Genomic DNA, 144,179 nt, shown 5'->3' with positions numbered 1-144,179 from the left:
TCGCCATGGCAACTGGCTCTTACTCTCCTCTTCCCTCATCCCCTGTCTACGTCCGTTTGAGTGGCAGTTGGTTTGATACGAGTTGCTGCATATGAGCTTCCCATCTCATTGCTCCCGTGTCTGTCCTTCAACAAATATGTAGTAAATAGTAAAATTCATTTAATTTCACTTTCATTGTTACTGCTTTTACTCTACAAAACCATGCATTCATCACTCTCTCATTATAAATCACTACAACTCTCCCACTTACTGTATTATTGTCATTCAGACCCTTCACTACACACACACATAACCATAAAAACACACGTATAATCATCGACATTCATCCTCCCTGTTCTCCCAACACGAGTGACAGGCTGGTGAAGAGTTCCCCAAGCTGTTGCCTTGGCAACCCTGAAGAATATTCCTCGGTGGCCATGACAACCAGTGATGCACATCCGGCGTGGTTGGCGGATTTTTATTTTAGACGCCTGGCGGGGGGCCGGTGCGCGTGTGTTGGCATTTGTGTATTTATTGATGTGGATGTGTATGTAAATGCATGTGTGTTTTTGTGGTTGCATCCAACATTGGTAGTACTGTATGCGTGTGAACATTTGCATGTGTTCATGTGACATCCTCATAAGTGTGACTATTTGTGATCAACAATATTTTTCTTTTTCTTTTGTCAGGCATATCAAGAGCTGGCATACTTGGCGATCATAACCACCTTGTAAAAGTAATCTTGATGTCCAGCTGTGATGGTAGATAGATTAATATGCATGATCAGATTCAATACATTACATACATTACAGACAGAATACAGACTACAAAAAAAAAGAAGTTAAATTCAATATGGCATTACCTGTATTTACCACTTTTGGCCACAGTTGTTTCTGGCAATCTTTGATCAGGAAAGTGTATGCAGTCTTTCTTTAAAACCCAGAACTCATTTATTATTACTACTACTCACCACAATCACAAGTATGTATAGGTACATCCACATAAAGCCTATATGATATGGAAAAACACAGACCACCTCTTTCACAGAGGCCTGATTGATAGAAACTGACAGAGAGAAAGTCAGCCTTTTCAGGGACACCTGAGTGTGTGCATGTGTGTGTGTTTGTGAGGGAAAGATCAGCTCTGCCTCTATAGGGCTTGTCAGTACACATATCATGTAATGACAAGCTACATCCAGTGTTTACTACAAGCAAAGGTGAAGATGTGATAAGTGAGGATGTGTTCAAACTCTTTTCTTTTGCCGTTTCTTTCTGGATCTGTTCTTTTACTCCCCTCTCTCAGGCTCAGACACACACACCGTCTACACCCACCACCCTGCTGTGGGTGATGTTGAGAATCCCTGACAGCCATATAAATAATCTATAAGTTCAGAGTCACACTGTCATGCACGTTTTCAGCAAAATCTTCTTTAAAGTGACCTTAACATTGAGTGTCATGCTAAAATGTCTGCATGGCAACATGCATGCCTATGTGCAGTCTATCATTCTGCTAATGCCTTGTGATGGATGAGAAAAACAAAAGTCGTGGAAAATAAAGGTGGAGGAGGGGGACTTTCATATACATGTGCATGTACAAAAAAAAAATCTCTAAAGGGCGAGCTGAAGTAAATGTCATCTACTAGTGTGAAGGTGTGGAGCGAGGGAGTAACCGATGAAGTGATGTGAATGAGAGTCTTCTGGGTTTAGTATCAGTGCAGGCTCAGTGTTACAGGTGGATCTCAAAACATTAATCTGTGATATTTCATAAATGCCTTGTCCTCTTTATCGCAGTTAAAGCACAACAGTGATTCAACATTAAATGATTGTATTAGAGCTTTTATTTTTGTTGCCAGTTTCTGCTTTTCAGGGAAGTAGCATGAAAAGATTATGACAAGACTATAAGCAAGAAGACGGTCACATGTCCATGACACATTCTACAATCAACTGCTTCCCACTAAATCATTTTTACTATCAATACAAAAGTTGTTTACTGCTATCCTCTTTGCATAATCTAGTTTAGTTTGAATATTGAGTGCAGACCGAAGAGCAGAGCTGATTTACAGGAAATACATGACAGATGTTAGGTGTGATATTTTAGGCTTGAAAAATGTTTAGCCCCTCATGGTAATTGTTATCAAGTGATGGCTTCTAGAGTTTGATGGATAAATTGGCCAGGACCACAGCTTATTGCAAATGTGCTGCTGTGTATGTCACTAATAAGTGTCAAGAAACAGCAGCACAGACATGCCAAACTAGCTTGAATGTAATTTAAAAACAATGTCTCCATAGTCTGCCTAGCAGAGACCACTGATGTGGATATTTCAACCGTAAATGTGCCACTCATGTACCCTGGTCATAATTCATTGAAAACATGGGACCCAAGGTTCCAACATCACAACCCTCTATTATTTCTAAGTATGACTTAATGCTGAAATATGCATTTCTGAGTTTCATGCACAAGTCAACCAGATAGTTTAAATGACACACACACATGTATATATATATATATATATATATATATATATATATATATATATATGTCTGTGTGTGTATGTATATATGTGTGTGTGTGTACAGTATCTCCATTTGGTCTGCTGAGACATTTACTTCTCTCTTTGTAGAAGCATAATTCCAGCAATATTGTCCAGGTTTAGAACAAAGTGACACATTAAATATGTCACATTACTAAAGCACATGCTGCGTGGACTCCCCAAAGAAACAGAAATATTGGATTTCTTATATATGAATGACATCTCCTTAAATTCTGAGGATTTCTTGAGTAGATGCCTGCTGTTCTTTTAAACTGAAGTATTTTCTGAGAATTCAGATCTAGCGTTTAAAAAAAACACAAAGCGTTTCCTGTACTCCAACCTTTGCTGGCATGTTTACCTTGGACTCTTGAATTAATTGAGCGAAAATTGAGCGTGTGTTGTTGAGCTTGGTGATTTGATCCAAATGTTTTACTGGTTAAGCCACTCAGTGAAGATATGAGGTGAGATGTGTGAATTGAGTGTCTGGCCTTCTGTGTGAGAAGTGCTGTTTTCTGAGTTGTTTAATTGTGACATTATGGCAGGCAGTGGCTCTCCAATTATATTTTTAGAATGGGGAATGAATAGATAGGAGACAGAGAGAGACACAGGTTGAGAGGACAAAAAAAAAAGGAGGATTATCACAAGTGGAAGATTCCCAAATCTTACAAAAAGATGAAAGAGTGAGAGGTGGAGCGCTGATGAGGAAAGAAGTAGTGGATAAGAGACAGCGAGATGGAGCAGCTCTCCGCTTGAGCAAGCGATGCCACGTTGCCATGGCAGCACCGTCTCTCCGGTCTCCGTGGGAACGGCTGAATCCTGTTGCAGCTCGACTTTGCCCCTGGGCGAGAGAGAGAGAGAGAGAGAGTGTGAGTGAGAGGAGGGAAAAAAGAGGAAAAACAGTGGCAGAACGGAGAGTTTAGCCTGGGGCATTTGGGCTGACCTGGAAAATGTTGGGCTTGTGCTTATTCTCTCTCTCTCTCTCTTTTTATTCCCTCTTTATCGCTCCCTTTCACCTTTCCTTATCAATATACTTGTGCTTTTCCCCAAGACTGTCAGACAGTTAAAGGTGAATGTGCAGTGATATTTAAAGCCTTTAATTCTTCTTCTGTCTTTGTGTTTTTACACCCCTGCACATCCACTTGTACCTGCTCATGTATGCACACATGCTTTTCCTGTGCTTTAATAAATCTCTTTCCTCTGGTGAAACACACACACTCTCTCTCTGTAACACACACCCACACCAAGCCTGCTTGTTTGTCTGTTTATGTTTATTTGTCCATTTGTTTCTGACCTGGCTCCGGCCCATTCACAGAGCATAAGAAGCCCTATTAGTGGGCCAACTAGCCAAGAAAACAGATGATCCCCTCTGACAGAGGTCCTATTGTTGCCATCAGCAGTGAACAATGCAGCCCTGTCTGTACGCCACAGTAGTCGATTCACCCCTGCTTTCAGCCTCTGGTCACTACTCTATCAGCCGCAGCCACAGGGAATGGGAGGGCATTCAGAAGCTAAATTGTACGTGTAGGATTTGTGGGACATGGTTGATTTATGCAGATGTTATTGTGTAGAGCTATGATATGTTCAAAGCCTTGGTTTCTTAAGACTTTACTCCTTATTCATACCTATTACAGCAGTTTAACTGCTTCATGATGAGTGACTGCTCTATGTCTGTAAGATGTGTAATTTATAGAAGAAGACTCTTTTCTGACATTTTTTAGCTGCGTTCGCTGTGACAGGGTGATGACTCATAAGACAAGCCAGTGAAATTTAAAGACAGAGTAAAAGCATTACTTTTTCATCTGATTTTTATTTTTAGGAACTGCAATCTTATTCCAAAACTGAAAACATAATTTATTCCTGGAAAACCATATTACACAATTGTTGCACTGAAACCTAGACTTACATAACAAGGAACTCGAGTTGGTTTAAAACCTCTATTCCTTGAAATTTGCTCTAATGAAAACAAGAAAACACTTTAACTTAAAACATAAATCCCGAATACCCCCTGTTAAATCCTGCATACGCCTGCCTGCTCAAAAATATTAGTTTCATTTTTTTAAATTTGATGAGTCACTGACAGCTCAAGGTTTGAAAATGGTTGATTATTAATCATATTTAGCCATGATAAGAAACATTGACTGTAGTGAGTAAGGACTTACTATTTTAAAGTTACTTGATAAATTAAGCATTCTTTAAAAAGCTAAAGAAATCCTTAGTGTCCACTTACCATTTGCATACTGAGCAACAACAGTGACCCAGCAGTGTCCTCTGGGGTCTGTGAATTATGGGTTATTGGACAGGCAGGGTTAAATAATGATATCACTATATCAGCCATGTGTTAAAAATTGCTAATTCATAACCAACAGTACAGGGAGTTGGAAAACATCTTGTAGCAATTTTCATAGGCTATACAGGACTATGATATGCCCTGGGCACTAGACCTTCAGTGAACTTACTGATGCATCTTTGACTGTAGCATCTCCAGTCTTCAAATGTTGTGCTCACCCAGAGGTCTAAAACTTTAACACAGTTTCCACAAGTATGTCCAGAAAGACTTTAATCCTCTTTTGAATAACGGCTGTATGCATGTATCTGTGTGTTTGTTCATGTGTGTGGTTCTGCACTCATGTATGACAGCAATATATGAGGTGCTTTGTTTATAAGCATTCATTGTAATGTTGTGTGTATGTTGTGTCTGTGTGTGCACACATCACCACTGTACTGATGAAGACAAATGTTTTCTTTGCTTGTGAGTGTGTGTGTGTGTGTGTGTGTGTGTGTGTGTGTGTGTGTGTGTGTGTGTGTGTGTGCGCGCGTGTGTGTGTGTGTGTGCGTAAGAGAGACAGAGAGAGAGAGAGAGAGACAAAGACAGATCATCTTGTCAGGATGTCACATATCACAAATGTTTATCCACTGTCTTACACCTGTATGAGATTAAACTCTGAAAGCTAATCTTTATTCCCAGTAATCTGAGACTGTTCTGCGGCTCATGTGACGTCAGGATTTAATACTGCGCTGATAAATAGCACCAGCTTGCTAATAGATTACCCAATTCTCTCATGTCAAATCAAATCCCACAACCCAAAAATACAGAAGCTTAGCCTGCTCTTGCTTTTCTCTGCCATTACTCAGTCTTTCCTGTCATCGAGTCAGTCATCCAGCCGTCACAGCCAGAGGTCTGTCCCTCATCAATGGGAGGCACTATGCTTTTACTGTATAGCTGAAGAGTTTAATTAATAGTTGTGTGGAATACTTTCATTTGAGAGTCACCCTGTTCGACTTTGCTTTGTTAAAAAAACACATTGAAGTACTTTATTAATCCCCAAGGGGAAATTCAATTGTTAGAGCAGTTACTCTAATTTAAAGTTATTACATTTAATATTATTAAAATTATATTAATAGTAATTAATAAAGTAATAAAGTAATTATTTATTTTTGGGGGTTTGTGTGTCTGTGTGTGCATGCGTGTGTATGTGGTGTGTGTGTGCGTTATTGTTTATATTGTGGAATTATAGAGTCTTATGGCCATCGACACAAAAGACTTCCTGAATCTCTCAGTCTTGGCTTTAGGGGGAATTAGTCTGTGGCTGAATGAACTTCCTATTCCCATTCCCTTCCCAAAGGGGACGAGCTCTCATTTCTAGTTGAAATGACATAAAATGAAAGACGTAGCTGATGTTTTGTTCTTTCCTCAGTATGTGCAGTATATTTGATAGCTATTAGCAAACTACTTATGGATGTGTGTGACTCTTGGACATGATTTCACTGGAAATAAGGAATTTAAACCTAAATATGGGATTTGGACAATAAAAGCAATCTGTAGTTCTTGGCTTCAAACTTTTTTATGTGATTTGTTAAATATAAGAGTTGGAGATTGTCTGGTCTGCCAACACATCCCATGAAAATAGCTTTACTTTGTCTATCATTACTTTCAGTCAGCCCTACCCTGACTGTGCCCCTCAACCACAGGCTTATTAGTTGTTATTGAAGCCATGGTCACAATTATGTATTTTCCATTTTCATTTCCTAAAACAACTGGGTACTGCAGTTTAAACAAACGCCCCACCACACTGTAGAAAATTGCACATTTGGTGGGAACTATTTACAGCAATGGGACAGTATACTGTATGTGGGGTCATCTCAGTGTAAGCTCTAGCCATGCAGTGAAATGATGTGGCTCAAGATCACCATAAGCATTGGCAGAAAGTCTACATATTGCAACATTTTTGTTATAGATAGAAATGAATAAAAGCCTCAAATTGCTTAATGAATGTTTGGAGAGATCTAATATTACACTGAAGAAATATGAATATGAAGTGTTTTGTCCTGTGTTATCCACATGTCACCCATTGTCTTTACAAAGCAGTGGAAAGCGTGTGATGTTTGGATACAATCCCACACCTCATCACCTTATCACAACCCTGCTCGTCTTTTTAACTCCATCACCAGCTCTGGGTTTCTGTCAACCTTTTTTTCTACATGGTCTCAGTTTTTCCTTATTCTGCACACACATGCACACATTCACAATGAGCTTCATTTAAGGAAAGACATGATTCCAGGTTCCACATCCAAATAGTTGCCCCACACATACATCCAGTACCCACGCAAAGAGAAAAGAGAGAGCGGGAGAGAAGGCTTCAGCCTCCATTTTCAGAGTTGAAATCTGAATGTTTAATCGTTCCCAGCTCTTTGCTGGGAAGAGGCATGAATTTTTCACAGTGTGGAAAGGGAGGGTGATGGGAGGCCTGGGCATAAAGAGGCCAAGCCACACTGATGTGACATGGGGCTACAAAAAAAAATGGCACAATTGGTAACTGGCAACAAGACGTTTTTGTTTTGTCTTTTCATTTCATGGTTTTGTGCTTTGCCAATATCATTTCTAAATTTCTGTATTCTTTGAGAAAACTTTTATGTTCAGGATGACATTGCCAAGAGCAATATATATACTCCATCAGAACTTCAGACTACAGCTGTGAGAATCAAAACAGCTGCCAAAGTGTTTCTCTACCACTGAAATACATTTATATGGTATGAAGCTGGACTAAGTTCAGTCTAAAATTAGGACGTTTCCATAGAGAGTACTGACATTGTGCAAGCAGCACTGAGCTTAGTTGATTCATTTTGAATTTGCAAATGCAAAAATGCATTCATGTGTGCATATATACAGTCTAACTGTGCATACCGTACTTTTACGCATGCATGCGAACATACAAATGCTCATAGTTATACCTGTACAAACATGCAACCACAGAAAATGTGTAAGCGCATTTTTGTATACTTTATGCATAGAAATAGTAAAGGCATGTTACATGCATGCCTGTTTTAACACAATTAAAGAACATAAAGAAGACTTACTCATCCAGACATGCACTCACACACCGATGGCACCCAAACACTCCTCTGCATCATTATAGGAGTGTTAGTTAGAATACATCAGCAAAGCACCTTCAGCACACACACAACCACACAAAACCACGCCTTCACATACTGTAGAGCTGGTGCAACCTTTGCTCCAGGACAAAACTTTCTTCCTGACACCTCTCCTCCAGTCTGCTTCCTTTATTCTGTTTCCCCTTTATGTTCCTTCAGTTCCTCTGAAACTTTTTTTTTTTTTACCATTAGCAGCCTGCAGCAGTTAAATGCAGCTAGAAGTAACACTATTTCTATTCTGTACCTGCCAACATTAAAACCTTGTGTTTCATGGTGGATGAAAATTCTCAATCCCGATTGGCTGGAAGGAATAAGTTTTTATGACCAGACGTTTTAAGCAGACACCAGTGACACGTCTGCTGTTTTACATTAATGCTGAACTGTAAGTGTTCAACTGTAAGTAAAGGCAGTTATTTGTTTAAACACCGACAACAACCGAAAAACCAGCCCAAGAAAAAAAACAATAAAAAGCTTCTCAGTGAGAAACACAAAAATCTTAAGTTAAATAAATGTGTGTTGAATTTGTATCCATGGGTCCAATGCCAAATCCACTAACAGCAGGTAGAGGAAACTGGATAATGAATAAAAAAGTAGAGGACGAGTCTTATCACAGTACATACAGCAGAAATATACTGTGAGAATACTGCCAGAAAAAAATTGAGTAGTTTTTTTTTTTTTTTTGCTAAGCAGAGAAATGTCAGTGCTATAACACGGCAGAACATACGTCAGCGCAATAAATAATAAGGTGTTCGGACATCACAATGAAAAACCGAATGAGTTCATTTTCTTCTATGTCAGAGCTCCGTTAAGTGCCTTATTATGCTGTTCTTTTTAATGTAGTTAGATTTCCTTAGTCAGGTTCTCCACTGGGAGTTAATTGGTAACATGGAGTGAGGCAGACATATCGTCGCTATGGTGACAGTAGGTTCATTTACTTTACACATTGATTTATTGAGTTAAACTATAACTAACCATACCTAGGACCATATTTTAGTTGCCACCCACCAGGCCAGCAGGAAGCAATACTTACTTTGACTACGTTATAAATTTCTGTATATATACAGTACACTACAGCATGTCCTTTTCAACTGTGATAATCGCAGTCTTGCAGGTTTATTGCATGTCACACTGTGCAAAATGGGTCTAATAAACTCCTGATATGTGTCTGACTGTATGATAACATAGAGCCACTACATAAACAGAAAATATATATGCAATCAAAAAGAAACTGCCAATTTATTTCATCCATCTGCACCATTATCATGTTTTTAAAAAAGGATAAAACACATCAAAAGCTGTGGCTATTTCAAAATGGCACTTTGACCAGGATACTGTGAATCATTGTATTTTATACGGCACTTTCTGAGAATTGGGTCCAAAATGCCTTGTAGTGTCAGAATTATGTCAGCTTTGGTTACCAATGCTCTAGAACAGCCATCAGTATCTCACAGTCCGATCTTATGTACGTTTATCTTCTTACGCTTTGTGTTGTTCTCCACTCATTCTACTCTCTCTCCTCTCCTCCCTTGTTTATACAGCATCACAAACTCATCCCCACCTTGTGTTTCCCTCCTGGTAATGGCCACAAAAACGTACAAACTATTCTTGTCTGCTCTAAACTTTAATATGACTCTCTCTCTCTCTCTCTCTCTCTCACACTTTCTTCCTCTCTCCTCTAATCTCATCGGGAAGCCCTGGAATTAACCACCAGTTTCAATCAAGTCCAGCCAGATTCACCCTCTTCTGTGGTCAGTGACCCGCATATCTCACACACACACACACACACACCCTCACACACACACACACACACAGAATTTGCAAACACACATAGACTCAAACAGCAATCCCAGTCTCTGCTTAGTCAGAGATCAGGATGTGGACATCTCTATTCAATTTTAACCCTGACCGTGTATATGTGTACATGTGTCTATACTTTGGTGCATGTTTGCATACAAGTAAGTGTTTATGTGTGTGTTTGAGACCAGAGCTACCTCACCCTGGTGGAGATCAATTAAATGATAGGTATGCTGGGATCCAACCTTTCCAGCAGCCTGAGCAATATATGCACTGCACTGATAAAATATACATAAACGTGGACATTAACATACAGACTGTGTATGTATATATACATATTCACACAACATAAATATGGCACATCCCCATATTTGCATGATTATTATCTGGAGTTTTCTCTTTATTTATTTCTGTGGTGGCAAGTCCCACATTGTTAAAGGAAGAAATATGCCAGCTTGCTCTCTTGTTGAGAATTAGATGAGAAGATTGATACCACTTTCAACATTGTCATGTAAATACAAAACAAGAGTTAGCTGGTTAGCCTATAGTAACAGAAAGACTGGGTGCTTGAGTGTGTGTGTGTGTGTGTGTGTGTGTGTGTGTGTGTGTACTTCCACCAGGAGACAGTGATGACAGCAGACATTTCCCCCCGCCTTTGAGTGAGGCCATTCAGACATGCAGGCGTTTGCCTGTAGATGAGGTGCAGTAACACTTTGTACAGCTTCCTCTGTTTAAAGGTTTTGGCACATTTTGGACCCTCTCTACTTGGTAAATGACCATGTCATTTAAAATAACACTACTTCCCAAGTGCAATCATTCTAAGTAGCAATTGTCTGGCCACAAATATTCTCCTCTCGAGGATTAACTTCAATCAGGGAGTGATCAGAGCTCTGAAACCCCACAAAGGAAATAAAGATCTGTTGCTTTTACATTAAATGTGATATGGACTTCTTGGATCAAAGCTCATTTCACAATTCACTTCATAGAAATGTATTCCGCCTGGTGAACCACATTTCTTCCCCAAAGTCTGGGGGGTAAAAGATGAAATGCACTGCTGTTGGGAGGCTGTAACAGCGAATTAGCCACGCTTTGAGGGTATTTCATTATCCAGTGTGCGTACAATAGAACATGCAGCTTTCTTATCGTGTGTATTTGTTGAGATGAAGAGGTAATAGCTGTGTCAACACTGAAGTTGTCATGGAGACGGCAGGATTTCCATAGCCGTGCTCTCTCTCCCCATGACCCAGTTTGTGCTTGTTGTCGTGGCATTGAAGTCCTTCAAGAGCTCTCAGTGCTCCACTCCTCAGCCTTTTACCTAGCTGTGAATGCATGATTTGAATAAGGCTATGTGTGTCATGGTCCTCTGGTCAACACAGTTCAGTCCACAGACCGAGGAGTTTTGCAGAGGAAACGAGGACATTTGGGTAGCGCTGTTTGGTTGAGTACACCGGTGCCTTTTCTGCTTGACTGAAAGAACAACATGAATTTAGACTTTTGTTGATGGTCTTAGGGAATCACAACTCTGTAGAAACAACTAGTAAAAATAGCGCAGTCACAAATAAAAAACTAAAAATATGAGTTACTTAACTTTTACCTTGATTACCTTACCAGAAAAACCTGTTGTTTTGACTATTTCTATCTACTCTGCCTTGAACAAAAGTCCTCAGGGTTCTGCGCCTACTTGAAAGATTGTGTAAACTTTCATTGCTCACTAAGCAGGAGAAAAGCTGTAGCAGACAAGACAGAGGAACTTCAGGGATCATGAATGTATGTGTCATACAAACAATGCATCATGGCATCATACAATCAATGGAGAAATACCCACATAACATTCATATAAGCCAACGATACAGGTACAAAATAGTAAGTGAGGTTTGATGAGAGGTGTGGCAAGGTCTCTGTTGTCTCTGCCACAAATCCACAATATGACATTACCCAGAAAAAAAACCTCTGCAGTTTCTCTGTTTTGCATCATTTTTCTTGCCCCTGGCTCCCTGGCCCTTGAACCAGTGGACACAAACATGCTGTGGTTTTTATCACTGTCACAAACTGCCACATGCTCGATTCATAAACATATAAGCAGTATCATTCATACCTTATGGCAACACATGCTTCACTCATCCAACATCTCTGTATTGAACATGAATCAAACAATATGGCATAGTTCATCAGCTTTATAGGTGCTGGTAGGGGTTACGATCGTGCAGAGTCAGGCCAGCAGTTTTTATAATTTCAGTTTATGCTCAGAATCTTCTCATCCAACTCTGGACAGTAAAGTGAATTAGTGTATCTTCCAAAATGTCAAGCTATTTTTGTGGAGCGTGTATGTCAGTATTCAGAAAGGAATATGTAAAATGATTTTTAATCATTTCTTTTTATGGTCTAATCAACAAGAACACTTATGATAGTCACATGTTAGAAATGCAGATTAAAATAGATTTAGCAACAAAAATCAAGCATTCCAATGGGCTGTGACTATCGGCTGAAAGAATATCTTTGATATGAGATGCCACAATACTCTTATTTTTGTTTTGGTATTTGAGGAGAATTCTTGACATTTTTTCCTCAACTCCAGTCAGTTTCAGGAGTGGCCAGTGGTTGCTATAAAAAAAAAAAAAAATTTGGAGTTACCAGAATAATGTCAAAAATCTGTCTTGTCTGTCACTCCCTCTATCTTCCCGTCACACACATACACTCACGCCACTGGCTGTGCTGCAGCTCTGTGGCTGTAGGTTTTGGCAGTGGAAGGACAGACACTGTTTTTGTTTGTTTTTGTGCAATCTCCCTGAATCTTCGTGTGTGCGTGGCCTTCTCTTGGAAGGAAGTAGTGGGTGGAGAAAAAACAACATAATTTAGATTCTTCCTCATTGTAAATCAGATAGTCGTAGAGAATGCATGTGGTTTTTGTACAGCTGTGACCTGCATTGAAATGGGATCACAGTCAGATAGTGAATGAGGACACTCTGCCACTGCTCAGCTCTGCCTGTCAGCTATGTGGAAATGCTATTAGCGCTGTAATTGCAGTGTTTCTGATAGCAGTGACATTTACATTTAGTCACCAGTGTCCTTTAATACTGTTTCACTCTGTGTGTGGCAATATGACACTGCTAGCACCACAGCATCCAATAACCAGTGTTTTTTATTAAAATGTACATCTGTTTCGGTAATGTTACACCTGCTTAAAGTGCCTTTGCATCAAAGGCCTTAAACTCTGATTGGTTCTTACGAAGACAAAAAGTCACAGAAACACAGAAACACACACATTCCTGGGGCATCTTTCCTTTCACAGATGGTTTATAGGACCTCTGGCTATCTTCTGCCAAAGGGGTCTTCCATTGTTCCTCTGCCTTCTTCTTCTTTGTTACGCCAACATCCCTTCTAGAATAACAATATTAATCACTATCAGTAATAACAGTGTATAGTATGGATATGAATTGTATACAGCACTGTTCTCAGCTTTTAACAAACATAAATACAATTGGCATTGGTGGAGAAGAATAGAGGGCACAGCAAGAGTGTACACAAGGCTACCTGCATGGATAAGGAAAGAGAAACAAAAATGGATGTTTGTGCGTGTGTGTATATATATATATATATATATATATATATATATATATATATATATGTGGTTCATGTCAGTGAATGTGTAACATGTTGCATTTGTACATTTGTTGAGGATACAAGGCTACATGAATAGCAACTAATCCCACAGCAACATTTTTGGCTTTTGATCCTGCAAATTGTGAGGTGACAACAATGAGTAGTGTTGGTCATCAGTGTCCACACCAGTTGTATTTAAATTGCTAAAAAAAAAAATCAGAGAATTCAAAGACCTGGCATCAGACTATGAAGAAAAAATGTTTAATCCAGACCATCAGGTTGGGAACTACTGGCTGGCCTATAAGCATCTGGACAGAAACCACAGCAAAGATCAGAGGAGTTCTGAATTGAATAATCAATACAGAAAAACAGGTGCCAAGAGGACAACAGAAATGAGGATTATCAGGAAAAGTCCAAATTACAATGCAAAAACACTATGGACGGGAGTTTTTAGATTTAGCCCAAAGTAACCAGATGATCAGATTGCACAGTTCACTGGTTTTTGCTTAGAGAGTTGTTTTATTTATTTACTTACTTTTCTCTTCATTCATAGCCTAGAAAACTTAGCTGCAATGGCAATTTTTAAGAAATCTCCTAGAAATCTTAGGAGTGTTTATCCAGAATTTGGCACCATTAGAGGTGCCAATCCTTCTGTGCGCTGATCCTTGATCCTGATCCTTGTTCTGACAATCACCAAGCTCTCTGATAGCTGCTGAATGGAAATGGAAAACAATAGAAGCTTTCTGTGCACTGTAGCACTAGTTTGGCAAAACAGGACACAAACAAGTAAAGAGGATCAGGAACGGTAACATGTGCCACTGACCTTTTGCACAGACATGATTATGTCTGCAGATACATGTATGTATGTGCCATTTTGTGTCATAAATTCCTAAACTGCTTTACCACACTCCTGCACACGTGTACTCCTAATGTAATTTAACCATTTCAATCAGCTCTGTGACTAGTTTTCATTGTAATCCATTCATAAAATTATTCTTATAATCAAAAAAAATTCCATCTTCTGAGTATTTTTTACTTCATTTAACATTCTACATTTTTGCAGTTTTTTTCTGCTTGCTTTTTCTTTCATCCTCAGAGTGCAGTGAAGTTATGTTTCCCCATGAGGTCTGTTGACTCCTGCCCATGGGACATACACACGGTACACACTTACTTTTCTTTCTCCCCTTTTGACTTATCCCTTAAATAATTGAATAAATACATGCAGCTTTGCATATTAATTACACATTTGCAAACACTGCTGCAAGAAAAGCAGCCGCACACACTCACGCACCGAGGACACTGGCATGCCTCGGCCTATCTAGCAGATATCAATCTAACTCCAGCATGAGGGATTATGAATAAATAAGATCAGTGTAGCAGTAACACACAGCAAAATCACCAGTGTTAAATTAACATTAAAAAGTGTTTATATGTGAACAGTGGACACATAAACATTTTTTAGTGTTGAACTAATACTGAAACACTTTTGTTTTTTTTTTTTTGTTTGTTTGTTTGTTTTGTTTTGTTCGACTTGCTTTGTTTGGCCCACATATAGTCCCAATTAAGGTGATCTGAATGTGACAATATACAATAATATTTCAGAGTAGTGTTCTTCCAACTTTGTAGCAGTGGTTTTGTTGAAGGTCTTTTCCTGTTTCCATGTGACAGCGCTCCCATGCACAAAGAAAGCACCATAAAGAAATTACTTCCCCAGTTTCTGTGTGGAAGGACTTGACTGGCCTGTACACACAGCTCAGAACATATCTCAATCCAAATACTTGGGTATGAACTAGGCTGCAAGTCTGGCCTTATCAGCCAGCATCAGTGACTGACCTCACTAATCATCTTGTGGATGAAATCCCTGCAGTCATGTTGTCGTAGGGGCTGTTGCAACAGCAAACTGATGCTGGGGTTTTGGTTGATATAGTTGCCTTATGTAGTACAAATATCATATATGGGTGTAAAGATACAGACATGGCTCCACTTTGTTTCCAAAACGTCTGAAGGTTTGAGTGATTTGTAGGTAAATGTTATTGGGTAAAGAGACTTTTCTGCAGTTTAGGGTCACACAAATTGATGTGTCTTTCTCCACCTTGTTTAAACTAACTCAGCCTTGACTGACGCTTGCAGGGTCTACTCCCGTCAGCTTTGAAAAACACATTCCATTTTAATGTAACAGCCGCTCACAAGGTCATTTGTCACTTGATAATGACAAAGCAAACCCAAAGGCTGTCAAGTATGTGTGTGTGCATGAAGGAAGTCTGGGAGGTGAGTGGGGGTGCTGGCATCCTTGTGAGCTCGTAGACTTGTTTGAAGTTTAATGATAATCAGATGCTCCTGTCACTGGAGTGGGAAGTGTGTGTGCACTGGTTTTGGCAGGAGGAAGTGCTGCTATGTTCGAAAAAAAATGACATGCAGACATTTTCAGTTTTGCCATACAAATGTCAGAAATTGAAACAGTGTTTTTGTCTTCACACACACACACATCCAGAGGTTTATGAGGAATCCAGTCACCAGTCTCTGAATAATGATGTGCTGCAAAAATCACATGTTGTAAATCACATGTTGTAAATCCCATATCCAGGTTCACTGCTTGTGACATTGGTTGTAGAAAGTAAAAATATTGAGGAAATAAAAAAACACTTTTTCATTATTTCATTGCCTGTATAATGTGTAACTCTGAACATCAACACACTATTTCTTGACAACTTGCATAAGAACGCTGAGGTGTTTATATTTAGAGCATGAGGACTCCAACCTTCAAACTGTATCCTCTAATTCTTTGGGTGCCCAATGTTGCAAAACAATGTGTGAATTTGTGTGGGTGGGTGTTTGTGTATGATCATGACTGAGCCTGAGAAAACAGGCATGTATGAAATCATGGTGTTTTGGTGCAAACATTATTTGCTGCATGTAAGTGAGTGAGTGTGTGGGTCTGAGTGTGTTAATCCTTACCAGACCTATTTGCTGGCCTTGCTGGTAAGAGGGGCATGTGGATGTGGTTGCACACAAAGTGCCCTGGTTGGCAACACTGGCAGATTACAGCAAAGCAACACAGTAGCCTCACATAGCCTGAGCTGCTCTGAATATGGCCGCTGTTTGTGGGACTTACTGGTCTGAAGTGGTCTGTGCTAGTCTGTACTGGTCTGGTTTGGTTTGGGCTACTTTGGCCTGGTCCCATCTGCTCTTGGCTAATCAAATTTAGTTTCATCTGTTCTGGGCCTTGGTTTTTAAGACGTAAATTGTAACTTCCGCCTCCATACTCTGTGTGATGTTTTCAATGAGCTTCATTTAAGAAGCCTGATTGTAGATAATGTATTCGGATGAGTGATAAAACAATAAAGGCTTCAGTCAGGCTGAACCATACTCCAACATGTACTGCTGTATCACTGACTAAACAAGACAAGATAAGGCAGGTTTGTAAAGAGGAAGTACATAACACATTGCTTAGATGTTTATTTTTTCATTCATAGACATACAGACCAGGCGGTCACTGTCTGCAATAAGCTTGAGAATTGAGCTTTGGGTTTTTGGGCTTGCGCTTTCACAATAATGCTTTAAATCAATTAACAAAAAATGTATACATTTTTTATTATAGTTGATGTACTAATAACATAAGAATAGTACCATTGGCCGTAGCATGTACTGTATAACATTTGTTTGCAGTTTTGCACTGGAGAGGACAGGAAATAATAAAAGACATGTTTTCAAGTATCTATCGCATTTCAATTATGAAAACTTTTGCAGGCAATGGATTTTGATTTTCTGCCATGGACTGGTGACCTGTCCAGGGTGTACCCCTGTCTTTCACCCAAAGAGAGCTGGGATAGGCTCCAGCAGATTCCTGTGACCCTAAATAGGAATAAGCAGGTATAGTTAATGAATGGATGGATGGATGGATGTAGATCTTTTTCACATGGTGCAGAAGTACTTGTAAATAAAAATTTATATGTGAAAATTGCTTTAATGGTTAATTTTCATGGGCCTAATGTGCCACAATAACTTTCAGTATTTATTAGCTGTGAGCAGCTCTGTCGTTAACCTAATGACAAAAAATCTAAAAAATTTAGTGATTGTTTTACTCTGCATGCAATTATTTCTAAATGAACTTTATTTAATTTTTTTCCACTTAGTACACATAAGACGGTTTAGGACCAGAGGGACCATTTTGTAATTCTTAGAACCTTTGGACGAAATTCAACATTTTTTTGTGTGTCTGCACCCTAGGAACCGAAAACAGATCCATTTCTCAGTAGGGTAGTTGCTGGGACCGTTTGGTCCAAAAACGCCTATAAAGCACTTTCAAACCGGAGGAACATTTGTGTAGTTCTTAAAACTTAGATGTTTTGCTATTTTTATGTGTCCACTCCACAGGAATTGAGAACTAATTCTTAAAATGCTATTTTTGAGACCTTTTTTATCTCTTACCCCGGAGCAGGTACTTTTCCAGTACAATATGACGTACATTTATGTTTATTCGTCAACTTAAGACAATGCAGCACTGGCAACCACCATTTTAAAAAAATTATTTCATTTTGTAAACAGCTGCTTTTGGCATGACAAGAAAAAATCATACAACCGGACCAACACCTAAGTGCAGGCTTCCTATTGAGAAAATTCAGAGAGATGTAGATGATCAAAACAAAATGCTGTTGTTGAATGTTGTTCAGAAGTGATGTTGCCATAGCAACCTTCAGCCAGTTTATGTTACTTAAATATTCCTAGTGGTGGTGTGAATGGGAATAGAAAAAAGGCCCTTACAGTCTGTAGTTCTCAGGTCCCTTCAGTGGGGTAGTTCCTAGAACTGAGTCACTAGAACTGGCCTGGAAGTACCTAGAACTGGCCTGGAAGTACGTATAGTACAAGATGGACAACTTTGACAAAAAGTAACTTTGACTCTGTGTAGCTAGTTTCAATGGCAAACTATTTGTAAAAGCTTTCAAGTGACATCCCATTGCTGAATTTTACAGTGTGAGGGGTTTTACTGTGGAGCAGCTGCAGGAAGATCTGAAAGAGTGTTTGGCAATAATAAGCTAAAAAGCAGATCAGAAAACAGTTTCTCTATAGTGATCAGCTGCAACAGGAATGTAGGAGTATTTAAAAGTCTAACTGATAGAAACTCCCACGTTACACACAGACTAGCAAATGTGAAAAATGGCGATCACAGAGATGTTCCCTACTAATGCTTATAGTGCTGGAAGAAAGAGCAGAGTGAGCAGAGAAATTGAAGCCTTGTCTGTTTTGTGCTGCTGCAGGGAGTGGAATTTTTAAAACGACAACAATGACACAGTCCACCAGACCATGATGGTAGAAAGCTTCTTTCAAACATCATCAGATGGATTGACACCTTTCTTTAAATCATAAAAAAAAGCTTTAGGCACATCTTGAAAAGGTACATTAATATATATACTTTAAAATAATGTTTAAGATAATATCTCATTTACTTCATTACTTTAATAAGGCTTGTATTTTACATTAATGTGCTGATGTAAATAGCTGCGATAGAATGAAGTGTGGTCATTAGAGCTGATGTGATGGGTCCTCTTGTATCTGGGAACAGACTGAGTTGACATTTCCCTCTGATCTTATGATACATGAATGTGCAGACATGCAGACACACATTTACACACAGTGCATGAAAAGAGGAAGCAAAGTCTAAATCTTTACCAAACCCCCTGAGAGTTTCATCCCCCAGATACGTGAGCGCCATTTGAAGCGCTGCATCTACACAGGCTCACATCCGCCTGGATACGTGAGCGCCATGTCGAATTCATGATGGTTGTCATGGTGCCCACATAGCAACCTGCTATACATGTACCAGTTGCTGCCTCCGGTCGATTCTGCAATGGGGGGAGGGAGATAGCTGGGGAAGGGATAAGAGGGGGGTAGTAGGGCAGTGGAGGGGTTGGAGGTCGAGGGGAACGAAGAGGGGAGAGTGTTGGGAAACTAGGAGGGAGTGTATGTCAATTTGTGTTTTTTGTGTGTATTGCTGTGCATGTTTGCTGTTTGTGTGAGTTAGAAAGTAAGAGAGATCTAAATGGCTGACAGACAGACGGATGAAGAAAAGGGGCTCAGCTGGTCTGTAAAGCTCGGAGGATGGAGAGATGAGGCAACGATAGAAGCGATGAGAGTAAATGTGATTGTGTTCAGATGGCAAAAGCACTGATTGAATGCACTTTACATTTCATTGCAAGAATAATCCTCCAAGAAGACATTTAATGTAGTATTGATGCAACATACATATGCACATTTCAGTGTATTCAACTGCTGTTTTTAAAATTAGATTTAAAGACCGTGTACAGGGCTTAAAAAGTGGACATATTTAAGTAGAATGCACTGTGGGTCATTATTGCGAATGAGGATGGCATGTTCTGCTAATTCCTCCTCCACAGTGGGTCATGTGAGCATGTGCAGAGCAGTTCATGGGTAATTGATGTGTCGATGCTTATTTTGGAAACCGAATCAAACGACAGAGTTTTATGCATCACCTAGCAAAAAAACGCAGCACCCGCACACACGTGAAGTCGCTCCCACACAGACACACAGGCACACATACATGAATATTTCAGTTAGCTTGGAAACGTGCAACCATTGCCCAACCCCCCACACACACATACTCCCAACCAACCAACCCTCATGCAAATCCTGGGTTGAGCAGCACTAGAATAGGCCATAAATGATAAAGAGCTGAAACAAGGCAGGAAAAGGAGAAAGAGAGTTGAGAAAGGGGCGTCTGACAGACTGGAAATTCATCAGGCAGAATGGCAGGAGAGGGTGGGAAAAGATGCAAAGGAAAATATAGACATCATGGTGGAGTGACAGCCCTGACAGCTCTCCCAGAGTAGTGGCAAAAATGACAGAGCCTGATTTACATTCTGCTGCCTCGCCAGTGCAGAAACAGTTCTTGGGTGGTTGTATTTTTGTTAAAAGATAAGTCAAAACAGCTGATGCACTGAGTTTATTTTTGGAAACAGTTTCAGGTGAGCGACCATGTGTTCACCCATTGTACCGTGATGTAGCAGTTCCCATATGAGCAAACAGCAACAAACAATATTCACCTCCTGTGCAAACATGATCAGTGCCACAGTCCATTATTTGGGACTGCACGGACGCATTACAGCTCTGGTCATAATTTTACGATTTTATTTCATTTTCTTTTTTGGCTTTCTTCACCTATCTGACATGAAGTGATGTACAGGAGGAAACAAAACATGTAAGAGTGCAACCAGGGTTAGGTTCTTCTTTTACATTATCATCAGAGGGGCGTGAGAAACCCATGTGTAGATGTATTGATCCGGTAGTGTCCTAAATGTGCCACACCTGGCAGCAACACTAATGATGGATGATGCAGCAGAGTCAATACGCTCAGCACAGATTTTGTGATTTGCAAGTTTAGATATCATGGTTATATCAAGCATAAATATGTGGGTATAAAAAAGAAGTTTGGACCTGTTTCACACTTAAATGTAGTAATTTCACTAGTTATTTGGAACCTAACATTCTACAAACAGTTCATTTTGTGATGCTTTCAAACCTCCTTTGGCAGCAACAGCCTCAAACACGTTGTGGATCCTTTACAATGTTAAAGGAATTCTGGAGAAGTGTGTGTGAGAGTGTGTGTGCATGTGTGTGTGTGTGTGTGTAGAGTAAAAGGGGAGAGGGTGGTAGCTGCAGCAGACATGTACCTGCAGAATCATCAGAATGTGTGTGTGTGTGTGTGTAAGTGAACAATGGATTATGAGCCCAAAGCAGCAGGCTTAAGAGTCCAACAGAGTCTCTAAACAAATCTTTTTATACTAACACTGAGGCCCCAGTGTTGCAGTTTGGATGTTTGCAGCATCTTATAATCAGAATCCGATACGTTTTCATATACAGCAATCTGACTCCAGTACAGTGGCTCACAATGTGCTTTGTCAAAAGATTATGTACACAAAAGGGAAAAGAATAAAAATAGAAAAATAATAAATATAAGTAGAAAAATAAAAAGATAAACATGTAATGACAAAGATAAAGAGCTTCCGGGTGAGTATTGTCTATTTACAAATATTTATCAGTTATTTCACTGTATTTACACATTTGTAGATATAGGACTGACGCCAATATTTGCACTGTTTGGGTGTTTACTGACAGACATGGATTAACTGTTCATAAATCTGATGACATGGTGGGAGAAACTGTCCTTGTGTCTTGTTGTTTTGGCGTACATTGTCTGTAGTCGTCCAGAGGGGAGGAGTTCAAACAGTTTGTGACCAGGACGTGAGGAGTCTGCAGAAATCTTCTCTGCCTTCCTCTTAACTCATGATGTGCACAGATCCTTGATAGAAGGGCATGTTGACACCGACTTAACAGAAGGTGATGTACGATGTCACAGTGTCAGTGAGTTCGTCCAGCACTGAACACACTCTGGACAGTCAAAGCAGGCCTGCAGCTCTGATGTTGCCTCTTCAGTCCATCTCTTCACTCTTTTAACTACAGGCTGTGCAGCTTTAACTTTCTGCCTGTAGGTTGATTCAGGTCTCAGGTGTCTGAAACACAGAGCAGCAGAACGTGAGAGTTAGTCCAGATAACATGAAGCAATTCCCCCACTTTTTTGGCTAGTGAGCAGAAATTCACCAGATGGATAGTCAGGAGTGTTGTTGGGGTCCTTGCTGTTATAGTTTAGCAAGTGCCCCAGTGTGTTTTCTACAAGGTCGACATTGGCTTCTCCAGCTGGCACACGGAGCCACAGCACCTCTGACTAAGATCTCCAAACAATTTGACATGCTTGCTTGCATGCTTTACTTCTAATTCAGTTGGAACAAACTTTACAAGTAGCAAAGAATCAGTTAGATAGGATTAAAACACACTGGCTGAGGTGTGCGGTCCCATTTTTCAAAGCTGGGTCAAGTCTTTTGCGTGTGGCCAGGTTCAACATGAGTAAAGCGATGGGTGTATTCCAAAGGGTTGCTGATGTTTGGAAATAAACACAGACCAATTGCTTTCATTTTTTAAACTGTATGACTTGCAGTAACAATTACCTGTTTACAACAGCTAACTAGCAGATGAACACGGATAAATTATCTTACAGTAAAAACCAGGGTCAGTTGTAACATAAGAAAGAAGACTCTTGTTTTTTGTCAGCTCAGTGTCACTGAAGCAAAAGAAAGAATTTGGGCTGACTGTGGCTCACTGTTTCTGGTCAATAGTGTTCAATAGGGCACTGTGCTGTAAAATGGCACAATTCAGGCAGGATGTTCATAAGCAATGGATTGTGGGAAGCTGAGGCCATGTGGAGGCATGTCAGGCCCCTACTTTTGGTTTGTCCCCAACACCTATGAGAGATCAGAATTTTGGACTGTGTTTCCTGAAAGTTACAAATCTGAAGCACGTCCCATTGGGTCACTGTTATGTCGCTGAATAAAAGTTTTACATTTCCTAAAACCTTGTTGTGTTCCTTTAGTACACTCAGCAATGGTGAGAGAGAGATTTCATTTAAAGGGGGGTGAGTGTGTAGGCCTACATGTGTGGGTGTTCATGATGCAAGCTTATGAAAGCATGTGGCTATATGGGCTAAATGATAAAACAGGCAGACTCTTCTGAATACACAGCTGTGGTGGCAGTTAAACAACATACTGTGGATTGCAAGCAAGCTCGTAACATGAACGGGACAACTTGTGATTCATACGCTGCACGTTTATACTCAGCTGATATTCAGATGGAGCTCACAGTCTGGAGAAAGTATATCAGCGTGTTCTGTGGGGTTTTCTTCCTGTGGGATACTCAGCAGGCGGAGGAGGAGGTCAAAGTTCGAGGGGAAGTGGGGTCGCAGGGTGACACGCATGCATTGACAAGCCTTCCATACAGTAGCTATAGTGACCTACTCTAACAGATCTCACTAATATACACTCGCACGCACATGTGCCAGTGAACCCACACCTCATTCCCTGCTGCATCGCTGTTAATCTCCCGCTCCATTTGCACTTGTCAGGAGATAATGACATCATTAGCGCACATTAACATGTCTCTGTTATCATTCCTTCGGTGTCCCAGAGCACCTCTGCATGTGCGTGTATGCACACTCAGAGAGCTGTGAATGGGGATGAGGTGTGAATATGGGTTTGTCAACTGTTTGAGTCTATCACAGTCTGTCACAGAGCTGGTGTGTGTGAGCCAACACATCCATTTGCACATCAGCCAAGCTATTCCACAGCAAAAAGTACTTGCTAATTACACTCATTATCTGGATGTTTGACTGAAGCATTTTATTGTTGCATGACAACATTTGAGCTACCTTAATACTGCAGGTTAGGAAGTGGGACACATCATATCATTTCCCACCATACTAGGAAAGTTTCTTTTGTTACATTTTTCCATTCAGGGTCTGTGATTCGCATTAACTAAATAACAAAACCAGTGCAGATAAACAAATGTCAAACAGATCTGTGTGACTTTCTGAGGGCCTGACAAACTTCTATGATAGAGTTTCCAATAACACTTTAAAAAACACACTGCCGAAATGTCATGATAACATACAATCAAGCCAATACAATTAATTTTCAAGTAAATTTGTATGCAACACACATCCTAGCATTTACTCAAATGTTTTATTACTATTTCTGCAGTCTGCACGTTAATCTGTCATGTCTAGAAATTAGAGAAGATATTTTGTGCCTTTTGTGTGTGAAAATTAATTCCTGCATATGACTCAGCCTAAAATGTCTGATCCAGTCACCTGCAGAGTTGTTGCTCTGACACCAGCTCCAGATACATTTTAAACAACCTTCAGACCCAGGTCAAAATATTAACATCTGAATCTGGATAACTGTGTGAAGAATGAGGTCTTGCTGTTTGCATTCATACTGTTAGCGTAAGAGTACAACAGTTTCCTCTCTGTGGAAATATGTAAGAACTCCCACTGTTTAAAATCAGCAGACATTGGATACATGCCAACTATAACTGCAAAACTCATATGGCTGCCATATAACTTTACACTGCCAAGGCTTGAGTTTTTATTTTTTTATTTTACAAGCGTGATAATGTGATGCATTTTCCATAAGCCATCAATCTGGTGCCTCTCTCAGCTGTCACCTAGTCACTCACTGAAATGTTGAAAATGCAAACTATCTATCGCCTTTTTTAAATCCAGGAGTCTGACCACATCACTACAGTAACTTACAGGGAGCTAAATAGAACAAATTGATAAAACTATTAATGTAAAAACTAACTACACAGCTTGAGGGGGAAAAGGGAAAACTGGATGTTTTTCACAGCTTAAAGCAACAACACTAAACAACTGAACTCTGGAACTGGACAGTGATGGATTTATGAATCAGAATGGATTTGGCAGACTTGTGCTTTTGTGTGTTATTAGGGAATGTTAAGAGTTAAAGTGAAGCATCAGAAACATCCGTTAACCTTCACCTTTGACTGTGTATCTGACATGCCTCAGGGATCCCACTCTGTAGCAGCGTGTTAACATTTCCAAAAATGGTGGGATCCTCAATGTTTTGTTCAAGGTCACCTGGGAAGATACACTGTCCATCCAGTTGAAGGGTAACATGCTTTCCTTGGACCAGCCCGATGCCAAAAGTAGAGCGATAACTGTTGAATTCACACTTACTATCTTGCTATAGTCTTTTTTCGGTCAGTCCACATATTGTATATTCACTGGGGTTCCTGCCATGGCAACTTTCCCAGTGTCAGGATTGCTGTCCTCTCTGGGATGTTTAGAATTGACCAGAAATGAGATCCATCTGGGAATGCTGAAGATGGGAGTTGGATGTGTTGTCTCTTCTGTACCAGAATTCCCAGTGGACTGAAAGCCACCTATGTCAACAGCTGGCGTCCTGCACCTGATAAGAGTCAATAAACACAGAGATGAAAAGGGTTAAAATGTCACACTTCAAATGGTTTGGAAATTAAAAACACATTCTCAGATATATTAAGATTTGTTTCATTGATTTGAAATGTAATTGATAGATTTTGTAATGCTGTCTTGCTTCTTATTGGCACATATCCAGTTACCCAGTGTTTCTATAGACAGTTTCATCCATCCAGTTGCAAACTATTAGAAACCTGAAAAGATGTTTGAATACATGAGTAATTGCATGGATTTCATCTTTTACTTTACTATCAACATCCTGCTGCAGCACTATGAAACTGTTTTCATGAAATGCTGGAGCCCCAGTGGAGCACTGGTATAAAGCAAGCCTGTAAAAAGTAGGATTTCTATGATGGCTACATTTGTTTATCCCCTCTATCTCCTGATTCTCTTTCCATGACCCTTAAATGTTCCTCAAAATACTCTGGCTGGGTCTCTTGGTGCCCATCCCATGCCCGCCGGGGTGTATGTGTCCAAGCTAGAGCCTCTTTTCCCTGCTTGACCTCGCTCTGTCTGCCTGCCTGCCGTCCCGGGCCTTAATCCTGATCAAGCATGTCTAGACCTCTCATTACCAGCACATAATCAGGAGCAGAGGAAAGCGATGGGGCCGGAGGGAGCGTAGGCACTGATGGTAGGAGCAGAGGAGAGAGGGTGCAGAGAAAGTGACACAGACAGTGACCTGCACATTCATACCAATGTTTGCTCATGCGGTAAACAGACCAACTATACAGAGAGTCAATACACAAAATGGAAGAAGAATGGAGGGGGAGCTATGACGCAGGACTGGTAGAGCGAAGGTAAAAAGAGGATTACACAGAAAAAGAGAATCTCGAATCTTGAAAGTCTCAAACAAACAGCAACTTAAGAAAACACAAACAGAGAAAACAATCCAATACATTGAGCTCTCAGGGTCATAGAAATTTGATAGTAGCACTGATGTTATTAGTATTACACTCTTTTCTCTTTAATAATTAAAACACAGGAAACAAATGGTACAATCTCACATCCAGTATCTGACAGTATATAATGAAAGAGAATTGAAAGTAAAAGAAGGGAATGCCATTGGTGTGAGTGGATTTACGGTCATGAGCTCAGTCTCTGTTAAGCCGCAGCTTCAGTGTGACATGCTAATATTACTGAACATTACTTCATTCATAGACGGAAACAACTCCACAGAACCATAAGATAATACACTACCTCTTTTAAAAGCATATATGGGCTTGGAGATGTGTATTGTGTTCCAGTAAATAATGCCTAATGAAACCCAAGGGAGGGAAGAGAATAATTAGTTTGTGTGTGTGTGTCTGTGCGTGCGTGTGTATGTGTGTGCGCAACTTGAGGGCGTTAGAGGTGACACATACGTTGCACTGTTCCATGACACGTTTTTCAAGTGATAAAGTGTGGTAGTGTGATCCCATACAAAATTCACCACATGGCAGGCTTTTCATTAAGTATCTGCAGCTGAACTTATCCTCCTACACACACACACTCATCTATAAGATCAAAAAGAATGCCTGGAGTCTGTGCTTACATACAGCCTGACAAACATACCACACATGCCCTATGAACACACAGCAAGCTGTGTTAACATGCAGGATAACTGGATGCCAGTTTCGCGATGTTTCTGAAACATTCATGTAGGCCTGCGTTTGGTCTCATCCTAGTTTTCTCTCTTCTTCTTCTTCTTCTTCTGGTGCTGCTCTGTGTCCACCCCCTCACCCTCATGTCCTCTGCTTTAATTCCTATTTCTTAGTCTTCCAACCCACCCTTTAAAACTGTGCTTTACTTCCCACTCTTGTCATTTGGATTCTTCCTTAAATGTATTCCTCACCTTGTTCCGCTCTCTGCAGCTTCCTATTTCCTAATTACATCTGCATTCATTTTCCAATTCTACAGTTGATACTTTTGCCATCTCTGGTGTGTTTTTATGTAGATTCCTGGGCTGAACTGCATACAGGAGGACTTTACAGTGGTGCTCTAATTGGCTGTCTGGTTTGTATTCAGTGTGCTAATTGCTTGTCTGTAAAAGTGTCCATACAAGTGCCTGACCCCAATGGGGGGGGGCTTTATCATCTTGGCTGTCAATCACTGCAGTATACCAGAATGCCACTGTGAAGAGATTGCAAAACCTTTGGCAGGGAAGACCCCAAATGAATGAATCAGGTGACACTGTATTCCAGTCAGTGGCATCAATTGGGCCCTCCGATGGACTGGTGACCTGTCCAGGGTGTATCCCTGCCTTCCACCCAAAGAGAGCTGGGATAGGCTCCAGCAGATCCCTGTGATCCTGGTTAGGAAGAAGCGGGTATAGAAAATAGATGGATGGATGGATGGATGGATGGATGGATGGCATCAAGTGGGAAGAAGAGAACAATTAAAATATCTGACCCAAACATTAGCTCAAACTCAAATCTCTTTATAACAGAGACACAAACAGATGAAAGCAGACATTTCATGAGGAACTAATATGTAATTTAACATTTTAAAATATTTTACTGACGAAACAAAAAACAGTAATACCACAAAGTACCACTTCGTAATGCACCCAGTAACAGAGTAATATAAACATCCATCCATCTATCATCTTATTCCTAATGAGGGTCACAGGGATCTGCTGGAGCCTATCCCAGCTCTCTGTGGGAGAAAGGAAGGGGTACACCCTGGACAGGTCACCAGTCCATCATAGGTATTATTAACATATATAGCTTATCCCTGTTAATACATTACATATATTTTTCTCAGGTATACTTGAAAATTACATGCTGAACAAAATCCTAGATAGAAGCTCTGTGCTGGTAATCATCAGGATGCATAGGGATTTAGAGAGTATTGTATATTTGTTTAATCAGATTTTCTGAATTGCAGTTGGTTGTTTTCTTCACGTTCTGAATCTTCCACTCAAACTTTTGAAAAGTATAGAACTCCTTTACAGTGATTTTTTTAATGGCACCAAGCCTTTTCAGCTACAAATGGACATCTGCTATTAAAATCTATTTTACCAAACAATGCAATCAAACAATGATAAACAATGTGTCATATATACATAAAATGCCAAATCATTTAAATTCAATCAAATCAATGAATGTACAGTAAATAAAATGAAAATGAAGAAATCCTAGTTATGTCTGAATTGAAATTGTTACAACAGTCAACAGTTTCATGGGAGAAGTCAGGACAAAGTTAAGTTTTACCTTTCTGTCCCTTCTTGGTATTAAATTAGAGCAATCCCTCCTGTGGCTATCGTTCCAGTGTAAACTGGGTTCTGCAAAATCTGCCTGTGATTCCAGGAATGTTTATCACTGACGTCTATAACAGCTGTATTGTGTGCCATGTGATAATGTGGTACAATGAATGCTCACAGGCATTCGGGCTGCTGTGCTGTTTACCTTGCAGTCAAAAAAGCAAGTCATTAACATTCTCCTCATTGTTGTGTGCTGCTTCTCAGACACCAGGCTGCATCTCAATGGGCTTTTCATTTGAGACAGTCAGGGAGTCAATTAGCTTATCTGGCCTTTGGCAATATCTGCCTTGATGTTGTTGTTGTTGTTGTTCCCATGCAAGACCAGCAAAAGGGACTGTCCGCATGGACGCCCAACAGTTCCTTTACATGCAGTCACGTACAGGCGCATCAGCTGCTGATAACACCAGGGCCATCTTAAAAGGGACCTCACACACATACGCACATTGTAGTATGTGCACACACACACGCACTCCCCTCCCTAGATGTTCCCCTGGGCTGTAATTGAGAGCAAGAAGGCCCCCAACAGATAAACAAGACCTATTGATTCAGTGTAATTTGACTCAGTGGGTGCCACCACGGCATTATAGGGCAGGACCAGTTTGTGTTTGTGTGTCAGTGTGTGTGTGTGTGTGTGTGTGTGTGTGTGTGCACAGGTGATGGCTATAGTGAAGAATGACACATTAATCAGCCATGCCAGGCAAATTTAGCTGATTGGAAAGTGATAGTGAGGAAGGTGAGTGAGATAGAGCCAGAAAGAGAAAGAAAGAGAAAGAGGGGGCAAAGTAGCAGCAGACATGGAAAGTGTGTGTGTGTGTGTGTGTGTGTGTGTGTGCGTGTGTGTGTTACAGATGAGCAGTGTGAAAGGAGAATTAAATTGCACTTCTTACTTGTGTGTTTGTCCATGGGTACACAGCCATAAATACTGTCTATCTAGGTAAAACTCTAGGCGATCAATGAGCCATCACAATAATGTCCTACTTGCTAATCAAAAGGAGGAAAAGCAAGATGAAGAGCATGAAAGATGTTGTTCAGTGGCTTGTGAGCTAAAAAAGTCTCTAGCTGAATTCCAATCATTCCCCAATCATTCCAGAGTTTGACTACAGATTTGGATATGCTAATTAGCCATCTGTTGATTGCTGAGAGCAGATCAAGGCCATCCCTTCATTCCTGCTAGATGCACGTCACTCATTTAGAAACCAAAAGCAATTGTTTGGTTTGACTATTAGCACTTTCTGAATACAGAACTCAGATATTCTATTGCAGATCAATGCAGATTGACACATGCACAGGCGCATTAGAAAGCTGTATTTTTCATGGTCAGGTTGACTTTTCATTTGAAACCTCTAATAGCAGATGTTTTGTGCTGACGTTCAGTAACATTTAATGTGACAATTTTAATGCAACACAATTGCAATTTATCAGGTTTTGTTCTTGGTGGAGTGGAAAAGCTTTTGGAGCAGCATAAAAATAATGGCACACTAAAGTCAGTTTAAAGAAAAGTAATGAAACACATTTATGATGTGATGTCCAACTTAAATATTGCATTACACGCAGTTCAGCACCTTTTCATAAAAAATCATCAGCATCACTTTGTGTTAGGTTATGTCTGAAAGGAGATATTTAACAACTATCTAGCTTAATGCTTATAGAGTTATATCCTAACATTTGCAGTTATAATTATCATTTTCACCATCTTAGTGTAGTAATTAGCATGCTGTGTTTTTATTTAATATTTCTGTCAGTGCTCGTTCTGAAGCCTGTTCTTTACATTGCAACTCAGAATTTCAAGTCAGAGGCATTAGAGGTTCTTCCCACTTGCACACACTGCACATAGTCACATTTTAAATGATATGATGGTTTAACTTGGTTTTGATTATATTCATAAAATTCATTTTCCTATAAACACTTTCCTGTAAAGTCGATTGCTCAGGTTTTTGACTGTAGTCTGTGCTAGCACAGACCTCTCTCTATTATCTGTACTAACCATAGACACTACTAGGCTATGGACTACTGGACTTGTTGTCTTTGGTTGAGATCTATCCCTGAGGGTCCAGGGCTTAATGGAAATGTTTGTTAAAATCTATTTAAATTGAAATATAGAATAAATAATAGTAGATGTTTTTTCTTTCTCTTTCTTTATAAATTTCTAGCGTGATGTACAAAAGTGCTGAGTAATACTGTGTTCCTAGGCTGGAGATTTAGTCATTTGTATTTCATTTCACATCTTTATTTATTCATTTTTCCTGATGATGGCACTAAATGAAAAGTTGGGATAGTGAGGATTTCATGTCCTTTGCAACATTTATTTAAGTAGTTAAGTAGTTTTTTAAAGATATTTTGCTTAAAAGCACCACCATCAGATGCAGGCACTAAAGAAAAAGTCAGGGTCACCACAAGCACTAGAATTTATCCTCTAGGCAATCCTTTATTGGGTGGTGGACTGACTGATTGAATGTCATAGCACTTGAAAAGTCAGTAATGATCTGATGTACTGTGTTGGTTTAGTGTGTCAGATACACACTTCATATCAGAGGTGTATAGCCTATGCCAGTTGCTCTGTTGTCATTTTGACTTCCTCTGGCTTTGTGCTCCTCTAGTTGACAGGCTGAGACCTGAGTAATTGGTGTCATGCATGATTCTGTCACCTTGGACGACAGGAAACAAGAGATACATTAAGACAAAGATGAGGAAGTGGAAAAGCAAAGAAAATTTTATTTTATAGAGGTCCTATGATAGTTCCAGGTGAAAATCTTTATGTGTGAATTGTCCTTCCACTTTGACTTACATATTCAATTCCCCTGGGTTTGCTAATATAAAGTTGGCTTACACCACAGTGTTGTGCTGAAAACCACAAAAGCCTGCCATATAAAAAACATGAAAAAAGCATAATTTGGCAAAATCCCTGCCTTCTACAATCTGGTCTAGATTTCTCAAAATTCATAATATAGCTCAAATTAAAAAATCTAACCCTCTAGACACTCAATTAGTTCAAATAAATGCATGATTTTATTTCCAGTTGCTCCTCTTACTCACTTTGGCTGCATTACCTCCCCCACCTCACAAAGAAAAAAAATACTATATCGCATCTGAATATATTCCTAGTGTACAACCTTAACACTGAGCCTGGCTCAAACCCAGTCAGTCATCACAGTATACTGTATAGCACCAACAGTTCTGTCTACACAAGCTGCCATTTGCACAAAAATTAGGTCAACACTTCTCCACACAGAACCCCTCCTTCTCTCTATCTATGTCTCTGATGATTACCAGCTCTCTGGTTCTCAGTTTTCTTTACTGTAATTTATATAATCAGCAGCCTGTAGTGTAACACACCCCTCCCCAGAAAATGCTATACTGTGCACATGATTTGTCACATGTTAAGATACAATCGTAGATGTCTTTTAGCGCTGTTTCCAAAGATACTCCATCTGTATTAAGACATGAGTGTTTGTGTAAATGTTTCCAGTAAAAATGATCCACAAGGAATCGTTTTGGGATTTGCTCAATGTGATGTGTGTTTCTTTGATGAGAAATTTTCAAAAGCTCCATCCGTGATTGCTGATGGCAAAGCTGCAGATGTTCTGATCTCAGCAGATGAATTATTCCACATGGTGTGTCTAGTTTAACAGTCTGGCTTGCATACAGTCTTTAATTTAATGGGAGTGCGAGAGGCAGGCTGAGCAGCCATCTTACCATCCCCAGATTGCTCTCTCTTTTCAGTCTCATCCTTGGGCATGCTGCCTCCCTCCCCCTACTGCTCCATGTGCCAGCCTAGAGGGTGTGCTGCGAGGGCAAAGCCGATATGTGTGTGTGTGTGTGTGTATGTGTATGTGTGTGTGCGTGTGTGTGTGTGTGTGTGTGTGTGTGTGTGTGTGTGTGTGTGTGTGTGTGTGCGTGTGTGTGTGTGTGTGTGTGTGTGTGTGTGTGTGTGTGTGTGTGTGTGCGTTGATGCCAAGGGCAGCTTTGCTACTGTAGTGTTTCAGGCTGCCAGTATGTCAGCACCACTGCCCTTTTCTCACGTCTACATTTTCCCTACAATTCTCCCATCGTCCCTCACTCATACTTGACCTCATTACCTCACCATCACACAGACCACATGCGAAACCAAATTACCTAATACTGAGAAGGATGCAAATTCCCCACATTCCTTAAAGACAATGTGACCTGCCGGCAGGCTGTGCAGGGGGTTGGGTTGGGACAGTGTGGTTTAATGTCTTGGTTTACATAGTGGACCTTTATTCCTCCCTAACCAACCGACTGCCTTATCTCATGTAAGCAACACTGTAGTCTAAAACCCCATATGGCCAGCTAATGACCCGTCTCACCTTCTTCTTCTTCTGTTTATTCACACCACATGTGATGATGAAACGTTTTATAGCGCTAACAAATACAAACAAAGCCCCTGCATTCACTGTCTGGCCTATTTTTTCAGAATGGAAATGGCATCTCACTGGTGCGTGTTTTCATTGTGGAAGGTCTCTAATGGTAATATGAAGGGGAAGCGTAAAGACGCCCTAAAAGACAGATCTGTCACTTTGCATCCTAATACTGCTTTGTGTGTGTGTGTGTGTGTGTGTGTGTGTGTGTGATTGTAATTGTAAGGACAAACTAACTGGTGTGAGTGATTGGTTGTTTGGTGCCTTTATAGTAATAATAACAATAAATGCTAATATAATAGATAGGCAAAACATTTTTGTGTCTCTGCTGGTTTAAATGATGCTTCAGAGAGGTTTTATTCCTAATGATGGGATCTATTACAGTATGTGGGACTCTAGAGGATTGAATTGACTCATCAGTGTCATTAGTTAACAGTGCCAGCCTAAGAATTTGTTAAAAACACACTGATTAAACTAGATTTAGGTTTGCTCTATATGAAGAGCAACTAATGAATATGAATTCCTGATTTCTAAGAAACAAGAATGTCAATATAGAAGGGTTTCCTGTTTACAAACAACTTTACAATGCAAAATTAGTGTTTAAAGGTGACTTTGTATGAAACACAGCAGTGGCATATTATGTCGCAGCTAACACATATTCCAGTTTAAAAGCGCAGCTAGTAGCAGTAATAATGCTAAATAATGTGAGCTCCACAGATATAAATGAACTGTGTGTATCCAAACAACATTAGCTAACAGCAGGAGTTATACTTAAAAGCAAAGAAGCATCATCACACAATTAATTTTAGCACAAAAAACAAATGCTATTTTGTTGTCTGCTTTAGAAGTGCACTGGCGCACTCATTCTGATTATTACATCTGCTATATTAAAATCCTGCAAATAAAATTCCACTACAGACACTGAGCCTCTCTGGCTGGAACTGCTGGAACACATTACCCAGCGCAAAGCTCAACAGCGCAGGGCCCAGACAGGTTGGAATAGGTCGTCCAGTTCCCACACTGGCCACAGACAAATGATAAGGAGTGGAAGGTAGTCCCCAACTCCAAAATGAAATTTAAGTATGAAAAGAAGGAGTATGGTGCTGTTGTATTTGGACATAAAGGAAAGAAGAACATCTGCAGGCTAAGCCAAACAAATGGAACAGAAGAGAACACACAGGAAGAGCCAGAGAGGAAGAGGAAGATAATGATAAAAAATGAGAGAACTTTAATGTGAAACTCAAACAGTATGAATTTGTTTTACTTAAGCTACAAATGAGACATTCATCATCGACCCACAGAGGCCTTCTTCAAAGCTAATTACAATGGTTAAAATTGCTTGAATGTCACATGATAATCTGAACTTAATTTCCCCTTGCCCATGCTGCTGAGATAAAAGGCTTCTGAACCTCAGGCAATATAACCCAAAAATACATCTGACAGATTTAGAAACGCAGTGGGGGCAAAAGTTGTGAAACCTGGTAGAAGTTTCCGGTGTGGGCATTGCACTGCTTCCTCTATTTCATGACCTTTACCAGCAGACAAGCAGTGATTAGCAGAAGTGTGCTCTGATTGAGCCTATGCACAATGCACAAGATACACAATGAACCCTTGCTTAAAACCTTTGCAGGTAAAACAGGCATGTTGATTTGCATGTGGATGTGCATTTATCTGTGTGTGTGGGGTGGGGGTGGGGGATGTGTGTGTGTTTCACTAGGCCAGTCAAAACCACTGGCAATGTAGCAATGTAACATTAGTGGGTCAGTGTGCCATCAATCCATTCATCAGCACTTCTCCCTCTCTCCTCTCTATCTCCCCTCTGACTCACCGCCTATCTATCCATCCATCCATCCCCCACTAACCTGCCTCTCACTCTCTCTCCCTTTCCCTTCAGTATCCATATGTACACTTCTTTCAAGTTCGGGAGAAATTAAAGATGCCAAATGAGGTGTGCAAATTAAGTCAGCTAATAAGGTTCATATATGACTCTGAGCAAGTCTTTAAAAGATAGATATGTACAGATCGTGGCAAAACCATCCAAAATGAGAAAGTTGCGAGTGGCAGCACAAGAGCACAGTGAATGTCATTTTAATCTCTATTGCCATTCTTCAGCATCTACAATAGTCTGACCATACATTACACATTTTTAATTATTTTCTAGCATCTGGCATAATTTTGACTTTGGTGTTGGCCATTGTTTTTCAAGGGGGTCTCCACTGATCTTAGACATCAAAGCCTGTGTTTTTAAAAACTACTACATGTGTTAAAGGAAAAGTAGTAGAGGGAGGAGTGTATGATACAGATTAGTCACTTCAGTATAAACTGGGTCTGTGTATCTACACAGCATGCGCTGACACACGGTATCAAGTTTAGGTCATCTACATTTTGGTGCATGACAGTCCAACTTGGCTAGATGACATGAAACATAAAACTTTTTGTTTTGGGCAGTGTTCACGTGCATATAGCATGAATAAACAGACGTTACTGTGGCACCTGTGTAGACAGCTGGATCAATTAAAGCAAAGCCATATCTGTTTCATCAGGTAAGTATGAGATGGAAGACTGGAAAGCACAGCTGAAATATCTTCTGTGTACATATCAAGCTCCCCCCCCAAAAATCCTACATTTCCCACAATGCAACTGGATAACGTTGCTTAATATGATTATCTTTTTTTTTTTTTTTTTTTTTTTTAAACTTAGGACATTGGACATTGTGTAATGTGAATAAACAGACAGCGTGCCCTTTTCATACAAACTCTGCTAACCTGACTGAGCACCCAGGTTTTTACTCGCAGCCTTTAAGAAATTCCACAAGTGTGGTGTCTCATTTTTATACTTTTTTTATTCTCCCTCCCTCAAAGCTGCCAGCCCTCCATGCATTCCATGCATGAGATAAACAAATAGAAAACCAAGCTTAAGACAATCATATTTTTGGTCAAAATACCGAGCGTTTTCTCTTTCCCAGTCTTCCCATTTCCCATCTTCTCTCTGACATTCTCTGCCATGATGGATGGAGAAAAGAGAAGGCGTGCAGAGGAGGCAGAAGAGGAAAAGGGAGGGGGTGGTTGTGTTGTTCAGATCTGCTGAATGTGCTCACATGTATGAAGGAAGCAGCATTTATTTTAGGACTCTTGTGTGGGTGTACACAGATTTCAAACACACACACACACACACACACACACACATAGGAAGTGAAAGCTCAAGAGCCCAGAGATAGATCTGACCTACCTTTACATCAATCTTGTTTTGAAAGCTGTTAGGAAGGTTACTTTTCTCTGTAGCTCCAAGACGTTTCCTTATACCTGAAATCTCCAAATGCATTACACATTACCCAGCACAGACACACACATGGGCATGCAGAAGAATCAGGGCAAATGAAGACTAGAAAAAGAACACCAGAGAGGAGACAGAGGGAAAAACACAGAAAGGAAAAATAAAAAGCAGGCAGGCCACTTCTCGACAACACATCGGACAACGAGTGTCCGTGTTGTTGTGTCATATTGGGTCAGCATTGCCACAACATTATTATCCTGTACAAACTGTTGTCATGGTAATAAGGTCACTGGCATGCTCATATGTCAAAAGAGATTTATACTGGGCTGACACCATTTCCAGTGCTGCATGTGCCAGGCGTGTATGTGTGTGTGTGTGTGTGTGTGTGTGTGTGTGTGTGTGTGTGTGTGTGTGCGTGCGTGTGTGTGTGTGTGTGTGTGTGTGTGTGTGTGTGTGCGTGCGTGCATGTGTGTGTGTGTGTGTGTGCGTGTGTGTGTGTGCCTGCTTGTGTGTATTTCTTCAAAATGAAGGATTATTTCAAAATTAAGGCATATAACAATGGTTCATAACAAATACTGGAAATGTTCACATTGCTCAGAAAAAACACCTATTACGGCATTCAAAAAAATCCTCTGCCAGCCCATCTACTGTAGTATTTACACTGTAGACCTATACATAAACACCTACTCCACGGAAATCCCCACAGGGATTCCCCCTCTCTCACCAAGAATCAATAGGAGATGGAGAAAGACAAGTGGACAGAAAGTGAAAGTAAAGCGTCCTGAGTTTGTTTAGAGTGATGATCTGATGTGTCAATAGTAGTATTAGGATTGAACATGGAAAATCCCCAACACTTCTCTAAAACTTCCAACACTGAAACCTGCCAGTCCACAGTGCCACAAAAAGCTTAACAAAAGTTTTGCACAGTAAAGTCAAACGGTGTCTCTGACACTCCAAACATACCACATCACTCCACCTCCACATTTCCTTGCCCTATTGTTGTTTGCCCCCTAACTCTGACGCCTTCCCGACCACCAGCCACTGGACTTTCTTCAAAAACTAAAGTCATGATTATTTTTTTCTGCTCTCTATGCTGTTTCGCCTTATGCTATATATTGTCCATCCACAAGGCCTCAGTGCGTTTACAGTTGAGCGAGCACTTAAAAGATACTGAGCTTAGCCAGGCTGGCTTTTATTAAAATGGCAGATTATAATCCAAAGCAGAAACAGGTATATTTTTCAAAAATGTAGTGCTACCTCTTCTTCCTCTAGCTGGACCGGTGATGCTCCCCTATAGGGTGACAAAGCGCAGAGCAATGGAGTCTTTGGAGACAGCTCACCCACAGCCCAGCACCTAGGAATACATACACAAAGCTTCACTGACTGCAGCAAGACAAAATGAGAGTAAGGGGGTGGGGTTTGAGATTATGCATTACTTGTCAGACGAAGCTGACAGGGAAAAGGCATTGCCATGGGATAAAAGACATGGGGCAGATAACAGCAACTCAGAGGTGAAGTCAACATTCCTACACGGAGAGCAAAGCCTCAGGCAGTGATTTCAGGTCATGTGATCAAAGCCTAGTAATATGCCCTGTCAAAGGGCATAGGCCTACTGTTACAATGGTCAGCACTGTTGCCTCTCTGTGTGGACTTGGCATTTTCTCCCTGTGGCTGTGTGGGTTTTCTTCGGGTAGGCCCCTACTCTGGCTTCCTCCAGAAGGGTGGGGTTAGGTGAACTGGTGACTCTAAATTGGCTGTGGGTGTGAATATGAGTGTGAATGTTGTCTCTATGTGTCAGTCCTGTGACAGATAATGTATTGAGGGTGTACACCACATCTCACCCAAAATGCTCTGGGAGAGAGATAGCTAGGTGACTTCCTATGAAGAAAGCAAAAAAGAAAGCAAAATCCCCCTGACTGTTTACAAGCCACTGAAAAACAAGTGTGTGACTCATGCAATGATTCTTACTGTTGTGTGTCTGAAATAACCAAATACAAACCCTATTGTGTTAGAGGCAGTAGTATATGTTAGAGTATAGAATAGAAGAGGCAGTGAGATATGAGAGAAAATGCTGCTTAAAAACATACCTATGAATGATTATTATTTATTAACAAATTCCTGATGCTAGTTTCTAAACTGAATCACATGATGTAACTCTTAAACACACATAAACATACACAGGGCACATATAAATGAAACTTAGTCATGAGAATCCAATTATCCAACAACCAAGGCAACAACTGAGAGGGACATTTTTGGTACTTTTCTACCACAAACAACTTTGCATTAGCCACTCGATGGGCAAATGTGTCAGCATAATCCTTCAGAAACCCAGTCCTTTTGTCTCTAAAGATAATTCTTCCATTTGCATTTCCCTGCTTCATCTTCTATCTTTTTCTCCAGTTTGTCCTCTCCAACCAATCACAATAATCGTCCTCCATGGCTGTTTGTATATGTGGGGGTGGTTTAATGGCTGATGACCTCTTATCACAGCCGCTGGCCACAACCGATGCTATTAATCCACTATCAGCATGTCATTCTTTTCCAGTCAGTACCCAAACAATGATGTGACCACCTCTGACTGTCTTCTTTCATCCGCAGTAAAGATTAGCCCCCTTTCCATAGCCCCTTTCTTTGGATCTCAAGGCCTCAGCTCTGTCATACAGATCAGAGGACCCCACCCCTACTATTCTCTTCCTTTCTCTATTCCATTTGTCTTGACACTCACTCTAAAGTGTGATCTTACATGCAGGCTGTGATTTCTACACTATGTCCAGTCAGTTCAGTTTGCCATAGGTGGACTCCAGTCACACATCTCAGGGGAAAATAAAACACACAGGAACAAATTGGAGTGCCACAGCAAAGGGCTGATCACTTCTGTAAAAGAGCACATTTCAGTTTTTAATTTTTCAAAATATTTATATATACATGGTATGACTTTGTAATGATGGGTTACTGAGCACAGAGTGGCAAACATGAGATTTGGATCCAGTTTAAATGAAACCTCCAACACAATTTTAAAAAAGCCAAAGTGAAGGGGGCTGCATTCTTTCTGAACCTACTGTATATGAGTAGCTGATGCTCTTCTGGCTCTTTGTGCACAGTGTGTGTGTCTGTGTGTTCCTTTCACTTCCTGACTCTCACTGGTCCCATGACAATGCTTCCCTTATATGCACATAACATGCATACAGCACACACAGACACACATTACACAGAGCATAATGTGGCGATGAGGAAACGATGAGCCTCATCACTGCTCTCAACATCGTCATCATCACTGTCACACAGGGACAGGGTTTTCATGGTAGAAGAGGAAGAAAGGAGCACTTGATTTAGTTCCATCTGTAAAAGTTAACCATCACTGTGTTTCTCTGGCTGCCTCTCCCCACAGAGCGGAGTTACCTCAGGAAGGCTGAAGAAGTCCATTCACAGGAGAAGATGGCTTGAGGAGCCGGGAGGGCCTGAGTGCCAGGCATTCCACAGTACACAGTGGACACATTATTATGACATTTACAAGGCCAGCAAGATAGATACAGCGTGACGCGTGTGTGAGAAAAGGTTGTCCTCTCAGTGTGACTGCTATGAGACGAGCACAGCGAGGGCAAACCACAGTTTTACCCGAGTTAAGGAAACTAGAAAACCCTTTGATATAATACATTTCCATTGGAGTGGCAACAGTTTATGTGTGCTACACTGATGTTTTACCACATTCAAATGCAAATATAAGTCCTCTCCTGAAAAAACACAGCGGTAAAAACACTTACAACTCCCTAGAACAATCCTGTTTACACTGGTGAAGTACAACTACTTATTTAAATACTGACAGAAGGTACAAATCAAACATTGTAAATCATACATTTATTTTAAGTCCTGTCATTTTAAGAATTCAGTCTCGGCTGTTGGCCATAACAGAATCATTTTTATTTTATATACCATCAATTCCATAGTGTCCACACTCGTATCTCTTTACACTCTGCTGCATTTCTCCCTCCACATGGAAATGTGCCAAACTAAATGGCTGAAACCATGTTAACACCTCTGTCTTTTTGTGTACTTTTGGGACTATTTTGGTTTGTTTTTTAGTGGAAGTCTTATTGCTTCAGCAGACAATAATATTTTAGACAATGGTTTGTGGCACTAACTTGGTCCCTTTCCTGTTTAAAGAAGACAGTGTGGTTCACAGAGAAATGGTTTTTTGCACTTTCTGTGTCGAGACTTCCCAGAAGTGTGGAGGTTGTTTCAGCAGCATAATAAAAGAATAGTTTGACATTTTGGTGAATAAACATATTTGGTGAGAAGAGTGACACCACTCTCATGCCTGTCTGTTAAACAGGAAGCTTAAGTTTACCTTAGCATTAAAAAAACATTACAATGAAATCATTCAACTAAATCTGGTATTTGAATTTCTATATAACGTGGTATTTACATTTTGATATTCTCCACAACATTATATGTAACTGTCGTAACTATGTTGTAATGCATTTTTGGAATCATCATGCCACAGTATCTGGCATGTTCGATTGCACTTATTTGGATGTGTCACCAATGTGTGCTTTAACTTACATACATACTCAAGAACTGGGGGCTTTAGCATCAAGACAGACTCCTCACATTCCAATGTTTCCAAGTCTTGCAGAATCAATTAAGTTGAAGGGTCCTGGTAAAGATCGATTTGTGACACTGAATACTGAAGTATTTTCATCTCATACCCACAACATGTAGCTTTAGCAGCTGTTGCAAAGAATGTGTGTGGGACAGAAACGATCAGGTGGAATGTGCATGATCATCACATCGACATATTTTGCTCCTGGTATGTTGTTGACAAGCGGAAGTGAACAACAAATCTAGTCATTGAGCCATGAGGAGACAGCATGACATACCATCAGCCCCAACGCTGACCCCGTTCTCCAGTCACAGCCCCAAAAAAATGTCTCCCCATAGCCACAATGAGAGCAAAACATTGAACAATAGGTTAAACTCTCATTCACCATTGTATAACAAAAGTGGGCCTATTTTACTATTGAGTTTTTCCTACTAGTGAAGACAGAGGGTTAGGATGTGTCTAAAGAGAAGGGAAAAGTAGACACAAGAAACTCTAAACTAACATACATTTTGAAATCCACATTCTCTATGGTTTTTGCCTGAACTTTTCATATGCACATTATAACAGTTCTAATCCTGTGTCATGTCATCTTTCACATATTTTGCATTTCTTTCTGAGGCCATGACAGTGATGTCATGATATTCATAATTCATTTATTTCAAATAATTGCTAACTGGGTAGCCATAGTTAATGAGAGTATTCTGTTTCTAAAGCATTTTCTGTTTTGGTAGAGTTCACAACATTTACATTATGATACAGATACAGATAAAAACAGATACTGATATTTGGAGCTTATGTCATCAGCTACGAACTTACTTGAAGCTTGTCATTTCATAACAGGACCTTGAATCATGTTTGTAAAAGATATCTGACAGAAATTGGCTTCTTGCAACACCTGAGATATAATTTACTGAAACTGTGACTAAAATCTAAGTTGGTTTCAAGATGTGTATATGTGGGCATTTTAGGTGATACTGAAACCAAAAGACACACAGTCAGAAACTTCCTTTCTTGCTTAAGTAATACATGAATGTGAAACTTTTGTAAAGTGCATTAATTCATGCCATGAACTGGGATTTTCTGTGGAAACAAGAAATGAAACAACTGGATTATTTGGCCAAGAGAAATGTCACCTGGAACGTTTGTGATAAGTTATTTATGATTTAAAGAAAAAAATGGAAAAAAAAATAAAAATTGAAAATAAATAACGGAAAAAGTCTTTTATCATAACAATCTGGCTACTTTGGGCTTTGGCACATTTGACTGGCCAAAACAAGCAGTTTGTACAGTGGATAAATAAGGGATTGTGTGAGGTGAGAATTAATAGGATTAGTTTTAAAAATATTGATTTATTCCCGTTTCTTCTTTCTATTCCAACTTGCATGAGTGGTAACACTCGAGATTGCAGTGGGTAGTCCATGAACCTGAACACACATTTACATAAGCACACATGCAATACTGTGGAAAATTGACTTCATAGTCCTCATTTTCGTTATTTACAAGATGACCTAAGTTTCATCTTTGACTAAACCCTCAGACATGAACGGCCAATGAACACACAAAAAGAAAGTGACACACTAACACTAGGCAGATAGGTTATAATAGAAAAAGGCCTTGTTATTACTTTGTTTCTTTATTTTTACCTATAAAACAATGAATTCAGTTGAGCTGAATTCATTTCATTGCTGGGGGTCTTCTGAAGGGGCGGGGACAATTAGAGACTCAGCGGTGATTGGCTAAAGCTGGCTAGACTTGTTGTCAGACCAGGCTTTCATTGGTCAGACGTGCGCATGCTCCGCCCACGGGTGGGGCGTCGAACCTGCTGTATGTTGAAGGGTTGTGTTCAAGCAGCGCTGAGTTTAGAGGGTTTCTCTCTACCAGGCTGACAAGTCCGACCGCAGGTCAACCGAGGGGACGTGTTTGCCGTTTGAAGAAAAACCCACACTTTTCATCGCTTCACCGCAGGATACCTAACTCGCCCTGGGGTTGGATTAACTTAAACAACTCTTTTTTAGTTTTTCTTTTTAATTTGGTTTAGAAGACACAAGTCACCGACGACAATGGGATCCCAGGCATCCAAGGGAGAGGTGGCCGCGGAGGCAAACGCTGCTGCCGCTGATGCTGCAGCTGTCAAAACCAACGGACAGGTAATTACACTGACACCTTTTTTTTTCCAATGGAGGTGACAAGAAGAAATTGATATAGGGTGAAATTCACATGAACATGAAAGCAGCAGTTTAGCCAATGTAGTCGACGTTGACTTGATTAAACTTGAATATGGGGACGTGTTGGACAGGTCAGGTGGGGCTTCAGCAGCGCTGTCTCCTGCTGATGTTCTGCTCAGAGAAAAAACCGAGAAAAGTCCACGAAAATGAAAACAGGTAGCGTTTCACAGATAACTAAGACAGATACGCTCAATGCGTGTGTTTATTTGTGACCGCGGTTTAAATCCGCACAGTGTGATAGTGCCAGGCATAAAGGGGGAGGGGGGCAGCTTGAGCGCACGTAGGCAGTCTACTACTCCTCCCTTTTCAAAATACAAGCCTGGATGCCGTCTGGACTTCTGTTTTACCAAACGGGACTTTCCAACAATTTGATAATCAGATGGTCTGGATTTTTTTCGGGGACCTGAGTCACATTTACTCATCAACATGATGGACATTAATAGATAATTTTGAGTGGCCACATCAAGTGATAAATAATTGACCTGCTCAAAGAATGAATCATATATATATATATAGAGAGAAAACTAAGATCTTAATATATGAGTGATTTATTTTCTAGAGAAACAATGTGGGTTGAAGTGTTTTCATTCTTTAATCCATGAGCTGCAGTCTCCTCTTTGTTGAGCCGACGTCTGTCTGGTTCCTCGGGCGGTCTGTGTGAAGCTACTGCCGCCTATGGGCTGATTAGTGTACTGCAAGGCGTCGCCTCAGCGACACGGTGGTTAATTGATGAGCACGACGATGCGCTGAAAACAAATGAGAAATGTACATCAGATATTGGTCCTCTTTGTGTATTGCGCATGTGTGTGGCTGTGTTTCTTTATAAAGACGATTTTTTTTTTCTGTGACAGGTGATTCGTCTTTACAAATAGATGATTTGTTTTTTCTAACCCTTTTTCAGGAGAATGGTCACGTGAAGACCAATGGTGATGTCTCTACAAAGCCTGATGGGGATGCTGCTGCCACCAATGGTTCAGCTGAGGCAGCCAAGGAGCCTGAAGCTGGAGCAGGAGGTGATGCTATTGAGCCTGCGCCTGCTGCAGATGGAGAGGCAGCCAAACCTGAAGGCGAGGCTGCAGCTAAGGAGACCCCCAAGAAGAAGAAGAAGAAGTTCTCCCTGAAGAACTCCTTCAAGTTCAAACTGAATCTGAAGAAGAGCAAGAAGAGCGACGCTGTCAAAGAGGAGGAGGCAGCTGCCGCCGCCCCCTCTGAGGAGAAGCCTGCTGAGAATGGAGCCGCTGCTCCTGCAGAGGAGAAGAAGGAGGAGGTGAAGGAAGAGGCTGCCGCTGTGGCCGAGGCCCCAAAGACAGAGGAGGCCCCAGCCAAAGAAGAAGCCCCCAAGGAGGAGGCCAATGAAGCAGCTGCTCCGGCCCCTGAGGCCACAAAACCAACAGAGGAAAGCAGCTCAACCCCCGCTCCCTCTGAAAAGAAAGAGTGATTGTATGTTTAGCTCACAACAAACTGGGTGAACTGTTTTTCAAGAGAGAGAAAATCTAAGAGTATATATATATATATATTTATATATATATGTGTATATGTATACATATGTATATGGATATATGTATATGTAAATATATACACATGTATGTGAAAGACTCCTTCGACGTTCCACTTTTCGTCATGAAAACAAGACGACAGACTAGATTCACTAGATCACTTCCCTGGTTACTGCTTGACATCTGGACCTTGACTGAGTTTTAGGCTGCGGGTTGGTCACTATGTGGGAAATGGATTTTAATGGCTAGAATGTGAGCTAATGACACCATGAAGTATAGATGGATGAAGGCTGGATGGAGATGGACGGAGTCCAAGCATCTTTTCCCCAAGAAATCTCCAGATGAAGATGTTTCCTTGCTGAAGGAATGAAGCTAGAATGAGATACTAGGACACCACCACCACTTGAAATGACTGTTAAATAGAGAAAAAAAAATGAAATCAGAAAATGAAGAGACTTGCCAACTTTTTACATTCATATATTTTAACCCAAATTTGAAGTATTTTGTGGTGTATTATAGAGAACCATCTTAAAGATTCAGAGAAACTATGTCTTGTTTGTTTAAAGAAAAAAAAAAAGACAAATTTGATTTTTACCTTACTATGAAAAAAGAACACTTAAGCTTGCTATGTTCACTGTTGCGGTTTGATATGAAGCAGAGTTGTTTATCTGTCGTGTGTGAGCCTGAATCTGCTTTGTCTCTGTAAATACATTGGATTGATTTCTGTTCTTTATTTTGCTAATGTTGACAGATGTTACTGGTTTTATTGTAAAGTTGATAATGGTAAATAAATGTTGGTTACCTGCCTGTTTGTGTCTTTACGATTATTTGCATCACAGATTACATATGGTCTTCCAAATTAATGTACTTTAATGGGAGTGTCTAATGTCCTATTAAAATGTTCAGACCACTTTAGTGGCAACTAACAGCTACTAGCAGTAGTCTAGTAGTGGCAAAGTAGAGATGAGATATACACAATAACCTTAACTTTTATCAGCTGCAAGCCAGAAAATCTGAGTACCTCAGACTTTGACATTAATAACATTCTGTTCATTCAAGTAATTATTAGCCATTATTACTCACTCACTCACTACAGTCCAGCTTTGAACAAGCACAAAAAGGGACAATAGTTTAAAAATCATGATCATCCACTGGCAAAAACAAAAGCCCAGCATTTACTATTATAGCACTAGGTGTCAAATTATTACACATGGTAGGCACTGTCACAGGTCATCTTGAGATGAGCTATGAAACACCCATGTGACTTTAGCTGTGTGGTTTGGAGATGCTTGAGCACGCCAAAACTACAGTGTTGGTTCCCCTGGCCCTTTTAATCTCGTGGCCCTGAGACCAGCATTGCTACCTGTGCCCCCTCCCTCCTTTTACAGTACTCCTTCCATTTGAAGGTGAGTGGCCTCCTAGACACGGCCAACTAAACACAGCAGTGCTTCTATGGATGAACTGACCTACTTCACATGGTGATATGATGATTGGAGATCTGAGCCATATTTGGACACAGCCTTCAAACAAATATGAATTATTTAAACAAAACCGGAGCTCCCTGTTGGTACAGTTCTCTGCCTCTTGTAGTAAATGCATTTGTTAATCTTAAACAGTAGATTTTTTTCTATTAGCAGTCTCTGTTAATGATCACAAGCTAAATCTAAATTGTGTATATGCTTCATAATTCCTAACACTGTGTCGTTGCAATAGGCACAGTGAACTGTAAATAATTCAGGGCTCCTTCACAAGGAGTTAACCTTTACAGTTTTATTTTTAAATTCTCTGCCATGTTTGTACTTATACCTGGGCTTCTCTGACCGATGCCTTCGAAGCTGCTGCATTTCTCATTCAGCCCTGACACTGATTTGGAATTTACAGCTAAAACATGAGTGAGCTTACACTGTCACCTGGTGGCCATTAGCTGGAGTGACACACAGCTCCTTCGCTGACTGGCTTTACATGTGAGAACCAGCACAGTCTGGAAGGACTCCTAAACCTGCATTCATTCACAGAGTATGCCTCATTGTACACTATAGTACAAAACATGATAGTTCATTCAGAAAAAACTACATTGAAAACACTTGTCATATTATATTTATAGATCATAACATGCACATGCTCTTAGTGAAACTCTTAGTGAAGGATTCCAAAAATCCTTTGTCTTTGTGTTGATGAGTCAATGTTATTCAAAATAGACTTAGCAAACTCTTACTTGCTGATTTAAAAAAGTCTTTAATTCCTGAAAGAGCTCACAGCCTAGTGTCCAAACATTTCTAATTTTGAACAGATTTAATTTGATACTGTAAATTCACTTATTTATAGTTACCATGAAAATTATTATTGTATTTTCATTGGTGTATATCTTTGTTTAGTATATAGTTTAACTGACATTTGCAACATTTGAAATGTGAAAATATATATCTACTGGAGGGCAGCATGCTGGCTGAGTGGTTAGCACTGTTGCCTCACGAGAAGTAGGTCCGGGGTTCGCAACCGGCCTTTCTGTGTGGAGTTTGCATGTTCTCCCTGTGCTTGTGTGGGTTTTCTCCAGGTACTCTGGTTTCCTCCCACAGTCCAAAAACATGTATGTCAGGTTGATTGGTGACTCTAAATTGCCCATAGGAGTGAGTGTGAGTGTGTGAGGTTGTTTGTCTCTATGTGGCCCTGTGATGGACTGGGGACCTGTACAGGGTGGACCCCTGCCTTTCACCCAAAGAGAGCTGGGAGAGGCTCCAGCTGATCCCTGTGACCTGTGACCTGTGTGGTTATGGAATAAGTGGGTATAGATAATGGATGGATATATCTACTGGCACTTATAGATGACTTTATTATTTGATATGCATATAAGGAAATATCTTTCTATGAATTTCAAATTAATATTGTTCATGGTAAATGTATAAATATGTTTGTTTTGTTTTTTTCTTTTTGCCAGTGTGTACTCTACACCAGCAGGGAGGCATGTAACCCTCTGAAATAACCAGTAGTTAGCTATGGCCTAAGTTCTTCAATCAGGGAATAGCTAACTGCATTTTATTGTTCCTGAATTTGATTAAACAAATCCATTAGTGTTGTTTCTAGCAGCATTGGGTGTCGGTATTGCTGCCGGTCCTACAAGCTCTGGAAAGGAGTGAAAATGAATTTTAACCTCTGGACAAAAAAGCGCATGGAAACATTTTCTTATGTATGTTTGTGGCATTCGCAGTTGGAGATTATAGTTTAGGCGTGCAGACTGTTTCACTCTTCAAAAACGTAAAAAAATAAAATACCTTGTGTGTCTTAGTCTGGACACTGTCTGCTTGTAGCTGCAGCCTCGGGGCCGTCGGTTTGTAAAACCGGCGCCTCCCAGTCGGGCGGGTGAGCGCCTGTGATTGGCTGACCAGACCTCAACACGAGCTCCCCGTAGCGCTAGAGAGGAGCCGGTGGGCACGACACTGTGGGGCAAGTGGTGTAAAATGGCGCTGTCTCAAGGAACAAAGAAAAAAGTTTGCTATTACTATGACGGTAAATATTCCGCCTGTGCACCTCGGTGTGTGTGACGGCTGCTGTGGCCGTTGTTACGCTTGGATGTTGAGGACGCGGTGCACGGATTTCTTCTTTAAAACGTGCCGTGCGACCGAGCTAGCTAGCCGGCGTAGCGAGCTAACATTAGCCTGCTGGATTAGCTACATGCTAACGTAGTGCTGCATAGAGCATCTGCTGTGGTGTTCATCTCGGGGTCAGGGCACCCAGCAGTCCGAACATCCATTAATTAGTTTGGGTTTGGACTGTGACCGGCTTCATGTAGTTATTTGGTGAACGCGGCGGAGCCGCCTAGCTATCCGGCGCTAAGCACATCAGTGTTCCCCTCAACTTGTTCACAACTTCCGAGAAATGTGATGGGGCACCAGTCGTCTCTTGGATCGTTTGGCAGAAAGGTTTAGATGCAGATAACCGCGTGTAGCTCGTTGGTTATATTTCGTTTCTGTTTACCTGTCGGTGTAAGCACGTTTAAGAAAATGGCCCAAAAAAATGTATTTGAATTTAGCCGCTGAAATACTTTGGTTATTCTCAGGCAGGCGGAATAACCAAGTCCCACAGCTGAGCATTGACTCCTATCATGCATATGTTTAGTTCAAAGAGCAGCAGTCCGTCTCTGTTATTCTAATTCATTACTCAAAAGCAGGTCATGTTTGTTTGCTCGGTGTGTGGTGTACCTAAGGCTTGTGTGAATAACACACACAACCTGTGGTAAAAGTTGAACTTGGGCGTATTTTCAGTTGAGTTTGGTATTAAATCTTCCTCACACATTGGAGCCAAATTGAATTGTGGCCAGGTTTTGAGGCAGGTTTTGTGATGTCCACTTCTGTGTGATTGTTCCTCCTCAAGGTGATGTGGGGAACTACTACTACGGACAGGGCCATCCCATGAAACCCCACAGGATCCGCATGACACACAACCTCCTGCTGAACTATGGACTCTACAGGAAAATGGAGATCTATGTGAGTCATACTCTACACAAAGCTCGGACGAGATTTACACTTTACAGCCTCAATGTCAAGATTAGTATTTTCTTTTAAGGTTGTCCAGATTGGTATTGGTATCTTTACTGTGCACTTAACCACTCAAGACACAGCTGACAAGTTTCGACTGGGGGTCCAGTTTGCTGCTTTCTATGGTACAAACTGCAGTTAGGGCTTATTGTGCGAGCTGAAATAATTTTGTGGCATCTGAGGAATCAAAAGATGCAGTGAACAGTAATCATGTGTCTCCAGAGACATCAGGTCGTGTGAGCTATTAGACAGTCAATAACTTCGTCAGAATGAGGAAGCAGCATATTGTGAATAATGACTTTAATGTAAATGAAAATAAATTGCGTTGAAACATTTTTAAAACATTTGTGTTATTATAATTATTTGTTTCTGTTTATGTTATGTTAATTTATGTTAAAAATGTTTTCACGTATCTCATATTAACTAAGGACTATACAGGAAATAGACCCAGACAGTCAGGAGTATGTTACACCCAGGAAGTTACTTGCTGGCTGCAGATCATTTCTGACTATGCTACAGGCTGTTTTCATTGGTTGTCTCACATCTTAAAAAAAAACTAATGCAAAAATGTAAACTGTATGTTGTTTAAAATGCAACATGACAATCCAAGACTATAATCTATGTAAACTGTGGTTTTTGTTATTGATTAAACCCTTTGACAAACAGAGAAGTGGCAGCCCTCACTTTATTCCTCATTAACTTTAATTCCAGAGACCACACAAAGCCAGTGGTGAAGAGATGACAAAGTACCACAGTGACGACTACATTAAGTTCCTGAAGTCCATCCGACCAGACAACATGTCTGAGTATAGCAAACAGATGCAGAGATGTATGTGCTTTTCTTCCAATACACATTACAGAGTTTTTCTTCCTGTCTAGGTAAGGCTGACTCCTGTTTTTCTTTTTTTCTCCCCACACAGTTAATGTCGGAGAGGACTGTCCAGTGTTTGATGGTCTGTTTGAGTTTTGTCAGCTCTCAGCAGGTGGCTCTGTCGGTACGTTCTAAGCTCACTTCCCATAATCCTTCTGATTCAATGTCTTCACCAAGGAGAGACATCAAAGCTCAACAGCATGAAGATTTTACCTGCAAGTGCAACTGACTCTTCTCAATTTGAAAGAATTAGGAGCATTTTATTAGTAGGATCTTTAGAGATGCCAGTGACCGAGGGAGTGCATTAAAAAATATGTTTTATGTGTAATTTATCATAAAGTGATCATTTTATCTTTGTCCAGAGTGTGCCAGTACCAGTACTCTGTTTCAACCCTCGGAGTTTGTGAGCCTAATAGCTAATAGCTGTGGCTGTGGTTCACCAGTCCAGATCAGCAGACTGCTTGGCTCTAAAAAACAAATGTCAAGCTCTGGACATATGAAATGGCATATGTTGGTTTAGTACTACTCCTCTGTGAGTAGTAGACTGCATTTTCTGTACAAGTGTTAAAACTAATAGTCTCAGTTGGCTCATGTCACCAAAGCCAATAATGTGTATTTGCTCTGTCCGTTCTGTCCTGTAGCTGGTGCAGTGAAGTTGAATAAGCAGCAGACAGACATTGCCATCAACTGGGCAGGCGGACTCCACCACGCCAAGAAGTCTGAGGCGTCCGGTTTCTGCTACGTCAATGATATCGTCCTGGCCATCCTTGAATTACTCAAGTAAGCTTGATATTTCTATTGTCTTCACTTGTTTAACAATAATGCATCCCTGGCCATATGATAGCTTTTGTTTCTTTTGCATCCCCAAAGCATTGTGGCCATTGTCCAAATGGTTTTCGTGGATTACATAGACCCACTAAGACGCTTTAATCCTGATTTCTAATTCTTTCCTTCTTAGTCTTTTTAAAGGTGACACATAAGTGTTTTGTTATGCTCACTTTCTATTTATTACAATATTTTCAGTTAGGGTTCAGTTTTGGCTTTCATTGACTGCTATTGGGTTTTAGACACACATCACTTTACTGTATGAGGGCTGACATGTTAATGTCTGTGGGTATGCCTCAATTAGAGGGATTTCTTTCCAAAGATTTAAATCCTCCTAACAGACATTCTCATCACCTGGCTGGTGGATGTTTCCTAATTTCATAATTATTTTAGGCCTGTTCTATTTGTGTCTATTAAAGATTGAATGTTTTTTAAAAGATATGAGTGACTGAATGGTTGTTTCCGTCTAGGTACCACCAGAGGGTGTTGTACATAGACATTGATATCCACCATGGTGATGGAGTGGAGGAGGCCTTCTACACCACAGATAGGGTCATGACTGTTTCTTTCCATAAGTATGGGGAGTACTTCCCTGGCACTGGAGACTTGAGGGTTAGTTGTTTGTTCTCAGTTCTCTTCTCCAAAGCAGTTGTTGTTGTTTTTGTGTATGCACAGTAATTCATTGCTGTGTGCTCAGGACATTGGAGCTGGAAAGGGCAAATACTATGCAGTAAACTACCCACTTAGAGACGGCATTGATGATGAGTCCTATGAAGCCATCTTCAAACCTGTAAGGCTGTTTTAATACCACTTAATCCTTACAATTAGACTCTTTCTCCAGGTAAGATTGTAAGTATGTGTGTTTGTGTGTTAGATCATGGCTAAAGTCATGGAGATGTACCAGCCAAGTGCTGTGGTTCTCCAGTGTGGTGCTGATTCTCTCTCTGGAGACAGACTAGGCTGTTTCAACCTCACCATCAAAGGTATAAACTCCTTACACTCCAAAGACAATACCTATAAATGCATTTCTGATGCTGAGATTTCAACTTGAGTATGTACTGCGTCTTCTAGGTCATGCCAAATGTGTTGAGTACATCAAAAGCTTCAACCTGCCCCTTCTGATGCTGGGAGGTGGAGGCTACACCATTCGTAATGTGGCCCGTTGCTGGACTTACGAAACCGCCGTCGCCCTGGACTGCTCTATCCCCAACGAGCTGCCCTACAACGATTACTTTGAGTACTTCGGGCCTGACTTCAAGCTGCACATCAGCCCATCCAACATGACCAACCAGAACACCAATGAATACCTGGAGAAGATCAAGCAGCGTCTGTTTGAAAACCTCCGTATGCTCCCACACGCCCCCGGTGTCCAAATGCAGGCGATCCCTGAGGACGCTCCCCATCCGGACAGTGGAGATGAGGAGGAGGAGGACCCAGACAAACGCATTTCTAGTAAGACACATCTAGAAAATACAGTTCTCTTAAAATAGGGTTCATGTCTGCTGGTTAAGGGATGTTAATGAAGTCTGCCCCCTCTGTTCTGTTTTCAGTCCGGGCCCATGACAAGAGGATAGCCTGTGAGGAGGAGTTCTCTGACTCTGAGGACGAGGCAGAGGGGCAGGGAGGAGGCCGCAGGAATGCAGCCAACCACAAGAAGGCTAAACGAGTGAAGAAGGAGGAAGAGAAGGAAGGAGAAGAAAAGAAAGGTGAGACTAATCACAAGACAACCTGTTTCTTAAGGAGAACACAGTAGATTTATCTGACCTGTTGCTTTGCTTCCTAGAAGTGAAAGAGGAAGAGAAGGAGGAGGAGAAGATGGACACATCAGGGTGAGGAAAATGTACATTTCAATTCTGACTAGATGATCAGAATATGAGTATTGTAAAATCTAGAATTATGAAGACTTAACAGTTTTTCAAGTCCAAGCTGTGTTGTGGTTCTTAGTGTGCACCACTCCTGCTTTATCCAGTGATCTTAAGTGTAGGACTGGACATTTCCTTTGGGTATACAAGTGATATAAATGATTGTCCAGTCATCAGAAAGCTATCCTCTCCAAGGTGCAATATAACAATTCTACTGTCATTTAGATTTTATGAATTATTTTAAATATTGCATTCTTTATTTTATTTTTTTTAAATTAAAAAAATCCAGTTATTGTGGTGGTTCTTGTTAGATTTGTGTAATATTTTGTCTCGTAATCATTTAACATGGTGGCAGTATTTTGGCACCAAAATTCCAAGCTTATCCAAGGTACAAATGTGCCACCTCGGTGTAGAATCTGGGCAGTGTATTGATAAGAGATCTGTTGTGGTGTGTGAAGAATTGACAGACATAGTAGCCTTTACTTAGTGTATTTGAGACATTTTAGATTTAAGGACATAATTTGGGAGCAGTTTTTTAAAGAGATTAAAAAGACTGAGAGCATAAATATGATTTTCCTTGTCTTCAACTGTGTACTTCAGACCAAAAGAAGAAGTGAAGACAACTTGAAGCCTGGCCCCCAGAGAAATGGAAGGTTGTATTGTCCTCAGGCCCCACTGATTCCTGTATTCTCCTGCCGCAGTAATATTACTTTTTTTTGTATTCCTCTTTTTTAATGTGTTCTTATGGGCAAACCTGGTTTATACTGTTACTTGCATTTGTTTCCAAGCTCAGTGGAGCACCAGTTAGGTGGGCAATGTTTACACAGCTACATCTGGATCTTTGATCATGAAATTTTTTTTAATTTAATTTAATTTTTTTTGATTGACCTGCCTCGGTACTGTTGTGCTGAGGTGTAACCCCACCCAACTGGAACTCCAAAATGAAACAAATGACACAAAACCTGTCCAGCTTTTGTGTGAACCAGGCCTGCATTAATGTGAAGAAAAGCACAGAGTATTGCTGTTCCTATCATGGTGAATCAAAATCTTAACACGTTTGTGGGGTCAAGCTAAAACAAATGTAGATGGTTTAAAAGTAGTGCTCACATGCAAAAAGGCTTTTCTGTTTTTAAACATCTATTTATGATACTGTTAGAATAACCAGCATTTGGCAAACAATTGTCTTGCTGTGTTAACTGATCAGTGAGTGCATGTTTAAAATGATCTTGCCCTTAGCATGTACATATATTACTTTCCCTTTACCCAGACAGTCCCTGTTCTCTGCTCGGTAAGTTATTTTGAATCATGAATAGTCGGTCCATTCAGTCCTCCTTCGTTCTAATATCTGGTTTGTGTTTTTTTATTTTCTATTTTCTGCCTGCATTGTTTGTATGTTAATGCGTGAATGGGTGTGAACCTCTCCAGAGGGTTGTGTTGCGTGACTTGGTTTAGATATTTTGTACCATTATACATAAAGGTGGAGTAAGCTTGTGAAATGTGCATTATCTTAACTTTGTTATAAAAAATTAAATGAACCCAGTTTTTTTTTTTTTTGGTTCATTTAGTGTTACCCGCTGACACTTGGTCAGAAGTGTGTTCTCCAACAATACCCAGTGAAATCAGGTGCCCTTCATGTCCAGGACAGTGAGGTTTTTAATGGTGGTGCTAAAACAGTAGTTTAGTTTGTTTGCACCGTTAAAAGCAGCCGTGTCTCTTTTCAAATGAAATATTTTGAAACTGTCCAAAACATTTTGTGTGAATTACACCGAAGGTGTCGTTATTGAATAGTCTTTTACTTCTAAATGGTATTGGCTAATATTTTAAACGGTGGTATGCAACCACCATCTCAAATGCAAATCCTAATCAGCAGACCCTATCTCAAGGCTGATTTCTTTTAGTGCAATACCTTGATTTTTTTTTTTTTTTCTTCTTTATTTTTAAGTTGTAGTCATTCATGGATCACACAGATGCAACTTGAGTGTGTAATTTTATGGTCATTTATGGCTTACAATAAATGCATTAACTGTAGAGTCAGATTAAATCAACCAGGGAGTGTGGGGTGAAGTCCAGTAGCTTTGCAGATCCAGGGTACAACTTCTGAACCCTGCTTTTTACCCCAAGGCAGTTTCTAAGTAATGTTACAAAAATAACTTCAAGAAACCACCAGAACCTGTCTCATCACTGAGATGCAGTCACAAGTGATCACTTCTTGATGTCACGTTTCCTTTACTTGCAGTAATGTACCACTTTAGTTCATTATTCCTTCTTCCTGACTGGACTGATAGTTGAATCTGTGGGGTCAAGCAGCCAATGGTTTATGCTTCCAGCTCGAAGTCAAAGTACTGTGGGTCAAAGTAATGGATCCTTACGTATCCGTCCTCTCCTCCACTGCTGTAACTGTAGACAACAGTAGGAGAAACATGTCAGCATAGTGACAGACCAAAGAACTTTAACCAGACTACTCTGCATTTATGGGGCTATGTAATAGAATAGTTATCTTATACCTCTTGCCATCAGGATGGAATGCCACACAATTGATTGGACCGAAATGACCTTTAACCCTCCCAAACTCCTCTTCATAGGCCGCATGGAAGAATCTTTAAATAGAAAAGAAAGGCAAGTTAATGCTTTAACATTTCAAAAGGCAACAGATATGGGTTTTGCCATGTGATTTGGTATCAAATAAATGTGAGGAGAAGGTTTTCCTTATTGTCCTGCAACTGCCAATACATTTGAGCTCACCTGGCCTCAAACTTGCCAATCCTGGTAGAGGTGGTAGTGACTTCCATGGCTTCCTGCCCACCTCCCATCACCACCTGAATCACAAACATCAAAAGTAAGTGAGAAATTTTTTTGTGTATGTGTGTTAGAGGCATGGTCCTATGACAGAACACCATACTGTAGTCTTCACTTACATGGTCCATGATGGGGGAGATGGCAGCAGAGTTAACAGGTCTCTCTGTCTTGAAAGTTTTTATGTGATCCAGAGAAGTACAGTCAAACAGCTGAGAGGAAATGCAAAGAAAACCAACACTTGGTAACAAAGTCTACTTCAAACACCGGGTACACAGTAAAATCAGACTAACAAAACAAAGATTATGGATTTAGTCAAGGACCACTAGGTTTAGACATCCGATTGAAACAACCTGACATGGCTCTCTAAAATGTAGTCAAATAATACGTGAAATAAAGTGAGTGTCACAGCCTGCCACTGACCATTCACACATGGAAAAAAAATCCTAACTATACTAGCTGGGTCAACATTGTTACATCCAGTGTTAAACCATGTAATTACTGTCAATTACAGTGCACAGTTCAATTCACAGTCCATGGGGGGAGTCTGCCCCCTGCAGCTAAACTATATCACTACATTAAAGTCTAGAATAGGGCCAATAAAAAGATTTCTTATAAGTAATGCAATAAAATGATTGTTAGAAACAAATCTAAGTTATGTTTGCTTTTGAAATAAATTCATTTCTGAGCACTCGTCATGTGACACAGCATGTTGAGCTGTGTGACGTTAGATGAGTGCTCACCTGCTCTTCATTATGGTGGTGTCAAAGGACCAAGAAAGAAGGTAAGGGTTTACCTTGGCAGTGTTGTCCTTTGAGGCACTAATGAACATTGTGAGATCCAACGATGTCTGGATGTCATTGATCTGCTTGGTGTGCTCCTTGGCCTTCTTCAGGACCTCCCCAGACTGTATGTACACACACACACACACGTCATCAAGACATGGAAAATGGTTCTTCTAAACTACTTGATATCTTTGCTTGAAACCTCACATTTCTAATGTGTGTGCACTGGTACGTTAAGCAGGTAGGCATTTATTACTAGTGTCTACTCCCATATGTTCCCAGATAGACAGTATGTGACCAACCTTGGCGCTGAACTGGTTAAACTCTCCATTCTCATGGCCTGCAATGACAAACTCTCCCAAAGGTCCCCACACAGCGCTGGTAATCTTTTGCTCACTGCAGGGTATTGACAAGTAGGGCTGGTTGTCACCTGCAGACAGAGGGAGAGAGAGATTTGTTCATTACACCACTGCTCATAAATTTTATTCTCAAAAATATGAAGACACAAATAACTACTCATACATTGACTTGTGACATCACTTTATTATACACTGTTCAGGCTATATACTGTTTCCAACTAGGGCTGTGCCAAATATCGAATTTTATGTTGCATCGTGAAAAGATTAAGGTCAGTCTTGGCCATTTTTAATAAGGTATGGACAGGTCTTCCAGCCAATCAGAGAGCAGAGATTTAAGACTGAGCAGCGAAGCACAAGTTTAGCATGTGTTTATGGTTACCACCACTTACTGTATAACTTTGCTCTAAGAACTCATTCTGTCATTGTTTTGATAGAAAGCACGATCAGCCAATGATGATAAAAATAGTGCAGCACTGAAGAGAGTTAGGGCACGTCAGTTAGGTTGATGCACACAGCACAGAGTGTGGAGGAGCAGCCAGCAGCAGCTCACATGCTAATGTTTGGGCTGCTGTCGCTGTGACTTTTGGGAGTTGACCAAGTGTAGTGTGTTCTCCTTTAACACTTTTGACTGTTCAGAATACAGACTTATTTATTATAACTCTTCCATTTATTTGAAACACAGTTGTATAAAGTACCATGTTTGCCAGACAGAATTTTCTAAATAAATAAATAAACTTATTTTATAATAATCAATGTAATATTTAATATCATACGTCACTTAGGAGTAAAACGGCACCTTTAAGCTTAACTGAAATACTGCTTTGGTTTAAATCATATTATATATTGATATCCACCGATATGAACAAAATGATTGTGATAAGATTTTTTTACACATCGCCCATCCCTATTTCCAATAGAGGAATAAAAGTTTTCACTTTGATTTTTTGTAAATCACCCAGCATGAATCTGCATCAATAAATATCTATGTCCAATCATCAGATGCCTACAATACAGATTTAAACAAATTATCCACCAATTGCTGGATGTGGCTGGCATGTCCCTCTGTTCAAGCAGCCAGTGTTAATGTTCTAGTTAAATAATTAAAGTGACTACTCATGTGAGTATTCATGTGCTGTGTGTGGCACGTACTGATCTGCTGTGGATCCCTCAGGTCAAAGAAGTTCAGGTAGCACTGGTAACCCATCTGCTTGTCTGTGGAGAACATGATGATGTTGCCGCTGAAGTCGAAGCCGCACGTCCTGACAGCAGAGTTGGTGTGGAGCAAGGCCAGCTGTTTGCCTGTGAACGCCACATGCACGTTTACAAATCCATCTGATGTCCCATAACCAACTGGCCCACCCCAGTATGTCCACTGTAACTTCTTCACGTACCTGTCTCACAGTCCCACAGTCGACAGCTGTTGTCTGCTGATCCTGTCAATACATTTTTAGTATCCCCTGAGAGGAAGCGTTAGGGAACCCAACATGAGACCACCAGGTAAAGCAGCCACTACAGCTAAGATCAGTGACACATTTCAAAACTAGAGCTTTTCTGGAGAAGGATACAGTCACAGTCGACACACCACACAGCTCCTGTATGTCCATTGTAGGTGCCGAGCCTCTCGCCGTTGACAGAGTACCACACGTTGGCTACCTGCAGGACATCACAGCAGACAGAGCAAATAAGTGGAGCCCAGGCAAAGACGCATGTTTGGCAACAGTGATGAGGGCAGGGGCCACGGCTCATCTTGATCGGAACTCACCGTGTCCTTAGCCACGGAGAATAGCAGGTCTCCTTCTCTGTTGTACTTGATCTGAGTGATGGACCTCTCATGGCCCTGCAGCAGGATGGGTTTCTGCAGAGACAAGTGCTCGGGTTATCAGACTGTGCGCCGCTTACAGCAGCTACCAGTGTTATCTCTACACAACAAACAACTGTACAAGCCTGCCAGATGCCAGGGTTTCCGCTAGCTAACACTGACGGTAAAGGCTAGCTAACGTGAAGGCTAAAGCGACGCTAGCGCTGTGCTAACGACACAACATCGTCTAAACGGTGAGCTATGTTGTAGCCGAAGGATAACCGGCAGCCACCGTCCACCACATGCCATACTAACCATTGTGCTCAGCCAGACGTGCCCACTCGGCCCACTACAGTCACTACACGGATAGCAAAGGCAGAAATAATGGGACACTCGTGTTACAGGCGCCGGAGCCGCGGAGGAAAAGGAAGATGACGCACTTCCTGTGACAAACAGAAAAAGATGGCGTCAGCGCGCCCCCTACCTGTGCAGTTACTAGTAAGATCTTTATTTGTCAAAGGCACAAACATACCCAGGTAGACTGAGTCAGGCTCATACTGATGCCAAACTAAAAACACTCCCTGTGTTCATCATTGAATCAATCATAAGTGACACTAAATCAAGTCTTATTCTACCATTCTCTAAAACGCTGCATTGGATCGAGTTGATTTGATTTATACCAATTAACAAGAAAAAAACATCTCGATTTGGACGTTTACGATGCAAAGTTTTTCTCAACATGTCAATAACATTCAAGAAAACTTTTGACTTTTTAACTTCAACTCACAAATATTTACAATAAGTTAACAATGGCAACATTGACAGAAAACAGTTATTAACCTGATGTCTGCCAGTGACAGACGGTCGAACCAACACTAGTCCCAGTAGACCCCCCAGCTGGCCTCACACAACCAGAGTGCAATATTACCATATTCACTGTTCTGTTCTTTTATATTTGTGTTGTTAATACCTTATATATATACCTTACAGGGGTAAGAAGCAGTGAGATGTAATGGACCAGCAGCTGACAGAAGACTTAGAGCTGAGGCAGACCAGTTGGCAGCATTACTGACTGAGAGTGAAATGCAGTCCTAATCTGGATCTGACAGACACAGGTTTGGGGAACCAAAAAGTTATGTTGGAACATTCAGGGGCTTGATGTGAGACAATCTGGCACTGAGGCAAAGTAACTGAAATACGTGTCAGATCAGCTTCACACCAGAGAGGCCCAACCCATACTATCGAGTTATAATTTACACCGACATGTAAAACATGCAAACTCCACACAGAAAGACCCCCGGGTGGAATTTGTACCTTCTTCTTGTAAAGGAACAATACTCATTACTTAGTATATCTCATAATTATTACTTTGCTTAAGGGTGATATTATTACTGCATACTAAAAGGCTATGCCATATTATTATTTGTGGTGAAAATTATGCCACAGTATAGTATAACATAAATTGAAAATGTCAGTTGGAGCTGAAGAAACACTGCTTCTTCTTTCAACTATCATCAGTCTCATATTGACACAGGCATTGACAGATGCACTTCCTTTTTAAATGAACAAAGTCAAATATCAACTATTGCATCTTTTATTTAATAAGAAACTAAATATACAGGGCCAGACAAAAGTACTGCAAAAGACAAAAAAGGAAACATCTTTGGTTCCTTCGTGGTCGATGGGTCTCCATATCCACCCACGGGACTGGAGGAATAATGGAAGAAATTAGGTTTACCACTTGTATTTTAGTCAAAGAGGACTCATTCTGTTAGTTGTCACCTTGTTATTGATGCTACATATTAAGTAGGTTAGAATGTGTGAAGAGAAATGGACATGTTAGGGAGTAAAACCACAATCACAATTCAATTACATTTTCCCTCGGCTCCGCCTTTTAAAAAGCATCAGTGAGATGCACAATATTTTGCTCAACATCAAGTAAAAATTGAGAGTAGCTCAACAAACAGGTTTCAAACTTAAGCAACAATTCTGCTGTGAGATAAGTTGTCTGTTTAAACAGTACAGCCATGCAGGACAGTGGATATGATAGATATACATTCTCAGCTAAGTGCTTGTCAGTTCAGACTGCCACAGAAATAAACCAAGAGGCAAGTGTTGCATAGAGGTCCTTGAACATCCTCATTTTAACATGTTACTGCAATTACACAACACACACACACACACACACACGAATAACATAGAGCTGAAGTTTTAAGTGGTTGCCATTAGCAGCAGACATGTAAAGCTAACCTAAAAGCAATTGAACACAGAAATGTTAGGAATGGAAAGTTGGTGATAGAAGTAAAGCCTTTATATTATATATTGTCTAAATTAATAATTAACCCCAATTTATTTTTACAGTGCTGTTCTGTAAGAGACAGACATTTCAGAATCAGATGCTTCAAGCAATAAACACAGACAATAAAATCAATCACTGCATATGAGGCTGAGTGGAGTTAAAATTTCACTGGTCTACAAGCAATAACTGAAAATTCTGGAGAAAGCCAATATTGTAAGGTATTCTGAACATTAGAGCTGTTTGAAAAACCATCAAATTAAATATCCTTTAATAATTACAGATTCTGTTTCTTATGCAGTGAAGGATGATGTAAGCTAAAGAATTGATTTTTCTTCTGTTAAGATTTTAATTGTACGCTGAGAACTGGACACACAGACACACACCAATGCACACAAATCATTCAACCTCTGATGAGTCATCTTGCCATGTAAATGTTTGGCCTGTGTCATCTCAAGGAGCACGCACTTATGTTGCCAATCAGTTGTGCGTTTGATCCAGATCAAAAAGGGAATGTGTAGTGAAACAGCACATCACAGGGGCGTCAGTACATTTATACACACATACACTATTACTGATCATTGGAGCCGTCATGTCAATGGGGCTGTCTAATGTACGGGTTAAGCTGGGGTAACAGAGTGGGGGAAATATTAATCTTCGGGTTTCTTTCAGTGTTCAGATTCTGAGCGTGTGCCAAAGGTTACTGACTGAGGGGCCACAAGCAAGAACAACAGAATGTGTAGCACTGTTTTAAAGCCTTCCACTAATGACCTTCATTTTATAACTAATAAATGAAACAGAATCAATTAAAAAAAGAGGAAAAAAACACCCAGATGTTTTCCTTTAGCCTGCCACACACTGTGGAAATTAGCTTGACTAATAATCATGGAAATCTTACTGTGGGAAAATGGATTATCTTTGACTGTGTAGATGCTTTGCTCAAATTGTTATGGTAATCAGATTACACACAATAATGTAGTTATAATATGCATGTAAATGTGCTGACTGATGAGGAACAATCTTATCATCATGACAAAGCCTATAGAGGATGCTGGTAGGACACAAGTTAAACCTTCTGTTAAATAGTGATCAGATATTCTTTCTAAAATATATCAATGTGTAAGTACCCACTGATCCCGGACCAGTGTTTAGCATCAGTTTCATCCAGCAGAGGAGGAGTGGCTTGCAGGCTGGTGGTCTGATGCTGGGAGGGGAGAAGAGCATTACTTCACTCCTGTGCAGCGAGGGGCTCAGCCATTGTCTCTTCTACTGCCGTGTCTGTGTCCAGTTCTGGGTTGCAGTGGCAGGAGTGGGAGCAGGCAGTGGTATCTGGGATAGGACAGATGCCGGACTCCAACAGAGAGTCTGTAGGTGGTGGGGAGGGGGAGTCGGTCCCTGGGTCAGTGGCTGAGGTTCCTGTGCTGTCACCTTGCTGGCCACTGAGGTTCTGGACCTTTTTGTTGAGCTCGTTTCGTTCCACTTTCAGCGCCCTCCGCAGTTTCTCCAGCCGCTGGACTTTACCTTGAAGGGCCTCGAACTCCCGGTCCCGTACAGCTTTCTGTAGACACATACAAATATTATGATAACAAGCATTTTTTGCTTAGTCTTCAGCTATAAGGGACAATATAATGTGAGTCAGATACTCACCAGTGTTATTCAGGCCTGAGAGTATGTTTTAAAGTGTGACAATAATAAAGACTAAAGCCTGGTTTACCTCCTCTGCCATCTCCAAAAGAGCCTTGTTGCTGCTCTCCCACCTGGACCGATACATGGCTGTCTCCTTCTCCAGCTTTTTGATCTTTTTAGTCATCTGTAAGCATGAAGGAAATAAGACTGTCACCCCAGCATATCTACCCAAGAAAATACCTAACTCCCCCCTCTTTTATTTATTTTTTATACACCTCACCTTCTCCATCTCTTGTTTGAATGTGGTAAAGACTTCATTACTCTTGGACAAAGTGGTCTGAAACTCTTCAAACTTCTCTGTGTATAGTGACAGCTGCAGACAACCCAGGTTTGATCATGTAAGGATTCTCGTTTCAACAAAGCAAAGATTCTCGCTGGAAAGTCAAAGTCGAGTAATAATGGTGAAGAGTAAAAACTCACCTGCTGTTTAAGGTGAACTTCCTGCTGCTTCATCAGCTCACACATCCTTTGAGACTCTACTGCTTCTTTCAGCAACTAGTGAAGGGAAGCCATACATGGGAAAGACAAAGTCTAATGCTGGTGTTTGGTGTTTGTATATTTTGTGTGTGTGTGTGTGTGTGTGTGAGAGAAGGGATCACATACAAAGTCTTTCTCTCTGTTATGGCGCTCCTCTGACTCCTTCAGCAGCTCCTGAGCCTGGTGCAGCTTGGCGTCCACCAGCTGCTGCTGTAGGTCTTTGTGCTTCACCACTTTGTCTATGTGCTGAGTCACACAAGTTCAGAGAGATAAAAATGCCTTTTACACATACATGAAAAATGTGACAAACTGTGATTCCACCAGCAGCCTGAAAAGAACTCATACTACACTCAAAGAGTAACTACTCCCTAATTTACCTTTGGGATGTACACATAACAGACACAGTATCACAAAATGTGTGTAAAAGGGCTGGGCGATATGAAGGAAAAAATCTTTTTTTTTTTTTTCCCATATCAGCTTCAGTATAAACCAACGCAGTATTTCAGTCAAGCTTGAAGGTTCCTTTTTACTCCTAAGTGACATGTAAAGATATAAGGTTAATTTTGGCTTAAATGTTATTTACTTTCTTTTAAAAAGTGAATATGGCAAACATTGTACTTTATACAACTGTATAAATAGTTACATATAATAAACTAAAACCTGTATTCTGAACAGTAAAAAGCCTTAAGTGTAAAAGGAGAACACACTACACTTGGTCAACTCCAAACAAATAAAATCTTTAATCTACAACTAAAATATTAAAGCTTTCATGTTTTACAGGAGAACAGAAACTAAATTCTATGGTCACTTCCACATAAATAAACTAGGTCTGTTGCTGTGCAGCAAGTCACTCTTATTTTAAGGGACCAGCAACACTTGCTTGGATCTGGGACTGGAGAGTTTTGTATTTTATGTACTGTAGAGTCTAGAGGATGGCACTGCTTTAGATGGCAAAAAAGGTTAGTGGTATTAGCTGTTTTTAGTGGAACAATTGTATATTCTTGTCAAATATACGTCAATGTTTAGCTGTGCATGCTACTCTGCTTCTTGTCGGACTTTAAATATCAGAAATATATATTAAAGTCCTCAAACCCTTGTTCTCATCTTTTGAGCCCTTAGCTGTGTCTGTTTGGGTGCTTTCATAGTTAATGCTGAAACTCGAGTTGTCATCAACGTTTCTGTTCTGTTCATCTTCTCTTTAATCAGGCCCCACTCCTGATGTACTGGCCTACACAGCTACAGCAGCCCAACATTAGCATGTGAGCTGCTGCTGGCTGCTCCTCCACACTCTGTGCTGTGTGTGTCAACCTAACTGACGTGCTCCAATTCTCTTCAGTGCAGCACTATTTTTATCATCATTGGCTGTTCATTCTGGTTAAAACATGGACAGAATGAGTTGTATTGGCCATGCCTTATATTTCTATTGAAGAAAAGCTATATTGCAATAATTATTTTATTGTTTTATCACCCAGTCCTATGTGAAATGAAAATTTCAGATTTAACAGGCAAGACTGCAGTCTGTTTTGCATCTTTCAGTCAATAACCCCGGCCCATGCCTCTGTTACATTTTTAAAATATGCAAAAGGCTATAAGAAAGGCTTTTCTCTTTGAGGGTGTTACCCTCTGAAGCATGCAAAGGCCCACAAACCTCTTCTCGTAGTTTGTACTGTTCATAGAGTTTCTTCAGTTTCTCAGCCAGCTCTGTGTTCTCTTGTCGGAGGCTGGCGTTCCTCTCATCGTGCAGCTCCAACTGATTCTGGATATCGTTCAGTGTCACCTGGAAATGAGAGGTCACCTCCTTCCTTTTCTCCTCCTCCAGCCTGGTTCTTTGCACGCCTTCCTCCTGCAGAGGGAAAGGAGTGGAACAAGAGGACACTCAGAGAGTTGGCACGGAGAGAGGACACTCCCTGCCAACTGGTTTTCAGTTAAGACACAGTGGGACATTTTACGTGGTAAAAATCAGCAACTGATAAAGATAAGCAGATAAATGTAGTAATTAGCTGTTGTTTTTTGATGTAAAACCACACAGAAACTGAAAGAAGTTGGGATTGTGGTAGATCCCTTCTGCATATTGGTGCTAATTGTGTAACCTTGAGTGTGCGGTTGTGCCTCTGCAGCTCCCTGCAGAGGCTCTCCAGCTTGCTGCGGGCCAGGATAGCCTTGCTGTGTTCGTTCCTCAGGTTGTCTTTCTCCTGGACGAGTTGGTTCTGCTTCTTCTGCAGCACTTTTATCTGCTTCTGGGTGTTCCGGTGCTCTTCCAGCTGTCACACACACACATTCAGAGGAGTTCCATTACAACTAGACTAATACCAGCAACTGAATCTCACCTCTGGAAAAATTTCTACCTCTGAAACTTAAGCCTCATCAATCCAAGCTAAAATGTAAACATTATAACAATCTGCTATGGTTCCTAATAAGCTCTTCAAAAAAAATGTAGTGTAAGGTGACCTACAGGAGGAAGTGTGACAGTGTGACTACAGTACACCATAGTGCTGAAACAACACAACTGCTATTTTTCCACTGTGATTCAACTGATAGCATTGCTGCAGACTAATCCTCATGTATCAGCTCTGACACACACAAACCACAACCATCATGGCAAGCTCACATGCACCATAACACACAATATAAAAACTTCCCAAAGCACACACAGGTCATTTGAGATTATCATTAGTGCTGCAAAAATGCTGCACACCAGCTCAGAACGTACAGTGGTTACAGGACAGGTCTCTGCACTGCACCACTTCATTGCTGTTTGACCAGATCTCTGCATCACCTTCAAATACACTGTGTTTAGATAGGATTAGCACATTTTTATGTGAACAGCCACAGACACATAAAAACAAGTACAGTGCCAGAGCCTGGAATAAAAACAATTTCCACTGCAGAAATCACTCACCAGTTCAGCATACTTCTTACAGAGCCCTGCAAGCTTTTCCTCTGGGGTGCTCAGTGTGTTCAGAGTCTGCATGAGGAGGGTGATCTCTTTACCTACATACACAAGCAAAACAGAAAACAGAATAAGTTAGAGGACAGAGCTGTTCAAGGTCAGACTGTAGCTAGAGATAGGTTTCTTCTTCAGTCTTCAAACATTCTACAATATATCCACTAAAGATGGGTTTGTAGGAAATAAACACAAAAACCCAGAAAAGTGAGACTGTTATCTTTGTCAATACAATTTCATTCTTCAAATAACAGAGTACTAAGTACACATCTGACATTGTTTGCATCACACACACGTTCTGGTGTGTTCTGGCATCTGCCCACATCTTTGCTACCTTGCTGCATACAGTTACAGACTGCTTAATAGCTCGTGTGGTTAATGCTGGGTGAGCAGTGTGCTATGTGATGCCAAGTCTCCATACCTGTTGTGTTCTGGAGAGCAGCACAATGAATATTCTTATGGAAAGAGTGAGCTACTCCTTACCCAGACCCTTCACTTTCTTCTTCTTCTCCTGAGTTGTCTTCTTCTCTACTCCGTCTTCATCTCCATTGGCTTTGCCCTCCTCCGGCTTGTCGTCCTCCCTCTCACTGGTCAGACCATTGAGCTCCAGGCTGTGCAACTGGCCATTAGGCACTGCGCTGACATCGTCAGAAATGGTTTCTCGGCAGTAGGTGCTGAGGATGTCTTCCAGCTGCCGGCTCAGCTCCTCAGCCATATCACACTGAGATAATGCTGCCTCTGCAACTACATACAGTGGAGGTAAAAACATGATTAAAAAGAAGGCAACGTTTTGTGATTTTGTGGACAAACACAAAGAAAATATATAAAATACACACTGCCAGACTACAAATGGAGATTTGAGGCTGCAATTGAAAATACATACTGCATCATTTGGCACCTAGTCATTGTTTAGTGGTGTTAGTGGCAAACTTTTTAAATTATTTTTTGAAGTAGTATCAGCCCAAGCCAGGGCTTGACATTAACGTTTTTGTTCTCCAGTCATGTAGCTAGTGGTTTTCCAATGTTACTAGCCACTCAGCATTTTTACTCGTCACAATGTTGTTGTTGGGGAATTACATTTCATTTGATTAAAGTTGACTTTGGGTAGCTACAATTTACTTGAACCAGATTTACAACCCTTTAAAATTAAATTACCACTGTACACACTTAAAAATAAATGTTTCTACAGGCCAGTATGAAATATTTACATATAGATAGATAGACAGACAATATTATTAATCCTCAGAGAGAAATTAAGTTGTCATAGCAGCTGGGTAGACTTAAATATTATAAAGTACAAATTTAGATTTTGCTTATATAATATGTAAATGGTAAGTTGTCTGTAGGGGTGAGCTCATTTACAGTGTTTCATAAAAGAGTATGAGCAGAATTTCGACAATATCTACACCATGTACACTTTTTTCCCCTCCATAATCAGACTGCAAATTCCAGGGGAGTGATGAAATAATGTGAAAGCAGCTCTTGAGCCATTATTGATAAATAACTCGACACATCCCCACTAACGGGACATTCACATTTTACACCTAAAAGCTACTAGTTAGGATGTGCAATATTGTATTAAATGCTTCCATTGGTCATCCATGTAAAAAATATATTTAAATTTATGATTAAAGTTATAATGAGCAGGTAAACTTTTAAACTGACTCCTGGTTTAATGGTAAACTGAGGGATTCCCATGACAAGCAGCACTGGTTGACACACTTTAAAGTTTCTTCACTGGATGTCTACAGGGACTTCTTATTTACAGTGTCATTGTCAGTGTCAGTTACTGTTAAGGCAGTCGTGGCCTAATGGATAGGGAGTCGGACTTATAACCAGAAAATTGTGGGTTTGAGTCTCAGGTCCGGCAGGAATTGCCCACCTTCAATACCATGACTGAGGTGAGACCCTTGAGCAAGGTGCCCGGGTGTCAGCAAAGCATTGCCACAGCAATGGCTGCCCACTGCTGTGTGTGCGCACTTTGGGATGTGCAGAGCACAAATTCTGAGTATGGGTCATCATACTTGGCCACAAAAAGTCACTTTAACTAGCAAGACAACAGGTTTCATGAATGAGGTAGTTCTTATGTGAATTGTGTCATATGGCAATTAGTTCATTATTTCAGACAAAAGTTGCTGGTGGGAGTGATTCTGTCACACGCCATTGCTGAAATTCACAGGTTAATACCAAGCCCCAGTGCAAGCATATATTATTTGTATTTTGGTGAGCATTATGCATTTTTAGTTAGAAAGATGCATATTTCTAAAAACATGTCCATGGCCTTGCACATGGCCAACAACATATGCCTTCCTTAGTGTTAAGACTATTTCAATTTTATTTTACACAGGTTAAAAAAAAAAAAAGCTGTCAATAAGCACCATATTAAAATTTTGTATGCTGAATTTGGTGTGCACTTTGCTTGAATAAGCAGTACAGGCACAGAGACAAAGCCAACAGCTGTTATTATTAGATGTTATTCTAAATCAAAATTTTCTGAATTACAAATCAGTGTACCCAGGACAAAACAACCACAGAGACAGCAAAGCCTGCCCTTCCTACTGACCATGTATACATCGTTCTTGTGCAACTGAGACAATGAGACTGTTACGTCAACAATTTAATATTTACCTTAGATTATTAAATTCCTACCTTCACTTCCAGCCTCCTGGCCTTGTGGAGGTGTGTCTGTCTGTGGCGTTTGTGGTTCAGACTCTTTGGGGCTGTTGCTGTCTGAGCTGTCTTTTGCAGCTGCAGGTGACTCCATCTCTCCTGCTGGAAGTGGAGGTGAAGCATCCTCGCTGCCCTGGGTGGCAGACTCTTCTGTGTGCTGTTTTTTCATCTCTGGTATCTGTTCCAAGTAGACAAACCTGATACTGGCTTCACAACAACACAGGCTTACAACAACCATCCCACTGCAATCAGCCTTTTCCCAGACTAAGCTGAACGTGATGTTCAACGTTAACTTGCGTCATGTTGGTAAAGCAGAAGTGTTAGAGATGTTTTGTGTGTTTGCTAGAAGCTGACCTGAAGCTGGGAAGCAGAGCAGCCTGACCCTGCTAATAGTTTCTATAGAAACTTTGAAATTACTCACCGCAGCGTCAACGTTAAGCAACTATAATGTACGTCAGATTAACCCACAGGTTACGGAAGCAATGCGCAGCCCACATTAATAAGTCAGTTGTTGACACCAGGCCGACCTACATGTCTGAAGCCAATGTAAGCAAAGTGCCCTGTGCTGTCTAGCTTTCGCTTTGCCACCAAGCTAACACAAGCTAACGCTCGCTAGCCGCCAACATACCCGACTGTCACCCACAGTTAGCTGATAGCCTGAACACAACGCCCCACAACATAAACGAACCACACATGAACTTGTTATGAATTATACACCGCTTTCTCTGATATTAGGGAACTGTTTACCTTCCAAGTCAAAGAGGAAATAGCGACTGAACTCCAGGTTTCCACAACAGCGTGAACCAGAAAAATGACTTCCGGTTATAACTTGGGCTTCTTCCCCCTCCTCCTTCTTCTTCTTCGTTGGATCCGGTTTACGTGCCACCACCACAAAAACGCACATAAAATGCCAGTAATTAATATACAGAGTATACAGACCGAAACCCGCGCAAAAACATTCTCAGAACAGTAATGTTAAAAACATGGCATTGGCTTACAAGGTTATGTTTATACTTCCTACACCTCTGGTAAATACTGTGTGTAATAAAAGAATAAACATATACATTAAAGGGTTTCACATAACTTTATTTGATTTCTTACAGTATTTCCACTGAACAATTTTAAATTCGTTATACTTTCTTTACATTTTTAATATCATTACCGTTTCCTGTATGCATTTTTTTCATGTTCATGTTGGTGTGTCATGTTCTAGAGAAGTGTATTAGTTTGTTGTCACTCATTCATACCGTCGGTAAAGTCAAGTCGAGTCACAGTTTAAGATGGGTAATTTGGAGCAAAAGAAAAATCATATACACGAATAGAGAAAATAAATACATGTAAAAGAAATGAGAGGACCAGAGCAGGAAATACATCAAGACCGCTCAGTGATGGCATATGAAAAGTATTTTACAAACATGGAGCACTGTAAACATTTATAGCATAGACAATATTACTTGACCAAGCCAAGCATGGCTTTAAATTCTGATATAGACATGAACAGCTTCTAGGACGGAAGACATATTTGAGATATTTAGTGATGTCTGTTCATTCCCCTATAGATAACAAGGTTCCTGATCATGCAGCCTGACTAGGACAAACTTTTAATCTAAATACAGTTATTCAAAAATATAGCCCAGAAGATTGTGATCAGGAAAAAGATCAAGAAAAGCAGAAAAGGCTTGTATTCTCACCTATTTAAATTTTTTTTTTCCTGTGACGTGTTCTAATGAGCCTTTTTCTCCACTTCTCAGAAGTGATTAGAATTGCATCTGAATCCATGTCAATGTATCAGAACATACATATAGTTAAACTTATAATACTTTTTAATGTAAATCACAATTTCTGAATCCCAGATTTTATCTTAGAAAAGTGTCAAGTAGTTGCTTCTGTTGGCTCCACCCTGTGTAAGGAGTGCCACCTGTGAGAGCAGTTTGTAGGTGGGTCTTTGCCTCTGAGTTGCCTGATTTTGGACAATATTTATTGCAGTCTTCTGGATTATTTTGCAGATTTTCTAACTCCCTAAGTAGTACTTTAACTCGAAACAAAAGAAAACTGAGTAGAGAGGGACTGAGCTATTGCAGCTTCTAATGAAAAGAAGCAAGTTTATAGCGGCCTCTCTGTCATACTGACTGGGTCAAACATGCCAATTAAACTACTGGGAAAAAAGTAAACAACTTCACCTGGCTTTCTGATGACAATAATATTAGCGCCTGCAAGTATTTGATATTGATTGGTATTGATAGTCTCTTAAGTATCCACAGCTTGCATCATGTGCCACATTTAAGTACTACAATATTTCTACCATTGCAGTGACTGGCTGTAGGCCCCAACCTCAGGAAAATGCAAAATATTACACTCTATCCACCACATGAAATCAAATCAATGATTCCAAAATATTTGCAGCTTACCTTTGCACAGTGAAGCCATTAAAAGACTGTAAAAGTTGGGACCATCACATAAGTGCACAACAAATAGTTGGAAAGTTTTCATGCAGTTACTCAAGTGCCCTCCTCCAGACAAATACACTTTCTTTACTTTATTCCTCACGTAGGTGCCCACATTAAAGAATGCCACTTTTCCAAAGAAACAATGGCTAATAATCTAACTTTAAAGATAAGGAAAACAGAGCAGCAATGTTTTGCACAGAATGTGTGCACATTCAAGTAAATAAAGATATAAAGGAAAAAAATCTAAGTCAAAGACAGATATATAAGAACCTCCAGTCTTTGTTGGTCATATTGGCACTTTTGTGAATAGGAGTGCATTTACTTTTTTTTTTTTTTAGAAATATAAATATGTTTCCTGGTTGATGCACTGATTTTTTCTTTTTTAAACATTGCAATTCTGGCATTATTTGTAGGCCAAGCATAGAATTGGCCATTCAATCCAAGACTTCCATTATAAATGCTGCTCTACATATCTGACATGCAGAGATTCTGGATGCTCAATTGATGTTTTGACCTCATATATCTACTGTGAGCACACCTGTTCTGTGGATAACATCTTAAACTCCTGAAGCAAAAACAGAAAACTTCACTAACAATCTGTCAATTTATGCTTAAATGGTTGCTACTACTGTATTTTCCAATGACATACAAATTTGAAGGATAATGTAAAAATGTAATACAGAAACAATCCATAATGAAAGAGTCTGCATCTGAAAAGATGCTGTACCTGATATAAGGAAACATGTTTGGCCAAAAAAATAATATTCAACACACTGTAGTTCTGATATTTTGGTTGAGTGTGTCATGATTCTGTTTAGAGTTCCATGACTTTATGTTTGGGCTGCCCTGGAGATCCACAGAACAGGAGTGCCCAGACTCTTATGGGGACATAGATAGAGTCAATCGACCTCTTTCTCACACAGTGCCTGTCAGTCAAACATCACACAACCAGTTCCACACCATCCACAAAACCTGAACACTGATCCAAGATCAGCTTCTAGTGTAGGAGAGCTGGTCTCAGATAAGTGTTTACAGGGCAAATTTCATCCATAAGTCACGTGGCTAGGAACAACAAAAAAAAGTTTCCATAACAATCACATCTGAATTCATAACACAGCTCTTACCATTGTTTCAACAGAAATCATTTTCATTAAAACAGAACCAAGGGGCAACATTTTATAGATAAACTATACTAAGTGCTTTGAGCACATTGGAGAAACATGGAAACACATGGAGAAGAAAAAAAACAAACAAAAAAAAAAAACAATGGAAACCGTTTTACTTGCTACTAGCCACTCATCTGCGTGAGGTGTGTGTACAATGTCTGCTGGTGTTGTATGCAAGTGTGCATATATATATATATATTTTAATTTATTTATATAATGCAAATACATCTAAATTCAAATATATAGATATACTTGAATTTTTTTTTTTTTTTTTTTTTTTGCAGTTAGGCTTGTCATATGTCTGAGATATATCCCTAGCCAAACTTTTGTTGTTAGACCCCTAAGGGGACAAAGAAGCAGTGGAGACTTTTCTAGCCAGGCAGAGGATAGGCTATTTACATCAATACCTATACATATAACAACAAGCCCATGCAAAATCATTAGCAGATGTCATTCCCATTCTTCTAAAAATAGTGATAAAGAATGCCAGAGGGTATATCTCTCTACCACTATACAAAACACTACAACTGTCTCTACACTATCAATGTTAACACCACCAAACCAATTAGGTAAAGCCCAGTTCCTGCTTTTAAACACAAATGCTGTTAACAAGGAGCGCTGAGCATCGTATAGCAATGTGTTTCATCACACTGTTCTTTATCTCTCTGCGTCAGCTGTCTATGTTTGGCCAGGGATACTCGCGGACTGTCGGCAGGTTAATAGAACGCCATGCAAAAACCCTGCCACATACAACAGGAGTGTGGAGAAACATAGGGGCTGGCAAACCAGTAGAAACCCATTTACACTGCGCTTCAATGGAATCTGAAAACCTTTTATCTTTTCACATTCCCACATGATATGTCGGTCTCCCTGCTTTAAGCATCTGCATTCACCTCAATTCATTTAAATAGAAAAATAAGTTTGGTTTGCTGCTGCTGCCAGCTCTTCCCCAAGCTCCACAGCTATGCCTTATTTAATAGTTAGACCACTTCATAATTCAAATGTATTGTTATTAATAACACAGCACACAACAAACGTTGGATCATTAACTAAACCACCATCAAAAGCAGAATATTTTTTTCTCTATCAACGTAACCTCAAAAAAATCCAATCCCTTTTCCACTACCCCTTTCAGAGCTCTTCCTAAACTCCCATTAGTTTTATACTTTTGTCTAACTCAGCCTTTCCCTCAACATTTGTGCCCCCTTTAAATATGGTGATTAGATTAAAAACAAAAAAAAAAAATCCACACTACTTGGCTTGGGCATTTGATTCAGGGCACTAAAAAGCCCTTGATTTAAGGTGGACATTTTGTGCCCCTGAACCCCATGTATAGAAAAGATTTTCTTTTCCATCAGCAGGTATGCCATGACCAGCCCAAAGCCTAATGACAGGTAGCAAACCAAGTGCTTTCCATATGAGTACATAAGGGACGTGTAATATGGGTTGGTGGGAAATAACCAAGTACAAACTTAAAAAGGGATAATGTTATAAGTATTACTTTGAACTGCACTAAGTCACACTGACATCAGTAGTTGGGCATATTTCACCTCATGCATTCCCCAGTCTGTAGACTTTACATGGGCATGCATGGGCAATCCTGAAAATAGGAATGACCTGTTGCAAAAAAAATGAAATTGTATATAAAGACATCAAATAACCATCAATACCGCCAATGAGAAAATGTAAATGCTATCAAACGGCAGGAAAATGCCCGTGTGTGCATTTTAAGCCAGGGCAGACTCACACTTTGGGCTATGATTCAATCACTTCCTGTTCTAAATGTAATGGAGTTTGTGTGACGTTCGCCCACTCAACCAGGTTAATGAAAGAGTCTGCCCTGTAAAAAGACAGTCCACTGCTTGAGAATAATGAACAAGAAGGGAGGTGCAGAGCACAACAGTTTTAGCTTTCCTCCTCCTGTGTGTTTCTTGGGGTATGGGGTTACTGTAGTGACAGATCAGAAAAAAGGGTGCAGAGGTATGACAGGTATCTATTGGCTCTCCATTGGACAGAGAGGTATGGAAGGGGTGTATTTTAGAGGAGAGTTGTTATGACCTATAGCTGGAAACCCTCCATTGGAGCCTCCTGTTGCGGGAAAAGAAACTGCTGATTAGCCTGGTCCACCTGAGGGGCTAGACTGCTGTCCTCATCTTCTACACCGAAGTAGTGCTCGATCAGGTCAAAGGCCTTCTGGTAGATCTCCTGGTTGTCGTGGCTCTGAAGGAACTCAATCTTGTCCAGACCTACAAAGTCAAGTAGGATTAAATAAATGTTGGTAAAATTATCAGGAAAAAACTTCACTTTATTAGAAGTAAAAAATGGTCTTGGGTCTGGATTTCAAAGTTAATCATGTAATATAGCCTAAAACTGGCAAGCAACTCAAGTTCAGCATTTCTTGGTGAGATTTTTAGATTGCTTTTTGTTTGATCAGATGTTTTCCAATCAATTCTGGATCCCTTGCCTTCAGATAATATTCTGTTTGGACAAACCCCTTTATTTAACATAGTTGCAATAAACAATTTTGGGTATTTTTTTTAAACGAATAAACACATATAGAATATAAGACCCCAAAAAATGCTTACAGGACATTAATAAATAAAATGGACAGAAATAAGACTCAAACTACACTAAAGCTAAAAATGTACTAGTTTTTTGTTTTGAATAAACAAAAATCTAATTGAATAAATTTTGTTTTGTTATTTCTGGGTTACAGCACATTTATAGTGTCTTATAATGTGATAGCCTTCTCTGAAAAAAGTAAATATAGTAAATAAATACAGCACATTGACAGCATCAGCAGCCTAACGTCTTATAACATTGTACAATACATATCGAACCAATATCATATGGATTTTCATTATGCTTGTGTTTGTGCGGATTTTCTGTACAGTACCATAGGCTTCTTCAATGAGGCTGCAGTAAGGGTTAACTCCAGTGCCACTGTTCTCTTGCTTGGCTTCCTGCTCGCCCAGCCTCAGGATATTCTCCAGCCCGTTCAGAGCTACTTGAACAATCTTGGAGTCCATCACTGTCAGCAGATCGCACAGGGGCTTAATACAGCCTAGGCTCACCAGATATCTATATGCAAACAGACAAACATACACACACAAACACCACAGATGTAGGAAGACTGCATAAGTGTCACTAATTATAATTATGCATTGTCTCATGTAAACATTTTAACATTGTAGCACTTTTACTTTTCAATTTACTATCAAATACTACCAAACAGTTGGGGGAATACCAAAAGTAGACTGCCGTCTGTTTATTACAAGTCTGACCTGATCTGTTCTGGTGTTCCTCCAGAGGTAGCATTGGTGATGGCCCAGGCTGCCTCTTTTCTGGTCCTGAACTCAGCCTTCTGTAGAATGTCAATCAGCACTGGAAAGATGTTGGCATCAATTACCGTCTGTGGAGCAGAAAAAGATACAAAGTAAGTGGCATATTTCATAAAGCAACTTGGGAAGTCCCATGATGGATAAATAGATGGACCAAAACCAATCTCAAAAATGATTTAGGTGTTTTATCACCGTTAAATTGCAATATAACAGAATAAAACAGAAAAGAACTACCATATTTTCTGGACTGTAAGTAGCTTTTAGCAGAAACCGCCTTATTGAACAAGGAAAAAATATATATAAGTCGCTTTGGAGCATAAATCGCATTTTTAATAATACTAATTACATTCTAAGTTAGCCTATGAAGATCAGGGCAAACTGTGACCAAACCATCCCTACCAACGTACCTCAATTTGCTCACATTTTATAGGTAAAATGTAGGTATAGGTACAGTTTTCGGCAGATCTATGTGTATGTGTGGACCTGTGTCACCTGTATTTGTGCTCTGTTTCCTGCTGTGATGTTTGAGATCGTCCAGCATGCCTCTTTGCGAATCGACTCTTTAGCACTGCTGAGCAAGTGCAGCAGACAGGGCAGGGCTGAGCAGTTTAACACCACCTATATACAGCATATATACACAGAAGGTAAAAACCTTTAAGAGCAGTTACTGAGAAAGACTTCTAAGTGTTTTAATTCAGGTTAATATACTCTTACCTGTGTTTGAATGTCATCACCAGTGACAATGTTTCCTACAGCTCTCAAGGCAGGTGAAGCTACCTTGTAGTCAGTGTGCCTGCACAGACGGGGTTAATAGAGAATTAAAAAGATTTATACACCATATTTAGTGTGGCAAAGGTAACAAGAGCAGGTGAATTTACATGAGTAGTTCTACAAGGCGCCTGCAGACGCCAGAGTCGATGACAGCTTGGATCTTGTCATTTGGGCCATCTGAGAGGTAGGACAGGGCCCAGCAGGCATCTGCCAGCAAGTCTGGGTCACTGCTAAATAAAAGCCTGGACAGGACTGGCAGACAGGGTGACACCTAAACAGCACAGACATAATGCATATTTTTGATCAGGAAGAGCACAAATGTATCACACACAAAGGTCAATTTGAACCTTTTCAGCAGGTTAGAAGTTGAGGGGAATAGCTGCTAAGTTTGGTGGCATCTGATTTCTTCAAGGTTACCCAAATTTAAACATGGTGCAATAGGTTTTTCATATGTCTGATACTTGAGAGGAAATGTTTTGAAACATTATTCCAGTCATGCATGCCATCACTGTTATTTATTAGTGTTTCTCTAATAAGCATTCAGCTGCAGTGCACTGCCACAGCAAAATATGAGTGCTTCAGCTGAAATTTCACAGTTAACTAATGCTCACAACAAACCTTAACCACTGCAACTTGAGCTATTAACAGTGTGCACCATCAACAACCATCGGATCCAATGAACCAAGATGTTTGCCTCAGATTGAGAACTAATGGACTAGGGCACATAAACTTTATTTACACCTGTTAATGTGTGAATGCCCCTCTTGCAGTTACTTCTTCAAATTCTAGGTTTCGGTGGCACAGCTAGTGAATCAGAGGTCATTGAAAAGATGTGACAGGTAAGTAGAAGACAGTGACCTATCTAATGAGGTACAAAGTATGTAGTTATGAGCCCTTACGTTTAGTCTAAAGTTATTTTATATATAGTGGTAGCAGAAGACAGGAGAGAGACAACGTTTTGCAAAGATATCCATATTTTCTATGGTTTTGCAATGACTATTAAACTTCAGGTGTAGATCCAGATGTTATCTACTACAGGCTTTATTCTGAAATAGTTTTTGCATGCACAAATATTATCTATTATTATCTTAAGAGTCACAATTGTTTATAGCACAATGCTAATGCCTTAAGAATTTGGCCTGTTCTCAAATTAGAACACAATATTTGGTACCTTTTCAAAAGCAGGTGGAGGATTTTTTCCTCTACAGAGATTAGACAGAGCCCACACTGCATTCCTAGTCATGGTCAACCTAGTGGATTTGGTCAGAAGCCTGAAATGACAACAAAAAGTGAAACCCAGGACATTAGATCATATTAGAGACATATTATAGGGAGAAAAGCTGGGGGACTCATAAGTATTCTCTCTAAAGCGGCATAGAAAATAATTCACTCACATTAATAGTGGTGGAAGGATGTTGCAGTTCAGCACATAGTCACGGCACACTGCGCTGTCCCCTGCAATATTGCCCAAGGCCCACACAGCCTGTAGAAAATGTAAAACAAATAAATAACCTTTGTTAACCTATGTGGTACGCAAGAGTAGGAAAGAATGGAAGACAAAACTGACAGCTAAGAACTGAGATGGACACTTGAAACAGAAACTGTGCATTACCTGTTCTTGGACATCCTCAAAGTCTGAGTTAAGAAGTTCTATGAAGATTGGCACAGCTCCTGCCTCAATCACTGTCTTTGTCTGCATAGATGTGCCTGATGCTATGTTGGTAAGTGCCCAAGCTGCTTCAAACTGCAGGTGCACAGACAAAAAAATAAAGGAGTATTTTAAAACAAACCATGAACCATCTTCATACACTTTTATTAAAGGAAAGTAAGATGGAGGATTTTTATTGGAAAACAGTGATCTCAAAGTTAACCCTCTGGGGTCGACGAACGTGCTGGCGCGTTTGATGCATCTTCTCCTGATAACGCCGAAACAAACTTAAATTACTCCCTCAATTTGGATCGTACAGATAAAAGAAATATATCATTCAAATCTGTAAAGGGTCTAGTTTTAGTTTTATACCTTCATAACAACAAAACACTGTGCTTTTGTTAAATAAAGAAGACAGACAGGGTGCGCTGTCTGTCTTCTCTCTTCACAGACACGTAAATAAAACAACCAGAATCTCAGCGAATACTTGCCTCATAAAAATAAGAAACATGGCTTGAAAGCTTGAAATGTTTTCTTTTAAATGAAACAATTCAAGTCGAAAACAAATCATCACCTTTTATTTAATCCGTATGAACGTAAGGAGAAGTCCATTTTTTCCTGTCTCACCTCATTACAGGTAATGCGATCCCACCTTGTACTCTGTTCACATGTAAATAATCTCAGGTGAACCAGGTAATTCTGTGCACACCCCCGAGAAATGACATAAAACGTCAAACTTCATCATAGAATTTACTCACTTTTTCTGCGTGTTTGGATGATGGCGCGTTACGCAAGGTGAAGAAGGTCTTCTTATATTCCACACAGAGACAAATAGTTTAGCTTGTCCTCAGAGGAAAAATACTGATTTTAACTCAAATGAGGATCGTTTGGCTCTGCATTGTTTTGTATTGTGCTGCACTAATCCCCTCTCAGCTACATTGACTGAAAGGCTCTTTTTGCACGTCTTTGTCTGGTCGGTGAGTGCGTTTTATGTCTTCTCAGGTAAATCACATGACTATTCATCCTCAGACACACCTTCTTGCATATGTCTTTTCTAAACAAGAAGTGTCTTAGAAAATTTAAATCAGTGTATTGTTTACTGTGAATGAGTGAACAAGATGACATTCACATCATTTTGAAGCAAACACTTTAGCCTACAACATCCAGTTCTCCAAAGTCTCATGAACCAATGTTCTGTATGTGTTTTATGGTCTTATTTCAGTGACTTAAAAATTGTAGTTTCACTAACCATGCATAAACACTGTTTTCTCAAAAACACAATCATGTATAAACTTGCTGCTCACATATTACTGTAGCCCAGTTTGTGCTGATTACAGTCTTATCAGACTTTAGCCATTAATATGTTTAAAAGACACTGAAAAAAAAGCACAAATGTCAGGGCATGTCAAAACTTGTCCAGGGCCCCAAAACACCCTCAGACCCCAGAGGGTTAATTTATCTATCTAATTATAGCTGTGTTGTGCACTGCCGTTCATGACTGCATGGAGCAGTTTGCAAACTGACCTGTAGTGTGCAGTTGACACTCTTCTTGAGAAACTCCACAAATCTCTCCACTACTCCAGGCGTGTTTATAACTTCATCTATGGGTGGGTTGGGCTCTGAATTGAAAAAAGGTAAGACAGAATGTGAATATTTTTTGGTCTGTTTTGACCTCAAGACTATATGTACTATATGTAGATTGTACCTTTGGAAAGTAATTTTCTGAACTTTTGTGTTGTGACGAGTTGAAGCTCTGGATCCTCTGAGAAAAGCATCTCAACCATGTCCCTGGTAATGACTCCTTCCTGCAACATACATGCAGAGGCACAGGCACAGGATGGTAAGAACACTAAGTAACAAAAAACTGAAATTTTTGTGTCCTGTGTGTGCTTGTCTTTGTGAGTGGGCCTGATACAATAAACACTCACTGTTACTGGAGAGCTCAGGTAGGAATCCACCAGTGGACTGTCAAACATGGCCTCCTCTTCATTGAGAATGTCCACATTCCTCCTCTTGAAAAGCTGTGATTATAAAATTATCAGCGCCCACAGAGACAATCAGACCAGACGAGTTTTATGTGACACACTTTATAGTGATATAATCTCAAACAGGGACATGACTAATCTGATTAGTGTCATAGACAGGTTTTTTGTAATACCTGTTGTTCTCGTTTCTGTTTCCTGAGCTGGATGCCCTCCTCCTCTCTCCTGCGCCTCATCTCTTCGGGGTTCAGTGCTTTGTTCTTATAGCGGTTCATCCTGTAATTATCCTTCGCCGGACTAGCTGACGGCTCTGACCGGCCAGAAGCAGACAAACAGGATTAAGATGCACACAGGAAACAAGGTTTTGCAGCATGTTTCATCTAAATCAAACTTGTGTAAGTGTAAGAAATAGTAGATTGACATGTGAGAGACAGTTTCCGCTGGCTCTATTAATAGGTTATGATGATGACACACCATGTACACACGTCTATATATATATATATATATATAAAAAATACACACACACAGCTAGGCTATTTATCAACAAGTCAGCTGGCCGGCAGAACAAATGTATACAATAGAATTAAATCGCAGAGCTAGCATGAATTTCCCACACCAGACAAATTGCCCATTCTCAGCATTTGTGCAATCATGCCACTGGGCAGATCCCTGAGTCACCCAGGGGCTACAGGAGAGAGAAAGAGAGATGAGGACAACACTGAAACCTGTCACCAGTGCAGAATGGTGCCAACCTTCTGTGCCAAAAGCCCCCACACCCATCGCACCAGTGGGGGTTTCCAAGGTTAAATATCGCAACAAGTGGCACAAATTAAGGTCATGTTATGGTTTCAGGGTATTATCACAACAGTCCTCACAAAAAAGCTAATGCATGTGTGCAATGTGTCCAGATGGTAAAGCCACAGGGCATGGACTGCACATGAGCACAGGTAGCAGCACTCTTATCTCTGTATTTTGTTAGCTAGGTGTTAGGGGTTGTATGTGAACTTCATTGACTGTTTGGGCTGGATGGCACAGAAATAGCCCTGCTGACAGCACATGTCTAATGTGGCATTTCAGAGCAAGCCCCTACCCACAGCAAGATATCTTCAGAGAAAATCAACAATTTTTCCTACCTAGTTGTATCTAGGCACACTGCCACAAGACGGATTTCCCTTTTAATAAAGTTAATCTTAATATTTTATATGCTGAGATTTTGACCACTACCCCACAACAATGAAATGGAAGCATTTCTCTGTAAAATGGATCAAAACCTGTGCATGTTAATCAGAAACTATCTGCATGGAAACATAGCATATAACGTTAGCCTCACAGTAGTCTTTAGTGTGTTTGATAGATACTGCTATAATCCTTCAATCTTTCCTTGGTTTAGATATCTTACTAGTGATGTTATTGTAAATTACAAAAGCCAAGGGGAAAACGAGCATAACCCTGTAGGGAAATAGTACACGGGGATCCCAAGAGTCACATGTTCAAGCTGTTGTATGGGTGTGAGGTCAGATACTGGTATTAACTAGCTGTCAAACATGTTTCATGTTTTCCTTTCACATGAAATATACTAGCTCACAAACTTTCACCCTCTGACAAACTATTCAACACAAGAACATAAACAAATCTAAATAAATAGATACACTGAGCCCAATTCTGAGGGTTTGTATGACAAAGCTCAATGACAGAGCTAATATTAACGTAACTCACCTAAGATTAGCGCTAGTTAAATCGTGACTATTAGTGTCATTTAGGTAACGCTAGAGATTTAGATATAGATTTCTTTTTCAGAGTCGGGAAAAGCCTCTTGTCATGTTCTATTTAACAAGCCTACCAACCAGCACCGAAAAGCAGCTAGCGTTAGCCACCGACACTGTTAGCGTTAGCTTCAAAAGCTTGTCAACGTTACAACTGTACTGTAACGAAACAGTGGAGTGGAAATCGCTGGTGAATGTAAGATCATGACCAACATCTTACCTGACAGGAACTTTAAGCACATAAGGCCGCATGTGTCGCTCCGCCGTGATATAAATAACGTTACGCGGTATCGCGGGATGCTAACGTAGCTATTAACGCTAGCAAAGTTTCCAAGTTGGCTAACAGATGACACCATTGTTTTTTGGCTGGGAATTATATTAACGAGGTTACACTGGATAATGAAACACTACTTTGACTGCAGATAGTTTGGTGATAGTTTAACATACCGCTATGGCGGATGAACCACTTGGTATAAAACAGCAACTCATGTCGCGCTTAACCCTAAGCCAACTGCGTTAGCTAAGCGGCTAACACCAGTAACAAGATGAAGACTTCATAAGCATTACTCCGCACGACACAGCTACAGATTGAACTACCTCAAAGCATATCTGCACTTTTGTATAGCCGAACAGCTTACCCATTGTATCCTATGTAGCCTGGCTTTATCAAGACGTCAAAGCTTAAGTCGGTTTTAAATCCTCTCCCTTTTGTAGCTTTCCAGAATTTGCTCCTGTAAGCAATATGTCTGCCGGAGACGGAAACGTCAAAATATAAGGTTAGTCGGTTTCCTGCCACAAGAGGGCGCCCCAGTCACACAAAACACTCCTCACATTCACCCCATACAACCCTGACTGCACATTTTAATGATTAGTTTTGGGACTGCAATTATTTTATTTTCAAATAGCTACATTGGTTAAATGCTGCATGAATCATTATGTTATTCACACAATTCTTTGTCTTGAATCTCCACATCTATCTCTGGTTTTGAAAAGCTCTGAGTGAACGGTCATGGAGCCCCAGTGTCTTTTGTTTTTTTTTGTTTTATTTTATTTTTTTTATAAATTAAATGTGACAGAGTAATACAGGTGAGGTGCATCCATGGTCAATTTACTGGGAGCACGTAGTGGTAAATTACTGCACTATATTGTAAGGCAGCATTGTTTGCTGACACAAGCCCTCAAGGGGGGCTATAAATATACACCAGAAAAAACTTTAGGGGGCAATATTGTACAAATAAAGTGGAAGTAATTGGGTATTCACTACTGTCAGACTGGCTATTTCTCCAATTAAAAAGGGTGTGTGAGGTCAAGCATGACTAAGACACTTTCCCATGATTAGTAAATTCTTAGCAGATAACAACAAATATTGTACATAGATCCACGCTTCACAGAGTAGCCATGGACTATGAATTGAGCTTCACTCAGTCGAGCCATAAGGACTGAGAATTCACAGCCTTCAGCAGGTGTGCTGCCGTACAGATGAATCAAACACATTGCTTGTTGGATAGTAGCTCTACACTGCTATCTAATAGCACAAACACACAGGACCAATTTGTGCTGTGGAGGAAACTGTGAAATACTCTCAGATCCAGTCCATGGGGCTGTAGCAGTGGCTCATCATGTCTGATTTCACCGGGCCTCCTCTGTGTGTTTTTTACCTTTCTCATTTCTAGGCCTGCTGAAGCACATCATAGAGCAGCCCACACTTTGCAGGGAAGCAAAGGCTATCCATTAGTCAATGTCATAGAGCAAAGAGGGTCTCTGTGTAATGGAATCATAAACGCAAAGCAAGGCATATAACCGAAGGGTTTTGAACTAAAGTACGCAGCGAATGGTCACTTTTTTAGTCTTCCACCAGCTTCTAATGTAGATATAGTAACCATTACAATCAATGCCTTCTTTCCCATATAAATACAAACTGCTGTCAATTAAAAAGAAAAAAAAGAAAAAGGATTCTCATTAGCAATCATTGCTCATCTAGGCTGAGTCAGCAATACTGAGAAACTGCACTGCATTTTCAACAACAATCTAACTATGCTGCTAGTGCATGATGAGAGTCACAAGTACATGTTGATTAAGTCCTTCTTCATCAAAATGAGCTTTCAGTTGAGTCTGAAGGGAAGTTGCGTTTATTAATTGTGCTTCCCCTGCTTTTAAGATAGATTCTGGGACAGTTAAAAGAGCCTTATTAAGACCGTTGAAGTTTCAAAGGCAAAAGTCTGTTTTGCACCATTCATCTGGCAATCTGTCCATCACAAAACATCAAGAAGGATTCAGACCTCTGCAAATACATACTGCAAAAAAATCTTTTGCACATTGAGACAAAAATAACATGTACTACATAAAGAGGCTCATAACATCAAGGAGCATGTTTGCAGAGTATAAATGTAATTATGAAGCATCAGAAGCAGCTTAGTTTTGACTGTGCTTATTTGATTGCACAAATATACCCTGTTTAAAGTGCTACTTAATTCAATTACACCCAATATGATAATAAGGCTAGTTTGCTGAAATGTGAGAATGTGGCTGGGCTGCCTGTGGGAGTGAGAACATCTGCAAGGCTCTGTGCTGAAGGCTTTGTGTGAGAGTAATAAAGGGTGAGAGAGATAACGCCACAGGGAGGGTGGTGTGTGGAGAGACCAGTGTGTCAGTGCATGTGGGGCGTGAATGGAAAAGAGGAGATATGTCTTCATAATATAGTGTTGGAAATCCATTCAGCGCTGTCCATTCCTTACTTTTTTATCTGACAACTGGGGTCTTCTCTCTCCGTCTCTCTGTCTCTGTCTCGCTTTCTGACATCTACCAGGTGGCGAGGCTGATAAGTAAGATGCTGAGTAGGTTATTTCAAAATATTTGTGTGGATCATTCGATCATTCCTTGTCTGTGAGACGGAAGTTCGTGGGAACCATTTGAATTCTAATGTATGATTTTTACCTTGGAGGATAAAAGGCTTAGGGTGACAAATGTGCAGCCATGGGTTAAAACGCAAGACTACAAATGACAATATCAATAAGCAAATATGAAAAGTGGCACTGCCTTGGTTCTCACTTTACATATACTTCTCTAAATAGGTGGGATATATAATTATATAATATAATTGTGTTAAAACTACAGTCCAGCCAGAACTCATGTGGTGGTTTTCTGAAGGGGCCTGCATACTTCGATCAAAGTGCTTATCAGATCATGAAAGACGCCTTTCTGCAGTCATGATTTAGAGTGGATGGCTCCATCTCACAATTTCCAAAATTCGCTGTTTGACTTTGCAATTGAAAATTGGTAATGTGGCCACTTAACACAGCAACTGATGTGTGAAAAGGTTTGAACATCAACACAAATGTCTTTAAAAAGAGACCGTTAATACCTGTATCTCAATTTGCCCAATTGCCATGGGGCTTAGCTTTTCTGTGCTTTTGTGTGTGGTCATTTAGAATAAGAATAAACACCTTTTACTATATTGCCCCTAAGTTAAGGTTTGAAATGAGATACAGAGTTGGTGAGAGTTCTTTTGTTTAGTTGGTCATTTTTGCTCTTTACATTCAGAAGAAGAAAACATTTTTTGTCAGATTTTTAGTTATTACATTTCTCTGAGTATAAACACATTAAGTTTGCTTGACATAAAATGTGCTAAAAAAAATAACATTGATTTGTCTTTTTGCCATGGTGGAATGTAAATAAGTGCAATTACTCTCATGTCTTATATTCCCATTGTATGCTACTTCATAACTGTGCTCCACTACAGTGCACTATGGAGAGAAATGGTGTGCTTTTCACTGCACAACATTTATCAGACTGATAGAAAACTAGTTACTTTTCCATGTTCAAAATTTAAATAATCTCTTAACAAATTAGCTATTAACTATTTAATTTATCATAAGATAAGCACCAGAAAAAACAACAATATATGATACAAATGTGTAAGCATAAATAACAATAATCTAATAAGATAAATTATGATAATGGTACTATTGGGAATGTAGTTCTTTTACTAGAAGTGTGTGTTTTAGAGCATGTTATTTATATTTTTATTGAAGAATCTGACTACATCTTATTGAGGGCAATGGTCTGATGTGTTTAAGTACTGATGGTTTGACACTTGTGCTCTTAAGTTGAAGGTTTCTATGAATACCAAGTACCAACAACCCAATTCCAGTTTTATCTTTTTCTTGCATTAGAAATTTGCAACCTCATTGCATAGAAGTCATTTCAAATCATTCATCATCTAATAAGACATCATTAGGCCAGGGATACTGTCGCATTAAAGTGAGTCAGTGGCACACCATGAATGAATGACAATGAAACGCAGGATCACTGAATTTTATAATCACAGGCACAGACTGTGTTTAACTGGGCCAATATGCAATCCACTTAACAAGGTCAGTATCAATGGTAGTTTATTGGATAAGTGCATCCTTAAAAACAGACCCATCAAATAGTCCTCGAGGGCCCGAATCCCAATCTCCACCTTTCCTCCTGTCTAGCCCAGTCTTTGAGCCATGTTTGATAGCTGGCTTAACAACCGACACAAACTATTCTGTGAAATGGCACAGCAATGTCACAGCATGGGCACCAGTCTAATGCCAAACAGTGAGAGAAAGGTGAACACAGTGAGAGACAGTTTTGCATCAGAAAACGGTTAGGGATGCCAGCAGAGTCGGTGAAGCAAAGAGATCAATATGGCACAATTATTGTACACACACTGTAACTGATGAACACATGGTTTGTGAAGACTTCCCCTCGACTCTCTAAACCTTTACAAGCCAATTTTAGTCCAATCGAACTGGATCAATAAGGCCTATTAACTCAAAGTGCTTCTATTTACCAGTGATACGGCTCACCACTGGTATCAGAAGACGTTAATATCTTTATTTTTAGGTCTTCTATAAGTAACAAAGACAGCCGCAAAGCACTATGAAGCCCCTGGCTATCAAGGGAGGTCCTCGCATGTCTTTTCCTTTTCTGTTTACAACACAGCACATTCAGCTCTTTCAGACTAGCATTAGACTCTACTTCCATGTATGGTCTCTAAAATACTGGCTCTCTCAGCTCAACTTCTTGTCATGCTTCCTCTGCAGAAAATGTAACACGGTAATAAAAATAGTCATCAAATTATTCAGCTCCAACTCTGGCTGGTATACTTTAATTGAAGCTGTTTGATACTTGCTCCCTAGCATTTTGAGCCCCACTATGGTTGGGTCTGATGTAAGAATAGGACAGAAGTGACTATAAAGGTGATGTGTATGGCTCTGGATGTGCTGGAGCACCTAACTACCTCACTACGGGCTTTCACAGCCTCCCTGCGGTGGCCGTAAATCCACCCAGCGATTGGAGAGGGGAGGTAATGAGGGACTTGGGGTACTAGGCAGCCGTACACACTCACAGAGATCCGAAAGTGCACACATTTCTCCGTAAATAACACCAACACTGACCCTGACAGCGGTCTGATCATCTCGGTCTGCCACAATCACCTTCCTCCAGTAAATCTGTCTAATTAACTCCGCAGCTGAAACCAAAGAGTCCCTCTCTCCAGTCAGTCAGAAGTTTCTGCAGCGTAACAGTTTCTGACAAGACACAAAATTAACTGAATAAAACAGAAAGTCTTTTCACCTGGTGTTCTTGCTTTTCTCTACAGTATTAATTGTTGTTTTAAAAAGTGTTAGCTGTGTGGAGTTGATAGCCACAGAAAATAATTTAGTTCAAGGTGGACAAATGACTTTTAAGTTAATTTTAAAAAACAAGGGCTAAATTTTCTTTGACAGCGTGTCACTTAACTGGATGTATTCCTGTACTGTGCATAAAGTCGCACTGCTTCGGCTTGTTTTTCAAGAGGTTTATTACTGATGAATCAGGCAGATTGAGTTTAAAATGGGAAAAACGGAGCACTGTTGATGAGAAGATTAGGAAATTGCCTCGATGCCCTTTCACTGGCCTGAAAAGTGCCTTTTTTTTGTTCTTTACTTTTGACTTCTACCAAACCAAAGCCAACCTCTGCTGACCTTTTGCATGTAGCATCTGAGTAATTGAATGAGAACCAGGATAAAGTTAATTGGCTGTTTCCATATACTCTGAAAGCTGTTGATAATTAATCAGAGAGAACAAAAGCCACTACATCACCACCTAATTATGGGTGAGCACTTGGCAGTCTCAACACACAGAATCCTCACTGGTGTAGCTTTCCTTTTATCTGCAGCGTGTTTGTGTGTGCGTCTGCTTGTGTGTGTATCATGCGAGCTTTTGTTACCTGAGGTTCTGCCTCATTACATTCATAACAATAAATTTTGATTACAGCAAGGACAACATTCTTGTAGCGTACTGCAGATATTTGGAATCATTTCTGAAAATCTAATTACATAATAATTATGGAGTGTCAGCGAAATGTGAGCAGGCTTTTCATAGATTAAAAACCTGAGCTCTGACTTCTGCATATCAGTTATTGGGAAATGCAGGATTAGTTGAAGGGCAAGATTTATATTTTCACACATGCAGATCTGTTTTGTCCCAGGGTTTCAAACACACCCATAAATATATAAAGTATTCACAGATTATAAAACCTTATGTTTGACTGTAATGATTGTATCTCAGGCAGCACGGTGGCTTAGTTAGGACTGTCCAGGGTGTACCCCTGCCTTTCACCCAAAGAGAGCTGGGATAGGCTCCAGCAGATCCCTGTGACCCTAATTGGGTCTAATTGATAATGAATGACTAAATGAATTAATTCTAGATTATGTTATGTCTGCTCCTGACTGAGTTAAATTTGTTAAAAAGTACAGCCAAGATTTGGATATGTCAAAAAAACGTACAACAGCTTTAAATCTGTAAATAAATTAAACCAACTGGAATCTAAAGATGTGATTGTTAATAAAATATGCTAGTCACTACAAATATTGAATTGTTTTGTCTGATGACTGAGTGATATCTACATGTTTTTGTGGGTGAATTCCTTGCAGTAAGATATATAACCACTTGAGTAAGATTATCAAATACGCCTTGATGATTTCATGCTCGCTTTTTGCAAAAATACATTGCTCGTACTTAAAATATAACTTTCGGTAATTTGCCAGCTTAACTCTCTCTCTGTAAAGCGACCTGAAATGGCTTATTTTCTTAAAAGAGAAACACAGATGCAAGTCATTTCATTAGAAAAACTGATCCAACCCCAGTAACATCAATTATCTGCACACTCTATGGTCCTATGGTCCTCGGAAACAAAATAACTCATCCCCAGATGAAAACATTTCATTTCCCTTGTTCCTGTGCCCTGGTTTGGAATACTGGTTATGCAAAGCATAAAAAAGCATCACCATTTGGTTTGCAGTAAATATGGGACCAGCTCTATTTAATTTGCCAGATTATTAAATTCATTATCTCAAACCGTCAGACCTTGTTATGATCCTGAAGTTGAAAATCATGTTTTGGCTACCCCTTAGGATGAACAGCATTTCTTTTTATTAGAATATATCTGTTTATCATTGCACTTGTTTGTTCCATAATCAATTAATTTGACCATCAAAGATTCAAGTTTGGTGTCTGATGCTGCTGTCAGCTTTAATTACTTGATAATGCAGGGCTTTTCCGTCATCCAGGTGATAGCAGAGAAAGTCATCTTAAAAGTGAAGAATGTTTTCCCATCTGTTTCTGCCCAGTCCTTGTGCGCCTTTAGCATCAGCCTTTTATTAAGGGATGTAATATCCACCATACCATAGGGCCAGTATTCCCCAGGGCTCCTCTCCCCACATTAGCCCTAGCCCACATGGTTTTACTTTTTTGTGCACACACCTATACTGACATCACAGACACACATGAATGCACACAGGCGCGCGCGCACACACACACACACACACACACACACACACACACACACCCTCACACACACACACACACACACACACACACACACACATACAGAATGGCAAGAACTCCACCTTAAAGAAATGAGGGGAGCTGGGGAGCAATTACATTCAGCTGGAGACTTTTTAATGTGAATTCCTCTGCTTTCTTCTGCAGAAATCTCAAAGTCAAATATAGGATCTTTGATCAGTTAATGCCATATGGCATGGTGAGGCAAAGACCAATATGGTGTGTGCATACACACGTGCTTAATGTCTGCAAGGTCAAATAATGCAAAACTAATTCAACTAGCATACTTCCCTTGACACAGATTCAATCTAAAAAGTCAAGAATGAGGTGGTACTCCAAGGTTGTTTCTTAAAATATTATGAAGTTGAACTCAAATGAGTGAAAATGAGTGGCATTACTACATTGAGAAAGTGACTGTTAATGGGACATTTGAGATGACAGTATAGAGTATAGAGTTTTTGGGGGTTTTTTTGACCTCTTTGTTCAATGTGCAATTAATATTGCTACCGGCAATCAAATGTACAAAGTAGCAATTCAGTACTCAATTTGATTTGAATTATTCTGGTTTGATTTTTAAATGCTAAATCAATTTCACATCATATGGTAAATGGTCTTCCATCCATCCATCCATCCATCTTCTATACCCGCTTTTCCTGTTCAGGGTCACGGGGATCCGCTGGAGCCTATCCCAGCTCTCTCTCGGGTGGAAGGCAGGGGTACACCCTAGACAGGTCACCAGTCTGTCGCAGGGCCACATATAGACACACAAAGACAGACAACCTCACACACTCACACTCACTCCTACGGGCAATTTTAGAGTCACCAATCAACCTGACATGCATGTTTTTGGACTGTGGGAGGAAACCAGAGTACCCGGAGTAAACCCACGCAAGCACAGGGAGAACATGCAAACTCCACACAGAAAGGCCGGGATGCGAACCCACGACCTTCTTGCTGTGAGGCAACAGTGCTAACCACTCAGCCACCATGCTGCGGTAAATGGTCTTATACTTGTATAATACTTTTCTACGCTCAAGTGTACTTAAAGTGCTTTTACACTATTTGTCCATTCACCCACTCATACACTGGTGGAACAGCCACTGGGGGGAACTGGGGGGAACTGTGTGGAAGTGTTTGGCCCAAGGACACTTTGGTTTGAGGACCAGGGAAGCCAAGGATCAAACCACCAACCCTCTGGCTCATGGTCAACCTGCTCTACCTCCTGAGCCATATTGCCATGGGTTTTTGGTCGTTTTATTCACGTGTGCCAAACAGTTGACAGAATTTTCATCACCTTGTCACTACCCTCTTTTGGTGTCCACATTCAGATTGAAATGCAAACTGTCAGCTCTGTTATCCCACCTGCATCTGCTAGGACCCACCACTACTGTGCCTGTGTTTGGCTAACTCTAACTCTAAGATAAACAAAACTAACCAACAAATGCACCATCCATTAATATTGGGGCAGCTCAGTGCCTTGATGGTCAGCACTGTTGCCTCACAGCAAGACGGTTCCTGGTTTGAAACTCATCAGGAGCTTTTCTGTGTGGAGTCTGCATGTTCTCCCTGTGCCTGTGTGGGTTTTCTCCAGGTACTCTGGTTTCCTCCCACAGTCCAAAAACATGTATGTCAGGTTGATTGGTGACTCTAAATTGCCCATAGGAGTGAGTGTGAGTGTGTGAGGTTGTTTGTCTCTATGTGGCCCTGTGATGGACTGGTGACCTGTCCAGGGTGGACCCCTGCCTTTCACCCAGAGAGAGCTGGGATAGGCTCCAGCGGATCCCCGTGACCCTAAATAGGAATATGCCAGTATGGATTGATGAAATGAATATCGAATTACCATTTTGCATATTGAATTGTCAATCACAAAATGAAGCAAAAAAACTTCTATTGGTGAGTGCTTATGTTGGGTTTGGCTACAAAAAATTGTGTCTTTCTGTTATGCAGAGGGTTCATTATCAAGGAAATGTCAAAGGACAGATGTGGTTGGAGTCCTGTGAGACTGTATGCAACCTGCCAGGATACTGACACATTTAGCAACAGTAACTGATGTAGTAAATGGTAAATGGGCTGATATTTACATAGCATTTTGCTACAGTCAAGCATATTCAAAGCACTCTACACTGTTTCCCATACACGCACACAGTCGCACTCACTCACAGACCAATGCTGGCACTGTGATGCAAGGTGCTGTCCTGGGCCATTGGGCAGTCACACACACACTTAGGTCCACTGGGAGCAACTTTGTGGTTGCTTGTGGTTCAGAGTCTTTCCCAAGAGCACTTCAACATGTGATTGGACCACAACCACCCCTGGGGATGGGGAAATGGAAGACTGGCCAATTAAGAGAATATGGGGAGGCAGGGTTTTATCTGTATATATTTATACTGTACAAAATAATAACAACCAAGGGAGAACAAACTACATTTGTAAAGTATAGCTTTATTTGGACTTTTTGAGACAGTAATTGTTTGTCCATATGAATACATTTCCTAAGGTCAGACACCAAATGTCTGTCTCTCTCTTGATACATGATTGACAGCCTGTAAAAACACTAGGGACATACTAGGAACCATGACAGGAAAAAGACCAGAGTTGCTCTTCCAATCATAACCTCACTGTTAATAGAGAATTTCTCCCAGACAAAGGATCATATATTTTTGCCATCGGTATGAATATTTCTGACTCATGTAGCACTGTAGTTATCGATGATGACAAATATAATTATTTTAACCCTATCACCAGATGTGCTCTACCATGCCCTCATTGACACTTTCTTTGTTTCTCTGGCACCTGCTTATTGCAGCATTTCACTTCACTGCTTTAAAAAGTGTCATTTTGCCACAGTTTCCATCACAGCAGGTGGAAAATCTAACTGAGGTCTAAAGAACAACAAGAAAAAAAAAATGTCAGGTGAATAGGACCATAAATAGCTGCTTTTGTATGAACATCAAGCTACATCAACCCAACTGTGAATTTGGAAAAAAGTGGATTAACTAAGGTGTTTATTAGGCGATGCAATGAATAGTCTCAACCATGCTATGTCTCACTGTTACATACTGATAGAGGTTATACTGGGAGAAAGGTAACTCACTTTTTAACAGCATGTACCAACCACAGCAGCATGTTGTTGGGATATTCAGAGAAAAGCAAAGAAACAGCAGGACCAATTGCCTTCCTCCTCCTCTTGGGCCTGATTGGTGAAAAACGTAAAATGCTTTATATCCGTCTCAGAAAAAGCAGCTCTGTACTCTGTTACAATGATCATTAAAACATAACCACAGCAAAACAATGTTCTCATGCATTGGAAATAAGGAGAATTATTTCTGCCATGTTTCATGGTAGAATTATCCCCAATTTTTTAAAAGAACTGAAAAGAAAATAAATCACTTGACAAGACAAAATTGCAGAGTAAATAGATATATGAAACAACTTCTTGGCAGCCATAAAAAGACACTTTTCAAAGAGAAACATAACAGCTTGAGTATAATGACAGAGATCTATTTAAAATATGCATGCTTTAGAAATCACTTCCAAGCAGTTCTTTGAAAAGGACTCCCTCGTCTTCACCTGTCACTGTCAAAACACTGAACACAACTCTCTCAACAGATGTTGACTTCATATTGTGCATTTTTCATGAACTCGTGTGAAATGATAGTATAATAAACAGATTTTTCTTTGAATCTTTTCTGGGGAAAGCTCAAGACATGTTTACACGTTCAGCAGTCGGCAAAGATGGAAGTAACAAATAGCGATTACTGTCATTTTAAACCAGTATTGTTTTTTTTTATGACTTATTTTCTTTTTTTAATTATTTAACTTTTGGTTAATGGATAACCTAAATGAATCATTGTTGTGCTTGCTACAATAACGCTTATAGATTTAAAGAATGGCCAAACATAAAGCAGTACAGATCAAGATTTTCAGACCCTACATTTTCCATAATGCAATAACCTCTGTGTGATGTTGTAGCAGATTTTAAATCAGCTATTTACATAAAACAATTCTATAGGCATGTTTTACATTGTACTGCAGTTACACAAAAAACCAAATTTCAGCAGGATACTGCGTTATTTCCTCCAGTGTATGAATGTTGCTTTTAAATACTCAAGGCCTGTGTTTATTTCTTAACACTGAAGTGTGCTTATCCCAGGAAAGTGTCATCAAGGCCAACACTAGTGCATTTATAAAATTGCTCACTTGGTGTGTTTTTGAGCACGGAGAGGTAGCAAGGTATTAGAAAAAAGTATCTGCACTCCATGGAGACTTAAACTAAATTTACTATTATTTCTGCCATGCCTGCCTCAGAGCTACACCGTTCCCCCTGTGAGAGTGCAGAAAAAGGGAAAGAGAAAGGGGATGAGATTCTGAACCATCCTAATCCTTAACAAGGAAAGTTGGGATAAACTTTTTACTGCGAGTGCTTTTTGTTTATGTGCATGTGCCTGTGTGCGTGTGTGTATATGTGTGCTCTCTTTCCAGTTCCCTGGCAGTGCTGCAGCAGTATTAGAGAAACTGTCAGAACCAGACTGCATAGCTGTGGCCTGGATAAACCAGCACAGGAAAGGGTCTCACCTCTAGTTAGTCTCAGCAGGAGAGAGTCTAGCAGTTAGGTGACAAAGAACAACTGCTGCCACTGCTGCTCCCCTGCCACTGCAGGGATACAGTTGCTCAGTGTGTCGGTGATTCTGATCCATATGCACGCTGGGTGGGGTGCTGAGGTTATAGCACGCTCACACAAACACAGCATAGGTAATGCTTGGTCATCTTTTTTAAGAAAGGAAATGACTTTGTGGCAAATAGATAAAAGACCATACATAAGGGCAGCACAGTGGTTTGGTGATTAGCACTGTTGCCTTACAGCAAGAAGGTTCCTGGTTTGAAACCCGGCATGTATGTCAGGTTGATTGGTGACTCTAAATTGCCCATAGGAGTGAGTGTGAGTGTGTGAGGTTGTTTGTCTCTATGTGGCCCTGTGATGGACTGGTGACCTGTCCAGGGTGTACCCCTGCCTTTCACCCAAAGAGAGCTGGGATAGGCTCTAGCAGATCCCTGTGACCCTAAATATGAATAAACAGCTATAGATAATGGATGGACTATACATAAACACATGTTCACAGATACACATATGTAGATAAGATAAGATAAGATGAGCTTTATTAATTCCAGCAGCGAGGAAATTCACTTGTTATGACAGCTCACAGAGATGACATAAAGTGCAGGAGGTTCATTAACATGCCTGACAACAGGGATTGTAAATGATTATACAATGGCAGAGGAATTTGCAGAGTATTTTCTAAATTTGTTACATTCAGAAATAGGTTGTAGGTTTAGTTGTTTTAAGTTTTGTGTTATTTGAAAATTATGGTTAAAAAAGGTCAGTAAAAAAAACCTAAGCAAACCAAAAGGAAAAACCTGCTGCGTCAGGAAGCAGACTTGAGCAGGGGTCAGAGGTCTGTCTGTGCTCAGTTAAAATCTGGTATCCTAGAATTTGGATGCTATATTTCAGTTCAATAAGATGACAGAAAGTGTGCCCTGTGTGGTGTGAGTGAATTTGTCAGTGAAATTAGTTTTCAGGAAGGTGTGTGCATTTGTCAAACACATGAATGTGATAAAATAAAAATACCCTAAGGCTCATCCAGACTTTCCCAGTGGAGATCTCATAATAAAAAGAGCCATTTCACAGGGTTCGTGATGCTCAGAAATGTTTTTGAAACTACTTTATAGTATTGTTTGAGGTTACAAAGATTACTCTGTACCTTTGAACAGATCATCCAGATGTGTTGAAGTCTTTAGTGATACTGCGTGACATGTAGCTGTGGAGGATTTGATGTTGTTTAGATGAATCTTTTGAAGAGTTTAGTAGGTAAAATTGTAATGTGGAATGTAGTTATTTCATAATAAGTGAATAGTCCTTTTTTTAATCGAGTATTGATTTCAAATTACTTGTTCCGCACTGCCTGTACACACTGATACTTACACACCCAGTCACACACATAGAGTAGCAGAGTATCTCTGAACAGCGGGGCAAACTAGACCACTGGGAGACACACAAAGAAGTCAAAACACAGGCCAGCTAGCTTTCAGAAACCCTGCCTGCTGGAGAGCAGTGAGACAAAGTAACCCAGAACCATTTCTCTGGAACCTCCACTGCTATTATCCCTGCATCTTCACGGAAATAGACAGCCATTTCTGTGGGGGAGGACCATGCAGGAGGAATGGAGGAGCCCCCCGCCCCCCAAAAGCTTAAAAGGCCAGCTACGGTAAATCAGATGACTGCAGAGGTCACCCTCTCTGCCTCCAAGCACACATATATTCACGCACCAACATGCACAGAAATAGACTGCCGGCGAATGCCTCCACGCATGAACACAGGCAAGCACACACAGTTCCTTTCTCACCTCTTACAGTAAAGAAAGCTGCCAGTAAAGAAAGCTCTCCCTCCCAGAGGGATATAATCAGCTTTCCGGCTTTTATCACCCAATTGGGGCTCATCCTTTTTACACATTGACTAGATAGCTCAGATACACCCAGCGTTCCTCAAACTAAGACACTTGACACATGCTGAGATTAGTCTATGGCATAATATAAATTTGTTGAGTTACTTGGCCATTTTCTGCGCATACAGATTAGAGAGCATTACCCTTCCTCTATTTTTCCATCCCTTTCCTCTTACCATTGCATTAGACAACATAACACAACTGTCTGTGTTAAATGATTCAAAATAGCACCATTATGCAATAATTGTACAAAAGTATAGGGTATTTGATCTTTGCTTAGCTAGAATACATTGAACATAAAGTACAACCTCAATGCAAAAAAAAATTGTTTACTACAGCAAAAGCCTATGATTTGCAGTTAAGGATAACAAACCCATAAAGATCACAGGTGTCTCAGTTTTGTCCTGTGTTGTGTCCAGTTCTACACCGGTCCACATGGTAAGAATTTATCTGAAGTTGAAGCTAGACTGAAAAAAGATAGAAGATAGAAATATGCCTCATACAATTCACTATTTAGTCAATCTTGTATTGAAAAACAGACAGGTAAGTGTTTCTGACTATCTATGGAAATGGGAGTTTCAGCAACTGATCAGACAGTGTGAAGGACACTGCAGGAAATTGAGACTATGGATGGCATCCAAGAAGAAAACCAGTACTCTCAAAACAGCACAGGACTGCAAAATTAAAGTTTGCCAAAGACCATGAAAAGAGAAGAAAACTGGCAGCACATGCTTTGGTCAGGTGAAACCAAAATAAATTTGCTTGGATGAGATGTGTTCGGCATGACCTGGACAGGACTACCAAAGTGACTGCATAGTGCTGACCGTGAAGGTGGGAGTGTGCTGACATGGGGCTACATGATGAAGAAAAATGCAGGGGAGATCATATCTGCAGATGGATGGAGGTTGGTACCCAAATACTGAATGAAAACATGGTTCCACTTTCAAACGTTTCTAAAGAGGCGAGCAGTAAAAACTGTTACCTGGCCAAGTATGCCCCCTGACTTGGATCCAGTAGAAGACCTTTTAGGTATTTTAAAGTGGAAGGTAGAAAACAAAACCCTCTCCAGCAAAGAGCAGCTGAAAAGAACACAGATTTCTAGCAGATTGGTGTCATCCATTCCCAGAAGCATCAAGCAAAACCTGGTTCTTTCATTCATTTGGATCTTTCATTATAGTTTATTTAGTGAAACATTTCTACTTTTTCAAAATAATTCTTCTTGTTCCTTGGTATTAAAACAAAAAACAACAAATTATCATTTTAGTGATACTGACCAGAGACTTAGTTGTTTTATTGTATACTGTATATCAACATCTCTGCCTGCAAATTACATTTCCCTGTCATGTCTCCTTCCCTCATTTTGTAATTCTAATGTCTGATGCTGTACCTCTCCCCTGTCTTTGTCCATCTTTCCTTCCTTTTTGCATGACCCTTGATAGCCTCCTTCTACAGCTTCTCCCCCTCTGCTGCTATCCTCATTTCATTTCCCTAAATCTCTCCCCATCCCTGTGTGTCTGTGTGCGTCCCGATTGTGATCCGTGTGACATTTCAACAGTCACGCCTGTCACGTTACACAGAGGGGGGCATTGTCCTCCATGCACAACCCTGGGAACAGAGGTCCCATTAATATGTGAGTGCATTGCTCATACAAATGGAGAAGGGGAGTTCTTATTAATGTACAACCTTATATTTGAAAACACAGCTTTGTGTGGTGGTGTGTGTGTTTCATTGAGTATGCTAGAGCAGAAAACACAGGGAAACGGGAATGAAAGAGCATCTAATTACATGATAGACTTAGCCTCTGGATCTCTGTGATTGAATAGGGCACCCTTTCCTGATATTATTCTACAAAGCTTTCATAATATCCTCTCTCTGTCTCTTATACCCATGATATTCTCCTTCACAGCTTGTGAAGCCTTTGCAGTAGTGAGTGAGTGTGTGTATGTGTGTGTGCAGCCGCTCTTGCCCCACCAGGACTGCCAGCTCTAGGACACACTTCTCGCTCTGGTCCCCAGCCTTCCCCGGGCTGTCTGCCCGGGTTATAGTAGCCTCCCAATATATTGACTTAGAGAAAAAGATGAGGGTAGGGTTGGGTGTTGTGTGTCTCCTTTTGTGTGTGAGTCTTCAGGGGATAACTAGACGTTACTTGTCTGCTGCTGTTGCTGTGCAGTGGATTTTACTTTTTTGGCCACTGGATAACAAGGTGGACTCTGCTGGAGGAACTTAAGCTTTCTGCTCCGTTTGGTTAAACAGACAGTGTCTTGGCTATAGCAGACTGTGGGTGTTCAGCAGCACTGCTTCCCCCAAGAGAGATTCTTCAGTGTGTCAGTGGATGGTCTGGTGGATGTGCACGCTGAAAAGGCCTCCACATGCATATGCATGTGTGACTTCTTGGCCTCTGAGGAGGTCTAGATTGCAGTTATTACAGAATTATATCCTGAGGGAACCAGGCACTTTGAAATGTTAAATATTTTCTTATATAAGTACATTATATATTCCAGAAGCAAAGTTATTGCTTGACAGATGGATTAGTTCTTCAGAAAATGGACTTTTGTGTAAATAATTGACAGCTTCCCAGTTTGATCGTGTTCCTACTTGTCCCCTGGTACAAAGCATCCAAACATCAGGTGCATTTAGAAATGTACCAAGAGTTGAATCTATACTCTGTTACTTAACTGGGTCAATTCAAAGCACTTGCAGAATTCTAATTTATATATTGAAAGCTCTAACTTCTTGTGGAATTCAGTGTGATCAAGTAACTTTGGCCATGTATCAGCAAGCCAGCTGCTGCTACAGACAATTCTAGCAAATTCAAATATTTTGCATACAGACATTTAACAGACAAGATTTTAACACAGTTTCAGCTTACACTCCCTATATCCACTATCGGGTCACATATCACCATGACATCTTTTACTGTTTTTCCTAAGGAATTGGGGCACTTTCTTTTATAAACAGGCAGGCAGATTAGATCTAAACCCAACAAAACCTCACTGGAAGATGCAGAAGGGTGCATTCAATGTGAAAAATATCAGGGTGGTGGATCTGTCTGATGAATGCAGGTCATTTCTGTGGGAACCTGTTGTTTAGAATTAATTTCAGTGCTGGAACTTCTTATCACTCATGGCTTGTCTGCCTCTGGTGTTATTTTTCATCCATCTTTAGTTCCTCTTTTCACAGCAAGATGTGACATTTTCCAAACAGACAGGTTTTAATAAAACATTTTGTATCTGCCACAGAAAGGGGGCCACTAAGCCCAAGAAACAGCTAACCTTGTTTTTGTGACAGGCGAGCAAAGCTTTGCAGAATGTGACAGGGACGATTGCATGAAGAGCCTCAGAGGAAAGCTCTTTATATTTACTCCTCCATACAGGTTTGCTATTCACAGATTTTTCTGTCTGCATTTCTTGGCCTCTGCTACCTCTCTAGGCATTTCTCTCTTTTACCTCCATCACATTTTCTCATTTCTTCTCTGCTTCTTCTGAGAGCCCTCTGGTGTGCTGTCAAAGTCATCCTCGCTGGTCTGAAATGAACAGTGTATCCCTGATGTGTATGCAACAACAACAAGAAAACAAACTCTGTTTTTGCCCTGCAAGGAGATGTCAATTTACCCTGATCTTGATTTGGCAGTAATCGTCCAGACTGAAAGCCAATCAAAAGCACATCACACACTTGGAGCGAAAAATAAATTAAAGTCCGCTTGACCGTGCATTTCTTTTCAAAACCAATACCTTTGCAGTGAATGTGTCACGCTTTCTGTTAACAAAAGAAACAAGCCTAGAAAAGTTTTGGTGTTGCAATAGATTTTCTTTTAAGAGATAGAAAAGACAAAAATGACACAAAAATAGATTTCTATCACTGAAAGGACAATACAGTAATGGCTTTCTGGGACCTTGTTTCCCCTCAAATCTCTAAAGGAAATTTAGAACAATGTAATTTTTACCACATATCGTGGGTTTCGACTGTTGTTAGTGCTGCATTTTTTAGGATTGTTGGCATCTACAACAGTGTGGAATAAATCACTCCAAGTACAAAACATCAGTGAAATTATGTATTTATCCTTTACTTCTAATTCTGTTTTACCACATTTTCAGGAAAATTTCATATGTGATACATATGTTAATTACTTAGATTATTGTTAATGCTTGTTAATGCTTTTTTAGACACATCAAGAGCATTCACGCTGTTGATCATACTTTGATACCTTATTAAATTATTTTTACATTCAGATGAATCGTTTAATAAATAGTTTCATAATAAAATCACTGTTGGAACTAAAAAATAGTTGACTTGCTGTTGAGCTGTTCCAGAAAAGGTGTCCCCCACGGGTCTATTTTCAGTCCGCTTCTGCTCAACATAGATCAACGACTACACACAATTTGGCCATTGAAGACCTAGTCTGCTTTTCAGATCTGCTTCTCAAATTGAATTTGTTGAATGATATATACAAATCCCAAGATACTTAAACTCCTCCACTTGAGGCAGAATGTCTCCCCTGGCCTGGAGATGGCAAGCCACCTTTTTCCGGTTGAGAACCATGGCCTCGGACTTGGAGGTGCTGATTGTCATCCCAGCCGCTTCGCACTCGGTTGCAAACTGCCCCAACACACGCTGGAGGTCCTGGCTCTATGGAGCCAATAGGACAACATCATTTGCAAAAAGCAGAGATGAAATCCTGTGGTCCCCGAACTAGACTCCCTCCGGCCCCTGGCTGCGCCTAGAAATTCTGTCCATAAAAATAAGGAACAGAACCGGTGACAAAGGGCATCCGTGCCGGAGTCCTACATGCACTGGGAACAGGTCTGACTTATTACCGGCAATGCGAACCAAGCTCCTGATCTGTTTGTACAGAGACTGTATAGCCCTTAGCAAAGGGCCCTGGACCCCATGCTCCTGGAGCACCTCCCACAGGATGTCACGAGGGACCCGGTCGAAGGCCTTCTCCAAGTCCACAAAGAGCATGTGAACTGGTTGGGCAAACTCCCATGAACCCTCGAGCACTCTTGAGAGGGTATAGAGCTGGTCCAGTATTCCACGACTGGAATGAAAACCTCATTGTTCCTCCTTGATCCAAGGTTCGACCACCGGCTGGATCCTCCTCTCCAGCACCCTGGCATAGACCTTCCCAGGGAGGCTGAGGAGTGTGATCCCTCTGTAGTTGGAACACACTCTCCGGTCCCCCTTCTTAAAAAGAGGGACCACCACCCCGGTCTGCCAATCCAGGGGTACTGTCCCTGATTGCCACGTGATGTTGCACAGGCGTGTCAGCCATGACAGCTCAACAACATCCATACTTACTTGAGGTACTCAGGGCGGATCTGTTCCACCCTTGGTGCTTTGCCACTGAGGAGCTGCCGAACTACCTCAGTGGCCTCGGCTTGGGTGATGGATGGATCAGCCTCTGAACCCCAGCCCCTGGTTCCTTTATGGAAGACGTATTGGTGGGGTTAAGGAGATCCTCGAAGTATTCATTCCACTGTCCGACAATATCCCCAATCGAGGTCAGCAGCTCCCCACCTCCATTGTAAACACTGTTGGCAGTGCATTGCTTCCCCCTCCTGAGGCTCCGGATGGTTTGCCAGAATCTCTTCGGGGCCAACCGGTAGTCCTTCTCCATGGCCTCACCGAACTCCTCTCATACCCGAGTTTTTGCCTCCTTCACCGCCTGGGAGCTGCCTCAGGAGTTCCACAAGCCAACCAGGCTGGGTAGGATTCCTTCTTCAGCTTGACGACATCCCTTACCTCCGGTGTCCACCACCGGGTTCGGGGATTGCCGCCACGACAGGCACCCAAGACCTTACGGCCACAGCTCCTAGCCGCTGTGTCGACAATGGAGGTGGAAAACATGGTCCATTTGGACTCAATGTCCGCAGCCTTCCTCGGGATCTGGGTGAAGCTCTCTCGGAGGTGGGAGTTAAAGACCTCTCTGACAGAGGATTCGGCCAAACATTCCCAACAGACCCTCACAGTATGTTTGGGCCTGCCAAGTCTGTTCCGCTTTCTCCTCCGCCAGCGGATCCAACTCACCACCAGGTGGTGATCAGTTGACAGTTCTGCCCCTTTCTTCACCCAAGTGTCCAAGACATGCGGCCGAAGGTCAGATGACACAACTACAAAGTTAATCATCAACCTCCAGCCTAGAGTGTCCTGGTGCCATTTGAACTGATGGACACCCTTATGCTTGAACATGGTGTTCGTTATGGACAAACTTTGACTAGCACAGAAGTCCAACAACATAACACCACTCGGGTTCAGATCGGGGAGGCTGTTCCTCCAAATCACGCCCCTCCAGGTTTCACTGTCGCTGGCCACGTGAGCTTTGAAGTACCCCAACAGAATGATGGAGTCCCCAGTAGGAGCACCTTTCAGCACCCCCTCAAGAGACTCCAAAAAGGCCGGGTACGCTGCACTGTTGTTCAGCCCATAAGCCAAAACAACAGTGAGAGACGTGTCCCTGACCCGAAGGCGCAGGGAAACGACCCTTTCATTCAGGGGGGAAAACTCTAACACGTGGCGGCTGAGCTGGGGAGCTATGAGGAAGCCTATACCAGCTCACCGCCTCTCGCCGCGAGCAACTCCAGAGTAGAAGGGAGTCCAACTATCTCTAGTGGAACCTGACTATCTCTAGTCGGTACCGCTCAACCTCCCGCACAAGCTCATGCTTCCTCTCCCCCAGTGAGGTGACATTCTATGCCCCTAGAGCCAGTTACAGCGTCCAGGGATCAGGTCGTCAAGGTCCCCACCCTCGACCACTGCCCGTTCCACAGAGCACCAGCCCCTTATGGATCCTCCTGCGGGTGGTGGGCCCATAGAATGGCGGCCCCACGTCACTCTTTCGGGCGTTGCCATGCTGGGCCCCATCGGGGGAGACCCAGTCACCAGGCATTTACCAACGGGCCCCAACCCCAGGCCTGGCTCCAGGGTGGGTCCCCAGGGTGAGGAGCTCAGTCACCCGGGAGGAGCTTGGAGTAGAGCCGCTGCTCCTCCACATTGAGAGGAGCCAGCTGAGGTGGCTTGGGCATCTGTTCCAGATGGCTCCTGGGCACCTCCCTGGGGAGGTGTTCTGGGCATGTCCCATGGGGAGGAGGGAGGGAGGGAAGACCCAGGACACGCTGGAGGGACTATGTCTCTCGGCTGGCCTGGGAACGCCTCGGAAGAGCTGGAGGAAGTGTCCAGGGAAAAGGAAGTCTGGGTATCCCTGCTTAGGCTACTGCCCCCACGACCCGGTCCCGGATAAGCAGAAGAAGGTGGATGGATGGATATATACAAATCTTATCTTATCTTATGTTATCTTATCTTATCTTATCTTATCTTATCTTACCTTGTCTCATCTCTTCTCATTTCATCTCATTTCAACTCAGCTTAACTTATTTTACCTACTAGTAGGAGTAATGAGCCAAGAAATGCAACAGTGTGCATGTAAACAGAACATTTTTTCCCCCACAGGGCACATTTTGACCTATTGCAGTACAGTACACTGTACCCTATCACAGGTATCCTATATGAAAAAAAAAGTCAGAAGGCCCTTTTAACTAACAGAAAGAAGTTACATTACTTATCTATAAGACTGTACTGGAAAGACTGCCAAACTATCTCTGTTTCTCTGCGTAATCATAACTAAATGTACAGTAATTGGTTAGAGTTAGATCAGATGACACCTTACAATTTCTAATATTTGACCACGTTGAGCAGCATTTGAGCAATATTAGAAATAACTTACATAATCATGGATAAGAAAGTATGAGAAAGGGTTAAGAATAAACAGATAAATGTGGATCATTTGTATTCAGTACAGGAAGAAAATCATCATCCAGCACTTTGATGTACATGCCTGGTCTATGACACAGTGTTTTGATGATTGAAATGTCAACGGATCTGGACGATCTCATGTCGGTTGTCATTTTAACTATACAGAAAGGTCAGGATGCAAACTAGCATCAAGCTTCCCCATATCAAACCACAGATCAGGGAAGAGACAACTTGCACTTTAATACTGCTGCTCCAGCTGTTTCTCTGCATTTCCATATGCACTGATTATGATAAGGATGGCAGAACAGACAAATGAAGGTTATCAAGTCATTCAATATGTCTTTGTAATATATATATTTATATATGACTGTATATACTTGGGTGCAAAATTGCTCATTCACATAGCTAAGACATAAAAGGGTGATTTTATTTCAGCAAATGACCAACTTGACTAGGACATTTCAGCCGTGGCTCCAACAGAGTGGCTGGATCAGATACGGTCACATTTGGAACGAATGACAGAAATGTCAAGTCTGGATTCAGAATAGCAATGAGACATGGAGTGTAGGCTAGCCTATCCCCAATGAACCCAAAAGGACACAGGCAAAGATGATGTAGGATAAGCCACTATGTTGGAAAACCTTCTTGTAACTTAACCCCTTGGCTTCTTTACATCCCTGTGGCTCTACACAAAGTTCTGGAAACACTCAAGTATTTCTTATTTATCGGATAATGCACAATTCAAGTTAGGGGATTTGATTTTCTCAGCAGTGCTTATTTCCTGACAGAATGATATAGCTCAGTGTTTCCTCACCTCCTGTACCACCCACATGTAACTTCATAAAAATGACATGATATCATATCACTTAAGTTCAAAAGTTTGTCTAGGATAATAGCAATAGGCTTGTACAGTGTATATTAATTGGCTAAACTTCTCATTTACAAGTGATGGTTTGCATAATGCAGTCCTTAAGCTTTAGAGTGGTGAATAGGTAGAAGAGGAAATGTTAGACTCGTCAGGTTATTTTCCATAGGAGAGGCTGAAGCGTGCAGTGAGCGACCATTGATGAATTACATCACTCCTGCAGACAGTCTGGGTGCAGATCAAAGTGGGATGACTGTTGGAAGGTTTCAAAAAGCAGCCGTCATCTCATTACATCCACAGCTTTTATGTGAAATGTTGATGAAACAGACTTTCTCACTCATCTTTCTGTCATTCACTGGATACACGACAACTAATTCAGCCTGTGAGCTACACTTCAACTATTCAAAGAATGTTCTTGCTGACACGACTGTGCGACCAGTCACTGGCTACAGCAACACCAAGTTCGAGTGACTCAGTAATCTGACAACCTGCCTTGATGATCTCCCATTTTTATAAAGTATCTAGACAGAATACATGCAATCAAAAGTCATATTTAGATGTAAAAACAGAATATGTAGTGTTGAAAAATCTGGACTCACACTTTCCTTAGATCATGTCTATTAACACTGGAATATAAAAAGAACTATATGTAATTGAATGCAAGTACCTATAGCTATGTACTCAACTCTCTACTGCGAAACTAAATAATCCATATCAAAACAAAACATCACTTATTATAAACGAACACTGACACTGCCATCGTAATTTAATTCTTTCCTTTTAGTGACTCACAGATTTGTGCAGATTGACACAGACAGAAAAAATCAGCAATTAAGCAAATAAGTGGTTCTTTCAATCTCTATTTCTCCCAAACCATTGTACCTCATCCAGCCCTTTTACTGCCCCTCAGGTATATTAATCATTAATGTTATCAATATTGTTCGATTCACACTGCAGTGACGGGTTACAACACATGCAAAATGCAGTATAAGTGTTATAAAACAGCATTGCAGAAAACAATTATTAGCTCAAAGAAAAAATGAAAAACATGGTCCTGGATTTAATTTTATAGTGACATTTGATACATCTCCACTGCAGCCCATATTTCAGCATATTCTGATAAATTGCTCTGCAGTATAAAAACTTCTCTAATTAGTAAAATATTATTGTTTCTGTGATCTATTCTTTCTGAGTTGGCACATCTAACGCAATCCAGTTTTTCATGATCAGTGTCTTTGTGACCATCTACAGTTAAAGATATTTTATTTTTCTAAGATATTTGCCTGCAGTTACACAAAGCTACCAGCATGCATATTTGTGGTATGAGTGAAATGTCTGTGTTGAGGTTATTAATCATTGGCTGTTTGGTTTTGCCAAACCACAGATTTTATTTCCATCCCAAAATAGATGGAGCAGAGATCCCCCTACAACACAGCATTTTATACATTTACAGTCTGTCCATGTATGTAATATAATCTATTGAATATTTTGAATTGTGTTAGCATCTGTGTACAAAAACAGAGCTATCCGCCAACATGCATATATCATATATCTTAGATGTATCAAGTCAAGTGGTTTTTATTGCCATTTCAACCATATACAATTCAGTACACAGTGAAAAGAAACAACGTGCCTCCAGGAGGCTGCTAAATAGAACATAAATTAACATGTAAGATACACAAAACTAGCCAAGACAAAAGACCTCTACACAGGGCAAAATGAGTCAGACAACATTTATTGCAATGTCCACCTCCCCTTAGATTTCCTCCTCTCAAATATTAACATAACAAATGTACTGCTTGCACTGCCAGTTCAAACCTATTTAAAGACAGCATGGCAATGTACAAGCAATATATAAGCTCTCAACCTTCACATACAGTAAGACAATGAAATGAAAACATGCACCAGTAGACTGCTGTTCAAAGTGTATAAGTGCCTCCATAAGTCCATAATTACATTTGCACATGAATGTTCCTGGTGACCTGAAAGCCAGTCTCTGTACTATTATAAAAATAACATCTTCACCTTTATAAAATTTATTGTTGGCAAGGTTTACTGACTGAAACAAAAAGAATTAAACTGGCACATCGGAGGTTTGGCATCTCAAATACAGTAAATCTGTATATCTGGCTGGAAAGGCGAAAGAGAGCCTTTTACAGGTCAGTACTGATGGCAAGCAAATTAGCATAGTTAGCTGTAGAGAAAGTCTGCAGGGCTGATTTGTAGCACAAAGGTGATTGTTAATCAAAACAAAAAGTGAATCATTTTAAAAAATGTTTCTCTTCCTTCCTAAAGCTGCTACATTATTAGAATAATCAGATCATTATTCACCAAATGACCACATGCAGATCCAGTCTAAAAGGCTCAAGGTGAGGCTGTATTCCTATAATATATACATAATATTTGTATTAACCAAGTGCTTGCACAGAACAAATAGTGGAAGCTAAACTGTAGGTACTAGTATCAAAATAAAACAGAAACTATATAATGTCATATTTCTAATAAGTGAAATATCCAAGTCCAATTGGCTTCATTACTGCATGAAAAAAATGAAAGAAGAATTCATAAGGATTTTCTTTCTTTAAAGATATTTCTCAGATGCTCAATAAGGGGTACACTACCTTTGTGGGTTCTGGCCCCTTTTGTGTTACTGTGTGAACACTTGCTTGTGTCTCTGTTCTTGCCATTCTTTCACCTGGAGCTGCTAACTAGCAACCTTTTCCTTGAGGCTGAATTGCAAACACAGGTAATTTCTGGTGAAGTGTCAGCCCAAGAGGGAGTGGGATCAATTGGGGCCAGGTTGACTGTGGGGCCCATAGCTAATTTGGCCCAGCCACTAAAGACACCCAACAGCCCATGATCCTCACCCTTGGCCTCTCACTGACTTTGTTAGTGAGGTGACAGTTAGCATTGCCTACCAGGACTGCCTTTTCTTCTCTTCTAATTTTCTTGATTCAGTCTGTTGCCAGATGGATCATGACCTCAGCATGCAATTCTGAATATAGATGAAGAACAGAATTGACATGGCAGGGTGGACAAAACTGGGAGCTTTTACTGTAGTGGCAGTATTATCATGAAACACAAGTACGATTCTGTGGCAATGAAAGTCAAGTGAAGAACACAAACATAAATGGAGAGAAAGAAACTGTATTTAGTGTGAAGGTATATTTCTTGTTACATTTCTGGCAACAGGGCATTGTGGCATGGATGTAAAATTTTTTGGAATGTACAGTGGGTACGGAAAGTATTCAGACCCCTTTAAATTTTTCACTCTTTGTGTCATTGCAGCCATTTGCCAAAATCAAAAAAGTTCATTTTATTTCTCATTAATGTACACTCAGCACCCCATCTTGACAGAAAAAAACAGAAATGTAGAAATTTTTGCAAATTTATTAAAAAAGAAAAACTGAAATATCACATGGTCATAAATATTCAGACCCTTTGCAGTGACACTCATATTTAACTCACATGCTGTCCATTTCTTCTGATTCTCCTTGAGATGGTTCTGCTCCTTCATTGGAGTCCAGCTGTGTTTAATTAAACTGATTGGACTTGATTAGGAAAGGCACACACCTGTCTATATAAGACCTTACAGCTCACAGTGCATGTCAGAGCAAATGAGAATCATGAGGTCGAAGGAACTGCCCAAGGAGCTCAGAGACAGAATTGTGGCAAGGCACAGATCTGGCCAAGGTTACAAAAGAATTTCTGCAGCACTCAAGGTTCCTAAGAGCACAGTGGCCTCCATAATCCTCAAATGGAAAAAGTTTGGGACGACCAGAACTCTTCCTAGACCTGGCCGTCCAGCCAAACTGAGCAATCGTGGGAGAAGAGCCTTGGTGAGAGAGGTAAAGAAGAACCCAAAGATCACTGTGGCTGAGCTCCAGAGATGCAGTAGGGAGATGGGAGAAATTTCCACAAAGTCAACTATCACTGCAGCCCTCCACCAGTCGGGGCTTTATGGCAGAGGGGCCCGACGGAAGCCTCTCCTCAGTGCAAGACACATGAAAGCCTGCATAGAGTTTGCCAAAAGACACATGAAGGACTCCCAGACTATGAGAAATAAGATTCTCTGGTCTGATGAGACCAAGATTGAACTTTTTGGCGTTAATTCTAAGCGGTATGTGTGGAGAAAACCAGGCACTGCTCATCACCTGTCCAATTCAATCCCTACAGTGAAACATGGTGGTGGGAGCATCATGTTGTGGGGGTGTTTTTCAGCTGCAGGGACAGGACGACTGGTTGCAATTGAAGGAAAGATGAATGCGGCCAAGTACAGAGATATCCTGGAAGAAAACCTCTTCCAGAGTGCTCAGGACCTCAGACTGGGCCGAAGGTTCACTTTTCAACAGGACAATGACCCTAAGCACACAGCTAAAATAACAAAGGAGTGGCTTCAGAACAACTCTGTGACCGTTCTTGACTGGCCCAGCCAGAGCCCTGACCTAAACCCAATTGAGCATCTCTGGAGAGACCTGAAAATGGCTGTCCACCAACGTTCACCATCCGACCTGACAGAACTGGAGAGGATCTGCAAGGAAGAATGGCAGAGGATCCCCAAATCCAGATGTGAAAAACTTGTTGCATCATTCCCAAGAAGACTCATGGCTGTACTAGCTCCAAAGGGTGCTTCTACTCAATACTGAGCACAGGGTCTGAATACTTATGACCATGTGATATTTCAGTTTTTCTTTTTTAATAAATTTGCAAAAATTTCTACATTTCTGTTTTTTTCTGTCAAGATGGGGTGCTGAGTGTACATTAATGAGAAATAAAATGAACTTTTTTGATTTTGGCAAATGCCTGCAATGACACAAAGAGTGAAAAACTTAAAGGGGTCTGAATACTTTCCGTACCCACTGTATATATATATATATATATATATATGATGTACAATGTTTAATGTATTACCTTGTGCAATATCTGATTTTATTTATTATCTGTTGCTGAGATTGACATGGCGAGCATTGTTTTAAATGATTTTATTGTAATTGTGGAGACATTGTTATATGTGCAGCACATATAATTCAAGACAAATTTCCTTATGGGGACAATAAAGTATAATGTATTATATTGTATTTCCTATTCTGTCTCTTTTATTATCGTGCATTTTGAGTAGGGATACAGGTTTTTTTGGTCCAAGTCTCAAAGTGAGTCCTTTAATATTACGTATCTAGTGATACCAAGACCAGTGTGATAATTATGTTTAGCTACCAGTAAGCGTTCAATAAATAAGCGTCAGCTGTAGCCTACTTAATACGATGCACTTTATTTATGAGAAGCTACTTCGTAATGCTCTAGAATTGATCATCTTAAATGACTGATATGATATAAAAAAAAACAATAACTGTGAGTGTGAATAAAAGTGGCTCCTGAGAATGGAGATGTACAGAGGAGAGTGTCTTCCTTCACAAACAATCTTTGGCTTAGTACAGACACCAGCTAAAGTGTCTGAACTTGATGTTGAGAATTATAGGTGCAAATGTGCAACGTAACCTTTTCAGTGCCCAAATATTTCATCTCAGTTTGCAGAGTTACATCACATTAGGTCTGTTCACATTGAATTTCCTTTTCTATTAGAGTTGTATGCAATTAGTTAGTTCAATCTAGACGTATTTCGCTTGCTGTTTACCTTCCTCCTCCCACATCCTTGTTGAAAGTGTAAGGAAATCACATTCTGTGCAATAATACAACAGCTCCATTAAATGTTTTTGTGTGGCAAATGAATCAATTTCACATATGCCAGGAATTGTTCCTTCTCTTTCTATCTATTTCTTTTTTGATCTATTTTCTGAAATGGGACCTTATGCAAAGGCAAACAAAGTCAGAGGAGCAAAAAGATGAGACTCTAGAGTTTGACTGGAATTTTAATATCTGATGATGTTCAAATCTGATATTCTTTTTTTTTCCTGAAATGCACAGCATAAACAAAGATTTTGCCTAAAATTAGTTTTGAGTCCTCAAGACAACATGACATAATTCAGTCTGAAATTATGTCATTACTTATTGATATTTGATATTTGATATTGAACAATATTTGAGTTATGAAGTATGAAGCGTGAAGAATTCATCTGCTCTCTCTACGTTTCTTTTTGTCATTTATCCACCATAAATACTGATATCGATTTATCTACAAAGAGATCATATTGGCCGATTATTTTAGCACAATTCGATTTGGCTCTAGTTTGCACTGATTCTAGCTCTGTACCTGCACAAGAGTAGAGCCCCCACTCCTTTATCTGCATGACCTCCAGCCAAGCCTGACCTTGTAAAAGAAATTACAGAATTAGCTTTGAGTGTTGATGAAAAGATAGATATAAAGAGATATATATTTTGAGGATGGCATATTAATGATGTGTCAGGCACTAATTCAAACTGAAATTCTCACAAATATGCACCAACATACGCTGACACTGTCAGGCACACATACACATAGTGAGGCTCCTGGGAACGATGGATCTTGATTAAGTGTGGGGAAGAAGGGAGCAGGGAGAGCGGAAGACGACATGTCAGAGTCGTTTAATGTAAAGTTATGACACTTTTATGAGGTATGCTTTGAAAATTGACAGATACAGTACATACACACACACATTCACACACACACACAGAGGCAGGTATGTCTGGCTTAACAATAAAATTCCTTTACACAGCACATAACAGGCTACAAACCAGGCATACTGATAGTCGGCAAGCCATCTTTTTCTGTACAGTTGTGTCTGCTGGAACGTATCTCCCTTCAATTTCTGATCCTCTTTTGATGGAATGACCTTGGACTGAGGACTCTACTATTTTTTTAAGCTTCATTGGCAACTGTCAGCGTGTCTGTGTAGGTGTCTGTGTGAGCGATGGAACGCCCACATGCTAGCCTGTTGTGATTCCTGAAAAAAAAAAAAAAAGAAATCCTTTGTGCTTTGCTTTTTGTGCAAATAGTTGGAAACTCTCACGCTTTTGTCCTGCGATGCATTCGGTGTCTGTCAATCAATAGAGTCCAATTACGAATATAATACACTCAATTGACTCGATGGGCGGGTGGCTAGATTGCAGCATGGAAAGCTATTAAAGGGGTGTGCTGTGGTGTGCAGAGAGGTGAGCCCTGAGAGTTTGTGTGTGTGTGTGCATCGGGAGGGTGGCAGACAGGGCTGAATGGAGGACACTGTCAGGAACTAATAGCTTTGGGATGTAGTGCTGGGCAATGTGTGTAGAGCAATCTCACTGTCTTCAGGAGGAAGGAGGAGATGGTGCTGATGAGACAAGGAGGCTTTCTGCATATAGGATAGTTTGGGAACTGGAAGAGGACTGTGAGGTTGCCACCTGTATGTAAGTCTTATTAAGTGTGTGTGTGTGTGTGTGTGTGTGAGGGTGTGTGTGTATGTGTGTGTGGTTGAATGCATATTCATTGGACAATGTCACAGCAATCCTGTGCCGTACCAGCCAACTAAACCAGCTCCACCACCACAGCAGCAGGCTGCTACATGATAAAGTGACTTCTTTGAGATTGAGAGCCACCTCTGCTGTGATACACCTCTGTCAAAAGAAGACAGGCATAAGAAAAGAGGGACTGAGGCAAGATAGCAATAGACAGGGAGGTGTGGGTGGAGGATAAAGAGGACTCCGGAGATAACTAAAGCATTTGAGAGACAGGTGCAATATAGAGAAAGAAGAAGAGAGTACAGGGAGGGAAGCAACACGGGGGGTGACGGGGGGAGTGTTAGAAATGAAGGAGGAAGATCTGTGGAAATGACAGAGAACGAAAGGCAGAGATAGGGTATTGGACAGCTATTTATTCTCATAAATAGCACTGCAGTCTTCTGGCAAGGCTGTGGAATTCTCTAAAAAGGAGAATCAGGAAGACATGAAGTAATGACAGCGGGAAAACAGAGAAATAAAGCTCAGGTAATGAGCAATGAACAGAGAGCTGTTTATGAAATCTCTGGATTCTGCTCATGTTCATTTTCAGTTGATATCACCGGCTCAGACAGTGCCAGAGGAATCAAATGAAGATGAGATGGGACCCCATAGTCAGACTCCAAGAAGTATTTATTACTTAATGATTAATTCAGACGGATGCACACACTGTGGTCCCAAGTCAAATTCAAGATCTGCTGTCAGGCAGATTCACACTTACTGTATTAAGGAGCAAGTGCAATTTTAGTTCAGTTCAACAATGTTATGAAAATGAGTTTTTGAAACACAACAACCAAATTTAAGGTATAAAAAACGTTTCAAGGAAACTTTGAAAGAAAAATTAAAAAGTTGCTGACCCATTTTTCCAGCTTTTTCTTCAGAGATGTGGTTTTCTTACTGCAAAAACTATCAGTTATTTTACCTACAGTGCTGTTTGCTGCTGTGTGTCTGCTCTCCAATGCATGACCCAGCACAGAGCATGTGATTTGAAGGTAAATTTGTAGCTGGTTGAATCAAAATAATCCCATTCTAAATTATATGCTTTGCATTTTGGACATGCATTTCCCAGCATTCCCCAGAGGGCTGAATTCACTAAGAACTTGTCTTGGTTTTAGCTACACTATAGAATATGTCAGGCTTGGAATGGGAGAGGAGGACTGGGGGGACAGCAGGCCTGGAGAAGATCTGAGCCTGCTGCAGTTTCCAGGTCAGCAGCATTAACCTTAAGTACATCTTACATTTCTGAGTTGTCTCTTTTTTCCTCCTCTGTGAGACCATGAGCAACTTTCTTACTTTCGTTTCTCTTCCACAATGTTTTCCAGTACTGTAATCAGCTAGTTAACATGAGATAGATGGCAACACAGGGAACAAGATTTCCAGAAGAGACTATCACAGTCGACAGAGGTATGTGTTTGTTATACAATAGCAGGATTGAGACCATTTCCATGCTTACATTTGCTTATATTACATACATATTTACATACTTATTCCTGCCCTCTCCTCATATTTTTCATGTATTGCTGCTTCATCGTCATCCCTTCCCACCGAACAAGGCATATTTGTTTGCTGCTTATAAGGCAAATAAAAACTCAAAGCACAAATCATGTATGTAATTTGCTGCTGATCTCAGTCTATGTTTGTGCACAACTCTCCCAAATAACTGGAAATCAGAAAGCCATCGAAATGACCTAGAATGAACTGACTGTGCAGCATACGATATTTATCTGAGCTTTTACATCTAATTCAGCTTTATGTAACAGCATTAGCCGTTCCGGAGCAGAAAATGTGCTTGTATCTTTAATCAGCCAGGAAACTGTCACTGCGTGTGTGCACTGTCATCACTCTCTTATTCACAGAGAGTGGACATAGTCTTAGATTTGTTTCTGAAAAACCAGGCCTTTCAGCCTGTCGCTTTTTTTATTTCTGCCTTTGATGGAACCTTGTTTACTCTCCAAAACCATAGAACTAACTGTCCAAAATCATAATACTAACATGTAGGAGTAACGCTTCAGGGGTAAGTTTTTCTTTTAATGTGTCACATTTGGAGCATCATCTCCTCTGTCAGACCTTGTGCTGCTGATTGCAAAAACATTTCAAACACCACTAGAAAAAAAATATTTGCCACTAATATTCACCCCTTGAAAATACTTAACATGGTTTCTGATCAATAAAACATCAGGCAGCCATCAGAACACCTTTGATCCAAGGCATTTCAGCTGCGGTCTGAATATGCTGCATGGTTCAATATTCGTCTAAGAGGAGAATTGCAGATTTTGTGTGCGTTAGTGAGTGTTTGTGCTCTCGTGGACCTTTGGGGGTCATCCTGGGTTGTGTGTATTTCCACCCATGTGGATGAATTTGGGTGAAGCGTGAACCCACTGTGGTCAGTGGGAGTATTGACAGATGACAGTGTGCAATCCATGTAAAATTCATATAATGTGTTGCTTTTACAAATGAACCCTGAAATTGTTTCTTGGAGAAGACTGTGAGCAATGGGAGGACAGAACCGAGGAAAATGAGATTAAAAAACTATAGGAACTAAAAAGAGGCAGGGAGAGAAAGATAGAGAAAAAAAAGGGGTGAATCGAACTTTCAAGGCAGAAAAAAGAGAAGTGAAAATGATCCCTCTGGACTGTCAAAGGCTTGAGTGAAGCCAAAGCCTGTTTGTAGTGCCACCATCATGCACAGAGAGATAGACAGACCCCATGCTACCACGTTTGAGTTGTATTATGAACTTGAGCTGTTGGAAATTCCAAATTATTGAGCAAATGGAGCCAAAGCATGGTGCAATAAACTCTTCCTCTTGCTCGCTCTACCCTGTCCAGAACACCGAAAGCATGCTAAAAATGCACTTGCAGGCTTAGTCCAACTTAAATAAGCATGTCAATCTGATGAGAATGCTATGAGCATGCTTTGGGGTGAGAAGAGGCCAGAGAGTGAAGTTACAGAATGGGCGCATAAGTGAAAATGAGGTGAGATTAGATATATGCACAACACTGCTCTTTTAATTAAGCCTCCCGCTGACTGAACACTGACGTGTTCTCAGAGTTTGCTGCACAGTGTGATCCTGTGCCTGTCCATATACAATATACCCTCTACTATATACTCTCTTTATTTTCTTGGCTAATTGTGCTTAATACGGTGCTTGACTTGATAAAGAACATTACACTCTTGTTGCATAAGTAACACTTGGTATGGGTTTTAAATACATATTATGATGTGACGCACATTTTTCCCATGGAGTGCCAGAATAGAAGAGCATGCAAACACTTTATGAAGTGTAAAGGCTGTATTTACATGTGGCCTCCTTTACTTGCTTGTGTGCTTTCTGCGTTACACTCTTCCAACATCTCTGAACTTGTTCTACTGAACACATATACAGGTGACTTTAAATGGGGTACAGCAATTTTTCTGTGCGTCGCCAGTTTTCCCCTCTTTACAGACACATTTCAACATGTAAACTCCCAGACTTCTCACTCTCTTTTCCTCCACCTTTGTTTACTTTCTTTTCGCGACTTCCTAATTGCCTTGTGGGATATCTCTTGGAAGCCAAGAATATGTGTGTGTGTGTGTGTGTATGTGTGTGTGTGTGGGTGTGTGTGTGTGTGGGGGGGGGCTCTGCTTTGTCCCCCCAGCTGATTGAATTCATGTGCTTTATCTAGAGGCAGTAGATTGAGGCCAAGACACGGTGTGCAGTTTGCTGATGCTTCTGATTTCCCTAGATCTTCTATGGCGCAGTGATACTACAAAATGCTGTCGCTGTTTTATAGATTTTCATTCCCAATCAGAAAAGTGGAGTATGGCCCTACTTGTGGCACAGAAATTATTCCAATGCTTTGCTCTGTTTAAACTCACTGGAAGTCACTTGTCCAGAGGGCCTGCGGGAATAAAGACATATTTAATCTGCCAGACACGATTTACACTTCTTCAACATTACACTGAGGAAAAGCAACAGCAGTCAAAAGTTTGGACACACCTTCTTGTTTTTCTTTGTTTCTATTTTTTATATTGTAGATTAATACTAAAGCAATCAAACCTACAGAATAGCACAACCTATGCAGTAACCAAAAAATAAAAACACATTTTTCTGTGTTTATACTAAATTTAAGTAGACACTTTTTGCTTTGCACACTGCTGACATTCCCTTCAGGAGGGAGTCGCTGTAATGCTGTTCCAACAGTGCTGAAGGACTTGCTCTGTATGTTGAGCACTTTTTCTTCACTCTGCAGTCTAACTCCTCCCAAACCATCTCAGATGGTTTTAGGTTTGGTGATTGTGGAGGCCAAGAAGTCATCTGGTACAGCACTCCATCACTCTCCATCTTGGTTAAAGAGCTTTTACAGAGCTTGGAGGTGTGTTCTGGGTCATTGTTCTGTTGTTAAACCAGTGATGGTCTCACTAAACATCCCAGATGAGATGTGTGCTGTGGATTATTGTGGTGTCACCAGCAAAGCACAGCCTCCCCCTTCACGGCATCACACTTTTCAGGAAACACACATGCAGAACCAAAAACCCCAAATTTGGACTCATCAGACCAAGCATAGATTTCCACTGGTCTAATGTTTCTCATTATAGCATGAATGTCTCATTCATACAGTCTTCTCCAAACAGTTGATGTTAATAATAATAATAATAATAATAATGTTAATAATAATAATAATAATACATTTTATTTATAGACTACTTTCTAGCATTTACGGACACCATACAAAGTGTAAAACCACAAAAATTGTACAAGATATAAGAAAAGCAGGTTAAAAGTAGACAATTGTACTCAAAGGAAGAAAGCGATCCTAAATAGATGGGTTTTGAGCGTGGATTTAAAGAGTGGAAATGAGTTGATATTTCTGAGCTCAGGTGGCAGTGAGTTCCAGAGCCGGGTTAAGATGTGTCTGGGAAGCAGTGCTGTAGTGTAGGCTCTAATCTGGGGTGCTGCTGAATGCTGATTTCTGAGACTGCTAACTCAAATTAACTTCTTCTCTGCAGCAGAAATAACTTTGTCTTCCTTTCCTAGAGCCAGTTCTCTCAAAACATTTGATGGTTTTTGTGGTTTAAATTATTAATTGTATATTTGATGCTGGTAAACTTATGATACAGAATCAGAATTTCTGTATCTTAAAGTGAAACAGGGCTCTTGGACTTTTAGCAGTGAGGGCTAGTTTAATAGATATAGTTCAAGGAGAAAATATTCCCTCCTTGCCTTTGCCCTGTTAAAAGTCAAACATTAAAGCAAAACTTAAATCCCACTCTTTTTTAGCTGGTCCGACTGTTTTCTCAATTGCAGCTAATTCATTCTGTTTATCGGTCACTAGTCTTTGAAGCAAGCTGAATGATTTGGAAACCTCTGTAGGTTAAACTGATTCAACATTTTTGACTCACTAGCTCTAAAAGACTTGCTATCATAGCAACATTAAAGCTGCAAAGAACACTCAAGCACTGATCCCCAGAACCGAGGTGTGTCATCTCCATCAAGTATATTTATATTTAATAAGTCGGGTAAAATAACATCCATCCATCCATCCATCCATCATCTATACCCGCTTATTCCTAACCAGGGTCACAGGGATCAGCTGGAGCCTATCCCAGCTCTCTTTGGGTGAAAGGCAGGGGTCCACCCTGGACAGGTCACCAGTCCATCACAGGGCCACATAGAGACAAACAACCTCACACACTCACACTCACTCCTATGGGCAATTTAGAGTCACCAATCAACCTGACATACATGTTTTTGGACTGTGGGAGGAAACCAGAGTACCTGGAGAAAACCCACACAAGCACGTAGAGAGGGTAAAATAACAGCTAAATATTTGTTTGTATGGTGTAAGTTGTGAAACAAATGTGCTAAACTACTTAAAAATAGATAATGCTGGATAAATGCTGGTGTTGACATTAAGTTGTATACAAAGAGATCTTCACTCTTATTTTTTCACTAGTACAAATTTACAGTATTTCATTTTGAGTGAAACAAAAGTAAAAGTAGTTTCAAATGAAGACAAACTAGCTTTTGTACATTTGTGGCAGAAAAAAGTAGTGCACCTCATGCCTGCTGACTCTACTGTGTTCCCATGTGCTCATAAACCAGAGGTCTACAGAACTGAGGTGTATATTCATATAGTGCTGCTGCTCTAAGAGTATGAGGCAAATCTACATCTTCTCTATAATCCAGAAATATCCCCTATCCTATTACTCTCAATTGCCTCTGCTGTTAATGTTAATATGAAATAAGAGCTATTGAAAAACAAGCAATTATGCAGCTTGCATGCACAGCTTTATTGATTGAAACTGAGGTTTATCTACTCCATCAGACATGAATAGGGAACTGAGTGAATTTTTAATATGTCAAGGGTGCATGCTCTAGCTAGTGTGTTGCTTTTAAAACCCAAATACAAGGTATAATTCTAGCTTATTTGTATTTCTTGTCAGTTCTTGCATTTCCAAACATGATGGAATCAGGTTAAAAAATACTGTTACGGTGCATGCTAAGAGTTTAGTTTTCTAGGCAAGAATCTGCTCTATAGTGTGTATTTATATTTACTCTTAACAACTTTCAGTTCTCAGTTCTGTAGACTGTGTGATTTGGGTCTATCCAACAAACAGGTGGCGAACAAAGCAAATGCCATCATCTCTGAGTCTGCCCTTCTTCACATTCTGCCCGTGCTCCCATCTGCTCTTCAGTGTTGCTATAGCTGAGAAAAACAGGTCAAAAAGATCTCTTTACCTCGACTGCTTCAGGGTATTTAAGCTCGTGCTGTGATGGGTTGTCAGTCATGATATCAACATTTTTTTTTTTGTTTTGTTTAACATCTGTTTATTGTAAAGGCTGACCATTTGAATAATGCCTACTCAGCTATCTGTTGTTTCCTGTGGCGCTGAGGACTGATGCCTTTAATTCTAGCTGTGAAACTAAATGCTCACTATATTCTATTGTAATTTTGGTCTCCACAAGGAGCGGGTCTCCTTTCATGGACACAGCCAAGTTGTACCATCATGTTTCTACAGCAGCCTAGAAACGGGCATACCAAACACTGGCTGGCGACAGGCAATCACTTCTTGCTTTAAAGTGAAGGGTTGAAGGGTGCTCAGAAAGTTGCGTTCTGCAATCTTACCACTAGATGCTGGTAAATCTTTCACATTTTACATGTTGCACCTCTGAAGCTGAAATATCTTTCGGTGGTTTTGTATTCATAGGATGTAAAAACCTGCTACAAGTAAGTACATTCAATTTCTACCACCTTTCTCTCAAGTACATTCTCAGTAGGAGGTAATAGCCTGAAACAATGAGTTAAAAAAAAGAAAGGCTTTCTTTGGCTTCATGATGGAGCATCAACCAAATCGCTGTGATAAAGTAAACAGGAGACGGGCTAGACAGAGTGATGCGCTTCTTAATGTCTAACAGGTGCCATGTCTTCATTATCAACTCATAACAGCTGGGAGATGCTGGAAGACAGCCTCATCATCAGGATTACTCTGGAGATTGTGATTTTGTGAATGTGTGTGCACAGTTATTGTATGTCTGCATCTGTGCGTTGTATCTGGGTATGTGTTGCACTGCACAGATGTATCCATCTTATCTTTTATGTCTGTGCATTGGTGTAGTTGTGTGTGCATCTGGCGTGGAAGCAACTTCTACGCTCCATTATATTTTTCATTGCAATTCACACACACATATACACACACATACACGCAAAACCGCACAAGCACACACACACACACACACACAATTAGAAGATAATCCATGATATTTTAGCAACAAGGAAATGAAAGACATTTCCTCCAGCGTTTTCTGCTTCAGACCCACTGCTCTTGCTACCCCCTTCCACATTTTCCTCTATTTCCCAGTGTGACATGCCCATCCCAATGAGGAAGGAATGTGAGACGTGTGTGCCTCATGTTGATGGAGTAAGGAAGTGGCATGCTGTCCTGTCACTCTGTGGGGCTTCGTCACACTTCGGCTGTATCTGAATTTGATTCTGACATGTCCTCTGGCCCTGTCCATCAATTATAGATGGTGCAAGAGAGTGGATACTCCAAAAACAATACTGTATCTCACACAATGGTAGCGCCGGGCCAGCTGAACATCAACCAACACACAAGCATGCTTAAATAAACAAAGTAAAACAATCTAAAAAAGTGTCAGCTCAGTTAAGGAGAAAGTTATGAAGATGTCAAACCAGACCCTTCGCTGAGCCCTGCCCTTGTTACGCCTAGCTTTCTTTTAATGTGCAACTTGTTACTTAGAATATTTGTTAAGCTCTGTGTTTAGTAGTACATTGTGAGCAATATCGGATCAGATCTCCCAGTGCTGGCACTCCGCTGTAACTTAGTTTATGTTAGTAAGTTTAGTCTCATCTTACTATTTTACTTTCACTATTTATAGCACAGGTCCCAGGGAGTGTGTATTCTGGTTTGTGTTTTGTAATTTAATTTGGTCCCTGGGCTTTTGTCTCTTTTAGTTGTATGGATGGTGTAGTTTGTTTCCTTCCTTTGACCTGGACAATAAACATCTTATCATCACTGATACATCCCAGAATACTGATGACTTAAAAGTTGCAATGTGTAAAATGTGAAAGTCTTATAGGTGAGATGGCAAAATGCAATTTGTCCATTGTGGGCTATTGTAGAAGCATTGAGGAGCATGTGAAAAGAAGATGTTCTCCCTATGTAGATTCAAAAGGCTCATTCTGAGATTAAGAAAATGTGTAGTTGGTAATATCCGGTGATTACACAGTAATGATAACATATTTATGAATACTATATTCCATTTATACTAATAGATAAGACCAAGACAGACTGCTGTTAGCCTAAACTCTGAGAGCATCCAGGTCCAGCTGAAAAACACCACAGTTGTAAACAGTTTTTTATGTAACCTATAACCCCACACACTACTTTTTATTCCATTCCTTACACTTGCTCTTTACTTTTTATTTTGGACAATAGCAAGACTACTTCTCTCTCTATCTTCTTAATGCTTAAGCTTAGGGAGAAATCTAAGATAGACAGGTCTGTTATGATTTCCTTTAGATGAGTTAATGAGTGATCAATTGTGGTAAGTAAGCAGCATTCACAGGAATGAATGGGGCACCATGTTTGAACCACGCCTGTTTTACTGAATAGCCTACACCAGTGGTTTGAAAACAGTAGTAGCTTTTGTCAGAATGGGACCGTTTCTCCTCAAGTAATTTTGCTCACTGGCTGCTCTCTTCCCAAGTTCGACCTGTCTGAAAAAGAGAATGAAAAGCTGGAATGATGTATGCCGGGATTCTTGGCAATCGTCAAAGCATCAATCAAATGTTTTAACACCGTGTGCTCTATTCATAGACAGTCATTAATCACAGATGAGGGTGTCTAGCCTCAGTCTGTAGTGATGATGGAGGCGTAAAACTTATTTTCCTCTCTGAAACTTGAAACTGAGCCCCTTATCTGTAGAGTATGGATCTGAACAAAATATAGGAGATGATGTTCAACGCAAATGAGTGTGTCTCCAAATATGTGTGCTTTTGTTTGGAATTTTTACTAAAATGCTCTCCGCACATCACTAGTGGCTTTGTGACAATGTGAGCATGCAGACACACACACACACACACACCCTCTCACACACACACACACACACACACACACACACACACACACACACGCACAGCAGCAGCTGTGCATGTTTTTTCCAACTGACAGTATATCGATCAGCCTCTCATTACATTATGATAGAATTCCTCACAGTGTTATTCACACCATTAGACAGACAGAAAATAGCACCATTGTGACTTCTACATCATTCTGGTGCCTGTGGGACTTTAATGCCTGCCCAGATGGATTTCTTGAAATTAACATTTTCAAAGTTGCTCAGCAGTTCCCTCAGTATTACTTTATAACAGTTACTAAGAATGACACTACCAGGACATTCAAACAAACATTCCTATAATTGGTGCAAATCCAACAGTGCTATATTAAAGCTGCATTAAGTAATGAACTATAGCAATGCATTGCAAAGGACATGTAGGATATCCTGGGTTTCACCTTTCAGGATACATACAGGTGACAGCATGTGATTATAATTTTCTCTTAAGATGTGGGAACTGAATATCAATAAAAATATATACTCTATTTGTGCTCCTTATGAAGAAGGTAATATAACATTATCTCATTAAATCAGGTTTCTATCAATCAAAGTGAAGGCAAAGTAGAATATATGAATATATAAAAGATCTTTTTGTAGATACATAAAGCTAGAAATCCCACACGCTGCTTTGTAACTCTTCAGCTGAACTGCTCGCAGACATAAGCAGCGTGTCACAAATACTTGTGAATAGACTTTTCTTGGCTTTTAAAGGTCACAAGCCAAAAATGTTGGAAACCACTTAGCTACAAAATAACTACAATCTGCAATCACTTTATAGCAATTACATGCATCTTGTTTCTGTCTGTAGGAGGCATAAAGTCCACTTGATTGAAGTCACTGCTAAGCAACATTAGAAGGCATTAAATATGTAGGGCAAAAAATGTGGCTAATCAGCTGCTGAAATCACATCTTGCATACAACAATGGCTATCATAGTATTGTATTTAGTTAAACTATGGAGCAAAGACTTCAAATGGCTGCCCCATGCCCATGGAGGGATCATGAGAAATTGGGCCCCTGGGCACAGGCATGTAAAAGACCAGTGTATCACCTGCATTTGTAAGAGCAAACATGATTTGTAGTAAATTGCATCATCTTGGGGTTGTTTTATGTCTTGCCCCTTGCTAGCCTGGGCCTGTGACTGATGCCACCATCCAGTAACCCATCTGTGTTCATATGACGTGTTTCCTTAACAGATGAAAGTGCATGTCGCTTTAGGATACATGCTGGATAGGCACGATTCCTTTCACATCTTTGGAAAAGAACAATCGTGATGTAAGCCTAGACTGACTTGTGAGCTGATTCCACTCAGTGCTCAGTTTTTACACTGACAACATATGTAATCATTGAAATTGTTATTATCATTAGCATGTGATTAAAATAATCAAATGAATCATACACACACAGCAGTGCTGAGCCTGGAGGTGGAGCCCTTCTTACTTGAGGCCAGTTTTTCCTAGCAGGAATGAAACTCTCAGTGTTGCCATAATAAGAAAAATGCAGGTCATCCTGCTGTGGCAGAGGGGAGCTACTCCATAGAAAACAATAAGAAAAACATGTTTAAAAGGCTTAAGCTGAGCAGTAATATCTAGGTTTATATTTTTTTCTGACAAGCTCACATTGAGCCAACCTAAATGCAAATGAGGTGGCTTGAAGTAAATAAATAGGCTGTCTGACATAAAAAAAACAAGAAAAACACATCGATGGGAACTTACCATATACTGAAATAAAAACCTTGTGCTATGAAAAATCTGAGGTCGTCACACATTGATATTTCACAACATCCAGCTGACATCAGGCACCGTATTTTGACATTTTCCAGACAAAAAACAGGATAAAAGTCAGCTAAGACTGTTGGTTGATACACTGTAGTGTTTTCATTAATTGGATATGTGCAGCAGTGTTTATTCTCCGTCTGCCACAGCTTTTGTTTACTGTATTCCTGTAGGCTCTACACTATGTATGATATTGCAGTAGAGTGAGGGCTGGATGATAATTGTTGTGGACAATATGAAAATGGACAGCAGAGAACTGAGTGGCTCTAAGCTTCTATAGACTTAAGTGGTTGTGGTGGATCAGTAAAGCACAGGGGAACCTAACCCACCGCCTGTTTCTCCTTTCTCCACAAATGCAGCACAGTCACTGAACACCCTGCTCTCCTTCATTACATATTCACCACTAACCCCCCCCCCCCCAGTTCTCTCTCTAATTTCCTCTCTCTAATTTCCTCTGTTCATAAATCTCTCTTTGCCACATTCTTTCTCTCTGCTCTTCTTTTTTTCCCCCTCCATTTTGTAACTGAATCATACCCGGTGCTCATCATCTCTGTCGGGCCCTGATTCACTTTCCTGTAGCTGTTCTCTCCATCTATCTTGCCAGTTTTCGGCAAGCATGGCGTGTCACAAATGCAGCCTCTCCTCTAACTTCTCCGCTCTTATCTCCTGATCCTACCATCAGTCTCCATCAGCGCTGACTGCTGCCACTTCAGACCTGTCTGTCCATGCATCTCTTTCTTATTCTCTCCCTCTTTCCAGGGCACAATTCCTCTGTCTTTTTTAATCCATTTCTCTCCTGGTGAACAGACAGGCCCCACTACACGACACCAACAGGGGTCGGAGCAGAGGTGTTGAATGTGTGTGTGTTTGGGGGGAGGGTTTACACCATTAAGGCTACAGACTGTAGTGATGAATATCAGAAGAACTCCATATCTGATTTAATATCTGATTTATTGTGTACAGGGGACAAAGACCACCACTTCCTGTGACTTCACTTATTTATATAAATTACATGTAGAATGTTTTTCTGTGAGAGGCAATGTTTCCTAAGAAAAAAGTATTTTTGTGCAAATCCCATTTTGTCATTTTGAACTAAACTTACAATGAATTTTTACTCTAATATAATCTAATTTTTAGACAGATATCACAGGCACTAAAATAGTTAATATGATTCTTTGTGGCCACCTGGGGGCAGTGGAAAATACGAAACCGATACAGTATCATTACTATTCAAACCCAACCCAAATATAAGTGCATACTTGTGCATACGTACACACACACACACACACACACACACACACACACACACACACACACACAAAACCACTCCAGACAAATGTCAGAGCAGAGGTTTACCGTACAATATCTCTCTTGAAAACAACCTTTCATGGGCCCCTGACATTGTCTGGGCTCTAGTGCACTGTTGCACAGTTAATAGTTACATCAGTGGTTGGTGTTGGGTAGGAAATATACAGATTTTTCACTGATAAGTGCTGCCTGCTATCACTAAAAACTATGCTAAGAGGAATGAGTGAACCTAAACAGCAACATTTATGGACCTGATGGCTAAATAGTGAACCAAAGCTCACTATAAAGCTACATAAACATGAGGAGATCTAATTCATTATAGTTTAGTCTTTCACACTGTTATTTGAACTATAGTTGATTTAAACCATCACTTTCACAGTTACAGTAGTTAGCCAACATGTTAGGTAATGTATTGCTTTGTCCACCTGTGTTCTGAGCTCTCCTTTGGGTTCTCTTTGTCATGATTCCAAACATACATGCTGAATTCACAAGATTACATTCTGTTCACCACAACTGGGTTCATGAAAAGAGACAGCTAAAGGGATCTGGGCCCCGTCGCTCAGTACATAACCATAGGGCATAGCATAGGGTTATGATATGCTTCAGGAACTAGTGCACCAGGGAACATGCCAGTGTGTATTCCAGCAACACTAGCCCTCAAATGTCAGTCAGCCACTACTATTAAAATTCCCACCCACATGCTTGAAGGTATAGTTGTAAAAGTGCCCAAAAATGATTTTGGAAATATATGTGCAAGAAGTCTCACTGTTTATATTTCCTAAAACAAAGAGTGATGATAATTAAAGCTCTACTTTAGCTCTACTTTAATACAGTGTGCAAAGTGCACTTAATAAATGATAAAGACTTTCTCTACTGTGAGCCCATCAATAACATCCATAATGCAAGAGCTGTCAGCATTGCTACCTAAATGATTGTACTGTCCATATATGACAGTCCAGGGCCTCCAGTTATAAATCAATATCCTAAAAGTTCTTTTCCTTCTGCTTTGGTGGACATGCTGCACTGATAAACATGCTTCTATTTAGGGAAAAAGTATTCAGAAAGTTGACAGTGAGAAAGTATGATCGGAAGTTAGTGGGGGAAAAATAATAAAATAATCAAGAAAAGCAAGTGAGGAGGACATTGCCCTTGAAGACTGAATGTGAGATGAAAGACATCCTATATAGGAATGGGAGGACAGAGCAGGGCACATTGGCAGGGAGGAATCAGTGAATCTTTACGGAGCTCCAGCCTTTGCTGTTGAGAGCCCACAGTATAAATCATGAATCATTTACAGTCTCTTTCCCTCAGGAGCCTGTGTTTAAATATTAATGCTCTCCATTCAGATCACAGCTACCCTGACCCGCATAGCTAGGGTCTACTCCCCAAGGACAGCATGTACGCACCCTCCTTGCACACACACAAACAAAAAGCACTTCCATGGATCATCTATAGGCAAAGATAGAAAATACTGAACTGCTAAAGAGCCACACAATATATCATACACTCCCTGAGGCATGTGTGTGCACATGTGTACTCCATGCATATATAATAGAGAAAAGTTTGCTCTGTCCCTATGCTCTACATGTCTCTCTTTTATACACACACAGGTAGTTGCACATTTTGGCCCATTTTAAAACACTTTTTGGCTTAGAAATAAAAATGACTGTACATCTCTTGGGTTTAGTTTGCAGGCTGGCTTGGAACAATGTGGGTGGCTGAAATGAGTAAGGTTCTTTTCCTCCAAAGAGTTACCATCAAGCTGCATCTGGGTGGCCCACAGGACAAAACACTTGGCCACCACTACAGCAAATATCCCAACTTGTACATTACAGCAGTTGAATTTTCATCTCTCACAGTGTTTGTGGGTGGGAAGAGGGTGAAGGATCACTAGATTTGTGACTACTTCTGGCTGGTCAGGTGGTGTGTTCTTCAGGTGAAGCTCTGGTGCCTCTTCCAACCCACATATTAATTTTGTTTTTTTTTTTGTTTCCTCCGCAACCAGAAAAGCAGCGTCTGATTTTCATTAGCTAATTTTCAGCAAATTTTTAAACTGTAAACTTTTGTCAGTTTCAAGTTATTTCAGCGACCATTGCGGGTTTTTCTTTCTTTAACTGAAGGGTACCAACAATTTTGTCCATGTGTGTATACAGCAGCCGAAATGCAGTAGCCTTGCTGCTTTATCTGCCCTGTCAGCAGCAGTACACTGACACCTTATGAAGTTGATGTTTTGGAAAATATCTAGCTCCTATGCCTCTAAATGCTCGAGCACATCACTAATTTTGTCTGTCCTCCATCTGGTGCTAAACACTATAGGCAGTGAACAGAGCTTTCCCCAAAAAAACAAGGCTGATGAGAGAGAACCACAACAGTAAATCTGTGGGTCATAAAACGTAAACAATGAGCTGAAAGATGCTAAAAAGCTCTGTAGAGCGGAGATGAACTGCAGAATTAGGTAATGATTTTCTGTGCGTTTGTCAGTGTGAGTGACCCCTTTCACATTAGATGTAGTCATTTAATCCATTGTTAATATAAAATATTGATGGTGCAGCTTAGAGTTGGGAAAAGATTGTTCTTCATGGTTAAACTGAGCGTTTTCAGATGACTTGGATTTGTCATGTTTAGTTTGGATAAACCACAACTGCTGTTGTTTTTACTGAAGGCACTTTTCCACCCAACAGAGGAAGTGAGAGCTGCCACAAACTGCGGTTCATCTTGGTCACCCCAAATTAGCAAACAAAACAAAAGGAAAACAGAGAAGAGATGAGTAAATAAAAAAGCTTCTCCCTCTGCCAAACATAACCACTCACTGGCCAACAGAAAATGGGAATGTGTGAATATGACTGTGAATGCTTGAAGTCGTATTTCAGAGGATAACAAAAACACTTGTTTTTCTCCTTACAGTCCTCATTTCTTCCATTCTGTCTTTCTTGTTAACATTGAGAGCATCTCACCTGCATGAGTATGGTGATGATTTGCCACTAAAAGAAACATTCCTGACATCTGCCATAACTGTGTGAAAATTTCCTAAACCCAGCTCAGCTATAGGTGAGGATCCGTCTCAAGCTTTATGCTGCCAACACCCCAATTAGTGTCACCTCCCCGAGTCATGCCTCTACATGGCTCACTTTCCTCTTCTATTGTTCTCCCCTTTATTTCCAATCTTTTTAGCCCCAGGCGTACTTATATATACGCAGGTATCTGTTGTTATACCTGTATTTTTCCTTCTTTATCTCTGCTGGTGTTTTTTTTTTTCATTTCTTTTTTTTTTTTTGTTTTTTTTACACTATCTGCTTGACTGGTTCTCTCTCAGTGCTCTTTTAATAGGGCTGCTGTTTAGCTCAATCTTCCCAAATCAATACTTAATATCAGAAAGAAGCGCTGGCCTTTTGCTGTATGTACTCTGGCGTATTGTCAAGACACACCGACCATCGTCTCCATTCAACCTATTCACACCAAAAGTAATGAGATATTGAATTGGACTTAGATACACTAAGGTGCGGCCAATACTGTACCATCCACAATTGGTGCGTTTCCCTCAAAACCTTAGTCCAGCAATAAAGCACCTGATAATATTTAACATCAGAGCCTTATTTTCTTCATGTTTCCTGGTCTAAGAACAATGCGAGCTTCACACCGACTGAACTTTCAACATATTCCACCACAATCGAGCAAACTGCATAATTGACACGCCGCCATTTATATCACATGATAAATAAACCCTGAGCTACTGACCTGTCTGTGCTAAAAGCACATGTTTCCAACCACGTGTTTTGAAGTGTCTACTTTCAAGTATCTTCTTGTCTTTCAAGATATTCCCAGTCCACCCATTAACCATGCATTACAGGCCTAAGTGTATTGGCTGAAATGAGCGGGCAGCAAGCAGAATTTAAGTATGGCTTGCTTGCACTGTATAATTTATCATGTTAGCAGCTTCAAGCTTTTTAATGGTCTCTGCTCTCATTATCCAGTCTGTGTTTTCTCCCTGTGCCTTCTGAGAGTTCTCCCTAATGGAGGGACAAATAGATTCATATGAGATCGTAATTACAGCATTTTTAAGCAATGAGAACAACCATCAGATAGGGAAGGAGGACAGGGTGAATCTCAGCTCATACAGCTGTATCTACCATCAGGACTTGAGCGAGGAGAAGGGAGAACAGTCCAATCAGACAGTGTCAGATTACCCAACAAGCTTGTCTGTCATTTGTCTCCACTCTAGACTGGCTTCCTGTTTCTATCTGCTTCCTGTCTCAGTTGTGACTGATGGGACCTTTGGAGGAACTGAGCATCATGTCAGAGTTGCCGAGTGCTGATTCCTCTGTCAGGGTTGCCAGTTCAGGCCCAGATCCTGCTAGTCTTAAATGAACAGAAGCAGATAACCTTTTGAGAACACTAATTTAATTGAGATGTTCTGTACTGCTGAATAGTTTCATTTGCATATTCTACATATAAGAAGGCTGAGGATAAAATTGAGAAATAGGCTTCTGTTGGTTAATTAAGGAGAAAAAGAAGACAGTGGTGAACTAGAATGACATTATAGTTTGACAGGTTTTCCAAAACCCCTTGTGCTTACTACACTCAAACATAGTGTGACTTTGCATGAGACACTTGGATCCTCTCAGAAGTACAGACATCTATTGTACAAGAGACAGTAGAGACAACCAGGAAACTAATACAAGCGGGTAATTGACAGCATATCCAAAACAGAAAACATGTGTCCAAATATATCTGGCAAAGCTCCCTGTGTTGTTGAAACAGGAGCGTTGGATATTCACTTCCCTGCCAAGAAGAGCTCATGCATAAACAACACTGTCATATTTATATAGGCATCCCCGCGGAGTCCTTCCACTATTGTGCTGTTGTACTAACTACCTCTGCCGAGGGAACATGACAGTATCGCCACAACACATGTTCTTAAGTGATTAAAATTCACTCTCCCCTTGTAGGCCTCTCTTATCGGTGAGTATTTTTGGCGTTTCTCAGCTGCGGTGAGGGTCACTAGGGGCAGCTGTAGGAAGCTGATAAAAAATTGTATTTTTCATTGCCATTGAGTTGGCACACACATACTGACATGCACATAGTGGAAAATGTTTTTGAGGCCATCCTCTGGAGTGCTGGGTTGATAAAAACAGATTCCCTCCGTGGCACTTGAGCGTTATTATTCTCTCTTTTTTCCCCCTTATCTGAAGCCTATTGTTGGAACACTGGGTGGTTATTGGGTTTTGTCAAGAGAAGAGAGGGACAAAGGGTGGATGGGGACAAGCTTTATGCCCTCATTCACTGCTCCAGTGCCATGTGGCAAAGCAAACCCACATATAGCCTCTGTCGGCACCTCACAGGATTCAGATTTTCAAAGCTTTTTCAAATGATAACAGACATTTTCTTTGAGTAAAACATTGGGGAAGAAGATTTATTTTTGTGCTGAGGTGCTCTGTAATTGAATAAACTGTGGAGAAATTATATTTTTTTAGTGTGCACTAGCATAGCTTGTCATTGCCGCTTAAAGTCACACCAGAAATGATTTCAGAGGGAAAATATTAACCTCTCAGAGGTGAAGAGCTGTGTGCAAACCTTGAAGTATGACTGTGTTTGGATTATTTCACTAGAAACTGAGAATGGTTCAGAATTTTATAGATTATTTTAGTTTAGATTTTGCTCCCTTTAGACCACTATATAGGGTGTACACAGATTTCAGATCACGTCCTCACTCGGCACATACATTTATACCCAGTTATTCCATGGAGATAATGTCTTCAAGAAAAACAGATATCCTCTAAAATTCATACATTTGCAGCCCAGTGATGGCAGTTGACCTTGTAAACTTTTCCAGCTTGCAGCAAAGTAAAGTTTTACTTGTGCTCCAAGCTCTGCGATCTAATGAGAGTTTGTAGAGAGACATGCGTCTGCTATCTGCGAGGCCTTGTTGTGAAATTAAAGGTCATTCTCACTGGATGAGCAACCCTGATACCTCCTATCTCTCTTCTCACTGGCCAATGGGGAAATCAAATGCTATTAGACCGGAGAAGCGTCCTTTATCATTGCAGTCATTATCATCTGAATCATCACCCAGGCCACGAAGCATCATTTAGCCTCCCCATTTAACTTCTCACCAGCCATGTGTCAAACATATCCACCAGTGACAATGTGTCCAGCAATATTGGGTGCTGCAGGGAATTATGCAGGAAGGAAAGCAATTAGCGGTCCGGAAAAGGATGAAGATTCAAAGGCAGGGCGTGTACAGTTATAGAACAAGGAGAAAGGGGAGATAGAAGTTAGAGAGCTCAATTACTTATTAATGCCACTAATGAGGGCAACACAGCGGGCTTAAGATGGAGCTAGATAATGTACCTGCTGCTGTATAATGGAGGTAAATGCTCTATCCCTTCTCATACCAGAGTAGATCCAGAAATGCTCAGTGAATCTTCCAAATTCCAGATGATTAAATGTGATACAGTCATTGTTGGGGTGCAATTGGGGTGTAAGACGTAGTAGTGATCTGACGTGACTAGAAAATTTCTCCAATGTTTCACAAAAAAAGCAAAGATTCACAAAAGGCCCAACAAATTTTTCTTTCCTCTTGTTGAACCACCACCTGTAATATATCTGGCAACCTTTGGAAGGAAAACCACTGGACTAAACTACCTACTGTAATTGTCTAGAGAAAGTAGTTAGAAGCAGGTATATCCCAACCAACTACAGAAAAATGCAGCTTACACAAGGACACATCATCATTAATAATGTAATTTCTCATAATAATTGGTCACAGGGCAGATTTTCTGCACAATGAGTCCCTTTCCTTTGCATACTTCACATTGATGATTCTCTTGCATTTTACTTAAGTAGCAAAAATCAAATTAAAATGGGATTGTACCATATTTAGATTCCCTTTTTTGAGAGATGTAATTAGTTAAATATACATTTAACTACATATGGAGAGATCTAATGGATAAGCATGAGCATGACCCTTGGCCTATCTTGCCATCACCACACAAACAAAAACAGGACTTTATGGCAAGGAGTCAACAGAAGTAGTTAAGATACAAGAAATGGAAAGCAGTTAACATGAAACCTAATCACCTGAAATTTGACAGCAACATCACCTCCTTTCTGAGCTGTATCAGACAGCAACATACAAGAGTGCTGTAGACTGAATCCTGACTAAATCCAGTAGCTCACAGTAAACAAACACTCTGGGTGTAAACAGGTGGCAGGACTGCCCAAGAGGCCTAGAAGTTCAGCTCAGCCGGTCTTATTCACCAGCCAAGAGCTTGAGGGGCCTAGAGCTGACGCCTACACATCCTGAAGAGCAAAGGAGCATATTAATGCATTTCAGTTCCACATTTACCTATTGGAAAATGTAACAGCACAGAATCACTAAGGTGGATATTACCATATGCAAGAAGGAAGGATACATTTAGCATCAGGTCTACAAGCCTGGAGGTGTGAAACACACACAGCTTATTGTGACAATGGGACTTGTGGAGTCTGTCCGCTAGGGATAATGGCATGTCTTTCCAGAAGGCATTTCAGCTGTGTTGTGTGGTTGTTTGTCTTGTGTGTGTCAGACAGAACTAATAAACAATTTTAATTAATCTAACTGTCTATGGCCCAAAGTCTGTTTTTAAGCTTCTGCTCCAGTTTTCTTCTATTTTCTATGTCTAACTGCAGCGTCAGGTAGTGCTGCCAAATCACAAGTGACCTATACTCAGTACTGTGCCTGAACGCACTGTGTGTAGACACAGCACTGAGGACTGGGGCTATTGGTTCTATGTAGGTGTATGTTAGCTGTTCACACGTTTAAGCGCTGAGCAGATTTGGAGTTTTTGCTGGAACTGGGATCAACATGAGTAACTGATTACATTAACTTTCCCAACACCTTATGTACATATGATTTTGATATTGCTCACCCTGAGATCAAAAAGATGCTGTTTTCAGTCATACAATTACAATACACTACTAAGACTTTACTACTACGAGTAATTGCATCATTTATCAACTGAAACTGCCAGGTTCAAATCTAAGCTATAATAGCTTAATAAGAGCTCTTTCATAGCTCATAGAGCAGCCAGTTTCGATGAGTAAAAAAAAACATTAAAGTTTGGTGAGTTCATGATATTTTCCTAGGATCCATCTAGGATGACAGACGGTTTAAGATGGTTTATTTTTTTATTTTTAAGCGAAGGCCAGGGGCCTGTAAGAGGAAAGTGGAGTTAACAGCAAGGAGCTTTTGGGTAGTCCAGGCGCTGCTCAGATCGAGATATTAAAGGGGCACCCAGTCTGTCTCCCCTCACTCCATTTGAGAAGGGCAGCTTTGCCAAAGAGTTTTGTGAGATGTCTTATCTTTTTTTCAGTGGTTGGAAAGCCTGTGTGCTTCCTCACAGCATGGCTGCTGCTAATTAGTTTAGCACACGCATTGCCCACGAGGCTTGTGAACCTCTGCTCCCCACCAACTGGAAAGTCAACTAAAGATGAAACAATGATGAATAAACTTTAGCGAATGTTGGCGATAGAAGCAGAAGGATAATGAAATCAGGGGCGCCCAAGCGAAATATAAAGCATAATATCATTAAGAAGATAATGGATATGATTTTTTGTGTGTTTCCATTTAACTATTACCAACTTCATTTCCATTTTTTGTGCATAATCAAATGGGTGCTAGCTGAGCTGTAACACTCCTGTTTTTCCACATCACACAGCTACAGGAGAGGCTCTGTTGAACCTGATGGACTTGTTAAATATTTGGGGAGTTTTAACAAAAGGCCATCTGAAGTTCACAAAAATTAAAAGAATAGTGACTTCCTCTTCTAATGGAAACAGCATTAATTCCTGCTTTTGTCCAACCTTGTTATCTCTCATATTAAAATGCTGCAACCTCTTAGGAAAAGCAACATCCTTGAGTCAGACTGATTTTTGTTTAACCTGCAAGGCCAAACTTCTCTCTACCCAATCCAATCACCCCGGATGATGTACTTTTTTTCCCCTGTAAGATACCAGAGGGAAAAGGAGCCAGTGGGGGTTGCAGAGGGCTGGACATGGAGGCAAATACAAAATAATTCCCACTGAAATGCCAGAATTAATAAGAGTCTTTGGATGTGAGTTAACAAGCTATCAAAACATCAGGCACCCTCAGCTGCAATGAGGCTCTGCTTAATAAAAAGGATGGATGGAGGAAGGTGGGCTGAGGGCTGAAATGGTTTCAGGTCAGCAAGGGGAAAACTGGGATGTAAGAGCCTGCTCACAGCAGGGGGCTACCTGGTAATTGGGAAGCAGAAGTAATTAAAGTTATGGGCAGTGGGTGTGGAGTGGAATGGGCAGTCTGAGGAAATGAAGGTTGGGGACTGGGAGAAGGGCAGAAAAAGAGGAGGCAGGGGGATGATGAGCGGAGAAGAGGAGAGGAAGTGCAGAGGGGAAATAAAAGTGGGGCCTGTGGAGGGTTACTGGTTTAGAGACATTTGGAGAGTGATGGAAAAATGAAGGGGAAGGGCGGATGACATTGTTGGCACCAGGGGAAAGTCAGAGTGCAATGACGACGGAGGAGCAATTTCATTATAGTGCTATGGGATGGGAGAGGAGATACCAGTTTTTTTGTGTGCACCCAAAACTATACTGTATCGGCAAATGAAAGGAAAGATTGGAAGAGGTGAGGTGTTTGAATGTGGAGGGTTGGCTGGCTGCAAGTATGTGTCATTAAGACATGTGGAAGAAAGAGAGGTGAGGAGGAAATGGTAGGCCAGGGAAAGGAAAGTTTTTTTTGAGTTAAATTTTGCAATGTAATAACAGTAAGGGAAAGTGCAGGTGGGCATTCGTGGTAATGGAGGAAGTGGATGAGGACTGTAGGGGGAGTTCACTTGGAGATGACGAGAGCGACAGAGACAGGAAGCTGAAGATGCCAGTAATGACAGCTGGGTGGAGGTAGAAGAGATGCGATCACACAGTACAGGAATGGATTCTGGTAATAAGAAAAGTCACTGGGAAGCATGAGAATGAAAGATTTAGAAGAGGCAGGAGGACGGAATATGTCCACATCACTCATCCTAAATTGCAAGCAGGTTTAAATAAGATATCCTCTGTTCACTAGAGCTCTTGGTGCCCCTGATCAAGGCTAAAATTGCAAAGTGCATGCTTGTTAATTACCCAGAGATTATTCATTCAACACTTCCTGTGTACACCAAATGAATGCATATTTGGCATGTTAGAGGTGGAGGCAACAGCACACCCACACCACCCCACCCTCAGCCCTGCTAACACTGTGGTATAAAAAGCCCATTAACCAGTCTTCACCAGCAGCTTATCCCTCACCATTGCAGGGTAGAATCTGGCCAAGCAAATGTAAATGGCTTCTTTGCTCTGGAAAATGAAAGATGCTAAATCCGCAGCCATAACCCACTTTTTGCCTCATGCAGAATAGAATGCCTTGCAGGAGATGACTCTGAGCAATTTCAAAAGCCTCCGACATCCTCTTATAGAAGCATTAACACACTTCAGAGAACATTTGCTTGACATCATGGCAGCCGTAGATGTGAACCGGGTTCAGTTAGTTTGAATAGAGGTGATGGGAGATTATATTTTTATTGCTGATACAAAAAAAAAGAAAAAAAGACACAGATGTCTTTTGATATTTTTATCTACATATGAAAGAGGAAGCTTGAGAGCTTTGGACTTGCTCCAAAATGGCTGCCTTACCACTTTCTGAGCTCAATGGCATCTCTATTTTTGTCTCTGTCTAGGTCTTCCTTCTGTTTCTGTTGTCTGTCTAAACGTCCCAGTGAGCCTCTTTTATGTCCAAATGCAAAACCAAAATAATACAGCGATAAATAGTCTATTAACACCGTGTTACAAAGACCTTGGATCTTGGATCTTGTGCCTACACCCAGCTGGAACACCTAACGAAAACCAATGCAGTCTAATACAACAGCCCTGGAATAAAAATAATTTGAGCCACTGTACTGGCCCTGATTACTAAACCTTAACTGACTTTCAATTACATCACTCGTGACATTGCTGCAATAAGGTGTTCATCAAAAACAGTTTTGGGAGTCACTATCTTGCCATAAGGCAAAAAAACATACACCACAATTTAATTAAAAGGAAAATGTCACCTTGGCAAGTACTTTTGCATGTTTTGTTTGATTTGATTTGATTTTTTTTTTACATGATACAACTGGATCAGGTACCGCATCAGGTTCAGTTACCCTGAACCCTATGACTTGAATGCCAGGCTACTCCATGGTTGTATCTCAGCCTGATTCATATAATTTTCATTCATTCAGGAAAACCACCTGTTTCGTGTGCCTAGGAAACCCTACACTTATTTCACAACAAGGCTTGTCTTTCTTGGATCAAATTTAAAAACTGTGATACCCACAGGAAATCCAATTAATCCTAGGAACCTATTCAATAAGAGAACTTCAGAGGGAATGATCTGCACAATCATCTCCTCAAGCTTGTGTTATTGTGCATCTGAAGTCCAATAAGCACAAATCCAAATAACAGAACCCAAGCTTTATTAAAAATATACCAGCATGACTCATAATTTGGTCAGCAGACAGATAGCAACAGACATACATCTTAACTGTTGTGTGCAAGTGTGTGTGAAAGGGAAACAAAGGTTTGCACTTGTATGGTTGTGAATGTGTGCACACCTACAATACCTGTGTAAGCTTGGAAGACTTTGCAGACGTCGCTGCATCTGTATGCATGCCTGTTTGTTTACGTCTGTGCAAGGATGTTTGTTTTTTGCAGGCATGTTTCAGCACGTACTGTGTGTTTGTGTGTGTAAGAGAGCAGATGTCGTGCGTGAGCCCTGCTGAATGACTATGCATGTGTTTGCTGAGTGTCTGGGAGATGGAGGCTATCATTTGGGGTGTTGTGCACCATTCTAGTCTTGCAGGGCTGGAGAGGGATATAGCTGTGCACTCTCCCTGACAAACATCAATTATTAAGAATCTGCTCAGAATGCTGATGTACAGAACAGACGTTTGTGTATGTATACACCCACACGCTTTTTGTTTTGAAGTCATTCAGTAAAGATTGGAAGGTGCCCAGCTGGATTTCTTCACTCTCATCATTAAAACTTAATTTTACTGCTCACTGTCAAACTGTCAATTTGTCAGCGCCCAAGAACCACTTTTATTTCTAATCATATCAGCGCTGAGATTAACTCCAGGGTGCCAGCAGCTATAATCAGTTCTTTGTTATTAATAATTAATCCAATCCCAGTGATAAAGTATTCTGTAACATGTGCAGATGTTAAATCTAGGTTTCTGAGAGAATGAAAGAAATTGAACCATATTTTTGTGTTTATGTGGTTTATCATTTGTCTTGAAAGGGATGTCAGAATGATGGGTCGTGCTGAGGAGGTACAAAATGGCACGCTGAGATGGAGAGACTTTGTGTGTGCTCCCTGGGATACGGATCATTAGCTTGTGAAGAATGAAAACAAGGATGCAGAGTTATGGCCAGGAGACAAAAAAACGAGAGATACAGAGGGTAGGAAAAAAAAAGAGGAAAATAGAGAAGAACGCAGCACAAGCTGCTAGCCTTAATGATACTGCTACAGGCAACAGACATGAGGTCAGTGCCTAGTTTTTCATGTAGCACACTAATTGTAACACTCCTGTATTTCTGCTAACATCTATCATCATCGAAACCAGGAACAGACAGAAAAACTGCAGATTTGTACTCATAGCTTAAAGAATGACAATCCAAGAGAAACTGACCATTAAAAATTACAGTGTGATAGAAACATTTTCCAGCAACAGGAGGAGGAAGAATGAGGGGTGGGAGATGAGAGGGGATAAGAAATAAAAGATCACCTTGATCAGCTCTGTGTATGCTGAGTGTTTACTTCCTGCGCTGGCCTGAAGATTAAGATGGCTCATTATATTTTTATGGTTGTCATTTAAGACAGGGAAGTGTTTGAATATATACATTTTTTCTGCATGAAAGGTGTTAAACAAGGCTCCATTCAGGATCCCATCTGATCCTCCTCAAGTGTTCACACACACATATGACACACACACTCACACACAGACACACACAACTCAAGGTGACTTCCACTGAAAACCTTGAAAATCGTTCATTTTTTCAAGCAGTTAGGGACATGCTTATATTTCCGTAGAGGATCATTGTGTGTGCGTGTGTGTGCGTGAGTGTGTGTGTGTGTGTGTGTGAGTGAGTGAGTGAGTGAGTGAGTGAGTGAGTGAGTGAGTGAGTGAGTGAGTGACTGACTGAGTGAGTGAGAGAGAGAGAGAGAGAGTTTTAAAGTCTTATTACTTTTCAATGACACTCCAACCCCTTGTTTCATTATAATTTTTCATAATAATGTTCAACCTGGGATGCTGTAGTGAATGACAGTGAAATACAACACCCCAAATGAATGTTTTGTTTACCTCTCATGTTGAAGCATACACTGTGCCAGTTACTGTTACTGCATGGAGACAGATAGAGGCTAGAGTGAGCATCCTCAATTTATTTTTTCTCTTCTATTATTCATTATCTCAGAGTGCTTCTTATTCAAGGGCATTATTCAAAGATTGAAAGTTGTCTGAATACTTTTCCAAACTGGACTGATGCGCAACTGCAGACAATCACAGCAACCAAAAATGAACTTGTTGTAAAACAGAATTTAACATGGAGAATCAGGTTCTGCTTTGAGTCAGTTAATTTAATGACACTATATATATATATATATATACATATATATATATATGTATATATATGTGTGTGTGTGTGTGTGTGTGTGTGTGTGTGTGTGTGTGTGTGTGGAGATATATACCTGCAATATAGTGAATCTGAATCCAAACAGGACAGTTTACCAATTCAGGCATTCTTTGGGAGAGTTGTGGCCAAATTGGCAGCACAGTTATGTTTAACAAACCAGCACAAGAGCCAGCATTAACAGAAACAGTAAGAAAATCAGGGGATAAAAAGAAGAAAGGGAAAAACTGCTATACACTAGACAGACAGAAGAAAAAATGTAAGAAGCATCTAAAATACATTAAAACACACCAATTTCCATGCAATATTAAAACTGCAATGATGCCTTGATTTTTTCGCCTTGGCACCTAACTGGCCTAAAAAAGCTTCTCTGCCTCATTTGTAGCTTGGTTGCGCTCCTCTTTCTTCCCTTTCTTGCTGCTTCTCTCCTTTGTTGTTATTGCTTTTACAATTATGCGCCACATTATGCATTATATTTTAGGCAACTACTGGGCGATTGATGATGTAGCCAGTAGTAAAGGACATAATTTTTACTTACAGTGATTGCAAATGCCAAAGATTAGGCTTTAAGTGAAAATGTAAGTAGAAAATTGGGCTGATGCTGCACTAACTCACAATGGTATACAGACAGAATAGAGCAGAAAAAAATAAAAATAAAAAAAGAAATATTCTTTTTCTGACTTTACACATATTATGCTAACAATATGATTGAAAATATTGCATAAACAAGTAAAAACCTTGTAATCATAGTCAGATAAATGAATTTTAATAGATCAAAAGTAAAAGCAATGATTGTTCTTGTAATTATTATATTTGGTGTATTTTTAGTATTGTTTATTATTGAACACTGAAAGATTCCATCCATATCCACACTTGGATTCAAACGTTGCTAAAATTACCTTTTTCCAAAAGAGAAGGGGCCTGTTTCAAAACAGCGAAAAAAGCCAGAAATAAAACACAGATGGAGAAATCTCTTCCATAAAATATGCAACATTTTCATGTATATTACAGCAAGAACCAGTTTGGGAACACTGGTTTTCAGGGCTTTAGATACAGCTGGTTTATGTGGAGTTTTTTTTCACTACACTATTGGGCACATTAATCAGTAACAATAATCATATGTTATATGATGATCCGGCATCTTGAATGTAAAATCTTAATCTGCAAAGGAACCAGTAATTGTAGTTGTGTGTGCTTACATGCAGCAATCAGGACTTAGTAAACATCTTATTTCTCAGTAGAAAAAGACTAGTTTTGTTAAAGATAATTACAATCTCAGAATTATTAAAAGGAGGTACTCAAGTTGGGAAAATCATTTGCAATTTGTACATTGGTAATTAAAAAAGCTGCAGCATGAAGCAGCTGGTTGTTGTTGACATGTTTATGAATGTCATTTTAAGCCAGTTTTCATTTCCACAGTTTTCCTATCTCTCTCGGCGGTGTTCAGCTATTTGCCGTGTGGGCTGGAGCCATGCCAACCCTATTACTCCTACAAGACTGTAACTCACGGCCTCATTGACAGGGATGTGACAACAAGCATTTAAACAGAGAAGAAATCATTCATCATTAACCATGCAGCCATGGAGGAGACAAACATGTCTGTGTCAGAGATAAGGCCTCACTAGTGCACCTCCACACCGCGCAGCACCTGTTTCACACAGGCTCTTTGGCTTCCTCACCTCTGCTTTGCTATTGTGTTTGGGAATGCTAATTAGAAATGTCCTTTGCAAATCCTTGTTCAGAGCCTCCCCAGTGAACAGTCCGAGAGAGAGGGAGACATAGAGGTGAGACAAAGACTGCTACAAACAGGAGGGCGCTGGCAAGACTTGTACAAAGAGCACTTAGATATTACTGAATGTTTTGTATAATACCTTCTTTGAAGCGTTTTCTCAAGAGATGTTCTAAAAGCCTGCAGTAATCTTCCCCTCACTATGTCTGGGTCTGGATCAGCACCAGTCCTACAGTGGTAAGATGAGATAATCTCCCCACATGTCTGTACTTGATTCCATTCTATCAGCGTCTTTACTTCAAAATGGAAACATACTCTTAAGATCCAACCATTTGTTTAATTCCAATCAACCATACTAGGTTTCTAGGTTTTTTTTTTTTGGTTTTTTTTTGCCACCACAGCACGGTGGTAGATGTCATTCAGCTGAGAGGCAAGAGCTGAAGGCCTGCCTGAGCTTTTTGTTATTCACTCAGTGAAAAATGAGCCAAGAAGAAGTGATGATTTTAGGGTTTCTCCTCTGGGAACCATGAATATGGGTGCAAAGTTGTGTGCCAATCCATTAAGTAGATATTGAGATATTTTACAGAATGAGTGAAAACTTTGATTGATCAGCTGCAAAAATGGTCAGAGTGATTGGGATTCATTTCCTGGGCACCTTTAATGTCTGTGCCAGGTTTCATGGTAACCCTTCCAATAGTTGTTAGAGGAAAAGCCAAGGAATCAATTAAATCAAAAGGATTTATTGTGTGGGGGCCATAAATGTCTGTACCAAACTTTATGGCAATCCATCCAATAGTTACAGCACTGGAATAGTTCAGTCTAGACCAAAGTGGTGAACCAACCAACTGAGAATCCTGCCCTAGACCAGTGTGTGGAGTGGCATTGCTAAAAATCTATAGACTTTAAAGTCACTGTCACAAAAATATAACCCGCTGGCTGGGGAGGCTCTGAACAGAAGCAGCATTGCCCTTGATTTCCTGCAGGTAGAAGGAGTGATCATCAGTATGATGTGACATTTGTGCCTATATTGGTGAATCCCAATCACTCTGACCATTTTTTCAGCCCATCAATCAGTCAAAGTTTTCATTCATTCTGTAAAATATCTCAGTATCAACTTAAGATAAGATAAGATAAGAAAACCTTTATGTGTCCCACAATGAGGAAATTGCATTGTTGCAACAGCAAAGTACAAGTGCACAGCAGAGTGCCAAAAGTAACAAAGATGTGAGATAAATAAGAAAGAGAATAGAAAAAACTAAGTGGAATAAAACTATAAAGCTACAAAAACTATAAGTGTGTACAATATGTGCCTATGGGTATGTACAGTACATGGACTTTGATGGATAAATAAATAAATACCAGGTAAAGTGACTAGAGTATATTGCACTGGTAGTGATTTACCTTATAATACAGTATTGCACATGGCTACAGCAGATGGATGACAAATGTACAGTGTTAGTAGCCTTACAGAGCCAGTAGCATGGCTCCTAACTCTTGGTTTTCTTTCATCACACTGTGACTTCTTCACCTCGCTGTCACACTAGGGTATGTTGCTTTGCTATTTCCTTGAGCCACCTGTCAGTATTGTTATATACACAGTAAAATATGCATGCTGTGATTTGATCCTGTATATTCCTGCACAGATTAGGGCAGTGTCAGTACAGGATTACCCCAGTAATTCATGTAATGCTGCTTCGCCACAGTTAATTTCCCCGTGGATGAGCAGAGAGTTATACACCAGCGTGAGCTCCTCATCCTACAGTGCCTCACAGTTCTCCATACCCTCAACATGTTTGGTATGCAAAAGACATGAGTTGGGCTTTCTGTCTTAACGGCCTGTCGTGTATTTATTATGGGCATACGGCTCTGGTGATTGAGGTGTGGAGCAGTGAGCTGCTCAATGCAAATAGCATATTTGTAATCATCTGGCAATCATCATGCAGTCAAAGTTCCAATCATTGTTGTCATCTGGCTTCTCTCTTAAAAGTTATGATGTTACAATGCAGAAAGAGTCAGGGACAATGTCAAAACAAGGTAATGCTAAATGCAGCTACTGAAAGAGGAGCAGAAACCTCGCTATGATACACAGCTAACACTGTGTTAGACTTAACCCCGAGCTGATTAGCGTGAAGTTTAAAGCATATAGGGAAGCTATCCGGATGTTTGTGTTGAGGAGACCCCGGGAGAAGCCGAAATCCCATGTAATTATCTCTCCCTGTGGAAATTAAGGCTGACCTTTTAAAGTAAGGAGTTGCTAATAGAATTCAGGGGAGGAATAACTCACTCACATATTCACTCACAGAATGCCCCGTCAGCGATTTTACCACAGATTTAAGGCAAGACGTGAGGTTGGAAAAGGTCTTCACCAATGTTTTTCCCCTGAGTTGATAAAATTTTTTCATGGTAAGTGAATAAAACTGCATCTGGAAGTGAGTGGGATGTCTATAAAAAATGTGAAAATAAAGAAGGGCATTAAAAAAGAATGAAAAAAAAAACAATATTTGATGCTAGATAGACTTTAACAAGTGACTGCCACCTTGGCATTGGCTGAATTGCCACCCATGCATTTTGTGGGAAGTGTCTCAGTGAAGCACTTTCCAGATAATCATTTGACAAGCTGCAGCAGACCTATTAGCTGTTGAATATTTTAATTGGCCAGAGTAAAAAATATGTTCGAGTAAGGCTTCAGCTCTAGGTCTTGCCTGTGAAATAAGGAATTCTTAATTTGGAGAAAGAGTTCTTTTTTTCACCTTAATACACAGTCACACAGATGCATAAATCTCTACAAACATGAATACAAGTGCAAAATATCCACACACGTACTATGCCAACACACACACACACACACATTAATATACTTACACAGACCTAGAAAAGGCTTACGGAGTATTTTTGCCCCTGGCACCCATAATTCTCTGCTGATTACACTGAGTGTGGTTTAATAGAAGCCCCAATAACCCAGGCTAGGGAACACACACACCACGTTCACACACTGAGAGAAACACACACACAGTGAGAAGTTGGAGAGTGTTGCTGTCAGATAGAGACAGAAAGAGGACGGAGAGATTAAATTCTGCCGAGAGTTTTTTGTCTGTGAGATTGGTTCTTAACGTCCCCAGCTCCCTTCACACTCCCTATTAGTGCAGTGAAGAAGAGAGAGGACAGAGAGCGAGGGCCGGGAAAAGTAGGAAACTTCAACAGAGACAGTACTTGGAGGATACTTAACAATGTTATTAATCCATTAATCCTTGTTTGACATTTGCCAGTGTATCACACCCCTGATTGCTGTTTCTCTCGTAGCTGTAGGCTACATTAGGTGTGTGTATGTGTGTGAGTCTTTCCCTTATTAGCTTTGCCAGTGTCCTCACAAGAATGGAGAGATGATGAAAACTTGCCAGAGTAAGAACACTTTGTCTGTCTCCAACTGCACAAGATTTCGCACTTGGTTCAGGGTTAACACAATAAATAGTTTCTGAAAGATCGATCTGTTGCTCATTTTAACAATACACACTGAAATCTTCAGAATCAGCAAACCTGCCTTTACTCATCCAGCAGACACAGAACCATGTTAGCATTTATTTGGAAGGGAGTTGTATTGCTAACCGCTTATCTAAGATAAGTCCAATATTGACTCTTCTTTCTGATTTGGTCCAAAACACTTCCTCAGGGAAGTATTTTCCTTTTCAGGTACAAAAAACTCCACTAGGATCACCATTTCAATAATTTATTCAGTGTGACATTTACTTTTAGTTAGGCAGTGTACAGTGGGTTTGTCTGAGCTTTTTGGTTTAAAACATTTTCCTCCTGCTGCTGGAAACAATTGTACTGAGTGCAACAAAGTTATAGGTGGTCAGATCTGAGCTGTGAAAAGTATGGTCGCCCTGAGAGCTCAACACACTGCCATTTAAGAAAACATGAACAAAAAGAAATATATATTTGTGTGTGTGTGTGTGTTGGGGGGGGGGGCTAAACTTTTTTGTCACCTCTGCCAGTTTACAGTTTACACTAGGAAAATGGGAGTGTTCTAAAACCTCTGAGCAGTATACCTACATAAATGCTGTACATATAAATTTGTTTCATGAAGGTACAACCCTTTATACGATGTACTTCTAGCTTGAGTTCCTAGTACTATATATTGTAAAAGTAATAGGCTATACTGTAAATATTTAACACTATATTACATTTATATATGCAACTGGTCACACTCTGTTTCCACTGCTGTGTTTTTCTCTCAGCAT

The 144,179-nt window shown here is 40.5% G+C and overlaps 5 protein-coding genes across 6 annotated transcripts; 2 read left to right on the top strand and 3 right to left on the bottom strand.

The window, feature by feature from the left end:
* Positions 1-42,549: 42,549 nt before the first annotated feature.
* On the top strand, positions 42,550-45,214 carry marcksl1b (MARCKS-like 1b). Its single transcript, XM_026301109.1, has 2 exons — positions 42,550-42,833; positions 43,813-45,214. Exons 1-2 carry the CDS (start codon positions 42,747-42,749, stop codon positions 44,347-44,349), a joined length of 624 nt encoding a protein of 207 aa, XP_026156894.1. The 5' UTR covers positions 42,550-42,746; the 3' UTR covers positions 44,350-45,214.
* Positions 45,215-47,862: 2,648 nt separating this feature from the next.
* Positions 47,863-53,599, top strand: hdac1 (histone deacetylase 1). The gene is made up of 12 exons (XM_026299653.1): positions 47,863-47,911; positions 48,776-48,888; positions 49,651-49,768; positions 49,860-49,934; positions 50,452-50,590; positions 51,106-51,247; positions 51,333-51,425; positions 51,510-51,618; positions 51,707-52,087; positions 52,186-52,341; positions 52,419-52,464; positions 53,098-53,599. Exons 1-12 carry the CDS (start codon positions 47,863-47,865, stop codon positions 53,123-53,125), a joined length of 1,449 nt encoding a protein of 482 aa, XP_026155438.1. The 3' UTR covers positions 53,126-53,599.
* An 868-nt stretch (positions 53,600-54,467) lies between these two features.
* On the bottom strand, positions 54,468-58,670 carry eif3i (eukaryotic translation initiation factor 3, subunit I). The gene is made up of 11 exons (XM_026299654.1): positions 58,548-58,670; positions 58,197-58,289; positions 58,000-58,087; positions 57,826-57,891; positions 57,584-57,733; positions 56,378-56,505; positions 56,087-56,197; positions 55,413-55,502; positions 55,240-55,313; positions 55,002-55,094; positions 54,468-54,894 (listed from the first exon to the last, which is right to left on the bottom strand). The coding sequence occupies exons 1-11, from the start codon at positions 58,548-58,550 to the stop codon at positions 54,813-54,815; spliced, it is 978 nt and encodes a 325-aa protein (XP_026155439.1). The 5' UTR covers positions 58,551-58,670; the 3' UTR covers positions 54,468-54,812.
* Positions 58,671-59,810: 1,140 nt separating this feature from the next.
* On the bottom strand, positions 59,811-69,148 carry txlna (taxilin alpha). Of its 2 annotated transcripts, none has more exons than XM_026299650.1 (11): positions 69,053-69,148; positions 68,285-68,483; positions 66,119-66,379; positions 65,591-65,682; positions 64,782-64,952; positions 64,340-64,534; positions 62,818-62,937; positions 62,635-62,709; positions 62,435-62,527; positions 62,243-62,338; positions 59,811-62,086 (listed from the first exon to the last, which is right to left on the bottom strand). In XM_026299650.1, exons 2-11 carry the CDS (start codon positions 68,472-68,474, stop codon positions 61,757-61,759), a joined length of 1,623 nt encoding a protein of 540 aa, XP_026155435.1. In that variant the 5' UTR covers positions 68,475-68,483; positions 69,053-69,148; the 3' UTR covers positions 59,811-61,756. The 2 variants fall into 2 exon arrangements, with proteins under 2 accessions (XP_026155435.1, XP_026155437.1); XM_026299652.1 differs by having other exon boundaries at positions 68,285-68,502; positions 69,053-69,117.
* Positions 69,149-69,373: 225 nt separating this feature from the next.
* Positions 69,374-82,183, bottom strand: kpna6 (karyopherin alpha 6 (importin alpha 7)). Its single transcript, XM_026299829.1, has 14 exons — positions 82,062-82,183; positions 79,837-79,970; positions 79,607-79,699; positions 79,384-79,483; positions 79,203-79,297; positions 77,643-77,774; positions 77,425-77,513; positions 77,202-77,301; positions 76,138-76,301; positions 75,974-76,052; positions 75,752-75,877; positions 75,203-75,330; positions 74,815-74,999; positions 69,374-74,164 (listed from the first exon to the last, which is right to left on the bottom strand). The coding sequence occupies exons 1-14, from the start codon at positions 82,063-82,065 to the stop codon at positions 73,977-73,979; spliced, it is 1,617 nt and encodes a 538-aa protein (XP_026155614.1). The 5' UTR covers positions 82,066-82,183; the 3' UTR covers positions 69,374-73,976.
* Between the last annotated feature and the right edge of the window lie 61,996 nt (positions 82,184-144,179).

The sequence above is a fragment of the Mastacembelus armatus genome, chromosome 11 (genome assembly GCF_900324485.2).
Source record: "Mastacembelus armatus chromosome 11, fMasArm1.2, whole genome shotgun sequence".
In the NCBI taxonomy this organism is placed as follows: domain Eukaryota; kingdom Metazoa; phylum Chordata; class Actinopteri; order Synbranchiformes; family Mastacembelidae; genus Mastacembelus; species Mastacembelus armatus.
The sequence above is the reverse complement of the archived record's forward strand: the minus strand, read 5'-3'. Positions and strand labels throughout refer to the sequence as shown.

Excerpts from the sequence above, each read along its gene's own strand:
- marcksl1b (XM_026301109.1), top strand. The coding sequence starts at position 42,747 with ATGGGATCCCAGGCATCCAAGGGAGAGGTGGCCGCGGAGGCAAACGCT. Across the intron at positions 42,834-43,812 it reads CTGTCAAAACCAACGGACAG|GAGAATGGTCACGTGAAGAC; the intron begins GTAATTACACTG and ends ACCCTTTTTCAG.
- hdac1 (XM_026299653.1), top strand. The coding sequence starts at position 47,863 with ATGGCGCTGTCTCAAGGAACAAAGAAAAAAGTTTGCTATTACTATGAC. Across the intron at positions 47,912-48,775 it reads AGTTTGCTATTACTATGACG|GTGATGTGGGGAACTACTAC; the intron begins GTAAATATTCCG and ends TTCCTCCTCAAG. Across the intron at positions 49,935-50,451 it reads CTCAGCAGGTGGCTCTGTCG|CTGGTGCAGTGAAGTTGAAT; the intron begins GTACGTTCTAAG and ends TCTGTCCTGTAG.
- eif3i (XM_026299654.1), bottom strand. Across the intron at positions 57,892-57,999 it reads GTGGTGTGTCGACTGTGACT|GGGATACTAAAAATGTATTG; the intron begins GTATCCTTCTCC and ends GCTTCCTCTCAG. Across the intron at positions 57,734-57,825 it reads ACTGTGGGACTGTGAGACAG|GCAAACAGCTGGCCTTGCTC; the intron begins GTACGTGAAGAA and ends TGGCGTTCACAG.
- txlna (XM_026299650.1), bottom strand. The coding sequence starts at position 68,474 with ATGAAAAAACAGCACACAGAAGAGTCTGCCACCCAGGGCAGCGAGGAT. Across the intron at positions 66,380-68,284 it reads CCAGGAGGCTGGAAGTGAAG|TTGCAGAGGCAGCATTATCT; the intron begins GTAGGAATTTAA and ends CACTGTATGTAG. Across the intron at positions 62,528-62,634 it reads AAGTTCACCTTAAACAGCAG|CTGTCACTATACACAGAGAA; the intron begins GTGAGTTTTTAC and ends GGTTGTCTGCAG.
- kpna6 (XM_026299829.1), bottom strand. Across the intron at positions 79,484-79,606 it reads ACCTGAGCTCTCCAGTAACA|GAAGGAGTCATTACCAGGGA; the intron begins GTGAGTGTTTAT and ends TGTATGTTGCAG. Across the intron at positions 75,000-75,202 it reads GGAACACCAGAACAGATCAG|ATATCTGGTGAGCCTAGGCT; the intron begins GTCAGACTTGTA and ends GTTTGCATATAG.